The sequence below is a fragment of the Chiloscyllium plagiosum genome, unplaced genomic scaffold, assembly GCF_037043375.1.
Source record: "Chiloscyllium plagiosum isolate Xiang-an unplaced genomic scaffold, Cpla_swu_hap1 HiC_scaffold_42, whole genome shotgun sequence".
Taxonomy (NCBI): domain Eukaryota; kingdom Metazoa; phylum Chordata; class Chondrichthyes; order Orectolobiformes; family Hemiscylliidae; genus Chiloscyllium; species Chiloscyllium plagiosum.
Genome location: NW_028270180.1, coordinates 94,357,494 through 94,501,672, shown reverse-complemented (window position 1 = coordinate 94,501,672; position 144,179 = coordinate 94,357,494). Strand labels below are relative to the sequence as shown.

Below are 144,179 nucleotides of genomic sequence, written 5' to 3'. Positions count from 1 at the left end.
TGCACGCTTTTTCTCTTTTTGATTTTCTTCTCAGTTTCTTGATCATCCTTTGCTGGATCCTACATTTCTCTGAATCCATTGGCTTACTGCAACACTTGGCATTTTTTTAAGCTGCCTCCTTTCATCTAATAGGTAGATGAAGGTGGGTTTGAAAGTGCAAGTCGAGGGGAGGGTGGATCAGATTGATAGGAAGGAAGGTGAACATGTAGGAAAATTCAAAAGTGCGGTGCTGACTTGGAAGGTTGGAGCGACGTAAGGTGGGATTAGGGAAATGGGGCAATGGGGAAATCCACTATGATCCACTGTGGTTGGAGCGTCCCAAGGCAGAAGAGGAGGCTTTCTTCCTTCAGGCTTCTGGTGGCTCGTGTTTGGTGATGGATCAGGCTTAGGGCCGTCATGTCCTTGGCAGAGTGCGAAGGGTAGTTAAAGTGCTCAGCCACAAGGCGATGGAATTGTTCAATGTCGCTGTCCCAGAGATGTTCTCTGAAATGATCTACAAGTTGACCTCCTGCCTCGCCAATGTAGAGAAGACCACATTAGGTTAAATGGATGCAGTAGATGAGGCATTCTGTCTCCCTTCGTCACCTATCACTTTCAATCCTACTTTCATCTACCTATCGCAATCCCAGCTACCTCCCTCCTGCCGCACACCCTTCCCATTTACCTCTCAGCCCTCTTGGCCCATAAGCTTCATTCCTGATGAACGGCTTATGCCAGAAACATCGATTTATCTGCCCTTAGTATGCTTCCTGACTGTGTTTTTCCAGCACCACATTTTTCGACTCTGATCTCCGCATCTGCAGTCCCCACTTTCTCCTCACACTTTCATGGCTTGCATGACTCAGATTTATAACGGTTACTTCAAATAAAACAAAAATTGTCGTGTACTCAAACAGCATAAAAGAAAAACAATACATTGTGGTCACTGTTCCCAAAAGGTCCTTTCCAGCACAAGTTTCAATTCGCTCTTCTGATCACTCAACACCAATTCCTAAATAACCTGATCTCGAGCTCAGTGCTCGACATAATGTTAATGTAAACCATCTCACACGTGGTCATGAAATCCATTTTTCCCAGCATTAGCATTCAATTGGGTTAACACAGTTTAAATATAATGTAAACAGTACATTATTACTGCAGTACCCACAAATGTGAATATCTCATTTCCTGTTTTATAACATGTCCAGCATTTGTACTGCAGCTTTCACTTTGATATGTCACTCCCAACAATGTTTGCTCCTCCTTGCTGTTTTTGCGCTCCACCTTACTAGATTCTGTGGAATCTGAGCGACGTGGGCTCTGGGGAGATTAATGGTAGAGATCATCTCGCCACATCATTTATGATCTTCTCAAACTTTAATTTCTACAGATCTCCCGTTATGCTGATTTTAGTGAAGGACAATGATCTTCCAACAATGCTCTGTATTCCCCCAGGAGCTGAGACAGCTCTAAGCTGGGTGGGAACCTTTCAGCAGGCTGGTAAAGTATTGCTGCTGCTGTACAGGGTCTTAGTGAGATCACATCTGGAGTAGTGTGTACAGATTTAATCTCTTCAATGAAGAAAGAATGTTGTTATATTGGAAGCAGCTCAGAGATGATTCCCTCAACTGATTCCTGCAAGGTGCTAGCTTATAAAGAAAGGATGATCAGGTTGACCCAGTAGCCATTGGAGTTTACAAAAATTAAGGATGATCTTATTTGAACATAGATGACAGAAGGAGTCAACAAGTGAAGTGAATTACACAGACAGTGGAGGAATCCATTCCGTTCTCCAGCCTGTTACACAGGAACAACAGAAGGATATTCAGACCTTTTACCCTGGAATAGGACGAGGTTTTTCAGCCCCTGGAGCCTGATATACATTTACAGAAGGAGGCCAATCAGCCATTCGAGCTTATAACAGTAGGCCATGCTGCACCAGTATCCTTGAGGAGAAAGTGAGGTCTGCAGATGCTGGAGATCAGAGCTGAAAATGTGTTGCGTTGAAAATGTATGCGTTTCGGGCATACGCCCTTCTTCAGGATTCTCCTGTTCCCTGGATGCTGCTTGACCTGCTGCGCTTTTCCAGCAACACATTTTCAGCTCTGCACCAGTATCCTGTTAAATAGCAACAGGATCAGTCCATTCAGCCTCCTCAAATATGTTACATAGGAACTGGAAGAGGTCACACATTGACTGGAGATTGTTACACTGGGATAACAGGAGGCCATTCAGACCCACCGAGCCTATTGCAAGGGATTTGGATCAGGATAAAAGCTATCTGAGACTTCTTTCATGAAAAAGGAAGCGGTAATTTAGACACGTGGTTGTTGTATGGGAACAAGAGAAGACCAATCAATCCCTCGGTCCCATCTTTGGGATACATGAGGAGACCGTTCAGTATATCCACCTGTTATGGAGAAATATGAGAAGACCCATCAGCTCCTCAAAATGTTAGACAGCAACAGGAAGATTCCATAATCTCCAAATCGTCTAAAACATCGACAGGAGGAGGTCATTCTCTTACACGGCATTTGGAGCAGATCTCTTAAACACGTTTGCCCATTAAACAGGAATTCAAAGAAAACGCAAAGGGTTTCGAAAGTGAAGAACTTATAACAATGGTATGCATTAGGGACTAAAGTGCTACAATAAACTATTGTAATTTAAGTCAAATTGTTAGAGTCCATTGTTCAGCACATTTGCAAACTCAAACCACAATTCATCAGAGTCAACATGGTTTTACGAAGGCTAAATCGTGTTTGAATTGTTTGCTTGAGTTATTTGAAGATGTCACAAACAAGGTGGATCGTGGGAATCCAGCAGATGAAACATATCTGGTCTTCCTGAAGGCATCGGATATGTCGCTTCTCCAAAGAGTAAGTGGTAAGATCAGACAACATGGGTTTAGGAGTAATTTATTAGCTTGGATGGAGGATTGGTTTACCAACAAAATGGAGTCAGATGGAATTAATATGTCATTTTCTTTTGGCAACTGCAATTTGTGAGGTGCCATTGATTTCATTACTCATGCCTCATACATTTGCGATCGATGGTGGTACTGTACTCGGTTGATGGGATAGAAAATGCGGTGCCACATTTTCAGATGACACTAACATTGGTACGAAATTACTTCGGTTAGATGATGCAAGAGACTTAAAATTATATGGATAGGTTGGATGAATGGGCCAACATTTGGCAAGGAAAATAAAAGAGAATAAATATGGGACTATTCAAGTTGGCCAGTATAATAGAAAGACAAATTATTATCTGAATTGGGAGAATGTTCAAAGTGTTTAGGTGCAGAGGGATCTGAGTGTCTGCTTGCATATCACAGAAAACATGCCAGCGGGTACTGCAAGTAATGAGAAATGGAAGCATAATTTCAGGGTTTATTTATAAAATGATAGAGTAGAAAGGTAGGGAGTGTTGGTGTCGCAATAAAAGGCATTAGTGAGGCTGCATCTGGAGTACAATTTGGATGTCCTGCAGAATGAGGTATTTCCATTCGAGGCAATTCAGAAGAGCTTCATTAGATTGATTCCATATTTGAAGTGTTTGTCTTATGAAGAGAAATTGAGCAGTTTAGGCCTATATACTCGAGTTTATAAGAATGAAAGGAGATCTCATTGAGGTCTGTAAAATGCGAAAAGTAATGGAAAGGCTAGATGTGGAGTGGATTTTTTTCATGTGGCGCAATCTACAACAAGAGACTACAGATTTAGGGGGGAGAGATAGCAGGAAAGTGGAACAGAGGCCGTGTTGACATCAGCACCATCGAAGGGTTGGATACCTCACAGATGCTCCGTGTTCTCATTCAACCCTTTGACTGTGTTGCCCAGGAATGGGGGAGGACTGGGTCTCATACAGGAAACAGGCACTCAGGATACATCAGTCTCAATCAGTTAGTCAGAAAGTAACCAGTAAGGTCACACAGTGACCAGCGCTGGGTTCTCAACTATTTACAAACTATATTAATGATCAGGAGGATGGAACAGATATACTGATGCTGAGTTTGGTGATGTTAAGCAAGGGATAAGATTACCAAGAGAGGTGGAAAGTCTGCAAATAGATACAGAGAGATAAAGGCAATAGATAATAGTTTGGCAGGTGGAATTTAACATGATATAACCTGTCATTTCATTTACAGGAATAATGGAAAGCAATATGTTTCTGAAATGGAGAGGGATTACAGGACTTAATGATACTGAATGAAAAGGCCGTGACTGCTGCCAGGACAGTGGGCATTCACCAACATGATGTACTGTGCATGGACACACTGTAACATTAATAGAGAGAGAGAGAGAGCTCCTTCAGTTCCTCTACCTCTCCCCATTGACATGGATACTCTGCAGATGCCATATACACCATTCGGAATCCCACTATACTGGATACACCCGGCAGCTCCCTGCTGAGGGAGAAACAATGTATTTACCTCATCCATCATATAAATCCTCCATTACCGAATGGTGATATTGATGTTGAGATACTGGGAAATGATGGATATGTCACCTAGTCCTGCCTGGAAAGTTCTGGATCATAGAAGCTGAATGAAACGGTGACCCTCACAGACACTGGCAGCACCATCCTCCCCCTGCTGTGAAGCTGCAGGTCGTGTTGAAGGAGGTGACGCCATTCTATGACCAGCTCCTGGTTCAGTCAGGGCTCCTCACACTCTGCTCCTGGGTCAAGTGGAGCTTGAGAAGCTGTTCCTGGGAAACCCGGGGTGGATACAGCAGATCCCACTCCCCACACACACACACACACTCCGTGGTTTCAGAGCTCCCCCTCTCTGCAGCCTCTGCTCCATTTGTTGTTCACGTTGCAGGCTTTGATGTTGTAACTACAGTCCCCATGCTCCATCCAGAGTTGGGTCACCAAATCCTCAGGTCTCCCTGAATGTCTGAGGCAGCTTACAGCACAACCTCCAGCAAACCATCCCCTGCCCAAATACTAAATTTTCAATTAAAGGAGTCAGTCAGAAACCCCTCGGTACAAATGTTGTGGACCAGTCAGATCCCCGATAAATATTTTAAGAAGGCCGTTTAGACCCAAACCTTTCCTTATTTTGAATATAGATGTGAAGTGTGCCTCACAGATATATTGTGACTGGTCAAACCACTCGGCATTGAGCAAAATATAATCTATTCAAATGCTTTAGTTAAAATACAATCAAAGAAAATAGCATTTTGGAATAGTTTATATGTTGGAACACTTACACAAACATTAGCTACCGTACCTTCTTGGTATACGCCGCTTGGCACAAAGATACATTCAAATATAATCCTTACAGCAGTTTTCCAATCCAGGGGGAAACAACATCAACAGAGATCTCAGAGAAAAGCAGCGAGGTCTCATGTATTGAAACTTCCAACCCTTTTGGGATCCCCAGCAGCTCCTTAATGCTGCAGCTGAAATAAAAAAAAACGAAACCTTGTCTGGGAGAGCTGGCCACTGCCCTTCCATTGTTCCCACTGTTTTAATGAAACCTAAAATCTCAGTTATTTACTTAAACTGTTTTCAGACTGCAGTTCTGCACCTCTGCCTATAAAATCTCTCTTCAAAACAAAATCAAGAGAAAATAGCCTTTTTACAGTGGTAATATTTGCACAATCCATCTTTAATACAATAATTCATCAATATATAACAGCGGATTCATTTTATACCTCCTAATCTCCCTCTATTAGTAGACTGTAATGCATATACATTACATAGACTGTGAGCATACAAATGTTCACAACTAGTTTCGATTTCAGTCATTTTATTCCTGCCACAGAATGCCTTTGTATTTCTTCATCCAAGTCTCCACAACGTATCAAAACTTAAATTTTCTCGCCCTGTCACCTGTGCAATTTCAAACTGAATGACAGCAATAATAAGCTCAATTGAAACAGAGTGGTATTTTTCTCCCTAAATTTCTCCAAAAACTTTAAGGGGGTCACGATTAGTGATAAAGATTTGTCTCAGGTATGTTATTCGCAATTTATATACTGAAATGTTGTAACGCCAAAAACAAGCTCAAGACCCACCTTTCAAAATGTCTTTGTTTGATCCTTTCAAACTCAATGTGCGTTTAACCAGGGGCCACTTTTTAGATCCCTGAAACACTGTCTGTCGGCTTCTGGCCCAAGCTCATATGCACTTCAGGTGGCTTTCTTCACCACCCCATACTGGCCAGATATCTCCTCCGATACGGATGCAAATACCTATCAGCTTTGTTTCGATCAACTAAATCCACATGGTCACTGGTCACTGCATTTTTTTAGCCACTTTCTCAAATGAAATTGAAAAGGCTTCCCATCCTTCTCATCAAATGTCGAGAATGCCTGGATGCATTTAAACAGAACCCCATTAGGCCATTGGTTACAATAGGGTTGCTCAACCTCAGTATCCTCCTCATCCTGCCATCTCCGCCCTCTATGTCAACTTTCCTCTCTAATTGCTAAGTTTTGAAGTTGAAACTCTCTGCTTTTCTTTTCTCCTTTTCTCTCTTCCTTCTTCATTTCCTTTTCTTTTATTTCGACTTTTCATCATAATTCAAACTGTTTCAATTCCTTCTCATGTTCAAAGTGCCTCATTGAAGTTGAATTCCAGCCGTTTCCAAAGAGTCTGATGGTAATTCTACCAAATGTAATTGCCAAGCTATAGCTGTAATTATCTCTCATTTTCTCACAGTCAAACGCAACCCCAACTCCAGCTTGTCTGTCAATTCCTACAGCTTTGCCTTCATTACCTTTTGTAAAACCCCCAACTTCACTTCTTCCACACCCAGAGAACTCTTAATGACTGAAAGAATCTTTATATACAAGACACTTTTTAAACCAACCGAAGTCAGCATCCGGAACAAAAGACACTGACAGCTACTAAACACGACCTTTGAACGCAATAGTCTCCCAGTGCATAATCTCCAGTGTCTGCATGACCTTATTCTGGATTCTCTGGTTTCCTCCCACAATCCAAAGATGTGCATGTCAGGTAAATTGACGATGCTAAATTGTTCTTAGTTTTCAGGAATGTGTGGGTTGGGTGCCTTAGTCGGGGTAAATGTGTAATAATAGGGTAAAGGAATGGGTCTGGGAAGGTTACTCCTCGGAGGGTCGGTGTGGACTTGTTGGGTCGAATGGTCTGTTCGCACACTGTAGGGATTGTAATTCTAAACCCAATTTGGTATTTTTGATTTAGAACTTGCAAGAGTCCCCAGTTTGCTATAAACCAACTGGACTGCCTCAATCTATTTTAAGAGGGTAGCTTGGATGCCAAACCTTTCTTATTTTAAAGGTAGATGTGAAGTGGGTGTTCCAGATGTGATGTTACGAGTCAAACCACTCACCATTAAGCAAAACACAATTTATTTAAACACTCTAATGAAAATCCATTCAAAATGACGAGGAATTTAGAATAATTTAACTATTGGAAACCTTAACCGAATAATGGATACAGTACCTTCTGCAAATGAACTGTTCCAATATGCTAACATCACCGAAACACACCCGTTGGCAAAAAGGTACATTCAGACATACATTCTTGTATATAGTTCTCCAATCCAGGAGGAAACAGCATCAAGTCAGGTTTCAGAGAGAGTAGCAGCTATGGATCAGTTACTAGGCCGTTGTTTCTACTATTTATTAAAAAGCCTAAAAGCGTCGCAAGTTGTTTACTTGAGCCGTTCTCAGCAGGCAGTTTGGCCTTTAAGATCTCTTATATGAAAAAAAGAGAAATTAATCTTTTTATTAAGTGACAACATTGTCACACAATTTAGATGCCTGGTCCTTTACTCGAGGGGCTTCCTCGTGTTACTGATCGCAAGGTCACCTGAGAGGGACAAATTCAGGTACAGACCAAGTTACAAGGATGTGACTCATAACTTCTGAAACACCCCTGTCCATGGACCATCACATGGGACATACCGGGAAGTGAACATCAGCCTGACACACACCATGTCACTGTTTCTCAGCTTCACAATGATTGCACTCGATACACTAGGGAGCCAAAAGCAAAGGCCAGGGAAAGATACAGAGGGACAGAAAGATTCACATTAAAGACAGAAACAGACAGTTAATTAACTGAATAGATGTTGTGGAAGTATGAGGAAAAAGGCAGAGCAATGGGACTAACTGGAGAAGTGAGATCTTCGAGAGAAAATTTACAAGAATGAGAACATTGAATAAAGGCATTGTCAGATCAGCTGAAATGGTTTGTTATATCAAATTCTGAATCTGCTTGACAGAACACCACAAACAACATAAACTGGGACAAGATGACAGCCCAGCGTGGAGAGCTGTGCAGACCATGCTAGTGTGTTGCTCAGTAAACTGCATTATCTGCCCAGCATGGAGAGTATTGCAAACGTTACTATCATATGCTAACCATACTCGCATTAGATTACTGCCTAAAATGGGAAGATTTGCTGTGTGTGTGTGTTCATTAGAAACTGAGGGAGAGTGCGTGTGTGTGCACGATTGGCGTGGTTGAATGCGAAACTCATTGTTTGAGAAGGAACGCACATGGAGGAAACTTTTAAATACGAACAAATGGCAGGCTTTTTGTTAATCAACAGAGAGAACGAGGGAAGTTTCATGGACAGATGAGAAAAAGTGTTTGAGAATATTAAAATAAAGTCATTGCCAGACACAACAGCAATATACATCGGCGTGCACATGAATGACAGATGGATGGGGGTTTGGTGTGAATTCGAATCAGATTTGCTTCGGCAGGTTTGAAGCCGGGAGTGTCAGCAGCAGATTATTGGCTTCATTAAGACTGTACTTCATAGCTCAAGGTTCAAACAGCAGATGCAATAAACCTCTGAGATATATTCTGAAGTGGTGAGTATTTCAAGTTAGAAATGGTCAGAGAATGGTGTCAGGAATCAGCTCATGGTCAAAGGGATCTCCCACAGTCGTGACTTGTCTGCTTCAGCTGCAGTTATTAGCCAGGGATGGGAGGGAAACAGTGGAAGGAAGTGGAGTTTGTAACCAGAACAGTAGAGTGTGACCTCCATGCTGTGAATATTTAAATGACAAAGGCAATGATACGATAAATTGTAGTTCTCCGCTGGAACTGAGAATGTCAACATAGAGACCCGTGAGTAACACTGCCAGAGCAGAGAGGGAGACAGTAATTGAACACGTTCATTGATATAGTTAGTAGTGGTCTGTAGAGTGAATATATGGATCGAGAGTTTCAACAGGAAAATAATAGTGACAAGAAGTATAGATTATATGAAAGAACAGTAATACAGTCATACTGGTGTATAGAAAAAATCTGGACAGTAACACTTACCAGGAACACCGACGATAGCCAGGAAAGGATAATAAAAATATTGAATATTTTTATTGAATATTGAGAAGAGCGTAATAGATCCGCAATGATAATGACCACCAATAAAATGCAGAAAGATACCAAACATAATTGGATAAACTCCTGTCTATTTTTGGAACATGCCAGTCAAATGTTCCCAGATTCTGATATATTTTTGGAACATTCCAGTCTAATGTTCTCAGATTCTGATCACTCCTCCCCCTCTCTCCAAATCTGCTGATCCCTGTCAATGCTGTCGGTGATGGTCCCGCTCATGTTATGGGATAACACATTCAACGGCGCCCATTTATCATTTAAAGATGGAAACCATCCACTGGAAATATTAGAATTCATGGAGATTGGCATTAATCACAGTCAATGAACAAACACTGGGAAACCGAGCAAAAGCTACAACAATGGATGAATGGGCACAGCACAACAATCAACAGACAGGAGTGTTCCCTCCCAGTTGGGGAACACTTCAGTGGCCCAGGACCTTCAACCTCGGACCTTCTGGTGACCACCCTCCAAGGCGGACTTCAGGACAGGCAGCAGCGAACAGCGGCCAAGCAGAGGCCGATGGCTAATTTCGATAAACATAGGGAGGACCGCAACTGGGACCTTGGGTTCATGTCACATTACAGGTGACCATCATTGCACTATGCACACACACAGGCACTCCTATACACACACATACATACGGACACACATGTACACAGACACGCACACAGACACGCACGCACACCCTTACAGACACACACGATCCCACACTTCCACGGCATCCTCTCAGAGACCTAGACCACTCTACATACTTGGACACACATATGCACTTTCTCTCACTGATACTCAAAACTCCCCACCCCAGACACGCACACAAACTCCCACACTCACAAATGCACCCCCTCACAGACTTAAGACACTCTACATCACTCCACACACATATACATTTTCTCTCACGCTCACAGCCCGCCAACCCAGACAGACACAGATACACACACACACACAAACCGACAAAGATCCACATCACACACATATATTTTGTGGGATGGTTTTGTACTTGCAGAGTTACATAGTAATTTGCTCAAAAACTGCATGAATTCATGTAAATCTCTGAGCTCAAAAACTGCATGGATTCATGTAAAACTCTGTTATCTCACTTTTAAGATTAGAATCAATTTAAACATCATGGCATAGACAGAGAACACAGGGGGAGAATACCTTCAACATATTGTCTAGCCAATACTCACTTTTACGGCTAACGTAAGAATGCAACATTTATTTTAAAAAATATTTTGTGATTTACACATGAAAGAAGTGAAACTATCATGGTATTCGAACAGATGAAAGACTCAATAGACAATCAAGGTATTTTTCAATGTGTAATTTCAGTTACATCACACTGTAAATTTTTGCTATAAATTCTGTGCCTTAGAAGTGTGTCCTCCACTATCACCTGATGAACGAGCGGCGCTCCGAAAGCTAGTGTGCTTCCAATTAAAACTGTTGGACTATAACCTGGTGTTTGTGATTTTTAACTTTGTACATCCCAGTCCAACACCGGCGTCTCCAAATCATGACTGAGCAAACAGGCTCAATTAACCAGTTCCACATATCACTTTTCATATAACTACAGAACAGAACATTTACTGGATTTGGATGGAATGGATGAGGGTTGCTGAGGGATGGACCATAAATCTTTAAATATTATTTTAAACTTGGATATGAGAGTATTAACAGAACACTGCAGGCTTCTATATATGTTACACTCTCTTTATGAAACAGGCAGTTATAAAATAGCAGATAGGTTGCATAAAGAAAAGTCAGGTGGGCAAGTTTCTAGATTCCTTATTGACCAGTGTGAGGCTACTCCTGGTTTTAAGTGCCCTGCTACCAAATCCTTTCATAACCTTGAGACAGAGCATTGAGACTGCTGCTCAGCAACACGCCGAAACAATTCTGTCCCTATGGGCCTCTTACAGAGGGATAAGAGAAGGCCATTCAGCCCATATTCGGCTGTTGCTGCTTGAAAAGGTGGAAACCTAAAATATTGGCACATTTTCACAACAAGGAGAAAGTGTGGACTGCTGATACTGGAGATCAGAGCTAAAAAATGTGTTGCTGGAAAAGCGCAGCAGGTCAGGCAGCATCCAAGGAGCAGGAGAATCGACGTTCCGTGCTTTTCCAGTCATACATTTTCGTGGAAAAGCACGAAACATCGATTCTCCTGCTCCTTGGATGCTTCCTGACCTACTGCGCTTTTCCAGCAACACATTTTTCAGCACATTTTGCCAACAGAATCATTCAAAACAAAGAGCTGTATCGCTGCAGCTATATGAGGTGTTACTGAGAGGGGACCGGGAGTATATTGTGTTGGTTGTCTTTCTGTAACGGAAAAGGGATGGACCTCCATCAGATACAGTTTAAAGGCTGCTCATAATCCACAGGTTGCTGTCTCATTTAATGTCTCGGGTCTGTTACACAAGGAGAAAGTGAGGACTGCAGATGCTGGAGATCAGAGCTGAAAATGTGTTGTTGGAAAAGCACAGCAGGTAAGGCAGCATTCAAGGAACAGGAGAATCGACGTTTCGGGCATAAGCCCTTCTTCAGGAACAAGGACAGGAGGAGGCCATTCAGCCTTTCCAGTCTATTACATAGGGCCACGAGGAGCCCATTCAGCCTCTCGAGCCTGTTACAAAGGGGCAGAAAGTGTTTCTTTAACTTTCTGTTACGCATAAATATTAATTTTAAATTAGTTGTGGAATAGGAAAGACCTGATGTAAACATTAAAGTTCTAACTTTGAACAAGGCCAACTTTGAAAGGGATGGCGAGCCCTGTGCAACGCTAATTGGAATACCCTATTCACAGGTAAAGGGATGGTTGGAAAATGCAAGGCCATCAAAACCTGTTTTCAGAGATTCCAGAGCCAACGTGTTCATATTGGTGAGAGGGGCAAGGCTCGTGGGTGCAGGGAGTTCTAGACTGCTAGATATATTGATGCTTTGATCAAGGTAAGGAAGGAGGCATATGTCAGGTAAACAGAGCTGAGATAAAGTAAATCCCGAGAGGAGTATGAGGGAAGTAAGTGCATAGTCAATGCGGAAATCGGGCCAGAAAAATGTGGACATGAGATGGCTTTAAAAATAGGGTTAACGGGGCATTGAAGAAATTCTACAATTCCTTTAATGGCAAAAGATTAACGAGGGAGAGAACAGGGTCCCTTCAAGATCAGTAAGGCTACCTATGTGTGGAACCACAGCAGATTGGAGGGATACTAAACAAGCATTTCTCCTCAGTATTTACTGTGGCGGAGGTTACAAGAGCGAGAGAATGAATAAATATATAGTGATACATTGAAAAGTGTCTATATTACAAGAAGGTGCTTGACATTTTAAAACACATAAAGGTGAACAAATCAATGGGACCTGATCAGTTGTATCCCAAATGTTTGTGGGAAGCTAGGAAAGAGATTGGTCAGAATTTTGCTGATATCTTTGTATCATTGATTTCCACAGGTGAGGTGTCAAAAGACAGGAGGACTGCTAACATAGTGTCATTATTTAAGAAAATAAGGAAAACAACAGGTAACGATAGATCGGTGAGCCTGACGTCAATGGTGACTAAATTGTTGGAGGGGATTTTGTCGGAAAGGATCTACATGCATTTAAAAAGACAAGGACTGAAGAGGGCTTTGTACATTGGAGATCACATCTCACTGATTGGTGTAATTTTTTGAGGAAGTGATGAAGATGATTGACGATGGCAGGACAGTGGATGTTGTCTTTATGGAATTCAGTAAGAAAACCAATATGTTCTACATGGTAGACTGGTTAACAAGGTTAGACTGCCTGGGATCCAGGGAGAGCTCGGCATTTGGATCCAACATTTTCATGAATATTGGAGACAGGGCGTGACAGTGGACATTTCTTCATTAAACTTGGAGACCTGTGACCAGTGGCGTGCTGCAAAGATCAATAATGGGTCCACTGCATTTTGTGACTTATACAAATCATTTGCATTTGAGTATATGAAGTATGGTCAGTAAGTGTGTAGATAATAACAAATTTGGTGGCATCGTCGACAGTGAAGAATGATCTCTCAGACTATAACGGGAGCTGGTTTAGGTAAACCGAGGAGAGGCAGATAGAGTATATTTTAGTTCCGTGTGAGGTGTTGCATTTTGGGAAGACAAATCAAGTCTAGACATATCGGTAGTGCCCTGTTGAAAGCTGCCAATGAAGAACTCCATATAAATTATCGAATCCCTACAGTTAGGAAACAGGCTTTTCGGCCCATCTTGGCCACACCGACCCTTTAAACAATATCCCACTGGACAAACACATGCCCTATCCGTCTGAGCCTGCATTTCCCATGGCTAATCCACCTCCCCTACACATCCCTGGATATGGTGCGCTATTTAGCATGGCCCATCTACCCTTACCTGTATATCCTTATACTGTCAGAGTAAAACATAGCACCCGCAGGAAACTCATGCAGACACGGGGAGAATGTACAAACTCCACACAGCCAGTCATTCAAGGATGGAATTAAACCCAGGTCGCTGCCCTGTGAGGCAGCAAAGCTAGCCTAGTGGTGCAGGTTCTCCGTTCCTTGAAAGTGCTGTCACAGGTAGATAGCGCAGTGAAGAAGGCACTTGGTGATCTTCCATTTATTGGAGCGTGCTTTGAGTCGAAACATTTGCATGACAAAATCTGTACAGGATATTGGTTTGGCCACTTTTGTAATATTGCCTTTCATTCTTGTCTCCCTGCTGTCGGAAAGGCGTTGTCAAACTTGAAATGATGCAGAAGAGATTTAAAAGAATGTTGCAGGTGTTGCAGTTTACATTGGGGTCCATGTAATCTAATCTTTCAGAGCGGCCTACCATGTGGAACCTTATCAAAGGCCTTACTGAAATCCATATAGACTACGTCCAGAACCCTGCCCTCGTCAACATTCCTCGTCACTTCTTCAATATAGTCTATCAAAATTTGTCAGGCATGATCTGCCAGGCACAAAGCTATGCTGACTGCTCCAAGTCAAACTCTGTCTTCCCAAATACATGCATATCTTATATCTCCCAACCTTCTCAAGTGGTTTCCAGAAACAGATGTGAAGTTTACTGGTCTGTATTTCCCAGGCTTTTCTTTGCAGCCCTTCTGAATAAGGGCACTACATTTGCTACTGCTCAGTCTTCCGGGACCTTACCCCTGAACTATCTTCTCTCGCCTCGTGCCGTGTTCTTACATATATCTGGTCAGGACCAAGAGATTTATCTGACTTTGTGCATTCTAATATGTCAAACAGCACCTCTACTGTGATATGGACAGTACCAAGATATCACAACTAACCTCCCAAAAGTCACAGGTCTTCATTTCTTTCTTCATGATAAACACAGAGGGGGAACTGAGGACCTCACCCATCTCTTGAAGTTTTACACGTGCGTGCCCATTTTGGATTTTAAGGCATCGTATTCTCTCTCTAGTTGTTCTTTCTCTTTACTATACTGAATTTGGATTCACCCTAATCTGCTCAGCTAAGGCTATCTCATACCCCACTTTAACCCTGCTGATTTCCTTCTTCAGTAAACTCCTGTGTCCCGTGTGCACCTCCAGAGATTCCCTTGGTCCCAGCTGCCTGTACTTGAGTGACGCCTCCTTTTTTTCTGGTCAGAGCCTCAATATTTCTTGTGATCCAGGGTTTTCTCTTCCAGCCTCATTTTCCCTTCCCCCTTACAGGAACATGCAGACCTTGAACTTGAGCTATCTCACTTTTGAAGCCCTACCACTTGCCCGGGATCCTTTTACCTGGAAACAAACTACTCCAATCAAGCCCTGCAATCTCCTGTCTAATTCCAACAAAATGCGGCTTGCCCCAGTTTAGAACTTGAATCTGTGGGCCAATTTCGTCCCAACCATAACTATTTTAAAATTAATACAGCTCTAGTCACCTTTCCCAAAATGGTCACCCACTTTACCTCCGTCACCTATCCTGCCCTATTTCCCAACATGAGGTCGAGTTTGTCCCTTCCCGTGTAGGACCCGTTACATGCTGCTTGTGGAAGCTTTCCTGAACACACTTAACAAATTACGTTCCATCTAAGTTCTTAAAACTCTGGAAGTCCCCGTCTATGTTAGGATAATTAAAATCACCTATTATGATAACCCTATTGCTCCTGCAAGTCTCGCCAGTCTACCTGCATATTTGTTCATCTAATTCCCATTGATTATTTGAAGGCTTATAATGCAACAGCTATAACATTAGCACCCCCTCTTACTTGTTTGCATAATTTACAAAATCTCATTGGATATTATCTCAGTTATTTCATCTTCAAATACTAGAGTGATACGCACCTTAATCAGAACTATTGGTATTTAAATTGTTTCCATTTACATCTCTTCCTCGCAGTGACTTGCATATTTGCAGCATCCCTTGTCAAGACACATTGGAGAAATGGAGCTGTCAATGGATGGGAGCTGCACATCCTGTCAGTTCCAACATTGGTTGCAAGTTTCCCCACATTGGGCTGCGATCGAACACAGTGTTACCGAAAAATGCAACAGCCTGGGTTTATATATGAATGAACCAGTGCGGACTGCACAGCTCCCCACGCTGGACATTTAGCCCAGGATTATAGATCAAGCATTGGTGTGGGCTGCACAGAGTTTCACTCTGCACGTAGCTGGGTTGCATTCAGCAGGCACTAGCCGGATCTACACAATGCTCCATCCTGAATATGTAAGGGATGGGCTGGTTATGTGAGTTGGATTGCGAATGTGAGAGAACTAAACATCTGGCTATGCCTTTATTTTGTGTTTTAATTCTTCTGATTGGACTCTTCAAATCCTGACTCATCTGGTTAGACCCAGCCCTCTGGATGAGTCATGGTGACTGTTGTTACAGCATCTGTGTCGGCAACATGACCAAAAAAATGTAACAGAGGCTGCAGAGAGGACAATCTCCGTAAAATGGAATGAGGGAATCACCATCAGATCAGCCGTGGTCTTAGTGAATGGTGGGGTAGGATTGAATGGACTACTAATGCAACTTATTCATATATTTCTGTTTATTCCAAGCAAACTCCCCTTCTCTCCCAGTTTCCCATACTGGTGAGGAGTGAGTGAGTCACCTCCTCCTGTTCCTGCGTAACATGATCCTCAGGCCTCAGTAGCCTGCAGAATTCCCTGTGCCCCAGTTTTGAGCAGTTGAATAACTGGCTCCTGTTCCTGTGTCCCAGTCTCGAACAGTTGAGTGACTGTCTCCTTTCCCTGTGCCCCAGTTTCAAGCAGTTGAATGACTGCCTCCTGATCCCAAGTTTGTGAAAATACATGCCCTTCTCCTGCTCCAGAGTAACAGGTTCCAATAGCTCTGTGCTCAACTGCTGCTCCTGTGGAATGGAGGTGAGGGTTCTGAATGGCCTCTTCACATTCTTTACAGCTTTTTCTTGACTAAAGACCTTTCCCCTGTTTCTGTAAAACACCATCAAAATCTGAATGATGTATTTTTGTATTTGACTCTCTGTAATTGAGCAAACAAGCCAACGGGCAGAATTCAGATGCTGAATAGCCTCCTCCTGTTCCAGTGTTATACACGAAAGAGTCAATAGACTCTTAGAGATGTACAGCAAGGAAACAGATCGTTCGGTCTGCTCATCCATACCGCCAAATATCCTAAATTAATCTCGTCCTCCTTGCCAGCAATTGGCCCATCTCCCTCTACACACTTCCCATGCATATATCCATCCAAATGCTTTTTAAATGGTGTAACTGTACCTGCCTCCACCATCTCTTTTGTCTGTTCAATCCATACACACAGCAGTCTCTGTGTGAAAATGTTCTCCCTCATGTCCCTTTTTAAATCTTTCTCCTCTCACCTTAAACCATTGTCTTCCAATTTTGGACTCGTCTATCCTGGGAAAAGACATTGACTGTTTACCGTATCTGACAAGCATCAATAACCTTCCCCACTCTGAAGGGATAAGGGTCACTGTATTCTCTCTTCTCCCTCACACTCACTGTATATCTGTTATAGCACCGACCCCGAACAAGGCTCATGGTTCACCACTCTCACTACTGCATGCAGCACCTTCCCTCTCTTTCTCTCTTGCCTTTCTAATGCCCCCCACATAATTATAGGATATTCTGGGGAATGCCAATTATGGAATATTCTAGGTATTATTCCAACTTATTCCCAGTTTCAGGAAAACGGCTGTGCCCCAGTGTGTAACACGAAAGAGGATGGAGTAGACATGTACGTTTTTAAAATCACACACAATTAAAATCCATCATGAGGCCATTCAGTACTTCAAGTATGTTCCAACATTCAATACGTTTGGGGGTGATCTGATGGTTTTCTCAGCTCCATGTTACAGGAACTTCCAGTCATTCAACCCCCAGGTTCCTGTTACCGAGCAGACGATCCTCAGACACTTCATACCCCGGGTTTCTTCTAGCATGTGTTCCGAAGGCATTTCCCATGGGGACAGATTCTCCTAACAATATATTTCATCTGATTTATAAATTCATGCAACAATCAGCATGCTTTCCACAGACCATTCAAAAACATGCACTTATTTTATGGTTATCGCTATCCAATCACAATTAGTCATCCTGGTTATTTCACTTATCTCACCTTATTGTATTCAGCCAAAGACAGCTTCCAAACACTTGTCTCATTATAAAATACAATTTCGAGCAGAGAACATTTTTGTCTCAAATACACCTTTTTCCTTGTCATTAAAATTTCTCTTGCCCTTTTTCTGCGGCTGATTCTGTGTGTAGCAGCTGTACCGTCTCCCACTAAGTTGATTGGATGGTTGGTTTGTGGTGCAGAGGGAGGCCACTAACGCAGGTTCAATTCCCCACACTGACAGAGGTTACCATGAAGGGGATGCTCTCTGAACCTCACCCCATCACCCGTGTGGTGAACTTCAACGTAAACCACCATGAGTGGTCTCGCTAATGCGAGTTATTTGGGACTCTAATCTATCAATGTTAGCATTTTAATTTTTCAGCAATATTTTTTATTGAAAAAAATATTTTTATTATTACATTAAACCAATAACAAAACAACTCAAATAACTGAACAAAATTACACCCATGTGCATGTATATACAAAATATGTTGGTCTCGAAACGGACAGAAGAAAAACAAAAATAAACAATAAATAATAAATAAATAATATGGTTCAGCATAACAAAGTGATAGCTCTCGTTCTTCGAGAGCATTAACTGATACACATTCATGCGTTCATAATTCCTAATATGTGGTTCATTAGACAATATCGTCATGACTATATAAAAGCCCTTTTTAGAGTGGCAGATAAGCCTGTATCGCGGTAATCCAAAAGGGTTGCCATACCTTATATAAATCTATGCTTTTCGGTGCACCATACTGGTGAGAAATTCCAAAGGGATATTCTCCATGACGACCTTACAACCACCAATAGACCCGGAGGTTTATCAGACATCCAAAACAACAGAATATTTTTCCTAGCACAGAAAGTATGGGGAGATACGAAAAGAGTATTGTGCATCAGTATTTACTGTGGAAAATGATATGGAAGATATAAAATGTAGGGAAATAGATGGTGACACCTTGCAAACTGTCCATATTACAGAGGAGGAAGTGCTGGATGTCTTGAAACGGATAAAGGTGGATAAATCATCAGTACCTGATCAGGTGTATCCTAGAACTCTGTGGGAAGCTAGAGAAGTGATTGCTGGGCCTCTTGCTGAGATATTTGTAATATGGATAATCACAGGTGAGGCTGCCGGAAGACTGGAGGTTGGCAAACGCTGTGCCATTGTATAAGAAGGTTGTTAAGTACAAGCCAGGGAACTATAGACCAGTGGGCCTGACGTTGGTGATGGGAAAGTTTTTGGAGGGAATCGTGAGGGACAGGATGTGCATGTATTTGGAAAGGCAAGGACTGATTTGGGATAGTCAACATGGCTTTGTGCGTGAGAAATCATGTCTCACAAACTTGATTTAGTTTTTTGAGGAAGTAACAAAGAGGATTGATGAGGGCAGAGGGGTAAATGTGATCTATATGGACTTCAATAAGGGTTTTGATGAGGTTCCCCATGGGAGACTGAATGGCATGGTTCGATCTCATGGAATACATGGAGAACTAGCCATTTGGATACAGAACTGGCTCAAAGATAGAAGACAGAGGGTGGTGGTGGAGGGTTGTTTTTCAGACTGGAGGCCTGTGACAAGTGCAGTGCCACAATGATTGGTGCTGGATTCACTACTTTTTGTCATTGACATAAATGATTTGGATGTAAGCATAAGAGGTACAATTAGTAAGTTTGCAGATGACACCAAAATTGGAGGTGTAGTGGAGAGCGAAGAGGGTCACCTCAGATTGACCAAATGGCCAATGGGTTGAGGAGTGGCAGATGGAGTTTAATTCAGATAAATGCGAGGTGCTGCATTTTGCGAAAGAAAGTCTTAGCAGGACTTATACACTTAATGATAAGGTCGCAGGGAGTGTTGCTGAACAAAGAGACCTTGGAGTGCAGATTCATAGCTCCTTGAAAGGGGAGTTGCAGGTAGATAGGATAGTGATGAAGGCGTTTCCTTTATTGGTCAGAGTATAGAGTACAGGAGTTGTAAGATCATGTTGCGGCTGTACAGGACACTAGTTAGGCCAGTGTTGGAATGTTGCGTACAATTCTGGTCTCCTGCCTATCGGAAAGATGTTGTGAAACTTGAAAGGGTTCAGAAAAAAATTCAAGGATGTTGCCAGCGTTGAAGGATTTGAGCTATAGAGAGAGGCTGAACAGACTGGGGCATGGATAGGGTAAATAGGTAAAGTCTTTTCCCTGGGGTCGTGGAGTCAGAACGAGAAGGTATAGGTTTAGGGTGAGAGGGGAAAAATATAATAGAGAACTACGGGGCAACTATTTTACACAGAGAATGGTACGTGTATGGAATGAACTGCCAGGTGATGTCGGGGAGGCTGATACAAGTGCAACATTTAAGAGGCATTTGGATGGGTGAATGAATAAGAAGCGTTTGGAGGAATATGGGTCGGGTGCTGGCAGGTGGGACTAGATTAGTTTGGGATATCTGGCCGGCATGGACAGGTTGGACTGAAGGGTCTGTTTCCATGCTGTACATCTCTATGACTCTATGACGCTATGACTTACATTGATCTCTGTTTTTTGTTGCACCATGTTGGTGTGAAAGTCCAAAGGGATATTCTCCATGATGAGCTTACAAAGTCCCAACAGACCGGGGAGTTTTCAGACATACAACACGACAAAATATTTTCCCTAGCCCAGGAAGTAAAGATATATTTTTTTCCCATGTGCATCTCTGTAAGATACTCTGGGTAGGCCCAGTAAAAGAGAAACCGGGTCCATCTCCAATTCAGTCCCCAAGACCCACTGTAGCACATCTAACTCAGTGCTCCAATATATACGAGGCCTGCAGCAGTACCACATGCAATGCGTAAGAGTGCCTGTAGTCATTCTGCATTTAGGATACGCTGAAGATAATCCCACTTTGAATTTTGAGAGAAACCCTGTGAAGAATTTTCAACTGCATGGAATAGGTCCTATTACAGATCAAAATCCTTCGAGCATTTTCACAAATATCCTCGCATGTCTCTGAACAAATCTAAATCCCCAACTCTCTCGCACAGACGTCACGAAGCTGCACAGTCTTGTCTGCGGGGACACTCTCCAAGAAATGGTAAAGGGTACTGACAGAGAGTGTATTCTTTACAATAATCACCTGCTTCTCTGTATTGGATCTGTAAGTGTCTTATAAAATTGTGTTTTTTAATCAAATCTCTAATCAGGAAAAAAAATGAAATCTCTCCGAGGTAGTCCATACTTACGAGTTATTTTATCACACGGTATCATTGTTTCTCCTTCAAGAAAGACGTGGTGGCTCGGTGGTTTGCACTGCTGACTCATCGCACCAGGGTCACAGGGTTGATTCCAGCCTTGGGTGACTGGCTGTGCGGAGATAGTACATTCTCAACTGTGACTGCGGAGGTTTCCTCCCACAGTCACAAACATGTGCATGTTAGATGAATTGGCCATTGCTCAATCGCTCAAAGTGTTCCAGGATCTGTACGTTGGGGCATTAATCAGGGTAAATATAAGATGGTAGGGGAACGGGTGTGGGTGAGTTAATCTTCAGAGGATCTAAGTGGACTTGCTGGGCCCAAGGACCTACCTGTTTCCACACTAAAGGGATACTACTAATTCTAAATCACCCAAACAAGGTATCCCCCTCGCTGCCCACAGTTTAAACCTGGAATCCATTATCCCCGGTATACCAATTTTAGGGTAAGAAACATGGTTTTGGCTGTATTGTCTCGATCTGACGCATTGTCCTTTAAGTTTTAACAGTATTGATAATCATTATTTTATGACAATATTCCATAAATGTTGTCATTTTATCTAAGAATAACAGACTAATAAGGGTTCACTTTGTCTAAGAGGGCTCAATGTCTAGCCATATTGATGCCGAGATCTCAGCGGCCCAGGCACTAACATACGATGACAAAAAACTTAATTGATTGTTTTTAATCGGGGAGATCTACTCCTCACAATCCGTGGGGCAGTTGCAATTTTGTTAGCTAGATAAAGAATCGCTTATGGTGCCAAATAAAAGAGCTAAACCAGCCATTATGTTTCCGAAATATCTGTCTGGGAAACATCATAGAAAGCATTTGAACTGGGTGTAGGAAATGAGGAAGGACATTCATTTTAATAACAGCTATCTGACTGAGCCAGGATATTGGAAATGCCTCCCATCTTTGAAGGTTTTGTTTAATTTTGTCAAACAAATGGACATAGTTCACGTTAAATAAATGATCAAAGACAGATGTAATGAATATATTGAAAGAGGGAAACCACCCCCGTGACCATTTAAAAGGAAACTAGGATTTGGCCTCAGTATCAGGTATTTCTCTAAGACCTCCCATAGGCATGGCCTCCAACTTTGTAAAATTAATCTTATCGCCCGGAAAGGCAACAAGCGAATTAATGCATTGCATCACATGAATTACCGAAATTGCGGGATTTGTCAAAAACATAAGACCCTTATATGCATACAATGTAATCTTTCATGACTACTATCCCAATTCTGGGGCAGATGTGTTGGCATCCCTACGGATGGCCTCCGCCAGTGGCTCAATCACCAACGTAAACAAAAATGGTGAAAGGTGTCAGCCTTGTCGGCTGCCTGGAGAAATATTAATATTACTGTGTGGCACAACATTAGTGAGAACTGCAGGCAGAGGATCGCGGTAAAGGACCCTCACCCACTTGATAAAAACTTTGCATATACCAAACCGTTCTAATGTACAGAAGAGATTCGGCCACTCAACCCAATCAAATGCCTTCTCTCATCTAAAGAGATCGATAATCCATGGACAGATTGTTGTTGACACTTTGGGATCATATTGAGTAAATTCTTAACATTGTAGGAAGATCTACGGCCCTTTATAAAGCAAGTTTGGTCCTCTTTGGTAACGGAAGGCAGCAAAGATTCCAGCCTGAATGCACGGATCTCAGACAAGATTTTGAAACCAACATTTAAAAGTGAGATTGGCGTGTAAGAAGCACAATCCTCCAAGGTCTTCCTTTCGTCAGCATCAGAGAGATATGAGCCTCTCTTAAGGATGGAGGGAGGGGTTCGTGACTGTATGAGTGACGGAACATGTTAAACATCAGCCCTGACGATAGGTTTATAAATTATTTATAAAATTCACTCAGAAATCCGTCAGGAACGTGTACCTTTACATTCTGAAGCTGCTTCACACCCTCCTGTGCTGACGTGGTGCATTAAGACACAACACTTATTCAGGGGTTACTCCTGGAAGACCCAGGTTCTTGAAAAATAACTCCATCTTAATCCATCTATCCTCACAATGTTCAGTCTGAAATAATTCGGAGAAAAATCTCGGACAGGAGGCATTAATCTTTTTGGAATTGAAGATAAGGATCCCAGTATCTTCCCTAAATGAGGTAATGGTTTAAGAGGGGCGATTGTTTTCCTGGCAAGATAGAATAAATAACTGCCCGGCTTATCACCATGCTCAAACAGCCTTTGTTTTGCAAAAGTAAGTTCCTTCTTGACTGTGTGTGTGAGCGTGTAATTCACCGTAGACCGAAGCGTTGTAATCCTCTGCAGCTTAGCCACTGAGGGTCTATCACAGTATGCCCTATCGGCTGCCCTCAGCTGTGCCTCAAACTAGCGTTCCTGCTCCCCCTTCTGCTACATCCAAAGGATTAATTATTCCCTCGGCATAAGCCTTAGCAATTTCCCAGAGAATGGATGGTTTGCTGGTTTAATCTGAATTAATGGCTAAGAAAGATCTGAATTCATTGCAGTGGGCGGCACGGTGGCACAGTGGCTAGCCCTGCTGCCTCACAGCGCCAGAGACCCGGGTTCAATTCCTGCCTTAGGTAACAGTCTGTGTGGAGTTTACACATTCTCCCTGTGTCTGCGTGGGTTTTCTCCGGGTGCTCCGGTTTCCCCCCACAGTCCAACATGTGCAGGTTAGGTGAATTGGCCATGCTAAATTGCCTGTAGTGTTAGGTGAATGGGTAAGTGTCAGCGAATGGGTCTGGGTGGGTTGCTCTTTGGCGGGTTGGTGTGGACTTATTGGGCCGAAGGGCCTGTTTCTACATTGTAAGTAATCTAATCTAAATACTCAATTAACCAACTAGTCTTAAGAAGAAAGTGATACATTCGCTCGTGTCTCGAATCTGTTATATTGCCCTTAATCTTAATCAAAAAGAATACTGCTTCATGGTCAGAAATGGTAATATTCCCAATTGTGCAGGATGCCACCGAATCTAAGATTGTTGCAGGAATGGAGAAGATATCAACCCTCTTGTGGCACCTCCGTGGGTTAAAGAAGAAAATAAAATCCCTACTTGTGATGTGGATCTGCCACCAGATATCCACCAGCTCTCGTTCTGCATCCATATCCACTAATTGCTTAAATTATAACGAGGGTATTGGAGCACCTTAGGACATTCTGTCCACGGTGGGGTCCATAAGACAGTTGAAACTTCTACAATAATGTGCCACGATGCAAGATAACTGAATTTGGAAAATGCATCTACCAGGATTTTAGGAGAGAGCGCCCGCGGTGCGTGCGGGCAATAAACATTCAAAATACTGTATTATTTACCATAGTTCAAGGGTTTGGAGATTACGAGCCTCCCGTGAGTGTCAAATACAAACTAGGTTAAATGGAAGATTCCTTTTATCCATTATGGCTTCTCCCCTACTCGTAGTATTAAAAGAGGAGAAATAAACCCGATCAAACCCGACCTGCTGTCATGTCAAATGTTCCTTGTCATCAAGGTGCATCTCCTGCAACAGGACAACATCCACCCTCTCCTTTTAAGACTAGAAAGTAATTTTTTCCTCTTCTCTGGCCAATGTCTCCCCTTAATGTTCCAGGTACACCATTTAAGCACATCATTACCCAGAACATACTGTAACAACATTTGAACTCGAGAGATGAAGAACTCGAATTACTGATCATTAATAAACAAAGTCTCATAGAGCTTAAAAACTGCACAATCGTAGACTACTACAACTCCAACTCTCAAATCTTTCCAAAACTAAGCATTTTAAGTAAATGGCTGGGATGGAGTGGGTTAGGCAAGCACTTTGCCCGTGTTGTGATGCGGAGCCCAACAAAGCAGGCCTTCCAGAAACATCTACCTTCTCCAACCCCTTCTGTGTTTTGTGGGTTTCAGCAGTATCACTCCTCATTCATTTAAAGCCCAATGAATTATCGCCTCAACATTTTAGAGATTCTAAATAACTCAACCCTTTCATCCCAGGAAACCGCCTAATGTACCAACAGGGTTACTTGCTGCATTAGCATGCTGACTTTATGTTTCATACACAGGAAGACTCCAAAGCCTTTGTGCTGCTCGATTTCTAGAAGTCCTCTCCATTAAATAACAGCCTGTCTTTTGGTTCTCAATGTCATCCATAAACTCGGATGTATGTTGCACTCACATCCCTCCTTCAGGCTGTCAGTATAGATTGTAAATAACTGATGCCATCGGACTCATAGCTGTCGTACTCTAGCAGATACAACTTTATCATGAAGATTCATTAATCCAGACTCTCCGATTTCTATGTGCTCACCAATCGTCATCCCATGTTAGTACATTATCCATCATGCTACGAACTTCTGTCTTGTGTAAGAACTTTTATTTTGTAATACCTTGTGGAAAATATCTGGAAAGCCTGGTGTCTACCAGATCTCCTGTACCAAATCAGCTTGTTACATTCTCAGGCATCTCCAGAAATACTTTGCATAATTTTTGCAGGGCAAATTATTGTTTTCCTTTCACAAACACACGCTGACTCTGCGTGAAGCTTTTCTAAATATCCATGCAGGCCAGGATTTTCAAATTAAGCTCGTCCCATTTGCTTTCATTTGGCCCATATGCTTCTAACTGTTTCCCATTCATATGTTTGACCAAATGAGTTTTAAACGTTGTAGCTGTACTGGCATCTGCCACTCTTCCTCTGATATCTCATTCCATAACCACACCACTCTCTGTGTAAAAAAGTTGCCCCTTCGTTCCTTGTAACTCTTTCCTCTTTCACCTTAAACCTATACCTTCTATGGCTGAACTCCCCCATGCCGTTGAAATGATCTTGGCTATTCACCCTATCCATATCTCTCATGATTTTAGAAACTTTTACAATGTCACCACCCAACCTCCGACACTCCATCTGATACTAATTTCAAGAACAAGCATTTAAAGGTAAGCATTGCAAATTTGAAACAATATTAAACATGACAGGTAAACAATACTCAACCCAAACTTCATATGGTGATTTGTTTTTCTCCATATTACAATACTAAGGCAGCATGAAATGCTTACTAGTGCTAATAAGAAGTCAAACACCTGGATTCCTTTGTCTAAAGGGGGCGATGATCTTGACAGTGAAAACGTATCTATGGCCAGATCTATATAATGCCACATGGTCAACATTCTCCCTCCTGGCCTCTCTATGACCTTGTGTGGTTATGTCTTCTTTATCTTGCACTCAATAGAGAGAACCCCTTTCCCATATTCACACCTTAATTTAAACACATTTTACATCATCCACTCGTTCACGAGTGCAAAAAGCCCGTTGATCTTTGCCACACCCTCTTTTCCCTGTCACCCATCCCCCACCTCTGACAAGGGTTTAAAAATCCCAGGTTCCAATCCTTTTCAGTTCTGAAGAAGTATCACACTGGGCTTCAAATGCTAACGCTGTTTCTCTGTCTGTGCAGATGCTGACAGACCTGGTGAGTTTCTCCAGAAATGAATAGGCACAGAACAAATTTTCACTAAAACAAATAACTATGGATCCTGGAAATAAAAATACAAAAATTGCAGGAGAAACTGGGAGCTTTGTAAAGGGTCACTGGACCTGAAAGTTTAACTCTGCATTCATTCCAGAAGATGCAGCAACATTTTCAGTAATTTCTTCAGAAATTTCTGTTTTTGGACAATTTCCAAAGAAGGATGTCAATGATGCTCAAACATCCCGTCCAACCTGGAGCGCCGTACACTGGGGAATGAACGATAGTGCATGGTGCACAAGTTCCTAGATTCTGAAACTGCATAAGACTGACATCACTGACACTACAGAGCGTTTAATCACGTCAGGGAGAAAAACAGAGGGAAACACATTCACTTCAAATGCCGAAGTTGACATTGTGGAAAAGAAACGATTCAGATTATTACCTTAAATGGATTGAGATAAAGTAACAAATTGGAGGCGTGACATCAGGGAGATGCCCTCAGTAGAATGAGAATATGGAAGTGGAAGTGTTACCGCATCAGAAATCAGGTTAGGTCACTGAATGCAGGGCTGATGCCAAGGTCGGAATCACGTGCACCTAAACCTGTTGACAAAACACACATGACTGGTTGCATTCCAAACAGCAGAAATAACTTCTGGTGGATAAGGGGAAATTATCCCAAGACTAACAGATCAGATCTAAGCTCTGTCGTCCTGCTAAATCCAATCATAAATGTCGATGGATTATTAAACAATTTACTGGAGCAGAGAACGCCACAAATGTCCTCATCCTAAATATCAGAACAACTCTAAATCAGTGAAAGAAAAGTCAAGGATATGGTGTCTGCACTACCCTCAGCAAGAGGTGCTAACTGGATGATCCAACTCATACTCATCATGATGCCCCCAGACTCACAGATGCCAGTCTTCAAGCAATTCGATTTGCTGTACGTGACATGAAATAACAGCTGGACAGAGTAGATACGATAAAGAAAATGGGCCCTGAAACCATTCCTGCAATGGGACTTAAGACTTGTACTGCACAACAAGCCGCGTCCCTGGGATAGCTGTTTCATTCCAGCTCCAACTCTGACATCTTCCTGCCAGTGTGGAAAATTACTCAGCTATATCCAGTCCCCGAAGAGGAGAATAATTACAATCTGACCAATTATCACCTAGAACTCCCAACACGACAGTCAAATTGGTGAGAATTATTTTTGACAGACCTGTCAAGTAGCACTGAAATAATCAGGTCAGTGTGGGTTCAGGTAGGTCCCCATGTGGAGATTATATTGTTGTTGAAGTATCATTGGATTACGATTCCAGGCCAGGATAATGCTCTGGCAACTGGTGGAAGTTAAAAATAATTAATAAAATATCGAGTCCGAAAATCTGGTGTCAGTAATAGTGATCTTGTGTCCAATGTTGATTTTAAACATTGATCTCCTTCCCCAATGTACTTTCAGGAAGTGAATCTCCCGTGCTTTCCTCGTCTGGCCGAAAAGTGACTCCAGACGCACAGACATGTGATCAACTCTTCAATGATCTCTGAATCGGCCAAGTAAGACACTCAATCATATCAAACTGCTCTGAGGTCTGATAGGATAAAACCGGACAGCATACCTGGCACCAGCCTCGTTATCAGAAAAGGGAACGGGAAACACAGTCATATCGATCCTGCAGAGGCCTCCTTCCTAACATCTGAGAGCTTGTGACAACATTTACAGAGCTTTCCCACAGACTGCACACAAACATCGGGAAAGGAGGAGGTCATTCAATACGTTGAGCTTTCATCATGCTAGTTCCGGGCCGAACATCTCCTCAATGCAGTTTTCCCCATACAATGTTCATATCCCAAAATATGTTTAAACATTGTGAATTATAAGACGAGAACTGATGTAGTGCTTTCGGCCCATCAAGTTTGCTTCTCTATTCAATATACATGCGGTTCTTTGATAACGCTTGTGTATTAAATACGATTTGACTGTTTTCTTGAAAGTGAACTATCATCCCTGCTTCCAATCTGTCTCACACTGTCAGAGTTTGATATATTTCCTCGGGCTGGTGAGGCCAGAAACAGGGTGATAATAGATTTGAACGTGTGGCTGGGGAACTGGCACAGGAAGCAAGGATGTAAATTCTTGGATCACTGGGGTATGTTTTGTGGGAAGCATAAATTATACAAGAGAGACGGTTTGCACCTTAATAGTTGGAGGACCAGCATTCTCGCAGGCAGGTTTGCTACTGCAACACAGCTGCATTTAAACTAAGTAGCTGGGGGGAGGGGACAAACTGGATGTTTGAGAAGGAAATTGAAGGGAAAGTTAGAAAAAGGGAAGTCAAGAAAGACAGCTGTATAAATGACGCAGAAAACTCAAAAAAGGTTCATGCTGTAAGGTTGAGTGAAATAGGAGTTTTTGGAAAGGGTGAGGATAGTAACAAATTAAAAATAGTATATATGAATGCACGAAGCATTAGAAATAAGATGGATGAGCTTGAGGCTCTTTTGGAAAGTGGCAGATAGGATATTGTTGGGATAACTGAGATGTGGCTTCAAGTGGACAGGGCCTGGGAAATGAATATTCAAGGCTACACGTGCTAACGTAAGAACAGACTGACGGGCAGAGCGGGTGAGGTAGCCTTGTTGGTAAGGGATGATATTCAGTCCCTTGCGCGGGGGGACCTAGAATCAGGGGATGTAGAGTCAGTGTGGATAGAGCTGAGAAATTCGAAGGATAAAAAGACCCTCTTGGGAATTATCTACAGGCCCCAAACAGTAGTCTGGATGTCGGATGTAAGTTGAATTCAGGAGCTGAAATTGGCCTGTCGCAAAGATGTTACTACAGTTGTGATGGGGGACTTCAACATGCAGGTAGACTGGGAGAATCAGGATTGTATTGGACCTCAAGAAAGAGACTTTGTGGAGTGCCTCAGAGATGGATTCTTAGAACAGCTGGTGCTGGAGCTGACCAGGGAGAAGTCAATTCTGGATCTGGTATTGTGCAACGAGCTAGAATTGATCAGGGACCTCGAAGTAAAGGAGCCATAGGAAGTAATGACCATAATACAATAAGCTTCAATCTGCAATTTGAAAGAGAGAGGATACAATCGGAAGTCACAATATTTCAGTTGAATAAAGGGAACTATGGAGCTATGATGGAGGAGCTGGCCAAAGTTCAATGCGCAATTCCTTACCAAGGATGACAGTGGAGTAGCAATGGTGGAAATTTCTGTGTATAATGCAGAAGATGTAGGATCAGTTCATTCCAAAAAGGAAGAAAGATCCTAGGAGGAAGCATGGGTGGCTGTGGCTGACGAGGGAAGTTAAGAAACATAGAAAGTTAAGAGAGAAAAAGTATAACGCAGCAAAAATAAATGGGAAAACGGAGGACTAGGAAGCTTTTAAAGAACAGCAGAGGATTGCTTAGAAGGAAATACGCAGAGAAAAAAAAAGGTACGACGGTAACCTGGCCAAAAATATAAAGGAAGGTAGTAAAAGCTTTTTTACGTATGGGAAAGGCAAAAAAATGGTTAAGACTAAAATTGGGCCCTTGAAGATAGAAACAGGGGAATATATTACAGGGAACAAAGAAATGGCAGAAGAATTCAATTGGTACTTCAGATCTCTATTCACTGGGGAAGACACAAGCAATCTTCCTGAGGTAACAGTGGCTGATAACCCTGAACTTCAGGGAATTTATATTTGCCAGGAATTGGTGTTGGAGAGACTGCTAGGTCTGAAGGTTGATAAGTCCCCGGGGCCTGATGGTCTACATCCCAGGGTACTGAAGGAGGCGGCTCGAGAAATCGTGGATGTGTTGGTAATTATTTTCCAGAATTTCATAGATTTGGGATGAGTTCCTGCGGATTGGAGGGTGGCTAATGTTGTACCACTTTTTAAGAAAGGTGGGAGAGAGAAAACAGGAAATTATAGACCAGTTAGTCTGACCTCAGTGGTGGGAAAGATGTTGGAGTCAATTATAAAGGACGAAACAACGACACATCTGGATAGTAGTAACAGGATAGCATGGAATTATGAAGGGGAAATCTAATTTTCTGGAATTGTTTGAGGCTGTAACTCTGAAGATAGACGAGCGAGGTCCAGTAGATGTAGAGTACCTGGACTTTCAGAAAGCTTTTGATAAAGTCCCACAAAGGAGGTTGGTGAGCAAAATTAGGGCGCATGGTATTGGGGGCAAAGTACTAACTTGAATTGAAAGTTGGTTGGCTGACAGGAAACAAAGCATAGTGATAAACGGCTCCATTTCAGAATGGCAGGCAGTGACCAGTGGGGTACTGCAGGGATCAGTGCTGGGACTGCAGCCTTTTTCAATATATATCAATGAAATAGAAGATGGTATGAGTAATGACAGTAGCATATTTGCTGATGATACTAAGCCGGGTAGCAGGGTGATATGTGAGGACGATGTTAGGAGATTCCAGGCTGACCTGGACAGGTTAGGTGAGTGGTCAGATGCATGGCAGATGCAGTTTAATGTGGAAAAATGTATGGTTATCCACTTTGGTGGCAAGAGCAGGAAGGCAGATTACTACCTAAATGGAATCAATTTAGGTAAAGGGGCAGTACAGAGAGATCTGGGTGTTCTTGTACACCAGTCAATGAAGCCAAGCATGCAGGTACAGCAGGTAGTGAAGAAAGTTAATAGCATGGTGGCCCCCATAACAAGAGGGATTTGGTATAGAAGCAAAGAGGCTCTTCTGCAGCTGTACAGGGTCCTGATGAGACCACACCTGGAGTATTGTGTGCAGTTCTGGTCTTCAAATTTGAGCAAAGTCATTCTGGCTATTGAGGGAGTGCAGCGTAGATTCACGAGGTCAATTCCTGGAATGGCGGGATTACCTTCCACTGAAAGACTGGAGCGACTGGGCTTGTATGCCCTTGAGTTGAGAAGACTGAGAGGGGATCTGATTGAGACATATAAGATTATTAAAGGATTGGACATTCTGGAGGCAGGAAACATATTTCCACTGATGGGTGAGTTCCGAACCAGAGGACACAGCTTAAAAATACCGGGTAGACCATTTAGGACAGAAATGAGGAGAAACGTCTTCACCCAGAGAGTGGTGGCTGTGTGGAATGCTCTACCCCAGAGAGCAGTGGAGGCCCAGTCTCTGGATTCATTTAAGAAAGAGTTGGATAGAGCTCTCAAGGATAGTGGAATCAAGGGTTCTGGAGATAAGGCAGAAATAGGATACTGATTAAGGATGTTCGGCCATGATCATAATGAATGGTAGTGCAGGCTCGAAAGGCAGAATGGCCTACTCCTGCTCCTATTGTCTATTGTCTAATGATAGCTCCACTCATTTTCCTAAACCCCATGAAATACAGGCCCAGTCACCCCAAATCGCTGGTCCCTCAACAAGCCTGTCATCCCAGAGATCAGTTTGGTCACTCTCCACTGCTTTCCCTCAATGCCCTTTACTAGGCAAGGACACAAAAACTGCAAAGAATATTGCACAAAGAGATGGGGCCCCACTAAGGCCCTATACAGCTGCAGTAAACCCCCCTACTCCTGTATTCAAATCTCCCTGAAATGAATATGAATTCGCCATTTATCTGCCTACCTGCTTTCTGCTCCTACAATGTTACTTTCATTGATTGGTGTACAGGGACATACAGATCGTTTTCAATGTTACAGCTCCCCACTTCTTGGGTCTATATACACTGGTTAGCGTGCCAATGCTATTCCTAGTATTGACTTCTGGATTCAGAACTCACTGCCTTACATGGACATGGAGGGCTGCGCAGAAATAAAATGATAATGCAGCTTAAGTTCATTTATATATCAACATTTTTCAAACATTCCCTTTGCAAATGATAGGCTGCCGTTCTATTGTTCCCATCAAAGTGCACAACATCTCACCTCTCCCATTGCTCTCAATCTACCACGTATTTTCCCAGTCTCTCCACATGTCTGAATCACCGTGGAGTCTTTTATACATCCTCCTCATCCACTCACAAGCTGACATCGTTTAGTACTGTCAGCAGACTGGGGAATATAGCATATGAGCCCCTCAACCAAAGATATGATGTGTATTGGGAATAGCTAGATGTCCAATCTCGATATATCCTTGTTATATCCTCGAAGTGTCCCATTAAAAAAAAACATGGTTTTATTTTTACTCACTGTTTCCTGCCAGCTCTCCCATTCTAAAACCATGACCATATATTAGCCCGAGTCCCACAGGATTCGAATTTGCACAATAGGCTTGGGGCTTTATAAAAAAAAATCTTTCTGTGATTCCAATCGTATTGCATTGATACCTTCTCATAATTTTGTTAAAAGCCACTTTCTCAAATATGATTCTCATTTCATAAATCGCTGTTGACTTTGTCTATGCCCATTAATGTCAGTCCGATACTTTCTCTAAACTGTTTTGTTGCTAATTTAGTTGCTATTCCCTTTTTCTCACCAGACGAAAGTTCTCTAGTATTTCTAGGAAGATTTTTTTTGTTTTTTTTTATCTTCTGTGAAGGCATAATTTATTCCATAGTTCTGCTATTTCACTGTCGTCAATTCTCTGGTAGCAGACTGTAAGAAAGCTGCAACTTTTTCTCTTAATTTTGCCATTGACATATTTTCAGAAAATATTACAAGTTCCCTCTTACATTCTTTGGTAAGATATTCTTCAGAAACCCATCAATTCTTATCTTAAGCTACTCAATGATTGACCTCCCACATCCATTCAATAACAGAAGCACAGTCTCTGTTCCATCAGAAATTCAGTATGGTCTACATTCGGCCCACTTTCCGAAGTCTTATGGCATTTCAACTGCACAACCATGTATTTTCTAAAGATTTTGAGGTTACCATGACAACTCCACTCTCAAGCAGTGCATTCCAGACCCCACAAACTCTGGGTGAAAAACAGTCCTCAAATCCTCACTAAACCTCAAACCCTTCACTTTAAAAATGTGGCCTTTGACTAAAAGGAACAGCTGCGGTCTATCCAACCTGTCCATGTCCCTCGTAATCTTATCCTTCTGATTCACATCCCCCTCAGCCTTCTCTGCTCGAAGGTAAACAACCCGAGCTTATCTAACCTCTCTCCATAGCTGATATTACTCCATCCCCGGGAACATGCTGGTGAATCTCCTCTGCACTCCCTCCAGTACAATCACATCCTTCCTGTAACGTGGCTGCCATAATTATACACAGTATTCCATCTTGGCGTAATCAAAGTTCCGCATAGCTCTTATAATCTATACTTCGATGTATAAAGGCTATGTTTACGCTCCCCTATGCGTTCCCAAGTTGTGCAATAACCTGTGCAGTCACATTCAAGGATGTGTGGAGAAGCACCCTCTGAGCTTCCTAGTGTGCTGTCATTCATTGAGTCTTCCCCTGCCTGGTTCCTTCTTGCAAAGTGCATCACCACATATTTATCATGGTTACATTCCATCTGCCATTGATCCGCCCATCTGACCATTTTCTCTGTATTGATGTGACCATCTGATCATTCCGTCTGTATCTTCCTGAAACATAAGGCCTTCATCTTCACTGTCAACCACCCGGCCAATCTTCGTATCAATCACAAACTAACATATGGCACCCCCCACCCCTCGTCCATATTCACAGCTGCATCCTTTATGATAAGGTTAAAAATCAGAAAACATCACCTTATAGTCCAACAGGTTTATTCGGAGGCACGAGCTTTCGAAACGCTGCTTCTTCATCAGGTGGTTGTGCGCTGAAATGAAGCACTTCGAAAGCTAGTGCCACTGAATAAACCTTTTGGACTATAACCTGGTGTTATACAATTTTTAGCTTTGTCCACCCCAGTCCAACACCAACATCTCCGAATCAGAAATAATAAGAGACACAGCACTGATCCCTGTGGTACACCACTGGACACTAGCCTCCAATCACACAAACAGCCTTCTACCACCACCCTCTGTCTCCTACCACTAAAGTTGATTTGGATGCAACTTGGCAAGTCAATAATGCGTCCTACCTGTTCCCTGGTTATGCTGTTGAGCTGGAGACACTTGTAGAATATCTAGAGATTCTCCCGAATCTTGCCTACCAGTATGTTTCCATGCCCCTGTGTTAGTCAGCCCCCTCCAACTGATGAATTTCCTCCTTATTGCAGTCTTATCTGGCCTGTCCCAGATCCTGTCATTATTTGCCTTGACTGTGGAATAGACAGCGAGGGAAGCGTCCTGTTAATTTCCAACTTGTCAGATGTTTTCTGAATTTTCTAAATTTCACTGTGACCCATCTCTCATTCTTTGAATCTCCAGAGAACACAGGCCGAGTTTCCTCATCAGGCAATCTCACCATCTGAGGGATTAATCTGGAGAATGTCCATTGCACTTCCTCTGTGGTCAGTATATTCTTTCTGAGATTTGGTCACCAAACCTATACACAATACTCCAGGTACATTCCCACCAACACGCAGTGAAACTGCTTCAACATGTCTATACATCAATGTTCTGACTCTCTTAAATGAAGGTGAACCACACTTTAAGTTTCCACTTACATATATTCTTCCAAATACCGTTCACATTCATTGCATTTACGAACTCACTGAGATCTTATAGAAACCCTTCCGAAAATCCAATATAATCCACTTCTACTGGTTCCCCATTAACTATGCTGTAAGAAACAACTTCAAACAATTCCGAAGTTTATCAAGTATGATTTCTCTGTCAGAAATGCATGCTGATTCTCTCAATTGTTGCTGTTAATTTTTAAATATCAAAAATGTCAACCTGTGCAATAGATTCTAAGTTTCCCTCCAGATGTCAAGTTAATTGATCTGCAGTTCTCCACACTATGTATTTTATTCCCTTTGTAGCTGTTTGGATCCCTTCCATTCATCGATAGAGCTTGGATCACGTTTATCCCCAATAGTTTCCGGTCTCTGCAGAATGTGCAGGAAACTAAAACACAGTCATCGACTATGCAATTAATACTTCTATTGGTGATTTATTTCTGACATTTTGATATCATCTGTTTCGTCAGACTTAGTAATGCTCAATCCAGCTCCATGTTCAAGCACTACCTTGTTACTGATATGAATTGACTTTATGTCTTTAGCTCCAGAAGGCCGATATGATCACTTGGTATTACTGGGGGATTTTCTGGATCTTCCTCCATGAAGACAGATGCAACGTAACTGGGTGTTTTCTTGGCCATTGCCCTGTTCTCCACAATGACCTCTCCTCTCCCGATTACAAATTTCCATATTTGACCTTGCTTTTATTTTGTTTCCTTTGAAATATAGATGGTAGACTGATGCAGTCTTTGTGTTCCTGTTTGTTAGCATGTCTGTTCCTTTTTGATTTCCTTATCAGTTTCATGGCCCTCCTTTTCTGGATCGTCCATTTCTGAGAATTCTCAGGTTTCCACAATAGCTGGAATTCTTCTGAAGCCACTTCCTATGATTAATATATTTTCTAATTTGTTATGTTAAACATCATTGAGTCACTTTCTCACTCTTTCGTGTTTATAACTGAAATAAATAGACGTATTTTTCAGACTTTGCAGTATTTCTAAGAACCCCTGGTCCTGACCAGATACATTCAAGAGCATTGCAGGAGTAACGGAGGACAGAGAAGAAATTGCGGGAGCCCTGGTTGGTTCTTTTCCATCATTGCTGGCCAACACGTGAAGTCCTGGACGACTGGAGGGTAGCATATGCTGAGCCCATATTCAAGAAAGGCTACAAAGATAAACCTGGGAACTAAAGATCAGTAAAACTCAAATCTAGCGGGTAGGTTCCTTGAGAAGTTTCGGAGAGATTGGATATACCTGCATTTGGAAAGACAGGGTGTAATTCGAAGTCAGATTAGAATGGTGCTGGAAAAGCAGAGCAGGTCAGGCACCATCCGAGGAGCAGGAAAACCGATGTTTCGGGCAAAATCCCTTCATCAAATTCAGCACGGCTTTGTGCATGGGAGATCTTGAATCGTAAATGTGTTGGAGTTCTGTGATGAAGTGACCAGCAACGTTGAGGAGGGAAGGGCGGTATACATCGTCCATATGGATTGCAGGAAGGCCTTCAGTAAGGTTCCACATAGTGCGCTGCTCTGGAAGGTTAGATCACATGGAATTGAAGGGGAGCTGGTAAATTAGGTACAAAATTGGCTTGATGGTAGGAAGCTGAGGGTAATGGCAGAATGTTTGTCGGACTGGAGGCCTGTGACTAGTGGAATGCATCTGGGGTTGATGCCGGGACCACTGCATATTACATATAAACTATAATTTAGATGAGAATGTACAGGCATGATTTGTAAGTTTGAAGACGACACTAAAATAGGTGGCATCATAGAGAGTGAGGAAGGTTATCATAAATTTCAGAAATTACAGCAGTACTTTCATCAGCTGGGGAAGTGGGCTGAGAAATGTCAAATGGATTTTAATATTGATCAGTGTAAGTTTTGTATTTTAAAAAGTCAAATCAGGGTTGGACTTTCATAGTGAATGGTTGGGGTGTAGTGGAATAGAGGGACCTTGGAATTCAGGTGCATGGTTCTCTGGAAGTTGATTCACAGGTAGACAATGCAGTGAAGAAAGCTTTTGGCTCACTGGCCTTAATCAGTGTATATCACTGAGTATCGAAATTAGGGAGTTACATTGCAGTTGTACGGGATGCTGCTGAGGCCATATTGGTACCGTTATGTTCAGTTTTGTTCACTTTGCTACACGAAGGATGTTATTAAACTGGAAAGATTGCAGAAAACATTTATAAGGATGTTGCAAAGGACTCAATGGACTGAGTTATAAGGAGAGGTTGAACAAGCTAGAACTTTTTAGTATTGTGTGTATGAGACTGAGGGAGGATCATATTGAAGTCTGTAAGATCATGACAGGCATGGAAAGAGTGAATGTACCCAGTCTTTTTTCCCCGGGTTGGGGAGTCACAAACAAGAGAGAATCAGTGTCAGGTCAGAGGAGAAAGAATAAAAGGAAACCTGAGGAACAATCTTTTTATACACAGGGGCTGGTTCGCATATGGAATGAGCTGCCAGGGGAAGTGATTGAGGCGGATACATTAACAACCTTTAAAAGGCATTTAGCCAAATACACGGACAGGAAAGGATTAGAAGAATACGAGGCAATGGGGATAGCGTGGATGGACATTTTGGTCGGAATGGACCAGTTTGGGCTGAAGGGCCTGTCTCCGTGCTGTCGAACTTTATGACTCTTAACAACCATTGCTTGTTTCCCACTGAATGTTATATTGTACTTTTCCAATTCACTGGAGCTATCTTGACCCTCTAACCTTCAGTCTTCCATGATGTTAAACTGGAAAGTTCAAGCATTCTACATTGTATGCAGACGCCGTGTAAAATGCAACTTATTAATGTTATTATTCCTTAAAAGCTGCTTCAGTACAAGGTTATTAATTCTTCCTTCTGACCACACAATACCAAATACAAAATAACCTGCTCTCCAGTTCTCTTCACAACATATTCTACAACCTTATATACATTTACGGAATTTATTTTTCACAACATGAGCATTCACTTAGTTAACGCAGTTTAGATGCAACTTGAGACCATCCAATAAGACTGCGGTATCCACAATACGTGCATATCTAATTTCCAGAGCACATGATGCTGAGATTTTCTGCTAGCATTTTGGTTTTGATATATAACACACCAATATTTGCTTCTCCTTGCTATCTGTAAGCTCTACCTAAACTGATCCTGTGGAAGCTGAGGGACAGGTCTGTGTCGTTATTAGTGATAGACCTGGACAAGATATTCATGGGGGCTCACCTCGACACTGAGATGATCTGAAGAAATATCCTGCAATACAGGATAAGTATCAATTTCCTCCCCGCTCTTTCAGGATAAGAGTGACCATATACTCTCTGCTCGCTCACACTCACTGTACATCTGTAAAAGTACCGACCCACCCCCACCCCCCCCCCCCCCCCCACCGAACAAGGTTCATGCTCTCTCACACTCACTGTATATCTGTTATAGCATCAACCCCCGAACAAGGCTCATGCTCCCTCACACTCAAAGTACATCTGTTATAGCACCGACCCCCCTGAACAAGGTTCATGATCCCTCACACTCATTGTATATCTGTTATAGCACAGACCCCCGAACAAGGCTCATGCTCCCTCACCCTCACTTTACATCTGTTATAGCACCGACCCCCGAACAAGGTTCATGCTCCCTCACACTCATTGTATATCTGTTATAGCACCGATCCGCCCCCCCCCCCCACCCACCGAACAAGGTTCATGCTCCCTCACACTCACTGTATATCTGTTATAGCATCAACCCCCGAACAAGGCTCATGCTCCCTCACACTCAATGTACATCTGTTATAGCACCGACCCCCCCCCCCCCCCCCCCGAACAAGGTTCATGCTCTCTCACACTCACTGTATATCTGTTATAGCATCAACCCCCGAACAAGGCTCATGCTCCCTCACACTCAATGTACATCTGTTATAGCACCGACCCCCCCCCCCCGAACAAGGCTCATGCTCTCTCACACTCACTGTATATCTGTTATAGCATCAACCCCCGAACAAGGCTCATGCTCCCTCACACTTAATGTACATCTGTTATAGCACCGACCCCCCCCCCCCCCCCCCCGAACAAAGTTCATGCTCCCTCACACTCACTGTATATCTGTTATAGCATCAACCCCCGAACAAGGCTCATGCTCCCTCACACTTAATGTACATCTGTTATAGCACCGACCTCCACCCCCCCCCCGAACAACGTTCATGCTCCCTCACACTCACTGTATATCTGTTATAGCATCAACCCCCGAACAAGGCTCAAGCTCCCTCACACTCAATGTACATCTGTTATAGCACCGACCCCCCCCCCCCCCCCCCCGAACAAGGTTCATGCTCCCTCACACTCACTGTATATCTGTTATAGCATCAACCCCCGAACAAGGCTCATGCTCCCTCACACTTAATGTACATCTGTTATAGCACCGACCCCCACCCCCCCCCCCCGAACAAGGTTCATGCTCCCTCACACTCACTGTATATCTGTTATAGCATCAACCCCCGAACAAGGCTCATGCTCCCTCACACTCAATGTACATCTGTTATAGCACCGACCCCCACACCCCCCGAACAAGGCTCATGCTCCCTCACCCTCACTTTACATCTGTTATAGCACCGACCCCCGAACAAGGTTCATGCTCTATCTCCAAATAAGTCTCAGGCACAACAACTCTCACTATTTAATTCAGTAACTTTCTTCGTCACTTTCTCTGTCACCTACGCAATACACCCACACTAATAATACTATATGGATACAAAACTGTCGAGTGACTCATTCCAGACACCTCACAATTCCCCCCAACTACACCAGCACTAACAGCAGGGTCACCCATTCCCACTCTCCCTCCCACCCTCCCGTTCTCCCATTCCAGGAGGAAGAGCCTGGAATAGGACAGAAAGGCAAAGGCAGGTGGTGGAGTGCCCGATATCCATTCGCTCACCCTCTCCCCCCGCCATGTGAGTAGGACACTGGTATGAGCCGGAGAGGACTGGGACGCCTCGTGTGGAGATTCTGAAACATCCATGTCCCACGGACCGATTAAGGAGCAATGTCCAGTGAAAGACAAATCTCACTTTAAATCCACTGGCAGTTCCAACGACAGTACTTTCACTTCCAAAAAAGACACAGATACCTCACTGCACAGAGACGCAGATACAGAAATACACAGAAGTATTGGTAAACATCCCAATATGCGAACACGCACAATACTTACAAGGAGATAGGCATACACACATGTAGAAACACACAGAGACATATGCAGTCACATACGAATAGACACAAACACAGTTAAGAAACACACAGACTGATACACAGACAGACAGACATAGACACGCACGCACACGAATAACAAGCACATGGACACACACGCATATATATGCACACACACATACACACACACACACACAGATGCACACACAAACACATGCAGTCACAGAGGAACAGAAACTAGTGGCATTAAGACGCAAATCGATATGCTTTGGATTAGTAAGGAGATCAAGGATTCTAAGGAGAAGGCAGAAGAATGAGTTTGAGGTACATATAAGACATTATTGAATGGAATTTTTGACTCGATGGGCCGAATGGCCACATTCTGCTCCTTGCTTTAATGTTCTTGTGGTGTTATGCTATCAGGTATTCTCTTTCTGAGACAGCAGCAGAGGCTGGGTTTGATACATATTTGATTGGGAAGTGTCAGTGGGAATGTGGGACAGGTTTGAAGTCCAGAATGCTTTATCTTTATTCCTAATTATTGTGTCCTTACGTCTGAAAAGAAGTGGTGATTTGATGTGAGGTTAACACGGTTTAAAATAACGGGTCCCACAATGAAATAAGGATGTTCATTTCACTTTAGTGTTGTGCTATCTGTGGTGTCCTCATGCTCAGGGAGCAGTGAAGACTGGTTATTGAAGATATTCAACTCTGAGCTAGTGACTGATCTTTGCTGGACAGGAGAGTCAATGTTTATTGGGAACAGACAGGAGACGGATGGTCAGACACAATCGTATCAGCCATGAGCATTCTGAATGGTGCAGCTGAATGACCAACTGCTGCCCCTACCACATGCGCTGTGCCCTCAATCCACCCACGAGGTTGTTACGGAGATGTACTACTCCCCCTACCCCATGTGCTGTTCTCTAAATCACCCCGAGGTTATCACAGAGATATACTGCTGCACCTACCCCATGTGCTGTTCTCTCAATCACCCCGAGGTTATCACAGAGATATACTGCTGCCCCTACCCCTTGTGTTGTTCCCTCAATCCACCCCTCGATACTGTTACAAGGTAGGGGACCACCCCTTTCAGTCAGGCGGGATCATTCCAATGAGACGGGAGAACACCATTCTGCCCCTCGAAGAAGTTACACAGGAATAGAGAATGAAGTAATTCAGCTCGTTGAGTACATTACACAGCCCAGGAAAAAAAACATTCAACCCACCTTAAGTGCTACACACGAACGGGGAAGCTATCGGTAACAGGAAATAGATAGTAGTGATCAATGTTTATTTTCAGGTTGCAAAACTGTAACTATTATAGTGCTGTAGACATCACGGCGGGATCATCAATGACAAATAATCTGTATCAAAGATCTTGAGGAAGGGAACTGAATGGCGTGAAGCTCAATTAGCGCATCACCAAGATGATCGTTCAAGATGTCGTCAAATGGAGATACTGAGTCTGCAATGTGATACAGACAGGGAAGGTTAGTGAGCAAACCTTCAACAGAAAGAACATAAGGTGAGTTGTCTATTGTGGCAGGAAGGATAAAACAATGGCGAACAATTTAAATGGAGAGAGATTGCAGAACTCTGTGATACAGACCGTTTCTGTGTTCCTGGGACATGAATCATATGAAGTCAGTCTGCAGATGCAGCAGAAGGTAAGTGGAAGGTTAGTGGAATGATACTGTTTCTGGCAAAGGTTATCACGTTTAAAGAGGAATGTTTTACTGCATTTGAACGGGGCATTGCTGAGACCACATCAGATACACTGTGTGCAGTTTGGTTCACCTAAACTTAAAAAAAGATATAGTTCTTTCAGAAGATTTTCATAGATGTTTCTCTTCGCTCATTCCTGGAAGGTAGGTCTTTGATTATGGGGGATTATCTGTTTTTTATCTGAGATTAAAAATCTTCTTGAACCATACATGACTTTCTGAAAGGTGTTTCAGCTGGATGCATGTTTCCTCTTGTTAAGGAGTTTAAAGCTAGAGAATAAATTTAAGAATAAGATGCATTGATATCAACACACGTATTATATAGACTTTGACCGATAGTTACAAATTACACAGACGCATATAAACATGTCATCAGAGGATAAAGCAGGGACTTTTTTTTCTAATGAAAGGCGCTGTGTACAACAGCGATGATGCACCTTCATATCGTCCATTAACATCCGATCCAGAGAATGCTCCAGGAGAGCACACATGGCCCAGTTTGATGTTCAGTTGACATTATTGTACATTTCAACACAGAGAGGGAGAAACATGTTCCCTTCCTGAGAAGCAGCAGCTGATTGATTTTCTCTCTTACTTTGTCCCCCCAACCCCCCAATAGCAAAATGTGAGACCATAAAATCCCTGAGTTATCTTCACCACTCATGAAGGATTCCTGGTGAGGACTCATTGGAATCTCTCCACTGCCGGAAGCAAAGGGTGTTCAGCCAAATCCAACTGTTCCACAAATAAATCCCATTACCAACAGCTTGTGTGAGTATAATAATCTCAAAGGCAGAATAACATTTGGGACACACTATCTTTTTACCATTTTTTGTGAGTTCAACTCCCTGCATCTCACATTTTTCTCAAAAATTACCCTGTCTGAGTGTTAAACAATTGGTAATATCACTAAACTAGCTACATTTAAAATTTGTTGTAACCAGTGGAGGAGTGAGACTGGAAAATGACACAGTTACCCTCCAACCTTTGTCGGAACACGAATGAAAAATTCTTATTGGACTGTTCAAGTGGGAATTCCCTTTACCGAACGTTTGTGGTGCCTGGATGTTTGCATTTGTTCAAGTTGTGCTGTATTCAAACATTTGACAGACAGGTGCATGTAGGAAAATGGTATACAGACAGAAAAGTGCTGCTGAAGCCACAATCAGATCATCTACGATCTTAGTGCCTTGTGGAGCAGTGACAACGTGTCGAATGACCCACCCCTGCTCCTCAGTCCAATGTTCCTATGTTCAATTCAGCTCCGCAAACCTCCTGCACTGGTGCTGACGGGGGAATCTTGCTCCAAACACTTGGTCCAAGTAACACAGGATCTCATTCATTCCCTCCAGGTTGTCACACAGTTTGGTGTGGGTTGGAAAATGTTACTTCAAAACCCAGGCTGGGTTCGAAAGACAACTCTGGTCTCTTTACAGAGTGTCTCCTCTCTGTAACTTGTGTTTCATTTGTTGGTCATGGTATAGACCCAGATTCACTGTGAATTCAACCCCCAGACGAATATTTAGTGATCATTCATAAAGTACTTTGTTCTCTCTGATTGGAACGTTCAATAACAGAACGTGCAGGAAAATTACAACCATTAGCTTTGTAATTTCAGAATATAAGAAATAAGGAACAGGATCAAGACATTGTATACGATCATGGCCAATGTTCGGTTCATATTAACTCATCTTTTATGTCCAATTCTTCACAACCTCTCAGCTCTCTGGCAGATCAAAAATCCATCGACCACCTTTTTAAATATTTTCAGTGATGTCGCTCCCCTAGCTCTCGATACAAGATAATTCCTGACATTCACTACCCTCTGTGTGAGGAAAACACTCCCCACCGTCACCTATTGATATGAACAAGAGGGGAACACAGGGGCTCAGCAAAGAGTGAATAGCCTTGATATCAAGGCAGTATTTGACTGAGAATGTCATCGGAAGCGCCATCTTATTTGAGCTTAATGGGAATCAGGTGTCCCCTCGCCACTGGCTGGGGTCTTTTCGAGCACAAAGGAAGATGTCTGTTTGGGGGCCGAAAATCTCAATCCCACGACATCCCTTCAGTAGATCCTCAGGGTAGCTTCCTCAGCACAAACATCTTCAGCTGCGTCATCAATGTCTTTCCCCATCATAAGACCGGAAGTGGGGATGGTCACTGAGGGTTACACAATGTTCAGAACATTTTGTCTCCCATTATCTCCTGATACAGTCTGTGTCCGTGTTCAGTAAGACCCAGACAGCATTCAGGCTTGTGCTGTTAAAGTGTCGGTAACATTCATGTAACAGTGCTGTCAGACACAGTTAAAAGAGGAGCTCATTCAACATCTCAAGCTGGTTACATACAGAAATGTGGAAGCCATTCAACCCATCGAAACTACTGAACAAGAAGAGCGACAGCCCATTCAATAGTCCTGCTTGTTCCACAGGAAGAGAATGGGTCTAGTCAGTACATCGAGCTGTTAAACAGGATCAGGTAGAGTCTAATCAGACGCTTGAACCTGTTCCATGGGACCTGGAGGAGGCCATTCAATCCCACAAGATAGTTATACATGAACAGGAGAGTGTCACTGATGCTCCAATACAACAAACCAATGAAGCAGAGACTGCACTCATGGATGGCTGTACGAGGTTCCTCGTGGGTCACTTGCCGTTGGAACTTCTGCTACTTTAACGTGGTTTGCTGGCAGTGAGGAGGGAAGCCAAATGTTTTGTATCACGTCTCAAAGAGGCATCTTCCATCTCTGAGTAGACAGACCCATGTTCTCCATGGAGGTCAGAAGATGATGGGAATAGTTAACTGTTTTAGAATGAAGACATTGTGGCTGCTGTCAGGATTTTGGATAACGTGATGTTTAGTGTAGGATCACACAGTAAATGCACTATATTCAATGTCTGTCTGTCTGTCTCTCACACACACACCCTGTATCGATATAGGGAGTGGGGGTGGGATGAGGGGAACGTCCTCAGAGGCTCTTGTAACCCGAGTAACAACAAGCCATGGATTCTATCACCGTATCAATGTCTGTTTAGAACATCATGAGAGACTGTCCATTGCCCTTAAGTTTCAATGCAATCATCTTTTATTCTCTCATAGCGCTAAAGATAAATCTTCATTCACTCCTCATTTTACCACCATCCCAGGGATTAGTCTGGTGAAATACCTGTGCACTATCTCTGTGGCAGGGCGATTATTTCTTGTAAAGGAAAGAAAATCTGTCCACAATTTCCCAAGACTGCCTCAACAACACTCTCAAGTTTGATCACAATAATTCCTTTTCCTCACTGAGACATCTTTTTTTTCCTATGGAGTAAAAAGCCTTTCCTTCTCGCTACACTGCGACTGACGTAGAATTTAAAAGCTTCTGACATCTATATGTGGCCATCAACACATATAGAGGTGCCACGGGAAATGAACATCGCACTCAGGGAAAGACGAAGAAAGAATGCACTTGAAATAAGGAATGGTCACCCACCTGAATCGAAATGAGCTGTAGGAATATGGGAAACAGTCAGAGTAGGGAGCTATCTTTTCTTTTGTTATTCCCTCATGGGTCAGGCCAGCATATTATGCTGTGCTTGAACTGAGTGGCTGGTTCAGCTGTTCCACAGGACAGAAAAGAGTAAAACACATTGCTGTGGGTTTGCAGTCACACAGAGACCTGATCAGGGAAGGATAACCCATTGCCTTCACTAAAGGACATGAGGCAAGCCGATGGGCTTTGTACACTTAATGATGATGGTTTCACTTCAATGCTACCAATTTCCTTCATATTAACAGATTATTATTCTGTGGCTCTAGATCATGAGTCAATGACTTGAGCACCATGCATTATCTTCCCGTCAGACAGTTTCTGTGCAGAGAACAAGTAAAACATTTCAAGTGCAATTATTTTGTGATGGACATGTGGTTAGAAGTGGCACGAAACAGTTGATTCCGGATTTAACAGAGGCTCAAATGATGGTTTACTCAGAAGGTGCACTGTGGCTGACGATGAGACGGGGATATCACGATGGTGATATTGGACAGAATTAGCGAGTGGGGAGGATGTGAAGATATTGATCTGTGCAGGGCTAGAAGGATTATGGAGTTGTAGAGTTTCTCCTCGCATATTGATGAGTCATTTGAAAGTAGTAATTTGCTCATTATAATTTCTAAGGAATGGGATTTTTCATTGAAGCTGAAAACGATGACTTCCATCTTTCCTAATGTTAATAACATGAACAATAATTCAGTTTAACCTGCTTTAATAGACAGTTAGAATGACTTACCAGGAACACCAACTATAGCGAGGATGGGATAGTAACCACCTTGAATAACAATCAGTACATCATAGATCCTCCATACTATTGACACCCCAGGTTGAGAAAGCGAGTAAAGACTACTGGAAAAACTCCTGTCCATGTTGGATCATTCCAGTCTAATGTTCTCAGATTCTGATATCTCCTCCCTGTCTCTCTGGAGCTGCTGATCCCTGTTAGTACTGTCGGCGATGCTCCCATTCATACTATGGGATAACACATTGAACTGAATCCTTAATTAATAAAAGAGGCAAGCCCTCCAGTGACACATTTAGGATCCACGGAGACCGACATTAATCACAGCCACTGAACAAATATCTGTAGCCAGCGCCTTTCAATTCAATATTGTTTTATTAAAATTCAAAATAATGATTAACATTTGCTCAGTCTGGATTGGATATGCGAGGGTGACTGAGGGAACGAATGTTGAGTCTGGTAGATTAATTGTATGTAACCATTCAGTCTGCATTGGATATGAAAGTAATGCCAAAGGTATATCGTAACACCAACATTTTTCTCTGCTTATAAATGGAAACATAGACCCTGTAACTACTGCTGAGGCATGACAATATCAGTAAGAGATTGAGAGAACTTTTATAGGCCATGATCTGGAGAGAATATGTACCTAAGACAGTGTGGGTTATAACAGACAGACAGCATTGATATGTTAACAGAGAATTGTACTTAAGAGACAATGGGGATTCCAGATGTTGGAGAATTCAGTGTAGATAAAGGATGATAGTGGAGAAGACACAATAGGTCAGGCAGCATCCGAGGAGCAAGAGAGTAAACGTTTCAGGCAGGGCCCTTCTTCAGAACTGCGAAGGAGTAAAGGGGCTGAGAGATAAATGAGTGGTGGTGATAAGGCTAGGGGAAAGGTTGGTGATAGGTGGGCGAAACTAGAAGGTGATAGTGATAGGTCGGTGGGGAGTTAGAGTCGATCGGAGAGAAGGAAGATGGACAGGTAGGTTCCCACGAGAGGGCGGATCGGAGTCGGAGTGTTGGATCTGGGATCTGGGTCGGTGAGGAGAGATTTGCTAATTAGTGAGTACAATGTTCATGCCGTGTGTTTGTCGGATCCCGAGGCAGAAGATGAGGTGTTCATGGCGACATCTCTTCTGAACCCTCTTCAGCTTAATAATCTCCTTCCAATAACAGAACTTCACACAGTCCTGCAGAAGAGGCTTCATAAATGTCCTGCACAATCTCAGCATGAGTTCTCAATTTCTAACCCCAAATGTCTGAGCAATGAAGTAGCCTTAAACAGCTTGTCTATAAGTGCCACAAACTTCTGTGAATTCGATCGGCACCGGTGGGTCCCTCTTTTCTACAACACTACCAACGCACTAATATAATTGTATATCCCCCCCCCCCCCGCTTTTTATTTTACCAAAATGCAATACCTCACATTTATCCAAGTTAAACTCGAACTGCCACACCTCAGCCCAGTGAGTGATATTACTGCCCCCTCACCCTCCTGCTTCAGGTTTAAAAGGCCCTCCCCTCTCCAGAAGGCCTACATCACAAGCCTTGAGTTCACCAAAGACCAAGAGCTTGATTTGCTTTGTGCAAGCTGAGGGAGGAGAGGGTAAGGAGAGGCTGGAAAGTAAACCGATGCCTTGAATCACTTAATAATTTCAGGAAGAGGGAAGCCACATGTCAGAGGTTGGAAATAGTGGCCAGTGTTTTTGGCCAGAAATTGTGCTCTTTCCTCATCTCTGGTGTTCAGTGTTGATATCTATTCGAGATCCCTCACATTGCAGAGTGTTTCTGCAAGATTTCTTGCCCTAATATTGCAGATTACAGATAATAGCCATTTAAGCTGGAAATCATAGCCAAGCAATTAAAGAAGTTGCTTGGCAGAGCACGTGCACTCATCATCCAATAGTTGAGGCTAATAGCTTTTATTTGTTTAACAATGATAACTGTTGCCTGTGTTTTTCAGTAATGTTAATCAGAATGTAATAAATCGATATAGAGCTCAAAACTGACACTTAAAATTCTGGGCATGGTATAAGTCTTGTGTGGTGGATAGCGCCCCTGCCCCTGGGGCAGAGCTCTGGATTCGATTCACTTCCATGAACTTGTGGTAGTGTCACTTTCTCTGGAACAGATGATCTCGATTCTGTTGTGGGGTGTGTCACAGTATGTTCAAAAAAAGCTGTTGAACAAACACACAGGAGAAGCACGTTGCAGCTTTAGGGGCTAATGTTGAGTGGTGGTAGTGCCCCAACCTCTGAGCCAAAATGTTCACATCACGCAGAGATGTTTCATTATATGTCTGAGCACGTGGATTAAAATGATTTTTGAAATGTGACTTGATGGAGTCAATGTAAGGACTGCACAAAACACTACATAGCACAAACAGGGAGACAGATAACGATCTGTATCCATGAACACCAACTAACCACGAAACGACACAACCAGCTATCCTTAGTAGCCACACACGCAGATGGCAAGCAGCATGAGTTCGACTGGAACAACACTACTATTATAGGACAAGCCAAACAGAGAAAAGCCAGGGAAATCCTAAAGGCATGGCACTCATCCACAGCTTCTATCAACAAACACATCGATTTGGACCCAATATACCGGCCACTGCAGCGGACAGCTGGAACTGACAACCGGAAGCTGCAGAGACAAACTACTATAAATGCTGGACGAAACATGACAGAAGGGCTTCACAGGAGGCTCCCAAGCACTGAGGATGTCACCTAGAGAGGAGACGACACGTCTGCAACATAAACTCCCAGCTCGGTGAACAGAACCACAACAGAAGCACAGACAGACCACCCTCCACCACCACGTAGTCTCCTGCCAATAAGCAGTTGTACACAGAAACACACACACACAACCCTACACCACCAAGTTGTTTCCTGCTATTGATCAGATATATACAGAAACACGCACACACAATCCCCCTCAAGCACTCTGTCTCCTGCCAATAAACAGAAATACACAGCAATGGACACACACAACCCTCTAAAAACACGTTGTCCCCTGCAATTCAACTGATATATAAATAAAACACACATGCACACAACCATCCACCACCGTCCTGCCTCTCCCATTAAACAGGGATACACAGAAACACATACACACAAACCTGCTCCAATACCTGTCTCCTGTTATTAAACAGTTATAGACAGAAACACAAGCACACAGCCTTCCACCACCACCCTGTCTCCTGCCATTAAAGAGATATATGCAAAAACACACATACAACCCTCCACCTCTGCCCTGTCTTCCGCCATTAAACAGGAATATGCAGAAACACATGCACACCAACTTGCACCAATACCTGTTTCCTGTTATTAAACAGTTATAGACAGAAACACAAGCACACAACGTTCCACCACTACCCTGTCTCCTGCCATTAAACAGATATATGCAGAAACACACACACACAACCCTCCATCATCACGCTGTCTCCTTCAATTAAATAGATATACACAGAAACACACACACACAGCCCTCACCAAAACCCTGTTTCCTGCCAATAATCAGATTTACAATGAAACACACAACACAACCCTCCTCCACCACGTTGTGTCCCGCTACTAAGCAGATTTACACAGAGGCACACACGCGCACACACACACACACAACCCTCCACTAACACCCTAACTACGGTCAATAAACAGATATACACAGAAACACACACAAAACTCTAAACCACCTGTCATGAAACAAATATAACAGAAACACACACACAAAACACTCCATGTCCACCTTGTCTCCTGTGATTAAACAGACATACACAGAAACACTCACACACAATCATCCACGACCACACTGTCTCCTGCCATTAAATAGATATAAATAGAAACACACACATACAATCCTCTACGACCATCCTGTCTCCTGCCATAATACAGATCTTCACAGAAACACACAAACACACTTACACACAAATGGTCCACCATCACACACTCTCCAGCAATTAAACAGGTATAAACAGAAACACACACACATCTCGACATCATCCCCCGTCTCCTGCCATTAAACTGACATACACAGAAACACACTCACACAACCCTTCACCACCACATTGTTTTCTGCCATTAAACAGATATACACGGAAACACACACACACGCACACACAACCCTTGACACCCAACTTGTTACCTGCCATGAAACAGACATACACAGAAACACACACACACAACCCTCCATCACTGCCCTGACTCCCACCATTAAACAGGGATATGCAGAAACACATACACACCAACCTGCACCAATACCTGTCTCCTGTTATTAAACAGATATAGACAGAAACACAAGCACACACCCTTCCACCACCACCCTGTCTCCTGCCATTAAGCAGATATATGCAGAAACACACACACACAACCCTACACCATCACGCTGTCTCCTGCCATTAAACAAATATATGCAGAAACACACACACACAATCCTCCACCATCACGCTGTCACCTTCCATTAAACTGACATACACAGAAACACACAACACAACCCTCCACCACCACATTGTTTTCTGTCATTAAGCAGATATACACAGAAACACACACACACAACCCTCCACTAACACCCTACCACCTGTCAATAAACAGATATACACAGAAACACACACAAAACTAAACCACCTCCGTCTCCGTCCATTAAACATATATACACAGAAACACGCACACACAAGCCTCCATGAACTGCCTGCTGCCATAACACAGATATACACAGAACCCCCCCCCCCCACACACACACACACTCCAGCGATTAAGCAGTTATAAATAGAAACACACACACATCTTGACACCATCACCCTATCCCCTGCCATTAAATAGACATACGCACACACACACACACAACCCTCCAGCACCACATTGTTTTCTGCGATTAAAGAGATACACACACACTCACACATACACACACAAGCCCCGACACCTAATTTGTTTCCTGTCATTAAGCAGATATACACAGAAACACACACACACAACCCTCCACGACCACCCTGTCTCCTGCAATTAAGCAGATACAAAAGAAATACGCACACAAAACACCAGCACCACCCTGTCTCCGGCCATTAGACAGTTATACAAAGAAACACACACTCGCCATTCTCTACCAACACGCTGTCTCCTGCTATTAAACAGAAATTTACAGAAAGATACAGACAACCCACCACCACCACTCTGTCTCCTGTCATTAAACAGATATAGACAGGAACACAAACACATACAACCCATAATCCCCACACTGTTCCCTGTCTTTAAACAGATATGCAATGAAACTCACGCACACACATACCCAACCCTCCATCACCAACCTGTCTCCTGCAATTAAACAGATAGACACAGAAACACGCACATATTCCCTCCACCACCAACATGTCTCCTGCCATTAAACAAATATATGCAGAAACACACACAGACACAACCTTTCACCATCACGCTGTCACCTTCCATTAAACAGACATACACAGAAACACACACACAACCATCCATCACCACGCTGTCTCCTACCATTAAACAGATATACGCAGAAACACCGTACAACCTTCCACGAACACCCTGCCTACTGCCCTTAAACAGATATACACAGAAACGCTCATACATACACAACCCTCCACTACCACCCTGTTTCCTGCCAGTAAGTACACAGACACAGAAACACAGACACTCTACATTCCACTACCACACTGTCCCTTGCCATTAAATTGATTTACGCCAAAACACACACACACCAGCCTCCTCAACCACCGTGTCCTACAATTAAACTGATATATACAGAAACACACGCACACATATTTACAGTACCACCCTGTCTCCTGTCATTAAACAGTTATAGACAGAAACACACACACATCTCTCCTCCACCACACTATCGCCTGTCTTTAAGCAGTTAGACACAGAAACACGCACATACTATCCTTCACCACCACCCTGTCTCCAGCCCTTAAGTAGATGTATACAGAAACAGACGCACACAACAATCCACGAACACCCTGTCTCCTGCTATTAAACAAGTACACAGAGAAATACGCACACAACCCTCCATCACCACCCTGCCTCCTGCCATTAAACAGGTACATACAGTAATCCTCAATCACCAGTCTCTCCTGCCATTAATCAGATATACACATAAACACACACACACTCACACCTCCTCAATCACACAGTCTCCGGTGATTAAACAGATATAAACAGAAACACACACATCTCGACACCAACACCCTGACTCCTGCCATTAAACAGACTTACACAGAAACACACACACAACCCTCCACCACCACATTGTTATCTGCCATTAAACAGACATACGCAGACACACACACACACACACAAACACACACACACACACACACCTTCAACAGGAATTTGTTTCCTGTCATTAAGCAAATAAACAGATATTTACAGAAACATATATACAACCCTCCACCACCACCCGGTATCCTGTCATTAAACAGGTATACACAGAAACTCGCACACCCATTCCTCCAACACCACCCTGTCTCCTGTCATTAAACAAAAATGCACTGAAACACACACACACACACATCCCTCCACCATCACCGTGTTTCCTGCCTTTAATCAGATATACTCAGGAACACACACTCAAGACGCTACACCACCACCAATCTGTCGCCAGCCCTTAAATAGATATTAACAGAAAGACACACTCACACAACCCTCCAAGACCACCCTGTCTCTTGCCATTGAGCAGATATACACAGAAATGCACACACACATTACCCTCGACCACCACCCTGTCTCCTGCCATTAAACAGATATACACAGAAACACACATACAACCTTCCACGAACATCCTGCCTACGCACAAACCTCCAACACCACCTTGTCCTCTTGCCATTGAGCAGGTATATGCAGAAATACACACACACAACCATCGGCCAACAGCCTTTCTCCTGCTATTATACAGATATACACAGAAACACACACGCAATTCTCCAACACCACCTTGTTCTCTTGTCATTGAGCAGAGATATACAGAAATACACACACACACACACAACCCTCCACCACTACCCTGTTTCCAGCCCTTAAACAGATCTACCAGAAACACACACACAAACCTCCACGACCACCCTGTCTCCTACCCATAAATAGATATACACAACAACACACACACGAATTCCTCCACCACCACTCTGTTCTCCTGCAATTAAATATGTATACACAGAAACACACACACACCATCCTCCTCCACCACCCTGTCTCCTACAAATAAACAGATATAGACAGAAACATACACGCATATCTTCAGCACCCTGTCTCAAGTCATTAATCAGTTACACACAGAAACGCACACAACCCTCCAACACCATCCTGTTCTCCTGCCGTTGAGCAGATATAAACAGAAATACGTGCACACAACCCTCGACCTCTACCCTGTCTACTGCCCTTAAACAGATATACACCGAAACACAGACACATAACAGAACCCTCCACCACCACCCTGTCTCCTGCCATTAAACAGATATACACAGAAACACACACACAACCCTCCACGAACACCAGTCTGTTTCCTGTCATTAGGCAGATATATATACAGAAAACGCACACAACCCTGCATCACCACCCTATCACCTACCATTAAACAGACTGGCACAGAGAAAAGAAAACACACAGACAACCCTCCACTAACACTCTGTCTCCCGCCATTACACAGATATACACAGAAACACACACACCCAACCCTCCACCACCACGCTGTTCTCGTGCCAATGAGTAGATATACACAGAAATACACACACAAAACCGTCGACCACCAGCCTGTCTCCTGCCATTAAACATATATACACAGAAATACACACACACACACAACCCTCCATCATCACGCTGTCTCCTTCAATTAAATAGATATACACAGAAACACACACACAACACTCCACCAAAACCCTGTTTCCTGCCAGTAATCAGATATACACTGAAACATATAACACAACCCTCCACCACCACGTTGTCTCCCGCTATTAAGCAGATACACACAGAAACACACACACACATACACACACACACACACACACACCGTACGGTCAATAAACAGACATACACACAAGCACACAAAAAACTCGAAACCACCTTCCTGTCTCCTGCCATGAAACAAATATAACACAAACACACACACAAAACACTCCATGACCACCTTGTCTCCTGTGATTAAACAGACATACACAGAAACACTCACACACAATCATCCACGACCACACTGTCTCCTGCCATTAAACAGATATAAACAGAAACACACACATACAACCCTCACGACCACCCTGTCTCCTGCCATTACACAGATCTACACAGAAACACACACACACTCACACACACAATAGTCCACCATCAACACTCTACTGCAATTAAACAGGTATAAACAGAAACGCACACGCATCTCGACACCATCCCCCTGTCTCCTCCCATTAAACAGACAGACACAGAAACACACACACACACAGAGCCATCCTGTTTGCTGCCATTAATCATATATACACACACACACTCGCACACAGCTCCCAAATCACACACTCTACGGTGATTAAACAGATATAAACAGAAACACACACTTCTCGATACCAACACCCTGTCTCCTGCCATTAAACAGACATACGCAGAAATACAGACGCAACCCTCCACCACCACATTATTTTCTGCCATTAAACAGACATACACAGAAACACACACACACACACACACACACACACACCTTCAACAGCAATCTGTTTCCTGTGATTATGCAGTTAAACAGATATTTACAGAAACATATATACAACCCTCCACCACCACCCGGTCTCCTGTCATTAAACAGATATACACAAAAACACGCACACACATTCCTCCAACACCACTCTGTCTCCTTCATTTAAACATAAATACACACAAACGCACAGACCCACCACCCTCCTCCACCACCCTGTCTCCTACAATTAAACAGATATATACAGAAACATAAACGCATATCTTCAGCACCACCCTGTCTCCTGCCATTAAACATACATGCACAGAAACACACACGCACACACGCGCACACACAACCATTGACCACCAATTTGTTTCATGTCATGAAGCAGATATACACAGAAACACACATACAACCCTCCACGACCATCCTGTCTACATTCATTACACAGTTATATACAGAAACACACACTCACCAACCTCCAAAACCACGCTGTCTCTTGCAATTAAACGGATATTTAGAGAAACATCCAGGCAATCCTTCACACACTGTCTCCTGTCATTAAACAGATATACACAGAAACACACACACTCACACGTGCGTGCGCACACACACACACACCTTCAACAGCAATTTGTTTCCTGTTATTATGCAGTTAAACAGATATTTACAGAAACATATATACAACCCTCCACCACCACCCTGTTTGCTTCCATAAATCAATTATACACAGAAAGACACAGACACAACTTTCCACTACCATCCTGTCTCCTGCAATTAAACAAATATACACAGAAACAAACTCACACGACATTACACCACCAAGTTGTTTTCTGCCATCGATCAGATGTACACAGAAACACACACACAACGCTCCACTACCACCCTGTCGCCTGCAATTCAATAGATATATACAGAAACACAAACACACAACCCTCCACTGCCTCCCTGTCTCCTGTGATTCAATAGATATATAAAGAAATACGCACACACAACCCTCAACTACCACCCTGTCTCCTACAATTCAACAGTTATGTACATAAACACACACACACTCAACCCTCCACTACCACCCTATCACCCGCCATTAAAACGATGTATGCAGAAACACACACACACACAACCCTCCACCACCACCTTATTTCCTGCCATTAAGTAGATATACACACAAACACGCATTCTACACTCCATCACCACCCTGTCTCCTGCCACTAAACAGATTTACACAGAAATACACTCACAAACAGAACCCTCCACCCCCACCCTGTTTGCTGCCATTAATCAAATATACATATAAACACACACACAACCCTCCACCACCACATACTTTCCGGCGATTAAACAGATATAAACAGAAACACAAACACATCTCAACACCATCACCCTGTCTCCTGCCATTAAACAGACATGCACAGAAACACACACACACACAACCCTCCACCACAACCCTGTCTCCTGCCATTAAACAGATATACGTAGAAATACACAAACACACAACTGTTAACCATCAAATTATTTTCTGCCATTAAACAGATGGACACAGAAATGCACACACAGACACAATACCCCCTGACCAACATCTTGTTGCCTGCCATTAAGCAGATATACACAGAAACACAAGCACAACCCTCAACCGCCACCATGTCTCCTGCCATGAAACAGATATAATCAGAAACAAATGCAGACCACCCTCCACCAAAACCCTGTCTCCTGCCAGTAAACAGATATACACAGAAACACGCACACACCACCCTCGAGCACCACCCTGTCTCCTGCCAGTAAACAGATATACACAGAAACACACATACAACCTTCCACAAACACCCTGCCTACTGACCTTAAACAGATATACACAGAAAAACACATACATACACAACCCTCCACCGCCACCCTGACTCCTGCCAGTAAGCATAGTCACAGAAACAAATACACTCTACCATCCAACACCACTCTGTCTCCTGCCATTGAATAGATATACACAGAAACACACACACACTACCATGTCTCCTGCCACTAAGCACAAATACACAGAAACAACCCTCCACCATCAACTTGCCATCTGCCAGTAAACAGTTATACTCATAAACACACACAGCACCCTCCACCACCACTCTGTCTCTAGCCCTTAAATAGATAGACACAGAAACACACACGCACACAACCCACCACAACCACGCTGCCTCCTGACATTAAACAGATAGACACAGAAACCAACACACGCATCCCTCGACCACGACTCTGTTTCCTGCCGTTAATCAAATATACACAGAACCACACACGTACAACCCTCCACAACCACTCTGTCTCCAGCCCTTAAACAGATATACACAGAAACACACACACACACACACAACCCTACACGACCACCCTGCCTCCTGCCATTAAACAGGTATACAGAGAAACACATGCACAACCCTCCACCACTGCCCTGTTTCCTGAAATTAATCGAATATACACAGAAACACACACGCGCACAACCCTCCACCGCCATCAGTCTGTCTTCTGTCATTAAACAGATATATATACAGAAAAACACACACAACCCTGCACTACCACCCAGTCACCTACCATTAAACAGACTTACACAGAAACTAAAACACACACACAGACACCCCACCTACCAACACTCTGTCTCCTCGCATTAAACAGATATGCACAGAAACACACACACACACACACACACACACAAAAACCCTCCATCACCGCCCTGTCTCCTACCAGTAGGCACATAGACACGGAAACACAGACACTACCCTCCACCACCACCGTCTGCTACGAGTAAGCACATAGACACAGAAACTCAGACAACCTACTCTCCACCACCACCCTGTCCCCTGCCGTGAAACAAATATACGCAGACCCCCCCCCCCCCCCGACACACACAAACACACGCAAAACTCCATGAATACCCTGCCTCCTGTCATTGGTCAGATATGCACAAACACACACACACACCACACTGTCTCGTGCCATAAGCCACATATGCACAGAAACACACTCACACACACACTCACTCAGTCAAATCTCCGTGACCACCCTGTCTCCTGTCATCAAACAGCTGTACACGGAAATACACATACAACCTTCCACGAAATTTACAGCTGGGGAACGGCAGTCACGATGCAATTAGGCAAGATTTCGGAAGCGTAGGATGGGGAAGGAACCTACAGGGGATGGACATATTAGGAATGTGGAGCTTATTCAAGGAAAACCTCCTGAGTGTCCGAGAAAAGTATGTACCTGTCAGCAGCAGGACCCTGTAGAGCGCGGGAGCCGTGGTTTACGAAGAATGTGGAATCTCTGGTCAAGCGGAAGAGGGAGGCTTATGTTAGGATGAGATGTGAAGACTCAGTTAGGGCGCTTGATCGTTATAAGGTCGCCAGAAAAGACCGAAAGAGAGCGCTCAGAAGAGCCAGGAGAAGAAATGAGAAGTTGTTGGCGGATAGGATCAGGGTAAACCCTCAGGCTTTCTATAGGTATTTAAGGAATAAAAGAATGACAAGAGTAAGATTAGGTCCAATCAATGATATTAATGGGAAGTTGTGTGAGAAGTCAGAGGAAATAGGGAAAGCACTAAATGAATATTTTTCGACAGTATTCACTCTAGAAAACGACAGGGTTACCGAGGAGAATACTGAGATCCAGGCAACTAGACTAGGTGGGACTGAGGTTCACAAAGAATAGGTGGTAGAAATCCTGCAGAGTGTGAAAGTAGATAAGTCCCCTGGACCGGATGAGGTTTATCCTAGGAATCTCTGGGAAGCCAAGGAGGAGATTGCGAGCTTTGGCATTGATCTTTAAATCGTTATTGTCTACAGGAATAGTGCTAGAAGACTGCAGGATAGCAAATGTGGTTCCCCGTTCAAGAATGGGAGTAGAGACAGCCCTGGTATTTGTAGACCAGGGAGCCTTTCTTCAGTAGTTTGTAAAGTGTTGGAAAAGGTTATAAGAGATAGGATTTATAATCACCTGGAAAATAATAATTTGATTACGGATCGTCCGCACAGTTTTGTGAAGGTTAGGTTGTGCCTCACAAACCATGTTGAGTTATTTGAGAAGGTGACCAAACAGGTCGATGACAGTAAACCGGTTGATGTGGTGTATATGGATTTCAGCAACGCGTTTGATAAGGTTCCCCACAGTAGACTATTGTACAAAATGCGGAGGAATGGGACTGTGGAAGTTATAGCAGTTTGGATCAGTAATTGGCTTGCTGAAAGGAAACAGAGTGGTGGTTGATGGGAAATGTTCATCCTGGAGTCCAGGTACACGTGGTGTGCCGCAAGGGTCAGTGTTGTATAAACGACCTGGACCATTGAGTAGAAGGGTGGGCTAGTAAATTTGCAGAGGACACTAAGGTCAGTACAGTTGTGGATAGTGGCGAAAGATGTTGTAGGTTACAGAGAGGCATAGATAAGCTGCAGAGCTGGGCTGAGAGGTGGCAAATGGAGTTTAATGCAGACAAGTGTCAGGTGATTCACTTTGGTCGGAGTAACCGGAATGCAAAGTATTGGGGTAATGGTACGATTCTTGGTAGTGTAGATGAGCAGAGAGATCTCGGTGTGCAGGTACACAGATCCTTGAAAGTTGCCACCCAGCTTGACTGTATTGTTAAGTAGGCATACAGTGATTTAGCTTTTTTTTAAATATAGGGACAGAGTTCAGGAATCATTAGGTTATGCTACAGTTGTACAAAACTCTGGTGCGGCCGCACTTGGAGTATTGTGTACAGTTCTGGTCACCGCATGAAAAGAAGGATGTAGAAGCTTTGGAAAGGGTGCAGAGGAGATTTACTAGGATGTTGCCTGGTATGGAGGGAGGGTCTTCCGAGGAAAGTCTGAGGGACTTGAGGCTGTTTTCGTTGGAGAAAAGAAGGTTGAGTGGTGAATTAGAGAGACATATAAGGTAATCAGAGGGTTAGATAGGATGGACAGGGAAACCCTTTTTCCAAGTATGGTGACGGCTAGCACAAGGGGGCATAGCTTTAAATTGAGGGTTGACAGATATAGGACAGGTGTCAGAGGTAGTTTCTTTACTCAGAGAATAGTAAGGGTATGGAATGCTTTGCCTGTAACAGTAGTAGCTTCGCCAACTTTAAATACATTTAAATCGTCATTGGACAAGCATATGGATGTACATGGAATAGTATAGGTTAGATGGGGTTCAGATTGGTATGACAGGTCGGCGCAACATCGAGGGCTGAAGGGCCTGTACAGCGCTGTAATGATCTATGTTCTATGTTCTATGAACATCCTGCCTACTGACCTTATACAGATATACGCAGAAACGCACATGCATGCACAACCTTCCACCACCATCCTGTCTCCTACCAGTAAGCACATAGGCACAGAAACACAGACACTACACCCTCCATCACCACCCTGTCACCTGCCATTAAGCAGATATATACACAAACACACACATCCCTCGACCACCACCCTGTTTTCTACCGTTAATCAGATATACACAGAAACACACACGCACAACCCTCCGCCAGCACACTGTCTCCAGACTTTAAAACAGATATACACAGAAACATGCACACAACCTTCTGCCACCACCCTGTCTCTTGTCCTTAAACAGATATACACAGAAACACACATACATATAGAACGCTCCACAGCGAGCCTGTTTCCTGCAATTAATCAGACATACACAGAAACACACACGCAAAACCCTCCACCACCACCAGTCTGTCTCCTGCCATTAAGCAGATACATACAGAAAAACATACACATGCTTTCACCACCACGCTAACACCAACATTAAACAGACAAACACAAAAAACCACACACAGACAACCCTCCACCAACACTCTGTCTCCTGCTATTTAACAGATATACACAGAAACACCCACACACGACCCTCCACCACCACCCTGTCTCCTACCAGTAAGCACTTAGACACACAGACATCTACCCTCCACCACCACCCTTTCTCCTGCCATTAAAAGGATATACACAGAAACACCCACACACACAACACTCCATGAATACACTGCTCCTGCCATTGGACAGATATACATAATAACATACACACACCAAACTGTCTCGTGCCATTCAGCACATACACACAGAAACACACACATATACTCACTCAAACCTCCTTCATCACCCTGTCTCCTGTCATCAAACAGTTATACACGGAAATACACACACAAAATTCCACGAACACCCTGCCTACTGCCCTTAAGCAGGTATACACAAAAACGCACATACATACAAAACCCTCCACCACCACCCTGTCTCTGGCCATTAAATAGATATACACAGAAACACACACACACGCACAACATCCCATGAACAACGTGCCTCCTGCCATTAAGCAGATATATGCAGGAACACACACACCACCACCCTGTCTCCTGCCATTAAGCACATATACAGAGAAACACACGCACAAACCTCCACAACAACCCTGTCTCCTGCCATCAAACAGATATATACAGAAATAGACACACAATCCTCCACCACCACCCTGTTCTCGTGCCATTAAGCACATTTACACAGAAACACACACACACAAGCCTCTACCACCAGCCTGTCTCCAGCCCTTAAATAGATATACACAGAATCAGACACACTCCTCTACAACAACCCTATCTCCTTCCATTAAACAGATATACACAGAAACACACACACACAACCCTCCACCACCACCCTGTTCTCCTTCCATTGAGCACATATACACAGAAATATACACACAACCTTCGACCATCCCAGTCTGTCTCCTGTCATTAAGCAGATATATACAGAAAACACACAGAACCCTGCACCACACCCTATCACCGACCAATCTCAATGGCAAGGGCCCTTCCAGGGTTTCCACACCAGCTTGACTGCTGTAAAGGTCGCCGGGCATTCCGCCTGGGTTCATCTTCATCATTCCAAGGTCATTAGATGAGCCCCTTCTGGGGTCCGGGGGGTGGGGGGGAGGGGGGGAGATTGTGGTGATGGTGATGATGGAGATGGAGACGATGGGGAAGTGGAAGACGAACCGGAATCAGTTGGAAACAAACCATGAATGCAACCAAAGCTGCATGTTCCGAATCATAATTCTTCTTCTGTTTGACATACCCTAATCCTTAAGTCAAAACGACCATTGTGATGAAAATCGAACTTAGTCTGTTATGTGGACTTGTTGTCGCCGGCATTAGTGCTGAAGATGGGGCTGTTTGCCCGTGTGATCCTGAGCAATCAGAAACTTTGTCCCTTTTAAGCTGAAAAGATGTCCTTATGTGCCCGAGAAACTGATTCCTTTGATGCATGGAATGTTACCAAGAATGACTGCCGCAATGGTCATCTGCACCAAGAAGATCGGACAGTTCATTTACAGAACAAGTCTCAGTGGTCTTTACCTTGTCAAGGTGTTTTGTGCCAGTTTGATTTCAGTTGTCCTTTCGGTGTTCCTGGTCAGTGTTGCTTCGACTCAAGGAGGTCTAAATCTGCACGTCGCAGAAGAGAAAGGGGCAGATGTCGTCCTTCACTAACAATTTGCTTTTGCAAAGTATCATAAAATATTCAGCCAGAATGAAGTGGTCTGTTATGCCCTCACAACAACAAAGGACTCTTTCACCACTTTCCCCCTCCTGAACCCCAACTATGGAAGTATGGAATACCTGTTAGGCATTTATTGGGTATCATCTTTCCTTTGATTATTATTTATCCCCATATGCTAGCCTGTGGAATTCCTATAATAAGTCCGGGGAAGCCTATCCAATTTGTTACAACTGCACAGGATGGGGATGCACTTAGGTGAAGGTGACTATGTTTATTCCATGTGCTTTGGTCCAATGTACCAACTGCTACTGCTTCCCTGTGTCCCTGTGGCGCCTCACATCTCATACATTTGCCTACTGGAGGAGTGTGTCTCTGTTATTGTGGATATTCGGGCTCTTTGTGATGTTTAATGTCACATACCTTACTATAACACCCCTAATAACATCTCCATCTTCTCAATTGTGGGATGGAAGGAACCAGTCTGGGACAATAATCACATCTCTTACTGAAAGACCCACCACTTTTTATTGAACAGCTTTCACCCTAAGAGCCCAGTGTGACCATATTGTGGAGCTATGGACTACCCTTATTTTCAGGGTAGTCACAAAGACAGGCCTGCTTCATATTGGGAAGCCCCCTCCATCATCTAAACTAAACCCGGATATTATTTTTGTCAGCCAAGACAAAGCGACTGTCTTCATTATTCTTATTGAAATAGTTAATCCCTCTGCTGTCGCTGTAGGGGCAGTTTTCATAACGACTGTTCCCTGCCCAACTACCTGGGAATGGGGCTGGGGTTTCCCAACTAAACGTTCACTTTGACCTATATTCTGCGCGCATTAGAGAGGTGGTAAGGCTTTGGGTAACAGTAAAGCCCAGTTTGTGGCTTACACATTTCTCAGTACCTTTTCCTGAGGAGGATCTGCAGGAATTATTCGGCATCAAAACTAAACTATCTTATTTGTGGTCTAACCCGGTTGGGCAAGGAGACCGCTTGAACTTAGCAGGAGGTAAGGACATGCTCTTAGAATTACGTCTATCTCCTCAGCAAAACCGGTATGCCCTCGACTACCTGCACGGCAAAGAGGGTCGGGCTTGTTCCATAGTAAAGGGCAAGCGTATGATGGGGATTACTGACCTCATAGAGGACATTACCAAGCAGGTAGATAACATCTTCACCTTCGACAATCAAATGATAGAAGCCACTGCATGGCGAGATGATGTGGGCTGCTCTATCCACGATGTCCCCCGAGAGCAATATGGTGTGGGATGGTATAGCCCAGAGTGTTCCCTTGACCGTGACATGGTGTGGGCTGTTGTAGCCCGGAGTGTCCACCAGACAGTGACATGGTGTGAGCTGACATAGCCCAGAGTGCCCCCCTGACAGTGACGTGGTGTGGGCTGGTGTAAGCCGGAGTGTCACTGTGTCACTGACTTAAATGGAGTATCATTGAGTCATAGAGTGATCGAGATTGGGAACTGGCTCTTTGGCCCAAACTGGTCTGTGCTGCCCACTCAACTAATTCCAATTGCCCACATTTGAACCATATCGCTCTCAACCCTTCCCATCAATGTATTAATTCATTTTTACATGTTGCTATTGTACCAGCCTCAACCACTTTTCTGGCAACCCATTCCATTTCAAAAACATTCTCTACATAATGAAGTTGCCCCTCAGGTCCTTCTTAAATCTTCCCCCTCTCATCTTAAAACTATGCCCTGTAGTTTTCAGTCCCTCATCTCTGGGAAAATGACTCTACGCATTCATCCTATCTATGGCCCGCATGATATTATGCATCTCCATAAAAACACCCCTCATTCTCCTACATTCCAAGGGATGATATCCGAACCTGGCCCACCCCTCCTTATAACGCTGGCCTATTCGTCCTGACAACATCCTTGGCAAACTTCTTTGCACTCTTTTCAGGTTAATACGTTGACCAGAACTGTACACAATACTCCAAGTGTGGCCTCACCAACGACTTACAGAATGGTAGCATAATGTCCCAACTCCGATATTCAATGCTTTTAACGATGAAGGCCAGCATGCTAAATGCCTTCATTATCGCCCTGTCTACCCGTGATGCCTCTTCCAGTGGAATATGGACTTGTGGTCCGAGGTCCCTCTTTTCCACAACACTCCTCAGAACCTAACCATTTACTGTATTAGCCCTATCTTTGTTTTACACCTCCGACTTATCTGTATTTAATTGCAGTTGCCAATCCTCAGCTCACTTCCCCATCAGATCAAGATCCCTCTATTATTTCTGATAATGTTCATCGCTATCAACGATACCTCCTAATTTTGTATCATCCATAAATGTAGTAACCTTCTTGGGAGTGCTTGGAGTATGTTGTGCAGTTTTGGGCCCCATATCACAGAGCAGATGCACTAGATTTGGAACTTGTGCAGAGGGGTTTCACGAGAATGGTCCCACGAATGAAAAGCTGGACAGATGAGGAAACTTTGAGGACTCTGGATCTTTACTCAATGGATTTTAGAAGGATGAGAGGAGATCTAATTGAAATATACCGAATACTGAATAGTCTGGACAGAATAGATGTTGTGAAGATGTTACCATTGGTAGAATAGACTAGGACCCGAGGGCATAGCCTTAGAGTAAATGGAACAGCTTTTAGAACGGAGATAAAGAGAAACCTCTTCAGCCAGAGAGCGGTGAATAAAAGGAATTCAATGCCACAGAAGGCTGTGGAGGCCAGGTTAATGAGTATATATAAGACTGAAATGGACAGGTTCTTGATTGTCAAGGGGATCAAGGGTTATGGCGAGAAAGCAGAAGAATGGGGTTAAGAAACTTACTAGCCATGATTGAATGGTGGAGCAGACTCGATGGGCTGAATCTTTCAATTTCTGCTCCTATGTCTCATGGCCCTCGTCATGCCTTGCATATTCACATTCAGAACATCTATGTAACTATCAAATAACAAAGGTCTCAGCACCTGTGGGACACCATGAGTTATAAACCTCCAGTCTGAGAAACAATCTTCAACCATCACCCTCTGCTTCTTACCATCGAGCTAATTTTGAATCCAATTAGCTAGCTCTTTCTGGATCCCATGTCACCTAAACTCACTGACTACCCTGCACGTATGGGACCTTGTCAATAGTCTTACTAAAGTCCATAAACAGATCATCCATTGTCCTACCCTTATCTATTCTCGCGGTTATCTCTTTGAAACAATTTAAAAGATTTGTCAGACATGATTTCCCGCACACAAATCCATGCTGACGATTTATAATCAGATCTTGAATTTCCAAACGTTGGTTCATCTTGCCTCTCATTATCATCTCCAACAACTTGCCTAACACCGATGTTACGCTCACTGACTAGGAGCTCCCTGGCTTGTCTTTGCTACCTTTCTTAAACAATGGAACCACTCCAGTGGCAAACGATGAAGCAACAATCTGTGAAAGGGCCTCTGCAACTTCTTCCCTAGCCTCCCTTAACATCCAAGGATGGACATGTTCTTGCCCAGGGGATTTATTCACCTTATTGTGCTTTAAGGTAGCAAATACCTCCACTCTGGTAATATGTATGTGGGCCAAAACATTCCCACTTGTTTTCCTTATTTCCTTAGTATGCATCATTTGCTCCTGAGTAAACATCGAGGAGAAATATTCATTGAACAATTCCACCCACCTCCTGGTGTTTCCACACAAGGACAGCCATGCTCACCAGTAAGGGGACCTATTCTGTCCTGAGTCACGCTTCTACTCTTAATATGGCTAGAGAACCTCTTGGGATTATCTTTCACATTTTCTGAGAGATCCATGTCATGTCCTTCTTTTTGGGCTTCTGATTCCCCCTTAATGGTGCTTCTACACTTTGTGTAGTCATATAAAGATTGACTTAAGCCCGATATCTTAAACCCAATGTATGCCTTCTTTAATGTCCTTACCAGATCCTCAATATCCCTCGCCATCCAAAGATCAGGTTCCCCCTTAACCACCGTCTATCTAATGAAAATAATCCTAATTTGTTCAATCTCTCTTCATGGCTGGCACTCTACATACCAGGCAACATCCTGCTTAACCTCCTCTGCATTGTCTCCAAAGGATCGACATCGTTTTGCTAGTGTGGCGACCAGACTGTATGCAGTATTCCAAAAGTGGCTGAACTAAAGTCTCATACAAACTCTTATATTCAATACCCGGTCCAATGGAGGAAACCATGCCGGACACCTTCTTCACCACTCTACTGATCTGCCTTGCCACCTTCAGGGAACAATGGACCTAGATGTCTCTGTACATCAATTTTCCCCAATACTTTTCTATTTACTGTATAGTTCGCTCTTGGATTGGATCATACAAAATGCATCTCCTCACATTTGTCCAGATTGAACTCCATCTGTCAATTCTCTGCCCATCTCCCCAATCTATCTATATTCTGCTGTATTCTCGGACAGTCCCCTTCACGATCTGCTTCTCCACTAATCTTAGTGTCACCTGCAAACTTGCTAATGAAACAAGTTACACTTTCCTCCAAATCATTTATGCATATCACAAAAAACAATGTCCCAGCAAGGGTCCCTGTGGGACACCACAGATCACAGATCTCCATTTTGAGAAACTCCCTTGTATTATTACTCTGTCTCCTGTTGCCTAGCCAGTTCTCTATCCATCTAGCGAGAATACCCATGCAACTTTACCTTCTTCATCAGCTTACCATGGGGAAATTTATCGAACACCTTACTAAAGTCCATCTGTATGACATCTATATCCCTTCCCTCATCAATCAACTTTGTCACCTCTTCAAACAGTTTTATTAAGTTTGTAAGCCATTACCTTACCTGCAGAAAGCCATGCTACCTAGCACTGATAAGTCATTTTATTCCAAAATGGGTATATATTCTACCCCTCAGTATCATCTCCAGTAGCTTCCCTACCACTGACGTCAGGCTCACAGGTCTGTAATTTCCTGGATTATTCCTTAAACAAGGAGACACCATTAGCAATTCCCCATTCGCCAGGGACCTCCCCCCATGTTCAAGAAAGCTGCAACAACATCTGTTAAAGCCTCAGCTATTTCCTCTCTCCCTTCCCACAGAAACGTTGGGTAGATTCCATCCAGACCTGGGGACTTATCCTTCTTGATGTCTTTTGGAAATCACAACACTTCCTCCCTCCTTAGGCAGACTTGACCAAGAGTAATCAAAGATCTATCCCGAACCTCAACATTTACGAAGCCCCTCTCCTTGGTGAATACAGATGCAAAGTACTCATTAAGAATCTCTCCCGATTGCTCTGCCTCCAAGCATGTCTTTCCTACTTTGTCCTTGAGTGGGCCCTTTCTCGAGCTACCCTCTTGCTCGTTATATATGACCAAAAAGCTTTAAGGTTTTCCATAATCCTGCTGGCTAAGGATATCTCATGACCCCTTTTCGCCCTCTTAATTTCTCACTTCAGATTGGTCCTACATTCACAATATTCTTCCAAGGCTTCCTATATCTTCATTCACTTAGATATTATGTACACATTCTATTTCCTTTTAGCTAGTCTCACAATATCACTTGTCATCCATGGTTTCCTAAACTTGCCATTTCTATCCATAATCTTCACAGTAACATTTCTCTCTTGAACACTAATTAACCTCTCTTCAAAAGCCTTCCACATATAAAATGCGAATTTCCCTTCAAACATCTGTTCCCAATCCTCATTCCCCAGCTCTTGCCGAATTTTGCTATAGTTGGCCTTCCACCTGTTTAGCACTCGTCCTTTCGGACCACTCTCATCTTTCTTCATGACTATTATAAAACTAATGGAATTGTGATCATTATTTCCAAAGTAATCCCCCACTGTAACTTCCACTACCTGGGTGGGCTCAGTTCCCAACACCAGGTCTGGCATGGCCGCTTCCCGAGTTGAACTATTTCTACACTGCTCTAGAAAATGCTCCTGGATGTTCCATACAAATTCTGCTCCATCTCGACCTCTAACTCTAAGTGAATCCCAGTCAATGTTGGGAAAATTAAAATCTCCTATCACCACCATCCTGTTGCTCCCACATCTTTCTGTGGTCCATCTACATATTTGTACCTCGATCAGTGTTGGGAAGCCTGTAATACAATCCCAGCATTGTTACTGCAGCCTTTCTCTTTCTGAGCTCTGCACATATTGTCTCACTGCTCGAATCTTCCATGGTGCACTCCTTCAGCACAGCCGTGATACCTTCTTTGACCAATAACGCTTCTCCTCCACCACCTGTACCTTCCTCTCTACCCTGCCTGAAGCATTAATGTCCTGGGATGTTTAGTTGCCAATCACGCCATTCCCTCAACCAAGTGTCAGTAACATCAATAACATTATATTCCCAGGTACTATTCCAAGCCCTAAGTTCATCTGCCTTACCTATTATACTTCTTGCATTAAAACTACAAGTCCCTCTGTGTTCATCCTCCGCTTCCTGCCTCCTCTTCCCCTCAGTCATGCTGACTTCATTATCTAGTTACTTAGTCTTTAGTTACTACCTCCCTTCTGGTCACCAAACAGATTTGCTTCCCGATCCCTGCCACATTAGTTTAAACCCTTCCCAACAGCGTTAGCAAATGCACTCCATCGAACATTGGCTCCACAATATAGATATAGACTGTCTACCAGATGTAGACCGTCCAATTTGTAACAGTCCCACCTCCCCCAGAACCGGTCCCAATATCCCAAAAATCGGAACCCCTTCCTCCTGCACCATCTCTTAAGCCACACATTCTTCCTGATTATTCGATCATTCCTACGCTGACTAGCACTTGACACTGGTAGCAATCCTGAGATTAATACTTCTGTGGTCCTACTTTGTTAAATTGGTTCCTAACTCCCTAATTTTTTCTTGTAGGACCTCATGCCGAGGGCACATTAATGTGGGGATAGATCATTCAGGCACATAAAGTATGCTTTGTTAGACTGATGAATGGACTCGGTAACTCCAAATAATGATGATCTTGTTCATGTTGATCATGTTTTTTTGAATGTCATGTGCATTGTAACCTGCACGCCTTACTCTGTCCAAGTTTATTTTTCACACTATGATCTGTGTGTCCTTGCTTACTGTCGTCTGCCTGTACTGCTCACAAATAAAGCTTTCACTGTACGTAGGCAAATGTGACAATAAATCTAATAAATTAATTATTTCTCGCCCTAACAAGTGTCTCTTTTAGAAATATGTGATAGTCGCTAACCCTCACGTTTCAGCGCAATCATCCCTCTTCGTATCCTAGCACGACATATTAAATACTCAGTTCCATCACTGTCTCCTCATGGAGTCATCATGTCATGGACTGGACTGCTCATACCTGCTTGAGTTTTGTCTGTGTTAATTAGATCGAGCCTTACAAAGGAGTCATACCTCTTCACAGTGCCCCAAATACTCTCTCATCAAGGCCCTACAAATACGGGAAGACGGCTTTACTTATGCACTTGAATCATATTACAATGCAGGGCAGCAGACTATATAAAATGCTAATACTTCCGGCCTTGGGTGTGCTATTTTTGGTGACTCATGATCAAGGACATTCAGGTCCTTTTGAAAAACAACACTTCTCAACCTTGTACTGTTTAATAATACAAAATGAGATGCATGCTGTGTACTTCTCACATCCAAATCATTGCTATGCCTTGCAAATTGTTGTGGTTCAAACACTGAAACTTGTGATATCCCATGAGTAAGTGCCTTCAGTCCATAAAGTGCAAGCAGCTCAGCATTGCTTCCACTGGCCAATTCTCGATCCAAGTGGTATATTCATAACGCCCCGTCTGCAACTTATCAATGTGCTCTAAGTTCCTTTGCTCACATGTTAGCAATAATGTAACAAGTATTCTGCAAATTCAAATACACCACTCCCACTCTTTCTCTTTTGTGGATGCATCAACTAACACAAACTCCACAGGTTTCTCAAAGATGCTTTCCGGTTTCTAAGTCTAAGTTGACTGTACCAAGTCACATCATGATTTCCCAAGTGTCGAGTTATAAAATTTCCCTCATATAAGGTTCTAATATTTTTCTCAGACCTAACATCAAGGTACTCTTTTTTGTTTTACCTCCCACGCCGGTTTTAAATATTTAGGATAACAATAACTACTTTCCAGTCTGCAGGAACGAGAAATCCCAGAGTTTAAAGAAATTTGTAGGGTAATCAATACTTCTTTCTTGTCGTTACATCGTTTAAAAGACATTTAGATAAGTACATGAATACGAAAGGTTCCGACGGATATGTGGAACAATCCATCTTCCGCAACTACACTGGCCCCACCCCCCACCTTTTCCTCCGCTACATCGATGACTGTATCGGCACCGCCTCGTGCTCCCACGAGGAGGTTGAACAGTTCATCCACTTCACCAACACCTTCCACCCCGACCTCAAATTCACCTGGACAGTCTCAGATTCCTCCCTCCTGTTCCTCGACCTTTCTATTTCTATCTCAGGCGACCGAATCAACACGGACATCTACTACAAACCAACCGACTCCCACAGCGACCTGGACTACACCTCCTCCCATCCTGCCCCCTGTAAAAACGCCATCCCATTCTCCCAATTCCTTCGATTCCGCCGCATCTGCTCCCAGGAGGACCAGTTCCAAAGACACAAATCCCAGATGGTCTCCTTCTTCAAGGACCGCAATTTCCCCCCCGACGTGGTCGACGATGCCCTCCACCGCATCTCTTCCACTTCCCGATCCTCCGCCCTTGAACCCCGCCCCTCCAACCGCCACCAGGACAGAACCCCACTGGTCCTCACCTACCACCCCACTAACCTCCATGTACAATGCATCATCCGCTGCCATTTCCGCCACCTCCAAACGGACCCCACCACCAAGGATATATTTCCCTCCCCTCCCCTATCAGCATTCCGTAAAGACCACTCCCTCCGTGACTCCCTCGTCAGATCCATATCCCCCACCAACCAAACCTCCACTCCCGGCACCTTCCCCTGCAACCGCAGGAGGTGCAAGACTTGCGCCCACACCTCCCCCCTCACCTCCCTCCAAGGCCCCAAAGGAAACTTCCATATCCGCCACAGATTCACCTGTACCTCCACACATATCATCTAATGCATCCTTTGCACCCGATGTGGCCTCCTCTATATTGGGGAGACAGGCCGCCTACTTGCGGAGCGTTTCAGAGAACACCTCTGGGACACCCGGACCAACCAACCCAACCACCTTGTAGCTCAACATTTCAATTCCCCCTCCCACTCCACCAAGGATATGCAGGTCTTTGGACTCCTCCATCGTCAGACCACAGCGAAACGACGGTTGGAGGAAGAACGCCTCATCTTCCGGCTAGGAACCCTCCAACCACAAGGGATGAACTCGGATTTCACCAGTTTCCTCATTTCCGCTCCCCCCAGCCTGTCTCAGTCCAATCCATCAAATTCAGTACCGCCTTCCGAACCTGCAATCTTCTTCCCGACCTCTCCGCCCCCACCCCAGTCTGACCTATCACCCTCACCTTGACCTCTTTCCACCTATCACATTTCCGACGCCCCTCCCCCAAGTCCCTCCTCCCTATCTTTTATCTTAGCCTGCTGGACCAACTTTCCTCATTCTTGAAGAAGGGCTAATGCCCGAAACGTCGATTCTCCTGTTCCTTCGATGCTGCCTGACCTGCTGCGCTTTTCCAGCAACACATTTCCATCTTGGACGGATATGGGCCAAGCGCGGGCAGGTGGGACGAAGTTAGTTTGGAATTGGGATAATTAACATGGACTGGTTGGACCGAAGCGTCTGTTTCTGTCCTGTCTGACTCTATAACTCATTCACTTGCTGTATTGCCACTTCCCTGAAAATTTGGATGGTACTCATTTGGTGCAGTAACTTGCCAAACTTCAATTCAATTAGTGTTTGAGTAAGTTCACTTTATTAATTCTAATCATGTTCTTATTTTCACCAGTCAATCTGTCCCATATTATATGTAGAACATTTTCAGTACCTTCCATTATAGAGACAGCACGAAGGTATTACCCTCAGCAGCAGGCAGAGATGGATTCCGTCACTGTGTGAATACATTGGAACACTGCAATGGGAGATGATGGACGTGACACCCATTCCTGCTCAGAAAGTTCCCGAATCCAGACAGTTCAATAAAACTATCACTTCCTGGTCACTGACAGCATAGTCCTCTCCCTAGTGTGAGGTTACAGGTTATGCTGAAACTCATTTTAGAATCAAACTGAATTCAGACTTTGCACCTGGCATAGGTCCAGGTCGAGGTAAGAAAAAGATTGTGATCTGAATATGTGTAACGAGAAGAGTTGCCAGAAGAGAATTGTAACGGAAAGGTGTGGATGACGATTTATTCAGAAACAGTGCTGAGGCAGAAGTGAAGACTAGGTATATTGTGAAGATGGGAGTGGACAGGTTTTGTGGTAGATGGAATATTGCGATATGAATCCATTCAGGATAAAATGGGGTAATCATGGTTATGAACACTTTCGTTTCTCCTCAGATGCTTGTAAGGCAGGGATATGAAATTCATGGCATAGAAATGGAGATTGTGATTGAAAGCGAAGACAATAGTTTGGAACTTTGCCAAATATACACTACAGAGAAAACGATAACATTCACAATGGGTTAGAGAATTAGTAAATGGGCAGAGATCGACTCACCAGGAACACCAACAATAGCGAGGATGGGATAGTAACCTGCTTGAAAAGTCATAATTACACAGCATCAATCGAGATGTTGGTGCTACACTGAAATCTCCTCCACCACAACAACTTCCAATATAAAAACTGCTTCTGGGCACGACTGCCCTGAACATACACAAGAAATACAGATTCCCCTGGATTTTACACTCACAGCTCTTATCAGTTAATTGTTTATCGTTTATACAATGCAATTCTATAATCTGTTTGTAAAGATGCAAACATATGATTGCACAATTTATATGCCTTTTCTTTTTGAGATTTTTTTTGGCCTTAGCGCAAAAGTAAGTGTTCTGTTTAAAATTGACCTGTTTATTGGGATTCAAGGGTCAGACACAGCACGTATTTTTCATGGGTTAAGAAACAGAAAGGATTCGAAGACAGTGGCTGTGGAGACTGATGAGGAGTAAAGTGACGTCCCCAATGTCTCCTTGACAGACAGAATAAAATAAAATGCAGTGAAAGAAACAGAATATATTCAGAAGAAGGAATTGCAAGTGACGATGTAAACAAAACAGCATCATTTCAAATGGAATGGCTGAACAGTGATGGTGTGTGTGCATCTGTGTGTCTGTGTGTGTGTGTGTGTCTGTGTGTGAGTATGTAGATAGATAAGATTGTTCATATGTGTGCAAAACATTCAGAATGAACGAGAGACATACTTAACAAAAATGATGCATGTGATGTACAAAATTTATAAAATACTAATATGTTATGTAATCTTCAGCTGAGATGTTATGTTCCCCTACTCTCAACGCACCGTCTGCCTCCTGCCTCCTTCTGGCATTACCTGATCTAATCTTTCATTCTTACCGGATGGATGTTATAAATTCCTGCTTCTGGTGTTCCAACTTGCTTCAGTTAATCCATTTTCTACCAGGAAACATATACTGGGTTCTGTCAACAGTTGGTGCCTGTCATATTGATGGAGATAAAGGTTCTGGCATCAAACCCAGGATTTCAACAGATTAATCTGTTGCACATACACTGTACAAAGGACCATAGCACAAAGGAATTATCAAACCAAATACGGAAGCACATCTACTTCCATCAATCATGTAGACTTCCCTATTTTTACCTCTCCACGTCTATATTCTCTCTCTCTGTCTCTATCTTTCCGTCTAGTTAATAAGTCCTCCAATCGTTCTTCGTGTCCCATTTCTCAAACCTCCCTCCTTCAGTTTACATCTATTTCTCACTTTTGGATGAGATGGCTTATAATTGAGTAATGTAACTAAAAAGACATGAGGGTGGCGTTGGCCAGAGTTAGTTGGAAGGGGAGGTGAGCACGGGAATATGGTGAAGCAGCAATGACAGGAGTTTCTGGAAATAATTCAGGAGCACGTCAGAAATTCATCCCAAGTAAGAAGAAAGATATTCAGCGGAAGACAAGTCAGCTGTGCGTGATAATGTACTCTGGGACAGCATAAAAGTAAAAGAAAATGCGCACAATGTGGTGAAGATTATTGGGAATTTAGACGATTACGAAGCCTATAAATTCCAGCGCGGATAACTAAGAACAGCAAATGGGAGGAGAGGGTGAAATACGAAATTACGCTTGTTAATCATGTAAAAGAACATTGAAAGAGATTTTTAGATATATAACAAGGAAGACAAGGAGTAAAGAGCAAACAGAGGAATATTGGAAAATGAAGCTTGAATAGTTACGGGAAGCAATGGAATGGCAGAGGAATTGAATACATTGCAACAGTCTTCACGGTGGAAGACACCAGCAAAATGTCAGAACTTCAAGACAGTCAGAGTTTAGAGGTGAGTATAGTGACCACCAGTAAGGAGAAGGAGCTGGGGAACATGAAGTTGGATCAATCAGTGAGACCAGTTGGAGAACAGCCCGTAGTTGTAAATAGATGCCGAAGGTGATTGTGGATGCATTGCTGGTGATTTTTCAGGAAACATTGGAGTGAGGGAGGACTGGCAAATGTAAGGAGAGACGGACACAGAAGACTAGAAATTACAAATGGCCAGGCAAGTTGAAACTGTTGTATAAAATGACTTAATGAATCCTTACGTTTATGAATAGATGCGTGGAGTATAAGAACAAGGAAGTTCTAAAGTATATTGGACGTGGTGTGATTAAGCTACAGCATAACAATAGTGAAATTTACAATACTATTGCAAACAGCAGACTTGAAAGTACAGTTAAAACAAAGGAAATCATTTCGAAGCGGACAGGAGCATTCGTGACAAAGAGGCTGTTTCCTTGACCCTGTAGTGAGAATGTTGAGATAAGCTTGTCAGTAAGCAGACTAAAATAAAATGTATAGAAAGCACAAAAAAAATCTATTGCTGCAGATATAGCAATACACAGCAGGTCAGACAGCATCCATGGAACAGGAAAGTCAACGTTTCAGGCTGGAAGACTTCATCAGGATTGGTCCGGGGGAAGGGGAGCCGGGAAGAAAATAGAGGGAGAGGCGTGGAGCTGGGGGAATGGTAGATGGGATGACGATAGGGGATGCAATAGGGGGAATAATGTGATTGGTCAGTGGGAAGGGTGCAGCGGATATGCGAATAGAAATATGGACAGCTTAGGTCAGGTAAGAGAAGGGGAACATGGAATAAGGCTGTGGGTGGAGAGTTCTGAAGCCAGTGAAGTCAATATTGAGACCAGTGAACTGTAAGCACTCAAGCTGAAAGATCAGGTTCTGTTCCGTAGTTTCTATTTGGCCTCACTCTGACAGTGGAGGAGGCCAAGGATGGATCTGTCGCTGGATGAGCAAGGTTGAGAGTGGGGGGGGGGGGGGGGGGGGGTGGTGAGGGAACAATTGAATGGCAACTGGAATGTAGGGTTGGTTAAGCGTGCAGCGAGCAGCTGCTCCATGAATATGTCCCTGAATCTCCCTTTGGTCTCCCTGATAGAGAGGAGACCACATCGGGAGTTGGAGGCGTGCTTGGTGGTGCAGGATCAGGCTGTGTATGGAGCACCAGTGCTCTAAACACAACAACCAACCCGACTTTCCAGTTAACTTCCATTTCAATTCCCCCCTCAACTCTTCCGGGGACATGCCCATCCTTAGCCTGTCCATTGTCAGAGGAACACCACCTGAGAGTCTACCTTTGAAGCTGATACCCAATGGCCTCAATATTGACTGCAGAAGCTTCAAAATCCCTCCACACGCAGCCTTATCCCCTGTCCCTTCTCCCTGACCAGACCCACCTGTCCATCTTCTCACTCACATATCTGCTCCATCCTTCCCAATAGCCAATCACAGTAACCTCATACCTACATGTATACACCACCATCATACCTACCCTTCACCCTTCCATATCCCATCACTCCTTTTCTGGGCTCCCCTCCCCCTCGCCAGTCCTGACGAAAGGTCCAATATCAAAATATTGCCTTTTTGCTCCTCTCATTCTGTCTGGTCTGCTGTGTTTATCCAGCTCCAAGTTTATTAAATCTGGCCTCTCGCACCTGTAGTACTTACTGTCTCCAAGTTGTGGAACTATGTCGTCTACATGTAAGAAGAAATACATTTGGACATTTGAAAAGATCGCTGACTCATTCCTCATTTCTTAACAACCCAACACACACCTTCCAGATGAAGCAGCATTTCACTTGTAATCTTTCAATCCTGTCTCCTGTCATTGCTGCTCACAATTCAGTCTCCTTTAAATTGGGGAAACCAAACAGAGACTGCATTGAGGAACACTTCCACTCTGTCTGTAGGAAGAGCCCTGACCCTCTCATTGTTTCCCATTTTAATAACCTACCTTGCTCTCATGCTAACATTTCAGTCCAGGGCAGCTGCAATGTTCCAATGAAGCACAACCCAGGCTCGAGTAACACCTCACATTTTACTTTTGTACGTTACAGTCTGTAGGAGTTTGTATTCAATTCCATAACTTCACAACATGACGTCATTATGGCTGTACTCAAATCTTCATACATTTCTTCTCTTGGTCTCCCAATGAACTTGCCCTGTTTGTCAATCTTTTGTCTTGCACTCAATTAAGGAACCCAATTCCCCCCTTTACAATCTAATGTATGCTCATTTCCATAACTGTGTTAAAATGAAGACAGTTGTGGTAACTGGACCCAAAGTGCTCTCCGACTGACACTTCAGTCACTTAGCCGACCTCGTTTTCTGAGGGGAGGTCTCGTGTTGCATCCGCCTGAGTAGCATAGAGCCCTCTACATCTTGATTTAGGAAACCTTCTTAGACATTTGGACAAATTCCACCCCGTATGGTCCTTTTACACTCTGGGTGACCTAGTCAATCCATGGGAAGTTAAAATCTCAATCCAGTACGACTCTATTATTTTTATAGGTACCTGCAATCTCACTACGCATTTTTTCCTCTCGTACCCGCTGGCTATTTGGTGGTCTAGAACACCATCCCAGCAGACTGACCATCCCCTTTTTGTTTCTAACTTTTAAAAATATTGCCTCATTTGAGTACCGCTTAACAATATCGTCTCTTGGCATTGTTTTTAATGTCCTCCCTAATCAAAGGGACAACTCCCCCTCCTCACTTACTTGTCCTTCTGTCATGCCTGTAGCTTTTGTATCCTGGAACTCTGAGCTACAAATCCTGCCCTTCTCTCAGCCATGTTTCTGTTCTGGCTATAATATCCCAGTCCCCAGAGCTAATCCATGGTCTGAACTTGTCTGCCTTACCAGTCAGGCCTCATGAGTTGAAATGAATGCCGTTTAAACCACAAGTATTTTCCTTCCCTATGCAGTGTCCCAGATATCCTGGATAGGAAATTTGCTCTCGATGGCTGATGTATTTTTCCCTGACTAGTTGATAGCCCCTAGCTTATTTAGAGTCTCAACTCCCTGCCAAACTAGCTTAAATCCTGCCAGGTAACACTAGCAAATCTCCTCCCAGGGATACTGGTGCCGCTCTGCTTCCAGTGCAAACCATCTCCCTGGTACAGGTCACCTCTACCCCAGAAGAGATCCCAAAGACCTAAGAACTGGAAACCCTGCACCCTACACCAGCTCCTCAGCCACACATCCATCTGACCGATCATTCTATTTCTAGCCTTACTGGCGCGTGGACTGGGAGTCATCTGGAGATCATTAACGTTAATAACCTTTTTTAAAAGCTTCTTACCTAACTCCCTGTACTTATTTCACAGGGGCCTATCCCTTTGTCTACCTCGGTCACGTGGGCCGATGTGCACAATGTCCTCTGGATGTTCACCCTCCCCCTTCAGAATGTTCAGTAACCGCTCAGAGACATCTTTGACCCTGGTACCTGGGAGGCAGCACACCATCCTGGGGTCCCTTCTGCAGCCACACAGTCTTCTGTCTGTCCCCCTCAAAACTGAGTCTCCCATAAGTATTGCGATCATAAGAGAGGATCTGGTAAACATAGACTGGGAGGAACTCCCTGCAGTTGGTCCATGCTAGGAAAGTGGAGTATTTTAAAGTGATGCAGTGAGAATGCAAGGCCAGTGTGCTCCTTGAAGAGTGAATAGTAAAGGCAGCAAGTCCAGGGAATACTGATCAAGTGATATCGTGAGTTTGATAAAGAAAATACAGTGCAATACAATCAGGTGAAGCCCTTCACAAGTATAGAGAGTGCAAGGGGATTGTGGCAAACGAGGGAAAAACAATAGTCATGAAATATATTTGGCAGACACGATTGTGGAAGAGCCACAAGTATTTTATCAGCATCGTGAGAGTAAGAGGATTCCCAGCGAAAGAGGGAGGCCTGTGAGTAACCAAAAGGACAAACTGTGCATGGAGCCAGAGGAAGTAGGCGAGGTCTTCAATGAATACTTCCAATCTGTATTCACACAGGACGAAGACATTGTAACCAGGGATTTCAGTTGGGATGCTGAGGTTCCAGAATATGTTAAGATCAATAAGGAGGAGGTATTAAATGTTTTCACAGGCATAAAGGTGGAGAAATCCCCAGTACCCAATGAAAAGTATCCCAGGCTGCTATGGGAGGTAAGGGGGGAGATTGCTGGGGTCCCGGCGGATGTATGTAATACTTTGCTGGCCACAGGTGAAGTACTGAATGACTGGAGGATCGCGAATGTGGTTCCTTTGTTCAAGAAGGGAAGCAGGGATAGGCCAGGTAATTACAGAGCAGATAGTCTGACAGCAGGGGGAGGTAAATTATTGGGAACAATTCTGAGGGACAGGTTTAATCAATAACTGGAAAGACAGCGATCGATTAGTGATAGTCAGCATGGATTTGGAAGAGGAAGATAACGTCTGATGAACTCAGCTGAGATTTCTTTGAAATTACGATTGAAGATATTGATGAGGGCTGTGCAGATGATGTGGTTTACATGGAGTTCATTAAGGCCTTTGACAAGGTCCCACGTGGAAGGCTGGTCCAGAAGGGAAGAGTCCATGGCTTCAAAGGCAGGTTGGGAAATTAGATCCAAAATTGTTGGAGGGTTGGTTTTCTGATTGAAAGCCTTTGCCCAGCGGGTGTATCACAGGGATCTGTGCAGTAACCATTGCTGTTCCTTATGGGCATTAATCACTCCGATGTGAAGCAGAAGGTATCATTAGGAGGTTTGTAGATGACATGAAATGTGAGGGCGTTGAACACATTGAGGGGGATGGTCTCAGGCTACAGTCTGAACAGTGAGGCTGGGACAGAATTTCAAGAGAGTCATTTCAATTGACAAGGCAGGGATGAACACAGCAGGCAATGCGGGAAAACGCATCAATTAAGCTGCATCTACTTTAATGTAAAAGGCCTAACAGGTTATACAGATGAACGCACGGCATGGATGGGAGCATGGGATAGGGATATCACAGGAATTACAGATACACAGCTGAGAGTGCAGGGCAGGACAGGCAGCTCAATGTTCCCAGGACAGATGCTACAGGAAGGATAGAAGGGTAGGCAAGAGAGGAGGGGGTTTGGAGTTTTTGATCAGTGAAAACATCACTGCAGCACTGAGAGAGGATATTCCTGGGGATCGCCCAGTGAAGCTGTATTAGTGGAACTGAGAAATTATACTGAATGATCAGTTTGATATGACGGTACTACAGTCAGTGGGAAATTGAGCAGCAAATATGCTGGAGATCTCAGATATCTGTAATAATGATAGGGCTGTAATGGTCGGGGATTTTAACTTTCTAAACCTAGACTGGTATTGCCAGAGTCTTCACAGCTTGGATAGAAGAAATTTGTTCAGTGTGTTCTAGAAAACTGTCTCAGGCAGTATGTAACTGGTCCGACTGGAGGAAAGGATAAAAACTGACCTCCCTTCGGGAAACAAGGGGGGAAGGGGCTGAAGAGTTCTTAGGGGAGCACTTTGGCAAAGTCACCACAATTCTATTAGTTTGAAAATAGCGATGGAAAAGGACTGGCCTGGTCCACAAATTAAAGATCAAATCTGGCCTTGCCCCAGTCCAGAAGGTATTCGGCAAGACTGTCCAAAAGTTGATTCGTGGAGGCTATTTGAAAGTAAAGAGACGTCGGGCAAGTGGGATTCTTTCAAAAGAGAGATAAATTAAGATTTCAGGGACAGCATATTTCTGTTAGTATGAAGGACAATGCTGACACAAGTGGGAAACACTGGATGACTTGGGATATTGATGTTCTGAGCTGAAAATGTGTTGCTGGAAAAGCGCAGCCGGTCAGGCAGCATCCAAGTAACAGGAGAATCGATGTTTCGGGCATAAGCCCTTCTTCAGGGATATTGAGGTTCTGGTCAAGACAAAAGGGGGCACATGTCCTATATAGCCAGCTGGATTAAGTCAATCCCTTGAAGAACATTGTGGGTGTGGTAATACTCTTAATTGGGAAACCATGAGGGCTTAAAGGGGAACTGACAGCTTTGGCAGATAAGGTTCAGGAAAATCCAAAGAGATTCTACAAGTATATTAACAACAGAAGATTAACTCGAGACAGAATGTGACCCCTGAAAGATCAATGAAGCCACCCGTGTGTGAACCCACAGGAAATGGGTGAGATCCGAAACAAAAATTTCAAGTCAGAACTTACTGTGGAAAAAACACTGGGAAAGCAGGGAACTAAACAGTGATGTTTTCAAAAGAGTCTGCATTGACGAACAGGAGGTGATGAAGGTTTTAAAACGCATTAAAATTAGACAACTCCCAGGGAACTAATCAAATTCATCCCAGGACATTAGGGCAAGTTAGGGAAGAAACTTACAAAGATATTTTTATCACTGACAGCCACGTTTGGTGAGCTGGGAGCCTGGAGGGTGGCTAATGTTATACCAGCATTTAGGAAAGGCTGGGAGGGAAAGCCAGGGACATAAACACCAATTAGCTTGATGTCAGTGATGTCAATGTTGTTGGAAGCGATTCCGCGGGACAGGAGTCACATGCATTTGGAAAGGCAATGATTCATTAGGGATAGTCAGCATAGCTTTTGCCTACAAAGGGGTGTCTCTCAAATTTGGTAGAGTTTGTTGAAGAGGTGACCAAGGAGATGGATGAAGACAGAGCAGTAGATGTTATCTATCCTGACTTCAGCAAGGCCTTAGACAGGGTTTAGCCTCGTGCACTGGTTAGTAAGATTAGATCACATGGGATCAGGGAGAGCAAGCCAAACAAACACAAATGAGCTTGATAGTAGGAGACAGACGATGGTGGGAGAGGGTTGTTGTGCAGACTTGGGGCCTCTGATCAGCGATGTGCCATGAGGATCGGTGCAGGGTCCATACATGTGTATTATTGACATAAACGAGAATATATGAATTAGTGTTAGCATGTTTGTGGATAGTAAAATACGTGTTATAGTGGTCAATGAATATAGTTATCAAAGTTGATCTTAACCAACTGAGCCGTGGGTCAAGAAATGAAAGGTGGAGTTGAATTCAGGTGTTGGAATTTGTTAAGACAAACCAGGGAGGACTGACACAGTTAATGGCAGTGCTCTGTTCAGTGTTGTCTAACGGAGAGAACCCAAGGGGTACAGTTACATTGTTCCTTGGATGTGGCTTCACACGTGGAGAAACAGAGAGGCTGGAGAAGCTGGAAAGCAAAACAGGGCGGTGACATAGCTTTGGCAGATAAAGTTAAGGAGAATTCAAAGACATTCTACAGCACACAAGTACAAAAAAGCAATTCGAGAGAGACAATAGAGCCCCTCAAAGATCAAGAAGGCCATCCCTGCCTGGAACCACGGGAGATGGGCGCGACCTGAAATGAATATTTCATATCAGAACATACTGTGGACAAAGACCAGGAAACAAAGGGAGAGAAACAATGATGTCTTGAAAAGAGTCCCCATTACAGAAGAGGTGGTGCTGGAGATCTTAGAACACAAAGGTAGAGAATGCCTGAGGTCCTGAACAAGTGTATGCCACAATATTGTGGCAATGTCGCAGCGGGGACCAAGGCAGAGATATTTGTATCATTATCCTTCGTATTTCCCTTGGGCGGAGGTGGCTGAGAGGTGACCTTATAAAGGTTTATAAAACCATGAGGGGTATACTTAATGTGAATAGTAAAGGTTTCTATCCCAGGGTAGGGGAATCAATTACTAGAGGGCAGAAATATGAGGTGAGAGAAGAAATACATAAAAGTGACCAGAGGAGAACATTTCCACATAGAGAATGGTGCATGTATGGAATGAGCGTCTGGGGAAGGGGTAGAGAAAAGTAAAATTGCAACATGGAAAAGGCATTTGGGCAGATACATGGAGAAGAGAAGTTTGAAGGGATATGGACCAAACACATGCAAATGCGACTCGTTCATGAACAGTAGTCAGCATGGACTAGTTGCATGGAAGGATAATAAATGCAGTACATTTCAAATATGGGGAGGGACAATAGGGAAGGTGGAGGTTAAAGGGACAGGCACTGTTGTAGGAGTTACAAATTATTGAAGACACTGGTCCACGAGACATGGAATATGTACAGTGTTGGAGGGGGAACACAGAACAGAAAGATCCCAGGCAGCTTTCCCACCCACTCATAGGAAGCCTGCTTTCCCCTCTGTTGTCCTGATGCTCACTAAGACGTCACAGGCATGGATTGATAACTGTGACACTCCTGATACTGTCTCAGAACAACAAAACTTTCAATAGACGTGGTGATTGAGCTTGGGGTGTGTCTGTACACTGCTCCCCCTCCAGCACTGTTAGCTGATGTTTGGAGCCCTCTCGTTGCTCTGTGCACTGTGAGTGATCTTACCTCAGTGCAGGGTTTATTGAAGGCTCCAGATCTCCCTGCCCTTTGTCTCTCTGCCTGACCAACCATCTTCAACGTGGTGATGGATGGGACACCCAGCAGCTGGGAAATCTATTGAGTCAGGACCTTCCTGAGTACCTACAGGAGACAGAGAAATAGACGGAATGGGAAATTAGACTGATGCAGTGAGGGTTACACATGGAGAATAGTACTGTATCCCACGGAGATCTGGAAAATCCCAGTCTCCATCCCTGGCCTGTGCAGAATTCTGTTGGCTCAGAATCTGGAGTAGCTGTCAGAGTGAGAGACACTGACAGAGGTAACAATGAGACCCACACAGTGAGGGATACTACATGGAGAGAGACTGAGTGCAGGAAGGTATCAGGAACAAACAATCATGAAGGAAAACAGTTTTAGCTTCATGATACACTGGTATCAGTGTTCAGGGATAAATAGCCTGTGAGCAGACAAAGTAATGGCCTAGTGATATTGTTGCCAGAGCATGTATCCCAAACCTCAGCTAATGTTCAGGAGAGGCAGGTTTGAACCACCTTATCTGAAATGGTGGAATTTGAAATAAATTATTTTTAAAATAGTAATTGACCATCTAGAAATACCATTACTGATGTACAATAAATCCAAACACTTGTCATTCAGAGAAGGACATCTGCCCACCCTCAGATGGTCTGCACGACATTCCCACAGCAAAGTGTTTGCCTCCCAATTGCCCTCTGAAATGGCCGAGCAAGCTACTCAGCTCAAGGGCAGCTAGGGCTGGGCAAGAAAGGCTTGTCAGCCAGAGACACCCACATCCCATACCTGATTTAATAAATAATCCATTAGGATGGGGTCCCACTGGAACTGAGCTTGGACCAGTGTCCAGGCCAATCATGTCGGTAGGTTTATGGACAGGGCTTTAAACTGAAAGAGGGTTCAGGTGAAAGGAGCTTTCCAAATCCAAATAGAAAAGATGACGCATGTGAACAGCATGGGGATGTGGCTGAAGACAAGCAGAAAGGTACAGGAAGGGACAGATTTTAACTAAAACTGTGTATCAGTGAATCGATTTGTGACAGGAAATTGTGGGAAAGAGTAAATTATCTTTTTTTTGGAATGGACAAAGTCTCTTCAGCAAGGCAGACTGATGTGTGATAAAGAGATAAAAGAGATTTAGACACCAGGGAGACATGGTTACAAGACGAACAACAGTTGGAACATAAATATTCAATGATTCACAACCTTGTGGAAACTCAGGCAAAATGGGTAATGCTAACAATAATGGATAACAAAGGTATTACAGAGAAAGCATTTGGCATCAGATCATGAAGTAGAGTCAGTCTGAATGTAAATTCCGGTTACTACTTGCGACGGACACAAGCGGCAGATCAGTTTTCGGCTACTTAACAACATTTCATTGCTCATCATTTGCATGAAAGAGGAACTCATTGGAATTTTTAATGAAGGCATTGTGATAATTTAGTGAAACTTGAGTATTCATATAATCTTGGCAATCATACTGGCAAGAGTGATATTCGAAGAAGAGATTGTGGAATTTTTTTTCAGTGTTTCTTTGAATAACACATTATGCAACTAGCTAGAGACGTCACAATCTCAGTGCGACCGTTGTGTCATGAAACTTAGTGAGTAATGCCACTTGGGGAGATCCTCTGGGAAATTGTGTAAAGTGCAGTTTAAAGAAATACAAAGTTTTAAAGTGAATCACAGTAAGGACAAGCTACATCTGGAAACAAAAACAGCCAATTACATGAGTTTGAGAGGAGACCTGACCAAGGTAAACAGGCTAAACAGACTGAAATATGTGTCTGTAAATGAACAGTGGAAAACATTTGAAGGAACAGTGTAAAACATTCAACGAAAGGACGTTCCATTGAAATAGAAAATCCTCAGCAAATAATTCCCACCCATCCCTCACTCAGGACAGAATGGATCATATCAGATTATGAGGCTAGACGATTACCACAAAGTACTTAAAATCCTGAAATGAGAGAGAGTTTAAGCAGTAAGTTTTAAAGGGATTGCAAAGGGTCTGCTAGCAGGGAGGAGGGCAATGGGAAGGGGAATCATTGTCAGGGTTTAATGACACAATAGGAACAGGGAGAGGTGACAGTGCTGGAGGTGGTGAGAGAGTGGTCCGGGCCTGAACAGTGTGACAAAGCCAGCTGCAGCAGGAGGAGTTTGCAAAGGTAGGGAGGGACGAATGAATTTTTATTTATTTATTCATGGGATGAGGGTGATTGGACCAGCATTCTTTGCCCTACTGCTAATTACCCAGAGGGTAGCTCAGAGTCAGACATACTGCTGTGGGTCTGGAATCACATGTCAGCCAGACCAGGTTGGAATGTCAGATGCCCTTCCCTAAAAGAAGCTAAGTGAACCAGATGAGTTCTTCCTACTGATCAACAATGCTTTTATGGAGGCCGCACTAATGTCCTGTACAGATACAACATGACATCCTAAATCCTACTCTCAATGCTTTGCCCTATGAAGATAACCATCCCAAACACCTGCTTCACCAGCCTGTCTACCAGTATCGCCCACTCTCAAGAAACTGTCTACCTGCATCCCTGGGTCTCTGATTGACAACACTACCCAGTGCCCGAACATTAACTGTACAAGTCCCGCCCTGGTTTGTTTCACCAAAATGTAACACTTCACATTTATCTAATTAAACTTCATCTGCTATTCTTCAGCCCACTATTCCAGCAGTACTGTTCATCTATTGTTTCATAGATAATCTTGTTCACTGTCCACATCACCAGCAATTTCAGTGTCACCCAAAATCCTTACTTACCAGGAAACCAATATTCCCATCCAAACCATTTATCCAAATGACAAACAACAGGTGACCCACTACACCACTGGTCACATGCCTCCAGTCAGAAACACAACATGTCTCCCATCACCCTCTGTCTCCTACCATCAACCCCAATTTTGTAACCAGTTTCCTCGCTCCTCCTGGATGCCGTATTCTTTTACAATGGTCGAGGCTTATTACCCAGTTTACCACACGGAACGGAGAACACTGAACAGTACAGTACAAAACCCTTCGGCCATGATGCCATGCCAACCTTTTATCCGTGTGTAAGTTCAAACTAACCTACATACCCTTCATTTTACTGCCATCCATGTGCCTATCCAAGAGTCTATTAAATGTCCCTCATGTATCTGACTCTCCTACCACCGCTGGCAGTGCATTCCAACCACGCAACACTCTTTGTAAAGAACCTTCCTCTGAAATTTCTCCTTACCCATCCACCAATCACCTTAAAATTATTTATGCCCACTGACAATAGCCATTTATGCCATGGTATAAAGAAGTCTCTCACTATTCACTCTATGTCTCACATCATCTTGATCACCTCTACCAAGTCGCCCCTCATCCTTCTTCACTTCAATGACAAAAGGCTTACCTCCCTGAACGTTTCTTCGTAAGACATGCTCTCCAGTACAGGCAACATTCTGGTAAATCTCCAATTTACCCTCCATAAAGCTTCCACATCCTTCCTGTAATGAGGGGATCAGAACTGAACACAATATTCCAAGTGGGGTCTAACCATGGCTCTATAGAGGTGCAGCATAACCTCACACTTGAAAACCCAATCCCCCAGCAATTGAAAGGCAATACAACATATTCCTTCTCAACAACCCTATCAGCTTGGATGGCAACTTTGAGGGATAGATGGATGTGGAACCCAAGATCTCTCTGTTCCACAACACTACCAAGCATTCTGCCTTTAACCCTGTATTCTGCATTCAAGTTAGACTTTCCAAAATGAATCATTTCACACATTTCCAAATTAAACTCCATCTGCCACTTCTCAGTCCAGCTCCGCATTCTGGCAATATACTGCTGCAACCTACAACAGACCTCCACACTATCCACCACTCCACCAACCTCCATGTCATTGGCAAAATTACTAACCCATTCTTCCATAACCACATTCAAGTTTTTTATAAAAAGAATCACAAAGAGCAGAGTTCCTGCAACCGATCCCTGCAGAACACCACTGGTCACTGAGCTCCATGCTGAATGCTTCCCATCTATCATTACACTCTGTCTTCTCTGAGGCAGGATTCCATATCCAGACAGACAGGTTTCCTGTATCCCATGCCTCTGTATTTTCTGAATGAGCCTTAAATGTGTTTTGTCACAATCTCGAAGGATTCAATAAGATTTGTGAGGCATGACATGTCCCTTTCAAAGCCATGCTGACTATCTCTAATCAAGCTATGGTTTTCTACGGAGTCATAAAGCCGCTCTCTCAGAGTCCTCTCCAATAAATTGCATACCACAGACATAAGAAAGTGGAGGTCTGTAATTCCCAGGATTAGCCATATTCCCTTTCTTGAACAAGGGAGCAACATGTGCCGCCCTCCAATCATCTGGTATGACTCTGTGGGTGCAAAGTTGAAAAGTGTGGTGGTGGAAAAACACAGCAGGCCAGGCAGCATCCGAGGAGTTGGAGAATCGACGTTTCGGACATAAGCTCTTCTTCAAGCCCTTTCTCCTAGTGTGGGTCCAAAGGTCATCGCCAAATGCAATCCCTTCCCTCGCAGTAACTTTGGGCATATCTGGTCTTGTCCAATAGACTTATCTATCTTTAAGTTTTCCACAATCCTCAGCACATCCTCCTTCTCAACATCAACCTGTTCACATATATCAGTCCTTTTCACGCTTCCTCACAAATGACAAAGTCCCTCTTAGTAGTGAATACTGAAGCAAAGTATTCATTAAGGTCCTCCCCTACCTCCTGTGACTCCAGGCACATGTTCCCTCCACTATGCCTGACCGGCCCTACCCTCACGCTGACCATCCTCTTGTTTCTCACATAAGTGGACAATGCCTTACGCTTTTCCTTAATCCTTCCCAAAAAAAAGATTTTTCATGTCCCATTCTAGCTGTCCTAAGTCCATTCTTCAGTTCCTTCCTGGCTACCTTCAGAGAGTCCGCAAAGTGTGGAAACTGGCCATTTGGCCCAACAACTCCATACGGACCTTCTGAAGAACATCCCGCCCAAAACCATTCCCCCACCCTACTATTCTCCATTTACCCTGACTAATGTGTCAATCCTGCACATCCCTGTATACTATGGGTAATTTACCATGGCTGAGTCACATAATCTGCACATCTTTGGGTGGAAACTGGAGCACTTGGAGGAACCCTACACAGACATAGGGAGAACGTGTAAACTCCACACAGACAGTCGCCCGGGACTGGAATCGAAATCGGGTCCCTGCTGCTATAAGGCAGCCGTGCTAACCATTGAGCCATCGTGCCGCCCTCATATAACCCTCTCGAGGTCTAACGATCCTAGCGTCCTCAACCTTAAGTAAGCGTCGTTCTTCCTCTTGACTAGAAGTTCTACATCCCTTTGAACCGTGTTAAATGTTTCGCTAAAATCCACGTGGACAATGTTCACTGCTCTGCCTTCATCTATCTCTTGGCCACCTCCTCGAAGAGTCAATCCAGTTTGTGAAACACGGTTTTCCACTCACAAAGCCATGCTGACTATCTCTAATCAGCCCGAGCCTTTCCAAATATATGTAGCTGCTTTCTCTCAGAATCTCCTCCAACAACTACCCCATCACTGGGCTCACGGGGCTGTAATTTCCTGGCTTTTCCCTGCAATCCTTTAGTGATGGAACAGCATTCGCCGCCCTCCAGTCTTTCGGCACATCACTGCGTCTGTTGATAATATAAATTAAAATATCTCTGTTAGTAATACTACAATCTCTTCCCTAGCTTCCAACAATATTCTCAGATCGACCTCATGAGCTACTAAGAATAGATCTACCTTTACTTGTTTTAATATTCCAGCACTTTCTCTTCTCTGTTGAGGATTCTTTCCAAGACATCACTATTTATTTCCCCAAGTTCCCGAGCTTCCATGTCTTTCGCAACAGTAAATACTGACAAGACTATTTTTTCGTTTCATATCTCACCAACCTACTCTGGTTCCACACATAGGCAACCATATTTAAGGGGCCCTATTCTCTACCAAGTTACTCTTTAACCCTTATTGAAACTTACACAAAGGCTTCTGAAAATTCAAATAAACCATATTCTCCGTACCAACACCATCCCCCCCCCAACATACTTATCTATTCTGCCATTTATATTCACACCAACAAATAAATCCAACAAGCTCAATAACAAATTCTCTTTTATAAAATGTGTTTCTAAGGGTCCAGTCATTTTTTTTATTGATATGTCGTTTCTTACTCATTTCAGCATGCTCCTGACTTACTGTCAGGCTAACAGTATTGGTTTTTAGACTGGAAACATAAAGGGTTGTGGGAGTTCTTGTTTATCAATCTGAAAAAATGTAGCTTACAGGGTCATCAAGTAATAGGGAAGGCAAATCAAATGCTGCCATTTATTACAAAGGGAATGGAGTCTAAATATAGGGAGGTCTTACTAAAACGATGCAATGTACAAGTCAGACTACACCGAGAATATTGTGAACAGTGTGTGTACCCGAAGGAAATATATTCTTGTATCAGAGGCAGGCCAGAGAAAGTTCACTCGGGTGATGTTGGAAATGGAGGGATTATATAATAAGAGGTAGAGTAGAATAAGAATGAACCCATTGAAGTTGAGAAAAATTAGAGAGAAACTGAAGGAAACATGCAAGATTCTGAAGTGCTTTGACCGGTTAAATGCTGGGAATGTAGAAAAAAGAACAGTGCAGCAATAGGCCCTTTGGCCCACCTTGATATCATTCTCAACTCACCCCATCTGTATGTACATGGTCCATGTCCCTCTATTCTCTGGCTGTTCATGTTTCTGTCGAAATGTCACTTCAAAACTTTACTCACATTTCTGATTCTCTGACCTCGCTTGGCAACTTCCATTCTCTTCCAACCCCAACCTCACTATCTAACCGGAAGACAAGGGAGGCGCGGTAGTAGTTTGGCACACCGACCTTTAGACCACTGAGGCTGAACGCCAGCTCGCAGACACCTCCTCCTACTTGCCCCTTGACCATGACCCCACCTCCCACCACCAAACCATCATTTCCCAGACCATTCATAACCTCATCACCTCAGGGGCTCTCCCATCCACCGGCTCCAACCTCATAGTCCCACAACCCCGCACCGCCCACTTCTACCTCCTGCCCAAAATCCACAAACCTGACTGCCCCGGCCGACCCACTGTCTCCGCCTGCTCCTGCCCCACCGAGCTCATCTCTGCATACCTCGACACGGTCCTGTGCTCCTTAGTCCAATAACTCCCCACCTACGTTCGGGACACCTCACACGCCCTCTACCTCCTCCAGGAATTTCGCTTCCTCGGTACCCAGCACCTTATCTTCACCATGGACATCCAGTCCCTGTACACCTCCATCCCCCATCACGAAGGCCACAAAGCCCTCTGCTTCTTCCTTTCCCGCCGTACCAACCAGTACCCTTCCACTGACACCCTCCTTTGACTGACTGAACTGGACCTCACCCTGAACAACTTCTCTTTCGAATCCTCCCTCTTCCTCCAAACCAAAGGAGTAGCCATAGGCACCCGCATGGATTCCAGCTATGCCTGCCTCTTCGTAGGATATGTGGAACAGTCCACCTTCCGCAGTTACACTGGCACCACCCCCACCTTTTCGTCCACTATATCGATGACTGTATCGGTGCTGCCTCGTGCTCCCACGAGGAGGTTGAACAGTTCATCCACTTTACCAACACCTTCCACCCCGACCTCAAATTCACCTGGACCGTCTCAGATTCCTCCCTCCACTTCCTGGACCTTTCCATTTCTATCTCGGGCGACTGAATCAACACGGACATTTACTATAAACCGACCGACTCCTATACCTATGCAGACTACACCTCCTCCCACCCTGCCCCCTGTAAAAACACCATCCCATATTCCCAATTCCTTTGTCTCCGCCGCATCTGCTCCCAGGAGGACCAGTTCCAATACCGTACAACCCAGATGGCCTCCTTCTTCAAAGACCGCAATTTCCCCCAGACGTGATCGACAATGACCTCCACCGCATCTCCTCCACTTCCCGCTCCTCCGCCCTTGAGCCCCGCCCCTCCAATTGCCACCAGGACAGACCCCCACTGGTCCTCACCTACCACCCCACCAACCTCCACATACATCGTATCATCCGCCGTCATTTCCGCCACTCCAAATGGGCCCCACCACCAGGGATATATTTCCCTCCCCTCCGCTATCAGTGCTCCGAAAAGACCACTCCCTCCGTGACTCCCGCGTCAGGTCCACACACCCCATCAACCCAACCTCCACTCCCGGCACCTTCCCCAGCAACCGCAAGAAATGCAAAACTTGCGCCCACACCTCCCCCTTTACTACTCTCCAAGGCCCCATAGGATCCTTCCATATCCGCCACAAATTCACCTGCACCTCCTTACACATCATTTATAGCCTCCGCTGCACCCGATGTGGCCTCCTCTATATTGGGGAGACAGGCCGCCTACTTGCGGAACGTTTCAGAGAACACCTCTGGGACACCCGGACCAACCAACCCAACCACCCCGTGACACAACACTTCAACTCCCCCTCCCACTCCACCAAGGACATGCAGGTCCTTCGACTCCTCCATCGCCAGACCATAGCAACACGATGGTTGGAGGAAGAGCACCTCATCTTCCACCTAGGAACCCTCCAACCACAAGGGATGAACTCAGATTTCTCCAGTTTCCTCATTTCCCCTCCCTCCACCTTGTCTCAGTCAAATCTCTCGAACACAGCACCGCCTTCCTAACCTGCAATCCTCTTCCTGACCTCTCCGCCCCCACCCCCACTCCGGTCTATCACCCTCACCTTGACCTCCTTCCAACTATCGCATTTCCAACGCCCCTCCCCCAAGTCCCTCCTCCCTACCTTTTATCTTAGCCTGCTTGGCACACTCTCCTCATTCCTGAAGAAGGGCTCATGCCCGAAACGTCGATTCTCGTGCTCCTTGGATGCTGCCTGACCTGCTGCACTTTTCCAGCAACACATTTTCAGCTCTGATCTCCAGCATCTGCAGTCCTCACTTTCTCCTCGAAAACTTCCACTCTCTGTAAAAAAACTTGCCTCACGCACCTCATTTAAACTTTCTCTTTCTCACCTTAAACATCTGCGCTCTAGTATTTTAAACTTACACATTGGAAAAGAGATTCTGACTATCCACATTATCTGTCCCTGTCCTAACGTTATATCCCTGTACCTGGTCACCTGTCAGCCTCTGATAGTGTCACAAAGCATTCCAACTTTGTTTAATTTCCTCTTAACACCTAACACATCCTTAAAAACATAAAACAGGTAACATGCTGATAAACCCCTTTTTTACCCTCTCCAAAGCCTCCCCATCCTCCCTATTGTGTGGAAATGACAACTGCACCCAGTGCTCCAAATGTGGCCAAACAGAAATTTTGTACAATTCCATCATCAGATGCAACCCACTATACCTAACGTTGTGACTGATGAAGGCCAGTGTTCGATTTGCCTTCTTTCCCATCTGAAACACTTCTGTTGCCATTTTCAGGGCGTTACTGACTTGCACGAAGATCCTTCTGTATATCAATGTCCCTCAGTATCCTAACTTTCTTCTTGACTTTGACATCATCTCACACTTGTCCAGATTAAACTCAATTTGCCATTTCTCTGCACATCTTTCCAACTGATCTGTAACCTCCTGCAACCTTGGATCGCCTTATTAATCCCAACTCCACCAATTTTCATTTCATCTGCAATAATTATATTTGTCACTCCCTTTCATTTCAATTGTGAGAGAATCTGTAACCAGAGGGCAGAAAGCCCCAGCAAGGGCTCACCCATATAAGATGGAGATGAGGAGGAATGTCTTCACTCAGAGGATAGTGACTCTGTGGGAATTCCTGACTGCAGGGGGCTGCCGAGGCTGCGCCCTTAAGAATATTTACAGCAGAGATGGTCAGATTTTAATTAAACAGAGAAACAAGAATTTTGTAGAAAAGGCAGGTAAATAGAGTAGAGGATCATCAGATCAACCATGATCTGACTGAAGGGCAGAGCATACGCAATGGGCCAAATGGCCTAATTGCGCTCCTACATCTCGTGGTCTGAACTCAAACTCAGTATGTCTTGCATAACATTATAGGTCTCTGCTCAGAAAACCCCTTTATAATGGCATTATTGGATATTTATTATTACACAGCATTTGATCTACACAAGACAATTTTTTTGATGGTTTCTTGATATGATGTTACAGAAAACCATCTCGTATACAATTCAGGAATCCATCCATTACAGCCCTGATACTCATTAGTGATCCAGTCGGGATGGAGACCACTGTCACACACAGTCACTGTACTGCCTTTGCTACAAGTACATTCAGTGTCCTGACTGTAACCACATTTGCATTACCATCACTGGTTGGTGCATATAAAAGAATTCCTGCTAATGATTGCTGCTGCTTGCTTATTCTCAGCTCCACTCAACTGGACTCCAACTTTTGATCATCAGATCCACATAATGTCTCATTAATGCATTAACCTCATCCTTTCTTCACAAGTTGTTGATGTTTTGCCTCGTCTACCTCTTACGACTAGATTGGGTGGGGATATCTGGTCGGCATGGACTGAAGGATCTGTTTCCATGCTGTACATCTCATTGATTCTATGACTCAACCCCACAACACTTCAATATTCCCTTCCCAGCGATGGTGATTCTGCAGCTACATCTCCGGAATGACAGTTCCATCATATCTGTTCACTGTCATTCCATCTGCCTTATGGCGAATACAGGGAGTCATTACCCAGTAGTGGGGAGGGGGGGGCTGGTTGAACAGATGGGTAAAGGTTACAGAGATAGGCTTACATGGGATCGAGGCTATTAGTGTTAAATAGAGTTACATCTGGTCAAGAATGTCAGTGGGACAAATGGGTTTGGAGATTGAAGGAATTCACAGAGATAGTGGGAGCTGGATTAGATTCTGGAGATAGGGATGGATGTAGGGAGAGGCAGGCAGTCTGAAAGGCAGAGACAGAGGGTGTTTCAGGGAGAAGTGAATTGTATATACTATCAGAGATATGGAACGTTGTAGTGACGGAAGACATTTACAGTTATAAGGCGGCTTCCAGGTTCTGAAGGCTACACATATAGGAAGGAAATGGAGGATGCCAGGTTACTGGGTTAGAGAGCGTTACACAAATGGGGAAGATTGCACAAACTGAAAGAGGTTCCTGTGGTCAGGAGGGTTGAGGGGTGGGGGGGGAGTGGGAGGTTTAAATAGGTTAAGATCGAAGAATTGGAGAAGGATAAGGAGGTTAAAGGTGGATGTATGGATTGGGTGAGCTGACATTGAAAGTGAGTCTTATGGGAACTGTAGAGTCACAAAGATTGGGGGTTGTACTAAGATCGGGAAATCGTCAGGGATTCCAAGGGATTACCCAACAAGTGAAGATTAAAGGGGCTGCATAGATTGGGATGTTGTCAGGACTGGAAGAGGTTACACAGAAAGGGAGGGCTTTAAGGGCTGTAGATGCTTATGGAGATAATGGCAGGGCTGAAGCAGTTTGCAGTGACATGAAAACTTTTAGGACAGTACTAAGATACACAGGCTTACGTTAGTGCAATAATGGGAAGCTTAATAGGACTGGAGGAGCGAAGAAAGATACAGACAGCAGTGGTGGCTGCAGATGTTAACGGATAATAGAGAGAGTTCCAGGTTAGAGAGAGTGTGGGCCATTATGACAGCCATTGTACGAAGTGGAATAGCCTTGGAAAATGGCGAGTTTTCAACTATAGAAGGTGCTGAAGGAACTGGAAGTGGGAAAAAATGTAGGGATGGTTGTGGAAGCAGTTGGTGGTTAGAGATAGGGAGCATTGCAGAAACTGCAGGGGGTCATACAGATAGGGGATTTCTAAGAGCAGGGGAAAGTTACAGAAATCGACAAAGTACAGTGTCTGAAGAGGGTTCAGCAACCAGGAGGTTTCAAGGTGCAGGACAAAGTTACAAAGACTGGGACAGCTCTAGAGATTGGAGGAGCAAAGATAGGGAGGACTTTCAACCCTGTAGGATAGTATGTTACAGAGATGGGGAGAGTTTCACAACTAAAGGGAGTTAGAAAGATCAGGAGGATTTGAGGTTATTGCAGCAGCTTTAACTGTATAGTTTCTCCAGAGGTATGGAGGGTTGTGGAGACTTGAACAGATAACATAGAGAGGGAAGGTTTAAGAATAAGGAGGACTTTTCAGACAAACGGAAGGATGTAGGGATGGAACATGGTGAGTGTCACAGTGACAATTACAGCAGCTCATGAATATAACAAATATCTAGTGTAGTGATAAGGGGAGCACATTAAAGGTATAAAGATTTGTAATGTCTGAAGGAGATTATATGCACAGCAAGGGGATTAGGGACTACTAGAGTTTACAGAGACTGAATCTGGTTGAGAGGGGAAGAGTTTATTGGCATCATTAGGATTGTAGAGACTAAATTCCATGATAGGGACGGTAGAACTGGATGGTATCCACAGCCATGGAGAATGTTAACAGGTGGAGGAGGTTCCTAAGGTCAGGATTCCTTGGGAGATTTCACATATAGTGAGATTCTCAGGTAGGAGCCTGACATAGTTACAAAGACAGGGAGGTAGTTCAGGTCTGGAAGGGATTACACAGATCTGGACAGTTCAATGGACAGAATAATTTTTCACAGATAAGGAAGGGTTGAAGGAGCTGGCGAAATTTACCCAGATAGGGACGGATGGAGAGGTTAAAGGCAAATGCATTGACGTGGAGGGTGGTATTGGTAGGAGGAACTTGCAGGGATAGACACGACTGTCAGGGTTTACAGGAATGAAGGAATTTAGTATCTACTGGAGAAGTTTAGGGATTAGGGTGTTAGGGGTTAGAGAACCTGACAGAGACAGAGAGCATTGTGTGGACTAGAGGAAATTCCAAACAGAGGAAGAATTATCGGGACTGGAGGATATTACAGAGATCACAAATACAGCATGCGCCAGGATTAATGCCTGGGACCTCCTGTGCTGTCTCAGTGAGCACCGTTCAGCAGAGGGGAAAGCAAGACCCTCACAAGATGGTGGGATTGAAGCCTTGAATGTAACTGTTCCTTGCCCAGCATTGTATCTAATACCTATATCTGTCAGCCATGTTTCTATTATGCTGGTATATTCCAGTCCACAGAGCCAATCCATTCTCTGAGCTCATCTGCCTTACCAGTCAGGTCTCGTGCGTTGCCAGTCAGCCAACCTCCCCCCCACCCTCAACCAAGGAATGCTGATTTCCCTCTGGTTCAAGTCCAACCCGCGCCCCCCTTTGACAGGTCACCTCTACCACAGAAGAGATCCCAATGAACCAATAACTGCACCCGACATCTGCTTCTCAGCCACACATCCATCTGCCCTATCTTTCTGTGTCTATCCTCACTGGCACATGGCACAGGGAGTAATCTGGAGATCACTACCTTTGAGGTCCTGCTTTTCAACTTTTTACCTAACGCCCGATACTCATTGCACAGGACCCCATCACTTTGTCTACCTCTGTTATGTGGACCGATGTGCACAATGACCTCTGGCTGTTTGCCTCCCACTTCAGAATGTTCAGTAACCGCTCAGAGACATCCTTGACCCTGGTACCTGGGAGGCAGCACACAATCCTGGGGTCTCTTCTGCAGCCACACAGTCTCCTGTCTGTCCCGCTCACAACTGAGTCTCCGATAATGAGACAGGAAGTGGCAAACAGAGACTGGCTTGAACTATCTGCAGCTACGGCTATATGTGGAAAGTGGAATATGTTAAAGTGAAACAGTGAGAATCCATGGCCAGTGTGTTAATAAAGTGGGAATGACAAAGGCAGCAAGTCCAGTGAATACTAATCAAGTGATATTGTGAGTTTGATAAAGAACATACAGTGCAATAAAATCAGGTGAAGTCATTCACAAGTATAGAGAGGGCAAGGGGTCCTTAAAAAATAAGGGACAAGCAATGGCCATGAAATATCCTTGGTCGACAGTATTAAGGAAAAGCTAGCAGATATTTTGTGTCTATAGTCAGAGGAGTCCCAGCTAAAGACTGCATCCTGCTGGAAACCAAAGGTACAATCTGTTCATGGAGCCAAAGGAAGTAGGTGATGTCTTCAATGAATACTTCCCATCTGTGTTCACACAGGAGAAAGGATTGTAGCTTGGGATTTCTGTTGAGATGGTGAGGTTCGAGAATATGTTAAGATCAATAAGGAGGAGGTATTAAATGTTTTCACAGGCATAAAGGTGGAGAAATCCCCAGTGCCCAATGAGATGTATCCCAGGCTGTTATAGAAGGAAAGGGAGGAGATTGCTAGGGCCCTGGCGTATACTTTGCTGGCCACAGTTGAAGTGCCGAATGACTGGAGGATCGCTAATGTGGTTCCTTTGTTCAAGAAGGGCAGCAGGGATCGGCTAGGTAATTACAGATCAGATAGTCTGGCAGCATTGCGAGGGAAATTATTGGAAACAATTTTGAGGGACAGAATGAATCAATAATTGGAAAGGCAGGAAACAATTAGGGATAGTCAGCCCGGATTTGGTAAAAGAAGATTCTGTCTGATAAATTCAGCTGAGTTTTCTTTGAAATCACGAATAAAAATATTAATGATGGCTGTGCAGATGCTGCGGATTCTTTGGAGTTCACTATGGCCTTTGACAAGGTCCCACATTGAAGGCTGGTCCAACAGACCAATGGGATCCAAGGCAAGTTGGTAGATTGGATTCACAATTGGAGGAGTGTTGGTTTTGTGTTTGAAATTCTTTCATCAGTGGGTATACCACAGGGATCTGTGCAGGAGCCATTGCTGTTTGTATGGACATGAATACCTTGGATGTGAAAGCAGAAGGGGTCATTATCCAGTGTGCAGATGACATGAAAGGTGAGTGTGTTGCCCACACTGAAGAGGATGGTTTCAGGCTACTATCTGAAGGTTGGGGCTGGGACAGAATTTCAAGAGAGTCATTTAAATAGACAAGGCAGGCAAGAGCACAGCAGGCAATGAGAGAAAACTGATCAATTAAACAACTTTATTTCAACATAACAGGCCTAACAGGAAAGGCAAATGAACTTGGTGCATGGACGGGTACATGGGACTGAGACACCATAGATATTACAGAAATACAGCTGAGGGAGGGACAGGACTGACAGCTCTATGTTCCAAGGTACAGATTCTACAGGATGGAGAGAACAGGAGTGAGAGAGGAGGAGGATTGGAGTTTTTGATCAGTGAAGCATCACTGAAGCACTTAGAGAGGATATTCCTGGGGATCGCCCAGTGATGCTGTAATGGTAGAAATGAGAAATAAGAATTGATCATCACTTTGATATGACTGCACTACAGGCCCTCAATAGTCAGTGGGAAAATTGAGCAGCAAATATGTCGGGAGATCTCAGATATCTGTAAGAATGATAGCGTTGCAATGGTCGGGGATTTTAACTTTCCAAACTTAGACTAGGACTGCCAGAGTGTTCAGAGCTTGGATGGGAGGGATTTGTTAGGCATGTTCAACAAAACTGTCCCAGTCAGAATGTCAATGGTCGGACTGCAGGAAGGGGTACAACCTGACCTTCGCTTGGTGTTCGTGGGGAAACACATTGGCAAATTCACAACAATCGTATTAGTTTCAAAATAGCAATGGAAAAGAACATGGCTGGTTCACAAGTTATTGATCAAAACTGGCCCTGCCTGAATCCAGAAGGTACTAGTCAAGAGCATTTAACAATTGATTGTGGAGTCTATTTGCAAGTACAGCGACGTCAGGCAGATGGGAAGCTTTCAAACATGAGATAAAATGAGAGTTCAGGCCAGCACATTCCTGTTAGTGTGGAGGATAATGCTGATACAAGTAAGAAACACTGAATGATGTTGAGGTTGACATCAAGAGAAATGGAGCACATGTCACATATAGCCAGCTGGGTTAAAGGAATCGATTGAAGAACATTGCGGATGGAGGAATACATTTAAGTGGGAAATCAGGAGGGCCCAAAGGTAACCACAGAAAGCTCTAGCAGATCAAACTGAGGAAAATATAAGTATATTAACAACAGAAGATTAAATACGGACGGAATATGGTTCCTCAATGATCATTGGGGGCAACCAAGTGTGGAACCAGAGGAGATGGCTGAGATCCTAAACGAAAATTTCACGTTTCAACTTACTGTAAAGAAAGACTGGCAAAGTCAGGGAAATAAACAGTGATGTCTTCAAAAGAGTCCACATTACAGAACAGGAGGTACTGGAGGTTTTAAAATGCATAAGAGGTAGACAAATCCCTGGGAACTAATCAAGTACATCCCTGGATAATGTGGGAAGCTCAGGAAGAAATTGTGGGGTCCCAGAAAGAGTTTTTTCTATCACTGACAGCCACGGGTGATGAACTGGAAGCCTGGAGTGTGACTGATGTTGTGCCAATATTTAGGAAGGAGAAAGTGAGGTCTGCAGATGCTGGAGATCAGAGCTGAAAATGTGTTGCTGGAAAAGCGCAGCAGGTCAGGCAGCATCCAGGGAACAGGAGAATCGACGTTTCGGGCATAAGCCCTTCTTCAGGAACATTGCCTTGTAATTGTAATTCCTGAAGAAGGGCTTATGCCCGAAACGTCGATTCTCCTGTTCCCTGGATGCTGCCTGACCTGCTGCGCTTTTACAGCAACACATTTTCAGCAATATTTAGGAAAGTCTGCAGGGGAAAGCCAGGGACATAAACACCAATTAGCTTGATGTCAGTGGTGCGTAAGTTGTTGGGAGTGATTCTGCTGAACAGGAGTTACATGCATTTGCAAAGCAAGGATTAATTGGGGATAGTCAGCACAGCGTTGGAGTATTACATAGAATTCTGATCATCCTGATTTAGGAAGCATTATCTGAAATTGTAATTGGAGCAAAGATTGACGAAGATGTTACTGATGCTGGAGAGTTTGACAGAATCCGAGAATCTGGATAAGCTGGAAAGCAACATGAGGTAATGAGATAGCTTTGGCAGATAAGGTTAAGGAGAATGCAAAGAGTTTTCTATAGCATACAAGGACAAAAAAACAAATGGAGAGACAATAGGGCCACTCAAAGATCAGTGAGGCCATCCATATGTGGAACCACAGGAGATGGGCGCGACCCTAAATGAATACTTCATGTCAGAACGCACTGTGGACAAAGACTAAGAAACAAAGGGAAAAAAATAATGATGTCTTGAAAAGAGTTCCCATTACAGAAGAGGTAGCGCTGGAGGTCTTAGAACACAAAGGTAGAGAAAGCCCCAGGTCCTGAACAAGTGTATCCCAGAACATTGTGGCAAAGTAGTAGCAGGGACACGAGCAGAGATGTTTCTATCATTGTCCTTCGTATTCCATTGGGCGTAGGTGGCTGAGGGGTAATCGTATAAAGGTTTAGTAAACCATGAGGGATACAGGTAAGTTGATTAGCCAACATCTTTACCTCAGGGTAGTGGAGTCCATAACTAGATGGGATTGAAGTGCATAAGGAGGATGTGTTAGCAATTCTGCAAACTGTAAAGATAGCTAAGTCCCCTGGGCTGGATAGGATTTATCCTCATATTCTCTGCGAAGCCAGGAAGGAGATTGCTAAGTCATTGGCTTTGATCTTTATGTTGTCATTGTCGACAGGAATAGTGCCAAAAGGCTGGAGGATAGCAAATGTCCCCTTGTCCAAGAAGGGAAGCAGAGAAAACCCTGGTAACTATACGAGCTGTAAGCCTTACTTTGATTCTGGGTGAAGTGTTGGAAAGGCTTATAAGAGATAGGATTTATAACCATCTGGAGATGAATAAGTTGATGAGGGATAGTCAACACGGTTTTTTGAAGGGTAGGTCGAGCATCGCAAACCGCTGAGACCTTTGAGAAGGTGACCAATGAGGTGGATCAGGGTAAAGCAGTTGATGTAGTGTTTATGATTACAGTAAGGCTTGTTTGTTAAGTTTGTTAAGGCTCCCCATGGTAAGTTATTGCAGACAATACAGAGGCATGGGATTGTGGGTAATTTCACAGTTGGGATCAGAAATTGGCTCAATGAAAGAAGACAGAGAGTAGTGGTTGATGGGAAATATACATCCTGGAATTCAGTTACGAGTGGGGTAACGCCACGATGTGTTTTGGATCCACTGTTGCTTGTCATTGAAGGATGAGTGAAGTTGCGGATTGCACGAAGGTTGGTAGAGTTGTGCATAGTGATGCAGGATGTTGTAGGTAACAGAGAGGCAGAGATAAACTGCAGAGCTAAACTGAGAGTTCGCAAATGGAGTTTAATATGGAAAAGTGTGAGGTGATTCACTTTGGAAGGAGTAACAAGAACACAAGTACTGGGCTAATGGTAAGATTCTTGGTAGTGTCGGTGAACAGAAAGATCTCTGTGTCTATGTACATTGATCCCTGAAAATTGTCACTCAGGTTGATAAGTTTGTTCAGAAGGCATTCGGTGTGTTAGCTTTTATTGGTAAATGGATTGAGTTTCGGACAATGAGATCATGTTGCAGCTGTACAAAACTAGTGGGTGGCCACACCTGGGATATTGGTTACAGTTCAGGTCACTACATTACAGCAAGGATGTGTAAGCTTTGGAAAGGGTTCAGAGGAGATTTACTAGGATGTCACTTGGTCTGGATGGAAGGACTTACAAGGAAAGGCTGAGGGACTTGAAGCTGTTTTCGTTCGAGAGAAAACATTTGAGGCGAATTAATTGAGGCATATAGGATAAGCACAGGGTGAGATGGGTTGAGAGGCTTCTCCCTCGGAAGGCAATTCCTTGCAAGAGGGGAGATAGCTTTACATTGAGGGGAGATAGGTGTAGGACAGATGTCCGAGGTAGCTTCTTAACTCAGAGAGTAGTAGGGGGCGTGGAACGCACTGTCTGCAACAGTAGTACACTCACGAACTTTAAGGGTATTTAAATGGTCGTTGTATAGGCATATGGACGATAATGGAATGGTGTTGGTTAGATGGGCTTCAGATTGGTTCCAGAAGTTGGCACAACATTGAGGGCCGAAGGGCCTATAGTGCGCTGTCATGTTCTATGGCCTAGAGGGCATAAATATGAGGCGAGAGAGGAAAGACTTTAAAGGAATTGGAGAACATTTTTAACACAGAGAATGGTGCAGGTGTGGAATGAGCTTCCAGGGGAAGTGGTAGAAAGAAGTAGAATAACAACATGTAAAAGACATTTGGCTAGGTACATGGAGAGTAGAAGGTTTGAAGGGATATGGGTCAAATGTAGAGAAACGCGTCTCATTCAGGGACTCTTGTTAGCATGGAGTGGTTGGATCGAAAGAACTGTTTCCATGCTGCATGCCTCTGTCTCCAGTTATTGGAGGAGGAGACTACTGAGATAAAGCATGTTGTAGACACTGAAGCAAGTTACAGAGATAGGGATGGTAGGCTGGAATGCAGTATGTTTCAAATATGTGGCGAGAATATCGGGAAGGGAGGAGGTTAAAGAGATAGGAAATGTTATAGGAATTAAAAATTATTAAAGACACTGGGCCACAAGACATGGCACAGATACAGTGTTTCAGAGTAGTGAGTCTTAGTACAACAGAACTTACAGTAGGGGAGGTGATTGAGCCTGGGGTGTGTCTGTACTGTGCTACCCCTCCAGCACTGTATCAATGTCATGCCTTGTTCACAGATGTTTGGAGCCCTCTCATAGTTCTTTGCTCTGTGCACTGTGAGCGATATTACCTCACTACAGGATTTATTAAAGGCTCTAGATCTCTTTTGCCTTTGTCTGTCTCTGACTGACTAACTGTGTTCAATGTGGTGATGGACGATCCACCCCGCAGCTGGCAAGACTATTGAGTCAGGATCTTCCTGAATACATTCAGGAGACAGAGGAATAGACACAATGGGGAATTAGACTGATGTAGTGAGGGTTACACAGGGAGAATGGCATTGGGCCCCACAGAGATCTGGAAAATGGAGCGATATTAAGTAAGAGCACCAGATTGCTGGAAGATGTCAGGATCACACAATTGTGTCGGAAGAATGGGTTTAGCTTCATGATGCACTGGTATCAGTGCTCAGGGATGAGCACCCAGTGAGCAGGTGAAGTGATGGCCTAGTGGTATTATTGCTACAGAATGTATCCAAAACCTCAGCTAATGTTCAGGGGAGGCAGGTTTGAATCCCACCATCTGAAATTGTGACATTTGAAATTAATAGTTTTTAAAATAATAATAATCCATCAATAAGTATGAGCCCATTGCTGTTGGACAAAAAACCCAAACACTTGTCCTTTCGAGAAGGACATCTCCACATCCCCACAGCAAAGTGTTTACCTCTCAATGACCCTCTGAAATGGCCGAGCAAGTTACTCAGTTCAAGGGCAGCTAGGGCTGGGCAAGAAATGCTGGTCAGCCAGGGACACCAACATCCCATAACTGATTTAATAAATAATCCATTAGGATGGTCTCACGGGAATATGGTGGGAGCAGTGTACTGGCCAATCATGTCGGTAGGTTTATGGACATGGCTTTCAACTGACAGAGCGGATGCAGGGACAGGGTACAGGTGAAAGGAGCTTTCCAAATCCAAAGAGAAAAGGTGAAGCATCAGAACAGCATGGGAATGTGACTGAAGACAAGCAGAAAGGAACAGGATGGGACAAAGTTTAACTAAAACTGTACATCAGTGAATAGATTTGTGACAGAAAATTGTAGGAAAGAGTAAGTTATGTTTTTTTTTAATGGATAATGTCACTGTAATAAGGGAGATGGATTTAAGACTCAGAGATAAAAGAGATTTAGACACCAGAGAGACATGCTTCCAGGGCGAACAAAAGTATTCAATGGATCACAACCTTGTGGAAACTCAGGCAAAATGGGTTACACTAACAATAATGGATAACAAAAAATTACAGAGAAAGCATTTGACCTCAGATCATGAAGTAGAGTCTGCCTGAATGTAAATTCTGGCTACTACTTGCCAAGGACTCAAGCAGCAGAACAGTTTTAGCCACCGAACAGCATTCCATTGTTCATCTCTGCATTAAACAGGAGCTCATTGGAATTTTTGATAAAGGCATAATGATAATTCAGCGAAACTTCAAAATTCGTATAATCTGGGACAATCACCCTGACAAGAGTGATATTGCAAGAGGAGTTCGGATAATTTTTTTCAGTATTTCTTTGAATAAATCATTGTACAACTGGGTCGGGATGTAACTATCTCAGACCCACCGTTGCGCGATGAAATTTAGTGAATGCTTAATTTCACCTGGAGAGATCCTCCGGCAAATTGTGTTAAAGTGCAGTTTTAAGGAATATAACATCTTAAAGTGAATCACAGAAAGGACAAGCTGCATCTAAAAACAAAAATAGCCAATTACTTGAGTTTGAGAGGATAACTGACCAAGAGAAACAGGCTAAACAGTCTGAAATATGTGCTCTTTTAATGAAATGGAAAACATTTGAATGAACAGTGTAAAACACTGGACAAAAGGACATTCCATTGAAACAGACAAAACCTCAGCAAGAAATCCCCACTGGTCCCTCACTCAGGACAAAATGGATTACATTAGATTAAGAGGCTGAGAAGGTCACCAAAAATACTTAAAATCCTGAACTGACAGAGTGTTTTAGGAGTAAGTATTAAAGGGATTGCAAAGGGTCTGCTAGCAGGAGGAGGGCAGTGGGAAGGGGAATCATTGTCACGGTTTATTGGCACAATAGGAACAGAGAGAGGTGAAGATGCTGGAGGTGGTGATAATGTTACAGAGAGTGGTCAGGGCCTAAACAAATCCAGCACGGATCGCTGCAGCTGGAGGGGTTTGCAGAGGTAGGGATGGACATAAGCATTTTATTTATTCATTCATGGAATGTGGGTGTCACTGCCTGGACCAGCATACGTTGCCCCACTGGTAATTATCCAGAGGGTGGCTCAGAGTCAGACATACTGCTGTGGGTCTGGAGTCACATGTTAGCCAGACCAGGTTAGAATGTCACATGTCCTTCCCTAAAGGATGTAAGTGAACCAGATGAGTTCTTCCTACTGATCAACAATGCTTTTATGGAGGCTGCACCAATGTCCTGTACAGCCACAACATGACATCCCAACTCCTACTCTCAATGCTCTACCCAATGAAGGTAACCATCCCAAACGTCAGCTTCACCGGCCTGTCTACCTGTGACACCACTTTCAAAAAAATATGTACCTGTATCCCTGGGTCTCTGACTGACAACACTTCCCAGGGTCCAAACATTAACTGAACAAGTCCCACCCTGGTTTGTTTCACCAAAATGGAACAATTCACATTTATCTAATTAAACTCCATCTGCTATTCTTTATCCCTCTATCCCAGCAGTACCGTTCATCCTGTTGTATCACAGATAACCTCCTTCACTGTCCACTTTACCACCAATGTCAGTGTCACCCAAAAAAAGCTTGCTTACCACAAAACCAATACTCCCATCCAAACCATTGATCCAAATGTCAAAAAACAGTGGACCCACTACACCGCTGGTCACATGCATCCAGTCAGAAAAACAACATGTCTCCCATCACCCTCTGTCTCCTACCATCAAGCCAATTTTATATCCAGTTGACTAGCTCCTCCTGAATGTCATAACCTTTTACATTGATCTGAACTTATTACCCAGTTTACCACATGGAAAGTAGAACTCATAACTGTACAGCACAAGACCCTTCGGCCATGATGCCATGCCAATCTTTTATCCGAATGTAAGATCAAACTCACCTACATATCCTTCATTTTACTGCCATTCATGTGCCTATCCAGAAGTATATTACATGTTCCAAATGCAGCTAATTTTACTGCCACTGCTGGCAGTGACTTCCACTCACCCACCACTCTAAATGTAACAAACCTACCTCTGAAATTTCCCCTTAACCACTGGCTAATCACCTTAACATTCGACCCCTTTGTAATAGCTAGTTATGTCAAGGTAAAAACTGTCTCTCAATCTTCACTCTCTCTGTGCCTCTCATCATCTTGTTCACCTCTACGAAGTCACCCCTCACCCTTCTTCACTCCAATGAGAAAAGCCTTAACTCCCTCAACCTCTCTTCATAAGACATGCCCTCCAGTACAGGCAGCATCCTGGTAAATCTCCTCTTTACCCTCTCTAAAGCTTCCACATCCTTGCTGTAATGAGGGGCCCAGAAATGAACACAATATTCCAAGAGTGGTCTAACAAGAGCTCTATAGAGCTGCAGCATAACCTCACAGCTTTAAAACTCAATCCCCAAACTAATGAAACCCCACACAGTATATTTCTTCTTAACAAGGCTCTCAGCTTGGGTGGCAACGTTGAGGGATCGAGGGACTTGGAACGCAAGATCCCTCTGTTCCTCCACACTGCCAAGGATCCTACCTTTCACCCTGCATTCTGCATTCAAATTCAACCTTCCAAAATGAATGACTTCACACTTTTCCAGATTGAACTCAATCTGCTACTTCTCAGTCCAGCTCTACATCCTGTCATTGTCTGTTGCAACCTATAACAGCCCTCCACACTATCAACCACTCCACCAACCCTCGTTTCATTGGCAAACTTTCTAACCCACTCTTCCACTCACACATCCAAGTCATTCCTAAACACACAAAGAGATACGGCCCTGTAACCTCTCCCAGCAGAAAACCACTAGTCACTGAGCTCCAGGATGAATGTTTTCCATCTATCATCACCCTCTGTCTTCTGTGGGCGAGTAATCCTGTATCCAGACAGACAGGTTCCCCTGTATCCCATGCCTCCGTACTTTCTGAATGAGCCATAAAAGTGTTTTGTCACATTCTCAATAGGTTCAATAAGATTTGTGAGGCATGACCTGCCCCTTACAAAACCATACTATCTCTAATCAAACTAGGGTTTTCTAAGGAGTCATAAATCCGCTCTCTCAGAGTCCTCTCCAATAATCTGGACACCACGGACTGAAGACTGACAGGTCTGTAATTCCCAGGATTATCGCTATTCCCTTTACTGAACAAGGGAATAACATTTGCCAACCTCGAATCATCTCGTACGACTCCAGTAGACAGTGAAGATGCAAAGATAATCGCTAAGTATGCAGCAATCTCGCCGCTCGCTTCCTGTAGTAACTTTGGGTTCATCCAGTCTGGTTCAGTGACTTATCTATCCTTGTCTTTTACAAAATTCTCAGCACATCCTCCTTCTTAACATCCACCTGTTCACATATATCAGCCTGTTTCACGCTGTCCTCACAAATAACAAGGTCCCTCTCAGCAGTGAATACTGAGGCATAGTATTCATTAAGGGCCTCCCCTACCTCCTGTGACTCCAGACACAAGTTCCCTCCACTATCCCTACCCTCACTCTTGCCATCCTCGTCTTCCTCCCATAATTGGAGAATGCCTTACCGTTTTCCTTAATCCTTCCCAACAAAGCTTTTTCATGCCCCCTTCTAGTTGTCCTAAGTCCATTCGTCATTCCTTCCTGGTATCTCCAGGGATTCACTACAGTGTGGAAACGGGCCATTTGGCCGAACACCTCCATATTAACCCTCCAGACAGTACAGCACCCAGAACCATTCCACCAACCTAATTCTCTCCATTTGCCCTGACTAATGCGCCGAACCTACACATCCGTGGACTCTATGGGTAATGTAGTATGGCTGTGTCACCTAACATGTACATTCTTGGGCTGTGGGGGAGGGGGGGGGGGGGAATAGAGCACGTGGAGGAAACCCACGCAGACACAGGGAGAATGTGCAAACTCCACACAGACTGTCGCCTGAGGCTGGAATCGAAATAGAGTCCGTGGTGCTATGAGCTCACGGTGCTAACCACTGAGCCATCGTGCTGCTCCATGTTACCCTCTAGAAACCTGTCTGATTCTTGCATCCTCAACCTTAAATAAGCTTCCTTCTTCCTCCTGGCTAGATGTTCTACATCCCTTTGAACCTTGTTAAATGCTTCGCTAAAGTCCACGTGGACAATGTTCACTGCTCTACCTTCATCTCTCTCTTGGTCACCTCCTCGAAGAGTCAATCCGGTTTGTGGAAGACGGTTTCCCACTCACAACGTTATGCTGACCGTCTTGTATCAGCCCTTGCCTTTGTAAATATACGTAGCTCCTTTCTTTCAGAATCTCCTCCAACAACTTCCCCATCACTGGGCTCACTGGGCTGTAATTTCCTGGCTTTTCCCTGCAGCCAGGAAATTAAGTGATGGAACAGCATTAGCCACCCTCCAGTCTCCCAACACCTCACTGTGTCTGTTGATAATATAAATATCTCTGTTAGGGACACTGCGATCTCTTCCCTAGCTTCCCACAACATTCTAGGATTGACCTAATGAGCTACTGAGGATTGATCTACCTTTATTTGTTTTAAGATTCCAGCACTTTCTCTTCTCTGTTGAGTATTCTTTCCAAGACATCACTATTTATTTCCCCAAGTTCCCGAGCTTACATGTCTTTCGCCACAGTAAATTCTGACAAGGTTATTTTGTCTAATATCTCACCCATCTCCTCTGGTTCCACACATAGGCGACCTCATTAATATTCAACAGGTCCTATTCTCTACAAAGATACTGTTTAGCTTATTGAAACTTGCATAATAGGCTTCTGATAATTCAAATACACCATATCCCCCGTACCACTACACCCCTCCTGCACCCTTACAATTCTGCCATTTATGTTCACACCAACAAATAAATCCAATAGGCTCAAAAACAAATTCTCTTTTAGAAAATGTATTTTCATGTGCCCAGTTATTGTATATTGACATATCATTTCTAACAATTTCAGTATACTTCTGATTTACTGTCAGGCTAACAATATTTGGTTTCAGACTGACATCAGAAAAGGCTGAGGGAGTTCTTGTTTATCAATCTGAAAAAGGTAGCTTACAGGGTCAGCAGGTAATAGAGAAGGCAAATCAAATGCTGACATTTATTATAGAGGGAATGGAGTCTAGAAACATGGAGGTCTGACTAAAACTGTGCAAGGTACAAGTCAGACCACACCTCGAATATTATGAACAGTGTGAGTGCCCGAAGGAAAGGCATTGGAGGTAGGTCAGAGAAGGTTCACTCGGTTGATCTGGGAATGGAGGGATTTTCTAATGAGAAGAGGTGGAGTAGGTTGAGGTTGAACCCTTGAAGTTTAGATAATGAGAGAGAAATAGAATGAAACATCCAAGATTCTGAGGGGGCCTGATCGGGCAGATGCTGGGAAGTTAGAAAATAGAACAGTACAGCATAGCAACAGGCCCTTCGGCCCACCATGTCTGTGCTGTCCAAGACGTTATTCTCAACTCATACCATCTGCCGGCACATGGTCCATATCCCTCTATTCTCTACCTGTCACGTTTCTGTCTAAATGCCACTTCAAAACTTTACTCACATTTCTGCTTCAACAACATCCCTCGGTAACCTCCACTCTCTATGTAAAAAAACCTTGCCTCACACATCTCGTTTAAACTTTCTCTTTCTCACCTTAAACATATGCGCTCTAGTACTTGAAGCTTACACATTGGAAACGAGATTCCGACTATCCACATTATCTGTCCCTGTCCTAAAGGTATATTCCTGTACCTGGTCGCCTGTCAGCCTCTGATACTCTCGCAAAACAATCCAACTTCGTTTAGTTTCCTCTTACACCTAACACACCCTTAACAAGTCTAACACAGGCAACGTGCTGATAAACCCATTTTGCACCCTCTCCAAAGCTCCACATCCTCCCTATTGTGTGGAGATGAGAACTGCACCCAGTACTCCAAATGTGGCCAAACAGAAGTTTTATAGAATCACAGCATCATATGCAAACCACTAAAGCCAACGTTGTGACCGATGAAGGCCGTACCGTCCACGAACGGTGGCACAGTGGTTAGCACTGTTGCTTCATAGCGCCAGACCCGAGTTCAATTCCTGCTTCAGGCGACGGACTGTGTGGAGTTTACACTTTCTCCCCGTGTCTGTGAGGGTTTCCTCCGGGTGCTTTCTATTGCCATTTTCAGGAAGTTACTGATTTGCACCAAGATCCTTCTGTATATCAATGTCCCTCAGTATCCTAACTTTCTTCTGGACTTTGACATCATTACAGTTACTGTACTGCCCTTGCTGCCAGTACATTCAGTGCCCTGACTGTAACCATATTGACATTACCATCACTGTCTGGTGCCTATAAAATAATTCCTGCTAATGGTTGCTGCTGATTGCTTATTCTCAGGTCCACCCAAATAGACTCCAAATTTTGATCTTCAGATCCACATGATTGTCTCATTAATACATTAACTTCATCCTTTCTTCACAACATGTTGGCTTTTTGCCCCGTCTGTCTCTTGGGATTAGATTGGGTTGGGATATCTGGACAGCATGGATGGGTTGGACCAATGTGTCTGTTTCGATGCTGTACATCTCTATGACTGTATGACTCTTCAACAACCCCTTCAATATTCCCTTCCCAGCGATGTTCATTCTGCAGCTACATCCCTGTAATGACAGTTCCATCATATCTGTTCACTGTCATTCCATCTGCCTTATGGCGAATGCAGGGAGTCATTCCTCAGTAGTGGGTGTTTGAACAGATGGGAAGAGGTTACAGCGATAGGGAGGCTTACAGGGGCTCAAGGATGTTAGAATTAAACAGATTTACAGCTGGACAAGAATGTCAGTGGGCCAAAGATGTTTGGGAATTGGAGGAATTTACAATGATAGAGGGAGCTGGGGTAGGGATGAATGTAGGGAGAGGCAGGCAGATTGAGAGGCACAGACAGGGGATGTTTCAGGGAGAAGAGTACAGTATATACTAACAGAGATATGGAAGGTTGTCGTGACTGAAGACGTTTACAGATATAAGAAGGCTTCAAGATTCTGGAGGCTACATAGACAGGAAGGCAATGGAGAATGCCAGGTAACTGGGTTGGAGACAGTTATACAGATAGGGAGGGTTGCACAAACTGAAAGAGGGTCCTGTGCTCGGGAGGGGTTTGGAGTTGGGAACTAGGGTGAAATTTTAAAAGATTAACATCGAAGAATTGGAGAACGATAAGGAGATTACAAATTTGTCCATAGCTAAGGAAGGGTTGTAGGAGCTGGAGACGATTACATAGGTAGGGACCGATGGAGAGGTTAAAGACAAATACGTTGACTGGGAGGTTGGAATTGGTAGGAGGAGCTTACAGGGATAAACAGGACAGTCGGGGTTTACAGGGATGAAGGAATTTAGGATCTACTGGAGAAGTTTAGGAATTAGGTTGTTAGGGATTTTAGAACCTGATAAACATAGAGACAGAGAGAATAGTATGGATGAGAGGAGATTCCAAACAGAGGAAGGATTATTGGGACTGGAGGATATTACAGAGATCACGAATACAGCATGGGCTAGGATTGATGCCTGCGATCCCCTGTACTGTCTCAGGGAGGACCAGCACAGCAGATGTGAAAGCAGGACCCTCACAAGATGGTGAGAATGAAGCCTAGAATATTGCTCCTCCTTGCCCAGCACTATACCTGTGTCCTGTCTTCCAGGTCTGAATACAGAAGGCCACTAACTCCTCCCTGTGCTGTTTACTATGAGTGATCTTACCAGCTGCAGGATTTACTGAAGGCTCCAGATCTCCCTCTCCATCTCTCTCTGGCTGACGAGGCGTCTTCAATGAGGTGATGGATGAGACAGGAGTCCGGAATATCCTGATTAACTGCATGAGACAGAGAAATAGACAGAATGGGAAATTAGATTGATGCAATGAGGATAACTCGTGCAGAGTGGCACAGAGTTCAGCAGAGATCTGGAAAATCCTAGTCTCCATCCCTGGCCTGTGCTGTTGAGGCTCTCTGGTTTGGAGAATTCTGTTGATTCAGGATCTCAGACCAGCAGTAAGAGGGAGAAACACTGACAGAGGCAGCAAATTGACCTACACATCGAGGGATACTACATGGAGAGATACTGGGTGCTACCACCAGAGTGCAGGAAGATATCAGGATCACACAATCGTGTCAGAAGACGTGGTTCTGATGCAGTGGGAACTGCTCCCAGTCCTCAGGGAGGAGTCAGCCATTATATTGGGATGGGCTCCACTGGAACTGTGCCCTGGTCAATCAAATTGTTTTAAAATGACACAGATGAGAAGGGACAGGGCTTAGGTTAAATGAAATTCCCAAATCCAAAGAGAAAGCTTGAAATATTGGAAAACCATGGAGATGTGTGTAAAGACAAACAGGAAGAAACAGGAAGGGACTGAGTTTAACTGAAATTAGGTTTGTGACAGGAAATTGTGGCAAAAATTACTGTTTCTTAATTTGTGATTTCTATCTACTCGCCATCACGGAGACATGGTCACAGGGTGAACACAAAGATGGGTCATCAATATTCACAGCTACACAACATTGTGGAAAACCAGACAGAATGGGAAGCAGGATGGGGGACTCCCACAGTTAGGGATAACAATTGGGATTACCAGGAAAATATGTGGCCTCAGATTATCAAACAATAGGAAACCAAATTCTGAGTAATAAGAGTCAGAACTCAAAACTGGAATGATAGTGTTAAGGCCCTTTTACAGCATTACATTGTTAGACACTGCATTAACAGGGAATAATTGGAATTTGTAATAAAAGCACTGGGATAATTGTGAGGGAATTCAATCTTCCTATCTCACTATCTCATTGGTGATGGGTCACAGCTGAGGCTGACTCTCTCCCAATCTCAGGGGGAGTCTGAAAGTGGCTGTACAGACTCTGTTACACTTGGGGCAGAAGGTGGCCGTGGGAAGGGGGTGGGTGGGGCTTTGGTGTGACAGCAAGCTTCTTGTGCTGTTTCCTCCCGGGTTCCCATTTTCACCACAGTAAGTCTCAAGGTGCTCGACACCTACCCAATGCTCCTCCCCTACTATAGAAGATCTTGGCCAAGTAATTCCCAGGAGTTACCAGATTCGATTAAGAGATGAATAAAACGATCAATTCTTAAGTACCCAATGTTTAGAAATGTGGACACATTTGTTAAAGAGATCACTAAGGAGTCTCCGAGCAGGAGTGCAGTAGGAAGAGGACACATTGTCAGCGTTTAATCAGGTGATAGTAACAGGGAGAATTAAAGGTGCTGGAGGTGGTGAGAGTGTTGCAGAGAGTGCCCAGGGCCTGAACAGTGTTACAAAACCAGTACGAATTGCTACAGCTGTTTGCTGAGGTAGGGAGGGTCATGCATTTTCATTGATTCGTTCATGACCTGAGAATGTCACCGGTTGGACCAGCATTCATTGCCCCACTGCTAATTGCCCAGAGGCAGCTCAGAGTCAGCCATGTTGCTGTGAGTCTGGAGTCACATGTGAGCCAGACCAGATATGAATGTCAGATGTCCCTCCCTAAAGGACATGTGTGAACAAGTTGCGCTTTTCCAGATAATCAACAATGCTTATATGCTGGCATCACTAATGTCCTGTACGAATACAACATGACATCCCAACTCCTGCTCTCAATGTTGTGACCTAATGAAGGTAACCTCCTCAAACGTCTGCATCAACAGCCCGTCCACCTGTGACGCCACTTTCAAAGAACTGTCTACCTGCATCTCTGGGTCACTGATCGACAACACTACTCAGGGCCAGAACATTAACTGTACAAGTCCAGCCCTGGTCTGCTTTACCAGAATGCAACATCGTGCATTTCTCCACCTGCTATTCCTAACATCATTGGCCCAGCAGTACTGTAGATCCCATTGTACTCTTCGATAACCCTCTTTGCTGTCCACTATTCCATCAATTTCACTGTCACTCACAAACTTACTAACCATGAGTCCTCTATTTTCATCCAAACCATTTATATAAATGATGCATAACAGTGACCCAGCAGCGAAACCCATGGCACACCGTTGGTCATAGGCCTGCAGTTTGAGCAGCAACCTCTATGAACATGTTCTGTCTCCTACAGTTAATCTGTTTTGTATCCAGTTGGTGAGCGCTCCCTGGTTATGTGTGATCTCAACTTACTAACCAGTCTGCCATGCAGAACCTTGTCAAATACCTTGGTAAAGTTCATGTGGACATCGTGTACTGCTCTGCGTTGATCTGTCACTTGTCTACTTCCATTGTCCTTTCTCTCAGAATTTCCTCCATCGACTTACCCACCTCCGCCATCAGTCTCACTGGTCTGTAGTGGCTGTCGATGATAAAAATGTCTCTGCAATGAGCCTTGTAGTTTCCTCCCTAGCTTCTCAAAAGACGCTGGGATACATCTGATCATATCCCATGGTTTAATGAACTTTTTGTTGCATTTTAAGACATCCAACACCTCCTATTCTCCAATGTGAACTTTGTTCAAGACATCACTATGTATTTTCCAAAATTCCCGAGCTTCCATGTCTTTCTCCATAATAAATCCTGAAGCAAAATATTTGTTTTGGATCTTTCCCATTGGCAGTGATTCCACACAAACAGCATCATTGACCTTTCAGGGGCCCTATTCTCTCCGTCATTATAATTTAGCCCTTGTTGAAACTTGTCAAAATGCTTCTGAAAGTTAAAATATCCCCCTACCGCTACTTGCCTTCCCCACCCTTATCTATTCTGCCATTCATGGTCACACCAATCCAACGGCGTTAAAAATATTCCCCTTTTGTAAAATCACGTGTTGCCCAATGTTTCTGAGAGTCTATTTATTGTTTATTGCTGTATTCTTTACAATACACTCCAGCATGTTCCCGACTTACTGTCAGGCTAACACCGATTGGTTTCAGACTGAGTGCACAAAGGGTTTTGGGAATCCTTGTGAATCAATCTGAAAATGGTAGATTACAGGATCAGCAGGTCATAGAGAAGGCAAATCAAATGCTGCCATTTATTACAAAGGGAATGGAGTCTAAAAATAGGGAGGTCTTTCTAAAACGATGCAAGGTACAAGTCAGACCACACCTTGATTATAATGAATAGTATGAGTGCCGTAAGGAAAGACATTCTTGTATTGGAGGCAGGCCAGGGAAGGTTCACTCGGCTGATCCTGGAGATGACGGGATTTTCCAATGAGAAGAGGTGGAGTAGATTGACCTTGAACCCATTGGGGTTTTGAAGAATGGGAGAGAAATTGAATGAAACATCGAGGATTCTGAGGGGCTTTGACAGGGTGGATGCCGTGAAGTTAGAAACGAGAACAGTACAGCAGAGTAATAGGTCCTTCGGCACACCATGGCTGTGCTGACCATGTTGCTTTCTGAACTAATCTCAACTGCCTGCACATGGTCCATATCCCTCTATTCTCTGCCTGTTGATGTTTCTGTCTAAATGCCACTTCATATCTTTACTCTCCCTGCCACCTCTCCCATCTCCTGAGCAGCTTCCACCCTCTCTGTACAGAAAACTAGCTTCATTCATCTCACTTAACATTTCTCACTCTCACCTTAAACCGAGGCGCCCTAGTATTTGATATTTCTACATTGGAAGAAGAATTCTAACTACCAACACTATTCCCCTCTCTCCTAATGCTATATAACTGTACCAGGTCACCCCGCAGCCTCCGATACTCACGCAAAATAATCTAACTATGTCCAAGCTCCTTATAGTGTACACATTCTCATCCAGGCAACATTCTGGTAACCCCCTGTTACACCCTGCCCAAAGTCTCCACATCCTTCCTCTAGTGTGGCGATGAGAACTACATGCAACATTCCAGACATGGCCGAATTAAGTTTCAATCAGTCACAACATGACATGCAAACGTCTGAACTCAATACTGTGATCAATGAAAGGAAGCATACCACACTTCTCCTTTACCACCACATCCTGCTGTGTTGTTATTTTAAGGGAGCTACGGATTTGCACCCAAGGTCATCTGTTTATCAATGTTTATCAATGTTTCCAATTAGAGTACTTCCCTCTTCCATTTGACTTCATAAATGCATTACTTCACACTAGTCCCGATCAAATTCGATTTGCCATTTCGGTGCCCAGAGTTCCAGTAGTTCCACTGCTGCAACCTTTAACAATCTTCTTCACTATCTTTAATTCACCTAACTTCCCCTAAACGTTACATGCCTTTCCAAACGTCATCTGCAAAATTCCTTATCAAACTGCTGACCTTTTCATCTTATTCTCAGAGATAAATTACAAACAAAAATCGCAGCACTGATCCTTGTGAAACACCACTGGCTACAGACCTCCAATCCGAAATTCACTGCTCCACATTCCTCTGTTGACTAACACCAAGAAAATGTTGTATCCAACTTATCAACCACCATGGATTCCATGGATTGTAGTTTGATCTTCCAGGTCTCCCTTGCTATTTCTCACCTCCACCCAAAGTGACTCTAAATTTTGATTCCCAGATAAAACTGGCTGTCTCACTGATGCACTGACTGTATCCTTACCTAACAACTGGACCTTGATTGGCGTTTCGCTGATGCTCCTGAAACCCTTCAACAATCACATCCTATCCATGGTTATTCGGCAGCCACGTCTCCATAATCATAGTTCGATCATATCATAGTTCCATAATCATAGTTCGACACGTAATGCTGTCATTCCATCTGCCTGTTGCAAATGCAGGGCGCGTTTTGCTGAAAGTGGGGCTTTGAGGGATGGAGAGAGGTCACAAAGTTAGAGAGACGTTTGGGGGCTGGACAGGGTGAAGGATAGTTACAGGTGCTAGATAAAGTTCGCTGGAGATAAGATTTATTGTTTGGAGGAAATTACAGAATAGAGCCGATTTGAATAGATTCCAGATAGGGATTTGTGTCGAATTGTGGCTCATTATAGGGATTACATTGAGCAGGGTGTAGAATCATTCACAGGATACGAGGATGTGGTACATTTAACAACAGTTAAGAGGGATAGGGATGATGGTATGGACTGGAGAATATTACAGGGATAGGGAAATTGGTATGGTCTCCAGAATATTAAATGGACAGTAAGGATGGTATGCATAGGAGAATGTTACAGGCATAGGGTGGATAATATGGACTGGAGAATGTTACAGGGATAGGGAGTAAGTTGTGGACTGTAGAATTTGACAGAGTTAGGGAGTGTTGTATGGACTAGACAATGTTCCAGGGATAGGGAGGGAGTTATAGACTGGAGAAAGTTAGAGGGAGAGCTGCTTTTAAGCACTGGAAGATATTTCATTGAGCGTGAGTGTTGTGCATGTACGAAAATATGATAGGGATAGGGAGGTGTGTTGAGACTGGAGGAGGTTACAGTCATAGAAAGGGTTGAGAGAGACTTGAGTCGCTTATGAGCAAAGGATAGGCTGCAGCGTGTGTGGAGCTGTTTACACATAGAAAGGAGAATATAATGGCCTCAAAACAGTTACACTAATACATAGGCATATAGGAAATGAAGGATTTAAAGAGATTACACAGACCAGGAGTGTTGTACACAAAGAACAAAGAAAATCTACAGCCCAGGAACAGACCCTTTGCCCTCCAAGCCTGAGCCGGTCCAACTCTACTGTCTAACCTGTCGCCCAATTCCTAAGCATATGTATCCCTCTGCTCCCCACCTCCTCATGCATCTGTCCAGACGCATCTTAAATGAATCTACCGTGCCTGCCTCTACCACCTCTGCTAGCAACGCATTCCAGACAACCACCACCCTCTGTGTGAAGTACTTGCCGCGTGTATCCCCCTTAAACTTTCCACCTCTCACCTTGAAATCGTGACCTCTTGTTATTGAATCCTTCACCGTGGGAAAAAGCTTGTCTCTGTCCACTGTGTCTACACCCTTCATGATTTTGTGATACACAGTGGAGGAGAACACAATGATAGGGATGGTTTTACAGACTAATTAATGTTACAAAATAATGGGGGTTGCAACGGTGAGAGCAGGTTTCAGCAAGTTGGAGGATATAGACCTGAAGAAGGTTACACAAATAGCGATGGATTTAGGGTCTGGTGGGGGCTACACAGTAAAGGGGTTGGAGTGACTAGAGACATTTACACAGATAGGAAGAGTACTTGTGGTCGGCAGTACTCACAAAAACAGGGAGGATTGTAGGGTGTGCAGAACATTACAGGAAATAGAAGTGATGTATCAACGTAATGGTGTACATAGGCAGGAAAGTTTGTAAGGTTTGGAGCAGCTCATCATGATAGAGAGGCACATGGAGAAATGAGATGTTATACAATTCCGGAAGTTTAAATTTACTGCAAGCAGTCAGAGACCATGGCAGTGTTGTAAGGTCTGGTGGAGGTTGCACCGATTGGGAGGATTACAGGGTCTTGATGATGTTGTACATGGAAGAAGGGTTGTCAGGACTGAAGCTGGGAACAGAGATAGAGAGAACAGCAGGGGATTACAGAGATATATAGGGTAGTGGTCTCTGGTGGAGGTTCCATGTTGATGGCTGTTTTGTGGAACGGCAGGATTTTGCAGATATTGACAGATTTGAAGGGGCTGGAGTGGTGTACAGAGGCATGGAGAAATGTAGTGACTGGAGGATACAGAGATGGTGAGGGCTGTAGGAGATGCAATAATTTGATTGGACTGTAGAAGCTGGAGGGGTTCATAAACACAAAGAGGATTGTAGGAGTGTGAGGAGTTTACAGAGATAGGGAGGTTGGAGCATTCTCAGGACTTATTGGTTTGGAGCACTGTCCAGACTGAGGGAGGTTTCAGAATGAGGGAGGGGTAGAGCAAAAGGAAACAGTCGCAGAGAAAAGAGGACCATAAACATGTCACTTCAGTGCTGTGTCACTGACGGTCATCAGGAGGACAGTTGTCCTCATTAAAATGTACAGATCCTCAGGAAAATGGGCAGGGTGGATGCTGAAACGATGCCCACTTCCCCTTATGGGAGAGAGACAAACAAGCAGAAATGTTTGACCAAAATGGAGAGTGGGGGCGTTATCATATTTGTCAGTGGCCCAAACCTACTTCCACACAGCTCAAAGCAAGGCAATGCAATAACAAAGAGCAAGGTCGTTTGGGGCTGCAGGAGATACGAGACGAAGGTCAGGTTGGAAGGGTTGGACAGCGTGAGAGAGAAGGGAGTGTTCAACAGCTGGAAGGGTTTACAGGGTGTGGACACTGTCAGGACTGGAGAACATGACACGCTCACTCATGAGAGGGAGGTAACGATATGGCACAAGGTCAAACACAGCAGGAGGATCCCAAGCTCCATACCTGTTATTTACTCAGGGAACTGCTCTCACCCAGTCTGGTGTCAAGCCCCACATAAAAACAGCATGAGGTTTCCCAGCTCCTGGTGCTCAGGGCCCAGTGCACTCACCCCTTAACGGGTCGGTGAGGTTTTTACAGTTATACATTCTCCGAGCCGACATAAACTGTAAATACACACTCTCCCATGCAAAGACCATCTGCACTCAGATTCCCTGGTTACACAATCATCTGAGTGGCAGTCTGCAGAAAACAAAAACAAAAACAAAACTCCATTGCATGGGTCAGGGTTAAAGGTAAAACTTTCATTTTCTCAAAATGGAAACTCCCCAATCCTGCATCTCACGCAACTGCCACTTAAAAATATTAAAATAAAGAACATTCCAAATGAAGGCTTCCATGAGGTGAGCTCTGCCAGTTACATAGATCTGGAGGTTACCAGATGCATGGAGAGTGCTGTGTACCATAGCCGCACCAGGTCAGTGTCAGGCACACAGACAGAATGGGTAAATAGATTCACATCTGAACTCACATCTCCCAGCCTGGGAACCTGCAACTGTGCCCAGCCATTCTGGTAATGATGTCCAGAATTACGACATTACGATCAGTCCAATGGTCCAGTCAAAAAAGATCTGTGGTTCAAATTGTAACATTCTTCAGGTTCCACAACCGATTCTCGATCCCATCCTGCAGGTTCTATGAATCCTGCTACCTCTAACCTCCTGCAGGATCCACGTCCCTTCCTATATTGGAACCACCCTCCACGTTCGGCAGCCCTTCCTGCCACTGTAACATGGCCCGGTCTCTACAACTCTTCCATCTTCTGCAGTGTTCCCCAGAAAGGCACTGGAAAAAGTGGATGTTATGGAGAAAGAGAGAGATATCAGGACTGGAGGGTTTTGCAGATATTAGGAACATTGCAGTGACCAAAAGAGGCTTCGGTAATTTTGTGGGTTGATGTTCATAAAGGAGGTCAGAGAGCTAAGGAGGATTGTAGGGACTTGTAGAAGTTTCACAGTTTGAGTGTTGTAGGGACTGGAGGAATGTACGAAACAGGGCGGGTTTAAAACTGGAGGATTCTGCAGAAAACCTTCATAGGTTAGTGTAGGCTAAAAGATCAGCACTACATCGAGGGCTGAAGGGCCTGCACTGTGCTGTGCTGTTCCATGTTCTAAATAGGGAGGGTTACAACGGCACGAAGAGATTCAAGAAAGCTGGAAAGGATGGGGTCTGAAGGAAGAGACACATATAGGAAAGGTGGCGAGGATTGTCGGAGCTTACAGAGACAGCAATGGTCTGATCTGGAGCAGATGACCCAGACTGGGAGGGTTGTGGGGACTGGAGGTGGTTTCACAGGAAGGGAAGGCCATAAAGCCACAGGGTATTACAGAAATGTGGAGAGCTGGACGACCTACAGGGGTTTCATGGAGATGGGCAAATTGGGAGGATACAGGGATAAGGATGTTGTTAGGTTGGGGAGATTTACACAGATAGGGAGTGCTTAGGGAACGGAGCAGATGACATAGATAAAGACGTTTGTATAGACTGGAAGAACATACAGATATATGGAGGGTAGTCGTGACAGTAGATGTTTATAGATACAGGAAGGCTGTGCAGGTTATTTAGACATGGAGGATGTGGAATCAGACAGATTTTCCTGGAGATAACAAGGGCAATTTTGGTTGGAGACAGTTTCACTGATAAGGGAGCATTAGTAATTTCTTACAATTTGGTCAAAGTGGGAAAGGTTGTAGGGGAGGGTGACGTTTACACAGAGAGGGTTGTAAGAGCTGGAGAAGGTTATAGAGATGGGCGGATAGATAGAGAGACTGGAGGAGCTTGCATTGACAGGGTGTGTGCTGGCGACGGTTGGATGTCACACAGATAGGGAATCTTATAGGAGCTGGATCGGGAGAGTCACAGGCATTGGAGCGGGTTCTAGAGATTGGAATGCTGCAGAGACCTGAGAGGATTGTAGGGTCTTCACAGATTGATTGTGTCAATCAGTCTGGTGAGCTAGGTAAGGTAGATTCGGAAAGCTTAAATCCAATGTATACCACCTTCATTTTCCAGACCAGAACTTCAATATCCCTCATAAGCCACAAATACCTAAACCTGCCAGCTTTTCCCTTCACTCTAACAGGGACAAATTTGCCCTGGATTCTTAATATCACACTTTTAAAAGGATCCCATTTGCCAGTCATTCCTTTTCCTTCAAACAGACTCACCCAGTTGACGGTAGCATGATGTGGAGGAGCCGGTGGTGACTCGGATGGGCAAAGTTAAAAATCACACAACCCCAGCTTCCAGTCCAGCAGGTTTATCTGGAGGCACTAGGTTTCAGAGCGCTGCTTCATCCATGGTTGTGGAGCACAATCATAAGGCATAGAATTTATAGCAACAGGATTGCAGTGTCATGAAATGTAATATCAAACACATTTAGTTTAAGTTTTCATCTTTTAGGATGATCACCTGCGCTTTGAAAGCTGGTGCTTTGAGATAAACCTGTTGGAGTATAACCTGGTTTTGTTTTATTTTTAATTCACCCAATAGACCTCTGCTAGATCCTGCCTCATGGCCCCAAACCTGGCCCTACTCCAGTTTCACACCTTAATCTGTGGACCTGTCTGATATTTTTCCATAACTATGTTAAAACTAAGACAGTTGTGGTCACTGGACCCAAAGTGCTCTCCGGCTGACACTTCAGTCACTTGTCTGACCTCGTTTTCTGAGGGGAGGTCCAGTCTTGCACCCACCTGAGTAGAGTTAGGCCTAGTTAGAGTTGCATCTTGATTTAGGAAACGTTCTTGGACATATTTGACAAATTGCACTCAGTACGGGCTTTTAATTTTTGGGTGGTCCAGTCAATACTGGGAAAATTAAAATCTCGAACCAATACTACTCTATTATTCCGACAGGTATCGCCAATCTCTCTACACATCTGCTCCTCTAGTACCTGCTGGCTATTTGGGAGTCCATAATACAATCCCAACAGAGTGACCACCCCTGTTTTGTTTCTAGGTTATAAACATTTGGCCTCATTTGATGACTCTTTAAGCGTATTATTTCTAATCACTTTTGTTATGTCCTCCCTTATCAAAAGGTCAACTCCCCTCCTCACTTACTTGTCCTTCTGTCCCGCCTGTAGTTTCTGTATCGTGGAACACTGAGCTGCTAGTCCTGCCCTTCTCTCAGCCATGTTTCGGTTATGGCTATAATATCCCAGTCCCCAGAGCTAATTCATGCTCTGAGCTCATCTGCCTCACCAGTCAGGTCTCATGCATTGAAACAAATGAACTTTAAACCAGAAGTATTTTCCCTCCCTCGTCTGTGCCCCTGGATATCCTGAATAGGAAACTTGCTCTCGATGGCTAATGTATTTTCCCCTGACTTTTCGATGGTCCCCCTCTTAATCAGAGTCCCAATTTGCTGCCAAACTAGTTTAAACCTCCCAGGGTAACACGAGCAAATCTCCCCGCAGTGATACTGGTGCCCCTCTGGTTCATTTCTAACCTATCCACCCCCTTATACAGGTCACCTCTACCCCAGAAGAGACCCCAATGATCCAAGAACTGAAAACCCTGCCCCCTCCAACAGCTCCTCAGGCATACATCCACCCGGCCTATCTTTCTATGTCTATCCTCACTGGGGCATGTGGCACTAGGAGTAATGTAGAGATCACTGCCCCTGAGGTCCTGCTTTTTAACTTCTTACCGAACGCCTGATACTCATTTCACAGGACCCCATCCCATTGTGTTCATGAAGAGGGAGTAGTAAAGGCTGCAAGTCCAGCGAATAGAGATCAAGCGATATCGTGAGTTTGATGAAGAAACCACAGTGCAATAAAACCAGGTGAAGCCATTCACAAGGATAGGGAGTGCAACGGGGTCCTTAGAAATGGCTGTGAAAAATCCTTGTCAGATACTATGAAGGAAAAGCCACAAGGTACTTTGTCAGTATAGTTAGAATAAAAGGGTCACTGAGGAAAGGGTGAGGCCGAATAGAAACCAAAGAAACAATCTGTGCATGTAGCCAGAGGAAGTAGGTGAGATCTTCAATGAATACGTCCCATCTGTATTCACGCAGGAGAAAGACATTGTAGCCGGGGATTTCAGACGGGATGGTGATGTTCTCGAACATGGTAAGATCAATAAGGAGGAGGTATTAAATGTTTTCACAGGAATAAAGGTGGAGAAATCCCCAGTGCCCAATGAATGTATCCCAGGCTGCTATGGCAGGTAAGAGAGGAGACTGCTGGGGCCTGGTGGATATATTTAATACTTTGCTGGCCACAGGTGAAGTGCCGAATGACTGAAGGATCACGAATGTGGTTCATTTGTTCAGGAAAGGCAGCAGGGATAGGCCAGGTAATTACAGAGCAGATAGTCTGACAGCAGGGGTGGGGGGTGGGGGGATATTATTGGATACCACTCTGAGGATGAATCAACACTTGCAAATGCAAGGATCAAAAGGAAAGAGCCCATGGGATCCAAGGCAAGTTGGCAAATTGGATACAACATTTTTGGATTATCTTTTTCGTGTTTGAAATTGTTTCACCAGGGGGTATACCACAGGGATCTGTGCAGGAACGATCGCTGGTTATTCTGGGGAATAATAACTTCGATGTGAAAGCAGAAGATATCATTAGTCGGTTTTCAGATTACATGAAAGGTGAAGATGTTGTTTAGAGTGAGGGGGATGGTCTCAGGCTACAGTCTGATGACGATTAGATGATAATCTGAGCAGAGTTTAGTTCAGTTCAATGTGAGGTCCTACCTGTGGGAGGTACGATAAGCGAAGGACAGACATAATGAGTGTTCGGACCTTGCGGAGTGGTGAGGAACACAGGGACCTGAGTGGACAACCCAAAGATCCCTGAAGGTGTCAGCACAGATGGACCGGGTGGGGAAGGCACCTGAACAGGGAGCGGGAGGGGGACCCACATCCTGATGGGGCGAATTGTTAGAGCTGCTAGAGAGGATATAATCTAATCTGGCAGGGTATTGTATCTTAAACAGTCGAAGGGTCAGAAAGACGATTGAGGCTGGTACACAAGTTAAAGAGAGCCATTTCAAGAGATAAGGCAGGAAAGAACATGGCAGGAAATGGGGGAGGGGGAACTGATGATTAAACTGCATTTATTTCAATGCAAGGGGCCTGACAGCTAAGGTAGATGAACTCAGGATATGGATTTGAACATGGGACTGGGAGATTATAGTTATTACAGAAACACAGCTGAGAGAGGGGCAGGACGGGCAGCTCATTGTTTCAAGGTAGAGGAACTGCAGGAAGCATCGAAGGGGAGGCAAGAGAGGACGCGTGGTGGTGATGTCTTTTGATTGCATGACTCATCCCAGCAGTACTTAGAGAGGATATTCCTGTCGGATCACCCAGTAAAGCTATATTAGTGGAACAGAGAAATAAGAATGGGTCATCACCTCGATTTGATTGTCCTACTAATCCCTAATAACAAGTGGCAAACTGAGGAACAAATATGTCTTTGAGGAGGTGACCAAGCATGTGGATGAGGGTAGAGCAGTGGATGTCGTATACATGCAGTTTAGAAAGGCATTTGATAAGGTTCCCCATGGTAGGCTTATGCGGAAAGTCAGGAGGCATGGGATAGAGGGAAATTTGGCCAATTGGATAGAAAACTGGCGAACTGGTCGAAGTCAGAGAGTGGTGGTAGATGGTAAATATTCAGTCTGGAGCCCAGTGGAGTTCCGCAGGGATCAGTTCTGGGTCCTCTGCTGTTTGTAATTTTTATTAATGACTTGGAAGAGGGAGTCGAAGAGTGGGTCAGTAAATTTGCAGATGATACGAAGATTGGTGGAGTTGTGGAGAGTGAGGAGGGCTGTTGTCGACTGCAAAGGGATTAAGATATGATACAGAGCTGGGCTGAGGAGTGGCAGATGGAGTTCAACCCTGCCAAGTGTGAGGTTGTCCATTTTGGAAAGACAAATAAGAATGCGGAATACAGGGTTAACGGTAGGGTTCTTAGTGAGGTGGAGGAACAGAGGGATCTTGGGGTCTATGTTCATAGGTCTTTGAAAGTTACCACTGAGGTGGATAGAGCTTGTAAGAAGGCCTATGGTGTATTAGCGTTCATTAGCAGAGGGATTGAATTCAAGAGTCGTGAAGTGATGTTACAGCTGTACAGGACTTTGGTTCGGCCACATTTGGAGTACTGTGTGCAGTTCTGGTCGTCTCACTTTAGGAAAGATGTGGAAGCTTTGGAGAGGGTGCAGAGAAGATTTACCAGGATGTTGCCTGGAATGGAGAATAGGTCGTACGAGGATAGGTTGAGCGTGCTAGGCCTTTTCTCGTTGGAACGGAGAAGGATGAGGGGTGACTTGATAGAGGTGTATAAGATGATCAGAGGAATAGAGAGAGTAGACAATCAGAAACTTTTTCGCCGGGTAAAACAGAGTGACAATAGACAATAGACAATAGACAATAGGTGCAGGAGTAGGCCATTCAGCCCTTCGATTCTGCACCGCCATTCAATATAATCATGGCTGATCTTTTCTAATCAGTATCCTGTTCCTGCCTTATCTCCATAACCCTTGATTCCACTATCTTTGAGAGCTCTATCCAACTCTTTTTTAAATGAATCCAGAGAGTGGGCCTCCACTGCCCTCTGGGGCAGAGCATTCCACACAGCCACCACTCTCTGGGTGAAGAAGTTTCTCCTGAGCTCTGTCCTAAAAGGTCTACCCCGTATTTTTAAGCTGTGTCCTCTGGTTCAGCACTCACCCATCAGTGGAAATATGTTTCCTACTGCCAGAGTGTCCAATCCTTTCATAATCTTACATGTCTCAATCAGATCCCCTCTCAGTCTTCTAAACTCAAGGGTATACAAGCCCAGTCCCTTCAGTCTTTCAGTGTAAGGTAATCCTGCCATTCCAGGAATTGACCTCGTGAATCTACGCTGCACTCCCTCAATAGCCAGAATGTCTTTTCTCAAATTTGGAGACCAGAACTGCACACAATACTCCAGGTGTGGTCTAACCAGGGCCCTGTACAGCTGAAGAAGCACATCTTTGCTTCTATACTCAATTCCTCTTGTTATAAAGGCCAGCATGCTATTATCCTTCTTCACTACCTGCTGTACCTGCATGCTTGCCTTCATTGACTGGTGTCAAGAACACCCAGATCTCTCTGTACTGCCCCTTTACATAAATTGATTCCATTGAGGTAGTAATCTGCCTTCCTGTTCTTGCCACCAAAGTGGATAACCATACATTTATCCACATTAAACTGCATCTGCCATGCATCTGCCCACTCACTTATCTTGTCCAGGTCACCCTGTAATCTCCTAACATCCTCATCACATTTCACCCTGCAACCCACCTTTGTATCATCAGCAAATTTGCTAATGTTATTGCTGATACCATCTTCTATATCATTAACATATATTGTAAAAAGCTGCTGTCCCAGCACAGATCCCTGCGGTACCCCACTGGTCACTGCCTGCCATTCTGAAATGGAGCCGTTTATCACTACCCTTTGTTTCCTGTTAGCCAACCAATTTTCAATCCAATCTAGTACTTTGCCCCCAATACCATGCGCCCTAATTTAACTCACTAACCTCCTGTGTGGGACTGTATCAAAAGCTTTCTGAAAGTCCAATTACACTACATCTACTGGATCTCCCTCGTCCAACTTCAGAGTTACATCCTCAAAAAATTCAAGAAGATTAGTCAAGCATGATTTCCCCTTCATAAATCCATGCTGACTCTGTCCTATCCTGTTACTCCTACCCAGTTGTGCAGTAATTTCATCCTTTATAATATACTCCAGCATCTTTCCCACCACTGAGGTCAGACTAACTGGTCTATAATTTCCTGCTTTCTCTCGCCCACCTTTCTTAAAAAGTGGTATAACATTAGCCACCCTCCAATCCTCAGGAACCGACCGCAAATCTATTGAACTCTGGAAAATAATCACCAACGCATCCACGATTTCCCTAGCCACCTCCTTCAGTACCCTGGGATGCAGACCATTAGGCCCCGGAGACTTATCAACCTTCAGACATAACAGTCTCTACAACACCAAATCCTGGCAAATATTAATTCCCTTAAGTTCAGGTCCTTCAGCCACTGTTACCTCAGGGAGATTGCTTGTGTCTTCCCCAGTGAACACAGATCTGAAGTACCCATTTAATTCCTCTGCCATTTCTTTGTTCCTCGTAATATATTCCCCTGTTTCTGTCTTCAAGGGCCCAATTTTAGTCCTAGACATTTTTTTACCTTGCACATATATAAAAAAGCTTTTCCTCTCCTCCTTAATATTCTTGGCCAGTTTACCTTCGTACCTCATTTTTCCTCTGCGTATTTCCTTCTTAGTAATCCCCAGTTATCTTAGCTATGTTATACTTTTTCTCTTTTAACTTGATATGTTTCTTTACTTCCCTCGTCAGCCACGGCCGCCCATGCCTCTTCCTGGGATCTTTCTTCCTTTTAGAAATGAACTAATCCAGCAACTTCTGCATTATACACAGAAATATCCGCCATTGTTCCTCCACGGTCATCCCTGCTAAGGTATTGCACCATTGAACTTTGGCCAGCTCCTCCCTCATAGCTCCATAGTTCCCTTTATTCAACAGAAGTACTGTCACTTCCGACTGTACCCTCTCCCTCTCAAATTGCAGATTGAAGCTTATTGTATTATGGTCACTACTTCCCAATGGCTCCTTCACTTCGAGGTTTCTGACCAATTCTGGTTCGTTACACAATACCAGATCCAGAATTGCCTTCTTCCTGGTCGGCTCCAGCACCAGCTGCTCTAAGAATCCATCTCTGAGGCACTCCACAAAGTCTCTTTCTTGAGGCCCAATACCATCCTGATTTTACCAGTCTACATGCATGTTACAATCCCCCATAACAACTGTAGTGACATCTTTGCGACAGGCCAATTTCAGCTCCTGATTTAACTTACATCCGACATCCAGACTCCTGTTTGGGGGCCTGTAGATGACTCCCAAGAAGGTCTTTTTACCCTTAGTATTTCGAATCTCTATCCACACTGACTCTACATTCCCTGACTCTAGGTCCCCCCGCGCAAGGGACTGAATATCGTCCCTTACCAACTTGGCCACCCCACCCTCTCTGCCCATCAGTCTGTCCTTACGATAGCACGTGTAGCCTTGAATATTCATTTCCCAGGCCCTGTCAACTTGAAGCCACGTCTCAGTTATCCTCACAATATCGTATCTGACAATTTTCAAAAGAGCCTCATGCTCATCCATCTTATGTCTGATGCTTCGTGAATTCACGTATAGTATTTTTAATTTGTTCCTGCTCTCAACCCTTCCCATCAAACCTTATTTCACTCAACCTTACAGCATGATGCCTTTCCGAGTTTTCTGCCTCATTGATACAGTTGTCTTTCTTGACTTCTCTTGTTCTAAGTTTCCCTTCAATTTCCTTTTTAAACATCCAGCTTGTCCCCTGCCCCCCCGCTACTTAGTTTAAATGTAGCGGTGTTGCAGTAGAAAACTTGCCTGCCAGAATGCTGGTCCCTAACCTATTAAGGTGCAAGCCGTCTCTCTTGTAGAATTTATGCTTACCACAAAATATACCTCAGTGATCCAAGAACTTAAATCCTTGCTTCCTGCACCAGTTCCCCAACCACACGTTCAAGTCCATTATCTCCCTGTTTCTGGCCACACTAGCCCGAGGAACTGGAAGCAAACCGGAGATAACCACCTTGGACATCCTGCTTTTCAGACTTCTTCCTACTTCTCCGAAGTCTCGCTGTAGTATGTTCCTCCTCTTCTTCCCGTCATCATTTGTGCCGACATGTACCATCACCTCTGGGTCTTCACCCTCATCCTTGAGGATTTCCTGCACTCTGTCCGCGATGTCTTTCCCTCTCGCACCAGGAAGGCAACACACCATCCTTTAAATCCCGTCTGCTGCTACAAAACCCCGGTCAGTTCCTCTCACGATGGAGTCCCCTATTACCACGGCTCTGTGCGATGTCCGACTCTTCCGCTCTGCCTCTGCGGCAAGTTTTGATTGACAAACTTGGCTGCCTTGCGAACTGGCAGTATCATCAGTCTCTGCATCCAAAAGCTTCAACTTGTTCCTGACAGGTACTTCTCCAGGGGTCTCTTGCACCTGTCTCCTCTCCGCCTTCCTCATCGTCTGGTCTCTTCTGCTCTCTTCTGGCATGATTGGTCAGACTGTATCACAGTGTGTCAGAGAGTCAGAAAGTGTCACAGTGTGTGTCAGAGAGAGTCAGTAAGTGTAACTGTCTGTCTCAGAGAGTGTCAGAGCGGGTCAGAGAGTGTCACAGTGTGTCTCAGGGAGTCAGAGAGAGACAGAAAGTGTCACAGTGTGTCTCAGAGAGAGTCACAGTGTTTCAGAAAATGTCACCGTGTGTCAGAGAGTGTCACAGTCGTTCAGAGAGTGTCATAGTGTGTCACAATAATTGTCACAGTTTGTCAGAGCATGACACAGTGTATCTCAGAGAGTGACAGAGAGAATGAGAGGATGTCACAGTGTGTCAAAGAGAGTGTCAGAGAGTGTTGCAGTGTGTCTAAGAGAGTGTGAGAGTGTCAGTGTGTCACAGTCTCTCAGAGAGTGTCACAGTGTGTCTCAGAAAGTGTCAGAGAGAATCAGAGAGTGTCACAGTGTGTCTGTGAGATTTGCAAAGAGTCGGAGAGTGTCACAGTCTGTTAGAGAATGTCACATTGTGTCTCAGTGAGTTTCACAGTGTGTCTCAGAGAGTCAGAGACAGTCCGAACGTGTCACAGTCTGTCTCAGAGTATCACAGTGTGTCACAGTCTGTCAGAGAATGTCACAGAGTGTCTCAGTGAGTTTCACAGTGCGTCTCAGAGAGACAGAAAGAGTCAGAAAGTGTCACAGTCTGTCTCAGACAGTGTCACAGTGTGTCAGATAGTGTCAAAGCGAACCTCAGAGAGAGTCAGAGACTGTCTCAGTGTGTCTACGATAGTCTCAGAGAGAGTCAGAGAGTATCACAGTCTGTCAGAGAGTGTCACAGTGTGTCTCAGTGAGTGTCACAGTGTGTCTCAGAGAGTCAGAAAGTGTCACAGTCTATCTCAGATAGTGTCACAGTCAGTCAGACAGGGCTACAGTATATTTCAGAGTGAGTCAGAGAGTGTCAGAAAGTGTCACAGTCTGTCTGAGTGTCACAGTGTGACTCAGAGAGTCTCATGGAGACTCCGAAAGTGTCACAGTCTGTCTTTGAGGGTGTCGCAGTGTGTCACAGTCTTTCAGAGAGTGTCACAGAGGGTCCCAGTGAGTCTAAGAGAGTTTCACAGTGTGTCTCAGAGTGTTAGAGAGAGTCAGAAAGTGTCACAGCTTTTCTCAGAGAGGGTCACAGTGTGACACAATCTGTCAGAGAATCTTACAGCGTATTGCAGAGTATCTCAGAGAGAGTCAGAAAGTGTCAGAGTGTGTCATACCGTGCCTCAGAGATTTTCAGAGCGTGTCAGAGTTTGGCTCAGAGCATGTCACAGTCTGTGAGAGAGCGTCAGTGTGTTACAGAGATGCCAGAGTGAGTAAGAGAGTGTAACAGTATGTCATACTGTGCCTCAGAGAGTGTCAGATAGAGTCAGACTGTATCACAGTGTATCTCAGAGAAAGTCAGAAAGTGTCACAGTGTGTGTCAGAGCGGGTCGGAGAGTGTCACAGTGTGTCCCAGGGAGTCAGAGAGAAACAGAAAGTGTCACAGTGTGTCTCAGAGAGAGTCACAGTGTCTCAGAAAATGTCAGAGCGTGTCACAGTCGTTCAGAGAGTGTCATAGTGCGTCACAGAAATTGTCACAGTTTGTCAGAGCGTGACACAGTGTATCTCAGAGGATGACAGACAGAGTCAGAGAGTGTCACAATGTGTCTAGGAAAGTGTCAGAGAATGTCACAGTATGTCACAACCTGTCAGAGTGTGTCACAGTGTGTCGTGCTGTGCCTCAGAGGGTATCAGAGAGAGTCAGATAGTGTCACAGTCTGTCTCAGAGAGTGTCAGAGAGAGTCAGCGTGTGTCTCAGAGTGTCAGAAAGTGTCACAATGTGTCGCAGTCTGTCACAGTGTCATAGTGTGTCTCAGAGAGTGTCAGAGAGCGTCACAGCGTGTCTCAGAGAGTGTCAGGTAGGATAAGAGAGTGTCACAGTGTGTCTAAGCAAGTGTCAGAGAGTGTCACAGTGTGTCATAGTCTCTCAGAGAGTGTCACAGTGTATATCAGTGAGAGTCAGAGAGTGTCACAGTCTGTCAGAGATTGTCACATTGTGTCTCAGTGAGTTTCACCGTGTGTCTCAGAGAGTCAGAGAGAGTCATAACGTGTCGCAGTCTGTCTCAGAGAGTATCACAGAGTGTCACAGTCTGTCTCAGAAAGTGTCACAGTGTTTCAGTGTGTGGCACAGTGTGTCTCAGAGAGTGTCACAGTGTGTCTAAGATACTCTCAGGGGGAGTCAGAGAGTGTCACAGTCTGTCAGAGAGTGTCTCAGTGTGTCTCAGTGTGTGTCACAGTGTGTCCCAGAGAATCGGAGAGAGTCAGAAAGTTTCACAGTCTCTCCCAGAGAGTGTTACAGTGTGTCATACTGTGTCTCAGAGAGGGTCAGAGAGTGTCAGCATTTTGCTCTGCGAGTGTCACTGTGTGTCTCAGAGATGTCAGAGTGAGTCAGGGAGTGTCACAGCATGTCATACTGTGCCTCACAGTGTGTTTCAGAGATAGTCAGACTGTATCACAGTGTGTCAGAGAGAGTCAGAAAGTGTCACAGTGTGTGTCAGAGAGTGTCAGTGAGTGTAACTGTCTGTCTCAGAGAGTGTCAGAGCGGGTCAGAGAGTGTCACAGTGTGTCTCAGGGAGTCAGAGAGAGACAGAAAGTGTCACAGTGTGTCTCAGAGAGAGTCACAGTGTTTCAGAAAACGTCACCGTGTGTCAGAGCGTGTCACAGTCGTTCAGAGAGTGTCATAGTGTGTCACAGAAATTGCCACAGTTCGTCAGAGCGTGACACAGTATATCTCAGAGGATGACAGAGAGAGTCAGAGAGTGTCACAATGTGTCTAAGAGAGTGTCAGAGAATGTCACAGTTTGTCACAACCTGTCAGAGTGTGTCACAGTGTGTCGTGCTGTGCCTCAGAGGGTATCAGAGAGAGTCAGATAGTGTCACAGTGTGTCTCAGAAAGTGTCTGAGAGAGTCAGCGTGTGTCTCAGAGTCAGAACGTGTCACAATGTGTCGCAGTCTGTCACAGAGTGTCATAGTGTGTCTCAGAGAGTGTCAGAGAGCGTCACAGCCTGTCTCAGAGAGTATCAGGTAGGATCAGAGAGTGTCTCAGTGAGTGTCACAGAGTGTCTCAGAGAGTCAGAGAGAGTCAGAAAGTGTCACAGTCTCTCCCAGAGAGTGTGACAGTGTGTCACAGTCTGTCAGAGAAGTTTACAGTATATTTAAGAATGAGTCAGAGAGAGTCAGAAAGCGTCACAGTCTGTCTCAGAGAGTTTCTAAGTGTGTCAGTCTGAAAGAGAGTGTCACAGTGTGCCTCAGAGAGTGTCAGAGAGAGTCAGAAAGTGTCACAGTCTGTCTTTGAGAGCCTCTCAGTGTGTCACAGTCTGTCAGAGAGTGTCACAATGTGCGTCAGAGAGTGTCAGAGAGAGTGAGAAAGTGTCACAAACCGTCTAAGAGAATGTTACAGTGGGTCTGCGAGAGTCAGAAAGTGTCACAGTGTCTCTACGAAAGTGTCAGAGAGTGTCACAGTGTATCACAGTCTGTCAGAGAGTGTCACAGTGTGTCTCAGAGAGAGTCCGATAGGATCAGAGAGTTTCACAGTGGGTGCCAGAGAGACAGGGAGAGTCAGAAACTGTCACAGTCTGTCTCTGGCAGTGTCACAGTGTGTCTCAGAGTGTCAGAGAGTGTAGCAGTGTGTCTCAGAGAGTGTCACAGTGTGTCTCAGAGATGGTCAGATAGGATCGCAGAGTGTCACAGTGCGGCTCAAAGTGTCACAGCGTGTCATAGTCTGTTAGAGAGTGTGACAGTGTGTCTCAGAGAGTGTCAGATAAGGTCAGACAGTGTCACAGTGCGTCTCAGAAAGTGTCTCAGTGTGTCTAAGAGAGTGTCAGAGAGAGTCAGAGTGTCAGAGTCTGACAGAGAGTGTCATATTGTGTCTCAGAGATTGTCACAGTGTGTCACAGTCGGTCAGAGAGTGTCACAGTGTGTTTCAGAGAGTGTCACAATGTGTCACAGTCTGTCACAGTCCGTCAGAGAGTGTCACAGTGTGCCTCAGAGTGTCAGAGAGAATAAGAATGTGTCACAGTCTGTCTTTGGGAGTGTCTCAGTGTGTCATGGCCTTTCAGAGAGTGTCACAGAGGGTCACAGTGAGTCTAAGAGAGTTTCACAGTGTGTCTCAGAGTGTTAGAGAGAGTCAGAAATTGTCACAGTGTTTCTCAGAGAGTGTTACAGTGTGACACAATCTGTTAGAGAATCTTACAGTGTGTTGCAGAGTAATCTCAGAGAGAGTCAGAAAGTGTCACAGTGTGTCAAACTGTGTCTCAGAGAGTGTCAGCATTTGGCTGAGAGTGTCACAGTCTGTGAGAGAGTGTCACAGTGTGTCTCAGAGATGTCAGAGTGAGTCAGAGAGTGTCACAGTATGTCATACTGTGCCTCAGAGAGTGTCAGATAGAGTCAGACTGTATCAAATTGTGTCAGAGAGAGTCAGAAAGTGTCACAGTGAGTGTCAGAGAGAGTCAGTGAGTGTAACTGTCCGTCTCATAGAGTGTCAGAGCGGGTCAGAGAGTTTCACAGTGTGTCTCAGGGAGTCAGAGAGAGACAGAAAGTGTCACAGTGTGTCTCAGAGAGAGTCACAGTGTTTCACAAAACGTCACTGTGTCAGAGAGTGTCACAGTCGTTAAGAGAGTGTCATAGTGTGACACAGAAATTGTCACAGTATGTCAGAGTCGTTCAAAGAGTGTCATAGTGTGTCACAGAAATTGTCACAGTCTGTCAGAGCATGACACCGTGTATCTCAGAGAGTGACAGAGAGAGTCAGAGGGTGTCACAGTATGCCTAAGAGAGTGTCAGAGAGAGTCAAAGACTGTCGCAGTGTGTCTAAGAGAGTGTCAGTGTGTCACAGTCTCTCAGAGTGTCACGGTGTGCCTCAAAGAGTGTCACAGTGTGACACAGTCTGTCCGAGAGTGTCACAGTGTGTCTAAGATAGTCTCAGAGAGAGTCAGAGTGTGTCACAGTCTGTCAGAGAGTGTCACAGAGTGTCTCAGTGAGTTTCACAGTGCGTCTCAGAGAGACAGAGAGAGTCAGAAAGTGTCACAGTCTGTCTCAGAGAGTATCACAGTGTGTCACAGTCTCTCAGAGAGTGTCACAGTGTGTCTCAGAAAGTGTCAGAGAGAATCAGAGATTGTAACAGTGTGTCTATGAGAATGTCAGAGAGAGTCAGAGAGTGTCACAGTCTGTTAGAGAATGTCACATTGTGTCTAAGTGAGTTTCACAGTTTGTCTCAGAGAGTCAGAAAAAGTCAGTACGTGTCACAGATTGTCTCAGAGAATATCACAGTGTGTCAGATAGTGTCAAAATGTGCCTCAGAGAGAGTCAGAGAGTGTCACAGTGTGTCTGAGATAGTCTCAGATTGAGTCAGAGAGTGTCACAGTCTGTCAGAGAGTGTCACAGAGGGTCTCAGTGAGTTTCACAATGCATCTCAGAGAGACAGAGAGAGTCAGAAAGTGTCACAATCTGTATCAGAGAGTGTCACCGTGTGTCACAGTCTGTCAGAGAGTGTCACAGTGTGTCTCAGTGAGTTTCACAGTGCGTCTCAGAGAGACGAGAGAGTCAGACAGTGTCACAGTCTGTCTCAGAGAGTGTCACAGCGTGTCAGATAGTGTCAATGTGAGCCTCAGAGAGAGTCAGAGAGTGTCACAGTTTCTCAGTGAGTGTCACAGTGTATTTCAGAGAGAGTCAGAGAGTGTCACAGTGTGTCTCAGAGAGTGTCGGATAGGATGAGAGAGTGTCACAGTGCGTCACAAATTATCAGTTGGGGCCCAGTGTGCCGCAGACAGTGTCAGAGTGTGTCACAGTGTGTCACAGTCTGTCAGAGAGTATCCCAGTGCGTCTCAAATTGTCAGAGCGGGTCCCAGTGTGCCTCAAAGAGACTCAGAGAGTGTCACAGTGTGTCACAGTCTCTCAGAGAGTGTCACAGTGTGTTTCAGAGAGAGTCAGAAAGTGTCACAGTCTGTCTCAGAGTGTGACAGTGTGTCACAGTCTGTCAGAGAAGATTACAGTATATTTCAGAGTGAGCCAGAGAGAATGAGAAAGAGTCACAGTCTGTCTTTGAGATTGTCTCAGTGTATCACAGTCTGTCAGAGAGTGTCACAGTGTGCCTCAGAGAGTGTCAGAGAGAGTAAGAATGTGTCACAGTCTGTCTGTGAGAGTGTCTCAGTGTGTCATGGTCTTTCAGAGAGTGTCACAAAGGGTCACAGTGAGTCTAAGAGAGTTTCACAGTGTGTCTCAGAATGTAAGAGAGAGTCAGAAATTGTCACAGTGTTTCTCAGAGCGTGTCACAGTGTGATACAATCTGTCAGAGAATCTTACAGTGTATTGCTGAGTAATCTCAGAGAGAGTCAGAAAGTGTCACAGTGTGTCATACTGTGTCTCAGAGAGTGTTAAAGAGTGTCAGCATTTGGCTCAGAGAGTGTCACAGTCTGCGAGAGTGTCACAGTGTGTCTCAGAGATGTCAGAGTGAGTCAGAGAGTGTCACAGTATGTTAGACTGTGTCTCAGAGTTTCGGATAGAGTCAGACTGTATCAAATTGTGTCGGAGAGAGTCAGAAAGTGTCACAGTATGTGTCAAAGAGAGTCAGTGAGTGTAACTGTCTGTCTCAGAGAATGTCAGAGCGGGTCAGAGAGTGTCACAGTGTGTCTCAGGGAGTCAGAGAGAGATAGAAAGTGTCACAGTGTGTCTCAGAGAGAGTCACAGTGTTTCAGAAAATGTCACCGTGTGTCAGAGAGTGTCACAGTCGTTCAGAGAGTGTCATAGTGTGTCACAATAATTGTCACAGTCTGTCAGAGCATGACACAGTGTATCTCAGAGAGTGACAGAGAGAGTCAGAGGATGTCACCGTGTGTCAAAAAGAGTGTCAGAGTGGCAGTGTGTCTAAGAGAGTGTGAGAGAGTGTCAGTGTGTCACAGTCTCTCAGAGAGTGTCACAGTGTGTCTCAGAAAGTGTCAGAGAGAATCAGAGAGTGTCACAGTGTGTCTATGAGATTGTCAGAGAGTCGGAGAGTGTCACAGTCTGTTAGAGAATGTCACATTGTGTCTCAGTGAGTTTCACAGTGTGTCTCAGAGATTTCAGAGTGAGTCAGAGAGTGTCACAGTGTGTCTATGAGAATGTCAGAAAGAGTCAGAGAGTGTCACATTGTGTCTCAGTGAGTTTCACACTGTGTCTCAGCGAGTTGGAGAGAGTCAGAACGTGTCACATTCTGTCTCAGAGAGTATCACAGTGTGTGTGGTAGTGTCAAATTGGGCCTCAGAGAGAGTCAGAGAGTGTCACAGTGTGTCACAGTTTGTCAGAGAGTGTCACAGTGTGTCTCAGTGAGTTTCACAGTGCGTCTCAGAGAGACAGAGAGAGTCATAAAGTGTCACAGTCTGTCTCAGAGAGTGTCACAGCGTGTCAGATAGTGTCAATATGTGCCTCAGAGAGAGTCAGAGAATGTCACAATGTGTCTAAGATAGTCTCAGAGGGAGTCAGAGAGTGTCAGATACGATCAGAGAGTGTCACAGTGTGTCTTATAGACTGTCAGAGTGTGTCACTTTCTGTCAGAGAGTGTCACAGTGCTTATCCAAATCTCAGAGAGGGCCCCAGTGTGTCTCAGAGAGTGTCACAGTGTGTCACAGTTTCTCAGAGTGTCACAGTGTGTTTCAGAGAGAGTCAGAGAGTGTCACAGTGTGTCTCAGAGATTGTCAGATAGGTTCAGAGAGTGTCACAGTGCATCTCAAAGTGTTAGAGAGAGTCAGAGAGTGTTACAGTGTGTCTGAGAGAGTGTCAGAGAGAGTCAGAGAGTGTCACAGTGTGTCTCAGAGCGTCAGGTAGAGTCAGAAAGTGTCATAGTCTGTCTCAGACAGTGTCACAGTGTGTCACCGTCTGTCAGAGAGTGTTACAGAGTGTTTCAGATGTGCTAGAAAGAGTCACAGTCTGTCACAGTGTGTCTCAGAGAGTGTCACAGTGTGTCTCCGAGAGTGTCACAGTGTGTTGGAGATGTCAGAGAGTTTCACAGTGTGTCTCAGAGAGTGTCACAGTGTGTCTCAAAGAGTGTCACAGTATGTTGGAGAGTGTCAGAGAGAGTCACAGTCTATTTCAGAGAGTGTCAGAGAGTGTCACAAAGTGTCACAGTCTGTCAGAGAGTGTCACAGTGTGTTTCAGAGAATGTCAGACAGTGTCACAGTGTGTCTCAGAGATTTCAGAGTGAGTCAGAGAGTGTCACAGTGTGTCTATGAGAATGTCAGAAAGAGTCAGAGAGTGTCACATTGTGTCTCAGTGAGTTTCACACTGTGTCTCAGCGAGTTGGAGAGAGTCAGAACGTGTCACATTCTGTCTCAGAGAGTATCACAGTGTGTGTGGTAGTGTCAAATTGGGCCTCAGAGAGAGTCAGAGAGTGTCACAGTGTGTCACAGTTTGTCAGAGAGTGTCACAGTGTGTCTCAGTGAGTTTCACAGTGCGTCTCAGAGAGACAGAGAGAGTCATAAAGTATCACAGTCTGTCTCAGAGAGTGTCACAGCGTGTCAGATAGTGTCAATATGTGCCTCAGAGAGAGTCAGAGAATGTCACAATGTGTCTAAGATAGTCTCAGAGGGAGTCAGAGAGTGTCAGATACGATCAGAGAGTGTCACAGTGTGTCTTATAGACTGTCAGAGTGTGTCACTTTCTGTCAGAGAGTGTCACAGTGCTTATCCAAATCTCAGAGAGGGCCCCAGTGTGTCTCAGAGAGTGTCACAGTGTGTCACAGTTTCTCAGAGTGTCACAGTGTGTTTCAGAGAGAGTCAGAGAGTGTCACAGTGTGTCTCAGAGATTGTCAGATAGGTTCAGAGAGTGTCACAGTGCATCTCAAAGTGTTAGAGAGAGTCAGAGAGTGTTACAGTGTGTCTGAGAGAGTGTCAGAGAGAGTCAGAGAGTGTCACAGTGTGTCTCAGAGCGTCAGGTAGAGTCAGAAAGTGTCATAGTCTGTCTCAGACAGTGTCACAGTGTGTCACCGTCTGTCAGAGAGTGTTACAGAGTGTTTCAGATGTGCTAGAAAGAGTCACAGTCTGTCACAGTGTGTCTCAGAGAGTGTCACAGTGTGTCTCCGAGAGTGTCACAGTGTGTTGGAGAGTGTCAGAGAGTTTCACAGTGTGTCTCAGAGAGTGTCACAGTGTGTCTCAAAGAGTGTCACAGTATGTTGGAGAGTGTCAGAGAGAGTCACAGTCTATTTCAGAGAGTGTCAGAGAGTGTCACAAAGTGTCACAGTCTGTCAGAGAGTGTCACAGTGTGTTTCAGAGAATGTCAGACAGTGTCACAGTGTGTCTCAGAGAGTGTCACAGTCTGTCAGAGTCTCTCAGAGAGTGTTTCAGTGTGTCACAGTCTGTCAGAGAGTGTCACAGTGTGCCTCAGAGAGAGTCAGAGAGAGTCACGGTGTGTTTCAGTCTATCACAGTCTGTCAGAGAGTGTCACAGTGCGTCTCAAAGAGAGTCGGAGAGTGTCACAGTTTGTCTCAGAGAGTGTCACATTGTGACAGTCTGTCAGAGAATGTTACGTTGTATTTCAAAGTGTGTCAGAGAGGGTCAGAAAGTGTCACAGTGTGTCATACTGTGTCTCAGAGAGTGTCAGAGAGTGTCAGATTGTCAGCATGTGGCTCAGAGAGGGTCACAGTATGTCAGAGAGTGTCACAGTGTTTCCCAGAGAGTGTCAGTGAGCGTCACAGTGTATCTCAGTGTGTCAGAGAGAGTCACATTGTGCCTCAGAGAGAGTCAGAGAGTGACACAGTGTTTCTCAGAGAGTATGAGAGATCGTCAAAAAATGACACAGTGTGTCTCAGAGAGTGTCACAGTGCCTCAGAAAATGTCACCGTCTGTCAGAGAGTGTCACTGAGTGTCAGAGAGTGTCTCAGTGTGTCCCAGAGAGAGTCGCAGTCTATCAGTGTGTCACAGTGCGTCTCAGAGAGGGGCAGAGAGTGACATAGTGTGTTCCAGTGTGGCCGATAGAGTCACAGAGTGTCACAGAGTGTCACAGTGGGTCTCAGTGAGTGTCACAGTGTGTCACAGACAGTGTCAGAGAGTGCCACAGAGAGTTTCAGAGAGAGTCAGAGAGTGTCACCGTGTGTCTCAGAGATTCAGGGAGAGTCATAAAGTGTCACAATCTGTCAGCAAGTACCACAGTGTGTTTCAGAGAGAGTCAGAGAGTGTCACAGCGCGTCTCAGTGACTGTCACAGTGTGTCTCAGAGAGTCAGGTAGAGTCAGAAAGGGTCACAGTTGGTGTCAGAGAGTGTCACAGTGTGTCACCGTCTGTCAGAGAGTGTCACAGAGTGCTAGGAAGTGTCAGAGTATGTCACAGAGAGTGTCACAGCGTGTCTCAGAGAGTGTCACAGTGTGTTGGAGAGTGTCAGAGAGTGTCACAGTGTGTCTCAGAGAGTGTCACAGTGTGTTGGAGAGTCTCAGAGAGTGTCACAGTGTTTTCTGCCCGTGTCTGAGAGTGTCACAATGTGTCACAGTCTGTCAGAGAGTGTCACGGTGTGTCTCAGAGAGTGTCACAGACTGTCCCAGTCTCTCAGAGAGTGTTTCAGTGTGTCACAGTCTGTCAGAGAGTGTCACGGTGTGTCTCAGAGAGTGTCACAGTGTGTTGGAGAGTGTCAGAGAGTGTCACAGTGTGTCTCAGAGAGTGTCACAGTGTGTTGGAGAGTGTCAGAGAGTGTCACCGTGTGCCTCAGAGAGAGTCAGAGAGTGTCACATTGTGTTTCAGTGTGTTACAGTCTGTCAGAGAGTGTCACAGTACGCCTCAGAGAGAGTCAGAGTGTGTCACAGTGTGTTTCAGTGTATCAGAATCTGTCAGAGAGTGTCACAGTGTGCCTCAGAGTGAGTCAGAGAGTGTCACAGTGTGTCTCAGAAAGTGTCTCAGTCTGTCTCAGAGAGTGTCAGATAAGATCGGAGAGTGTTGCAGTGTGTTAGAGAAAGTGCCAGAGAGTGTCACAGTGTGTCTCAGCGTGTGTCAGAGAGTGTCACAGAGAGTTTCAGAGAGATTCAGCGAGTGTCACAGTGTGTTTCAGAGAGAGTCAGAGAGTGTCACAGTGTGTCTCAGAGGGTGTCACACAGGATCAGAGAGCTTCACAGTGCATCTCAAAGTGTCAGCGAGAGTCAGAGAGTTTCACAGTGTGTCTCAGAGATTTTCATAGAGAGTCTGAGAGTGTCACAGTGTATCTCAGTGACTGTCACAGTGTGTCTCAGAGAGTCAGGTAGAGTCAGAAAAGGTCACAGTCGGTGTCAGAGAGTGTCAGAGAGTGTCACCGTCTGTCAGAGAGTGTCACAGAGTGTTTCAGATGTGCTAGGAAGTGTCACAGTATGTCACAGCGAGTGTCAGAGAGTGTCACAGTCTGTTTCAGAGAGTGTCAGAGAGTGTCACAATGTGTCACAGTCTGTCAGGGAGTGTCACAGTGTGTTTCAGAGAATGTCAGAGAGTGTCACAGTGTGTCTCAGAGAGTGTCACAGTCTGTCACAGTCTCACAGAGAGTATTTCAGTGTGTCACAGTCTGTCAGAGAGTGTCACAGTGTGCCTCAGAGAGAGTCAGAGAGTGTCACAGTATGTTTCAGTGTATCACAGTCTGTCAGAGAGTGTCACAGTGCGTCTCAGAGAGACAGAGTGAGTCAGAAAGTGTCACAGTCTGGCTCAGAGAGTGTCACAGCGTGTCAGATAGTGTCAATATGTGCCTCATAGAGAGTCACAATGTGTCTAAGATAGTCTCAGAGAGAGTCAGAGAGTGTCAGATAGGATCAGAGAGTGTCGCAGTGTGTCTTATAGAGTGTCAGAGTGTGTCACCTTCTGTCAGAGAGTGTCACAGTGCTTCTCCAAATCTCAGAGAAGGTCCCAGTGTGTCTCAGAGAGTGTCGCAGTGTGTCACAGTTTCTCAGAGAGTGTCACAGTGTGTTTCAGAGAGAGTCAGAGAGTGTCACAGTGTGTCTCAGAGAGTGTCAGATAGGATCAGGGAGTGTCATAGTGCATCTCAAAGTGTCAGCGAGAGTCAGAGAGTGTCACAGTGTGTCTAAGAGAGTGTCAGATAGAGTCAGAGCGTGTTTCAGTGTGTCACAGTCTGTCAGAGAGTGTCACAGTTTGTCTTAGAGAGAGTCAGAGAGTGTCACAGTGTGTCATACTGTGTCTCAGAGAGTGTCAACATTTGGCTCAGAGATGGTCGCAGTCTGTGTGAGAGTGTCACAGTGTGTCTCAGAGATTTCAGAGTGAGTCAGAGAGTGTCACAGTACGTCATACTGTGCCTCAGAGAGTGTCAGATAGAGTCAGACTGTATCACAGTGTGTCTTCGAGAGTGTCAGATAGGATCAGAGAGTGTCACAGTGCATCTCAAAGTGTCAGAGAGTGTCACAGAGTGTCACACTCTGTCAGAGAGTATCACAGCGTGCCTGAGAGAGTGTCAAATTAGATCAGAGCGTGTCACAGCGCGTCTCAGAGAGTGTCTCAGTGTATCACAGTCTGTCAGAGATTGTCATATTGTGTCTCAGAGAGTGACAGACAGTATCACAGTGTGTGTCAGAGATTCAGAGAAAATCTGAAAGTGTCACTATCTGTCAGAGAGTGTCACAGTTATCACAGTCTGTCAGAGTGTCACAGTGCGCCTCAGAGTGTTTCAGAGAGTGTCACAGTGTGTCTCAGCGTGTATCAGAGAGTGTCACAGTGCTTTTCAGAGAATTTCAGAAAGTGTCACAGTGTGTATCAGAGAGTGTTGGATAGAATCAGAGAGTGTTACAGTGTGTCTCAAATTGTCAGAGAGGTTCCCAGTTTGTCGCAGATAGTGTCAGAGTGTGTCACAGTTTGTCCGAGAGTTCCACAGTGCGTCTCAAATTGTCGGAGAGGGTCCCAGTGTATCTCCGTGAGTCTTAGAGAGTGTCACAGTGTAGCACAGTCTGTCAGAGAGTGTCACAGTGCTTTTCAGAGAGTGTCACAGTGTGTCTCAGAGAGTGTAGGATAGGATTAGAGAGTGTCCCAGTGCATCTCAAATTATCAGAGAGGGTCCCAGTGTGCCTCAGAGAGACTCAGAGAGTGTCAGTGTATCACAGTCTGTCAGAGAGTGTCACAGTGTACCTCAGAGAGTGTCAGAGAGAGTAAGAATGTGTCACAGTCTATTTTTGATTGTGTCTCATTGTGTCATGGTCTTTCAGAGAGTGTCACAGAGGGTCACAGTGAGTCTAAGAGAGTTTCACAGTGTGTCTCAGAGTGTTAGAGAGAGTCAGAAATTGTCACAGTGTTTCTCAGAGTGTGTCACAGTGTGACACAATCTGTCAGAGAATCTTACAGTGTATTGCAGAGTAATCTCAGAGAGAGTCAGAAAGTGTCACAGTGTGTCAAAATGTGTCTCAGAGCGTGTCAGAGAGTGTCAGCATTTGGCTCAGTGAGTGTCACAGTCTGTGAGAAAGTGTCACAGTTTGTCTCACAGATGTCAGAGTGAGTCAGAGAGTGTCACAGTATGTCATACTGTGCTTCAGAGAGTGTCAGATAGAGTCAGACGGTATCACAGTGTGTCAGAGAGAGTCAGAAAGTGTCACAGTGTGTGTCAGAGAGTCAGTGAGTGTAACTGTCTGTCTCAGAGAGTGTCAGAGCGTGTCAGAGAGTGTTACAGTCTGGCAGAGTCTCTCAGAGAGTGTTTCAGTGTGTCACAGTCTGTCAGAGAGTGTCACAGTGTGCCTCAGAGAGAGTCACAGTGTGCTTCAGTCTATCACATTCGGTCAGAGAGTGTCACAGTGTGTCTAAGAGAGTTTCAGAGATTATCACAGTGTGACATAATGAGTATCACAGTGTGTCTCCGAGCGTCAGGTAGAGTCAGAAAGTGTCACAGTCGATCTCAGAGAGTGTCACCGTGCGTCACCGTCTGTCAGAGAGTGTTACAGAGTGTTTCAGATGTGCTAGGAAGTGTCACAGTAGTCACAGTGTGTCTCAGAGAGTGTCACAGTGTGTCTCAAAGAGTGTCACAGTGTGTTGGAGAGTGTCAGAGAGAGTCACAGTCTGTTACAGAGAGTGTCAGAGAGTGTCACAATGTGTCTCAGAGAGTGTCACAGTCTGTCAGAGTCTCTCAGACATTGTTTCAGTGAGTCACGGTCTGTCAGAGAGTGTCACAGTGTGCCTCAGAGAAAGTCAGAGAGAGTCACAGTGTGTTTCAGTCTATCACAGTCTGTCAGAGAGTGTCACAGTGCGTCTCAGAGAGTGTCACATTGTGACAGTCTGTCAGAGAATGTTACATTGTATTTCATAGTGTGTCAGAAAGGGTCAGAAAGTGTCACAGTGTGTCATACTGTGTCTCAGAGAGTGTCAGAGAGTGTCAGAGTGTCAGCATGTGGCTCAGAGAGGGTCACAGTATGTCAGAGTGTCACAGTTTTTCCCAGAGAGTGTCAGTGAGCGTCACAGTGTATCTCAGTGTGTCAGAGAGAGACACATTGTGCCTCAGAGAGAGTCAGAGAGTGACGTCACATTGTGCCTCAGAGAGAGTCGGAGAGTGTGAGAGAGCGTCAAAAAATGATACAGTGTGTCTCAGAGAGTGTCACAGTGACTCATAAAATGTCACCGTCTGTCAGAGAGTGTCACAGTGTCTCAGAGAGTGTCTCAGTGTGTCCCAGAGAGTGTCGCAGTCTGCCGGAGTGTGTCACAGTGCGTCTCAGAGAGGGGCAGAGAGTGGCACAGTGTGTTCCAGTGTG

The 144,179-nt window shown here is 44.4% G+C and overlaps 1 long non-coding RNA gene across 1 annotated transcript; it reads right to left on the bottom strand.

Moving 5' to 3' along the window:
* Nucleotides 1-41,588: 41,588 nt before the first annotated feature.
* Nucleotides 41,589-111,799, bottom strand: LOC148138008 (uncharacterized). Its single transcript, XR_015754155.1, has 3 exons — nucleotides 111,765-111,799; nucleotides 83,260-83,394; nucleotides 41,589-42,305 (listed from the first exon to the last, which is right to left on the bottom strand). It is a non-coding gene; the product is annotated as an uncharacterized LOC148138008 (long non-coding RNA).
* Between the last annotated feature and the right edge of the window lie 32,380 nt (nucleotides 111,800-144,179).